Genomic DNA, 143,540 nt, shown 5'->3' with positions numbered 1-143,540 from the left:
CTTCTTGCACGTCACCGGGCAGGATTTTTAATGGCTGCCGCCTTTTCCTGAACGTGAGGCTGACTGTAGCAGAAGCTGCGGCGAACCGTCTGTAGGTTTAACAAGAAGCTGGAAAACATTTTTGTACATTGTAAATAAAGAGCATAAACACAGTGCATACATAAACATATTCAGGCAAAAAACACACAAACAAACAACACCAATAGATACTTACACACAATTATATCACGGTCCACGCATTAGGAACACTCACACTCGCGTTGTGAGGTGGACACAGTCTGTGGAAAATAAAGGTGAAAATAAATAAGAGTAAAAACATTTGAAGTTCTTCTCTCCTCCACACATTGAATACTGCTGCTTTGTTTCTGATTCTTACCTCTGCAGAGGATCATACCGGCTTTTATTGGATTCAGAGTTGTGCAGGAACTGCTTCCTATAAGATGAAATAAAAATAAGAAACCAAATCACAATACGTCTGTCAACTTACTGTGACCATTCCTCCACTCTTAGTATTTTTGTTTTAGAAACGACCAAGTCTTACCGCAGTTTTCGGATTGTGCTGCCGTCTTTTCCTCTTTAGTAGGTGAGTCTTTGTTAGAGCATCGAGTCTGTACACAATAGACGCCATCTTGTCTTTCAGCTGCCCTAGTAGAAACTTGAGTTAACTGAGGAGATAACCCACTCATTGCAGCCAGCAGTGTCTTCTCGTCTGCAGCGGGGCTGGTTGAAGCTGGCCGGTAGAGAGGCCCGCTTTCACGAGGAGCTTCTGGGGTGTTGAAAATATAGACGACGTCCTCCATTGTCGTAGCCAAGCCAAGCCAAGCCAAGCCAAGTTTATTTATAAAGCACAGCAACCACTGACCAAAGTGCTGTACATAAAACACAATTGGACAAGAGAAAATTAAAATTTACAAAGATAAAAGATTTAAAAATTTACACACAAATAAACAACTATACAATGCATAATTTATCCTAACAATAAATTAATAAAATACACACCAATAAAACAACTATAAAATGCATAATTTAACCTAACAATAAATCAATAACATAATACACATAAATAAAACCAATAATAAAAAGCATAATTTATCCTAGAAATAAATAAAATACAAATTTCAATAGACAGCCGCTCCTATTAATCAAAGGCCAAACGAAACAAGTGGGTCTTAAGAGCAGACTTAAACGTGGCCAGTGAAGAGGCCTGTTTAATCTCTATTGGCAAAGTGTTCCAGAGTTTTGGACCTGCCACAGCAAAGGCTCTGTCTCCTCTGAGCCTCCACTGTGTCCTCGAGACATCCAGAAAAAGCCGATCAGCTGATCTGAGTGACCGGGAAGGGGTATGTACGTGCAGAAACTCGGAAAGATAAGGTGGGCCAAGGCCATGAAGTGACTTAAAAACAAATAAAAGGATTTTAAAATGAACTCTAAAATACACGGGCAGCCAGTGCAGTGAGGATAAAACAGGGGTAATATGCTCTCTCTTTCGCGATCCAGTCAATAGGCGTGCAGCAGCATTTTGAACCAGTTGCAGACGGGCTAGAGCAGACTGGCTAACACCAACATATAAAGCATTGCAGTAATCCAGTCTAGTGGTAATAAAAGCATGGATCACAACTTCAAAATGCTTCTTCGATAGTATATTTTTTATTTTTGCCAGCTGCCTCAAATGAAAGAAGCTAGATCTCACCATTGCACTGATCTGATCCTCCAATTTAAAATTCTAATCCATAATAAAACCCAAATTTGTGACAGATGGCTTTACATATTGTGATAATGACCCCACGTCCACGGGGGAAGATCCACCTGGGACGCTAGGGCCAAAAACAATCACCTCTGTCTTTTTCTCATTAAAACTCAAGAAATTTAGAGCCATCCATGCTTTAATATCATCAAGACACTTAAACAGGGTCTGTAAAGAGTGGGTTTCCTTGCGTTTCAAAGGCATATAAATCTGAATATCATCAGCATAGCAATGGAAAGCAATTTTATGCTTTCTAAGAATGCTTCTGAGGGGGAGCAAATACAATGAAAATAACAGAGGTCCTAAAATTGATCCCTGTGGTACTCCACATGTTAACGGAACAGAGGATGATTCAAACTCATTTAGATTTATGCAGAAAGACCTTTGGGTCAAGTAAGACTTAAGCCACTTCAAAACAGTGCCATGAAAACCAGCACAGTGCTCTAAACGAGAAATTAAAATATCATGGTCCACTGTGTCAAAAGCAGCCGTTAAATCTAAAAGCATTAAAATCACATGATCTCCTGTATCTGTAGTCAAAAGAATGTCATTAAACACCCTCAACAATACAGATTCTGTACTGTGGAGAGGTTTAAAACCAGATTGAAAGATCTCAAGAATATTATTTTTATCTAAAAAGGCTTTCAACTGGTTATAGACAACTTTCTCAAGTATTTTAGATAAAAAAAAGGGAGTTTAGAAATAGGCCTAAAATTAGATAACACAGTGGGGTCCAATCCAGGTTTTTTGATCAGTGGTTGAATTGAGGCATGTTTAAAAGATTTAGGAACAATGCCTAAGGATAAACTGTTGTTGATAAGAGCCAGGACTAGCGGGCCTAAGGAAAGCAGCGTAGACAAAGCCCGCCATTCAGTTTGAACGGAAGAGAACGACCGCGCTGATTTCCTTTGGTCTTGCGAGACCTTCAGCGCGATCCTGCACGTGATCTGTATTGTCCAATCACAGGCGAGGAAGTTGCCACACGGAATTCAATTCATTTCATTTCAACTCAATTAAATTTTATTTATATAGCGCCAAATCACAACAAACAGTCGCCTCAAGGCGCTTTGTATTGTGGGTAAAGACCCTACAATAATACAGAGAAAACCCAACAGTCAAAACGACCCCCTATGAGCTGGAAGACACACATCCACTGTCCGTTTTTTTTTTTTACATTTTACTTTTACTTTTTTTTTTTTTACATTTTTCTCATGAAGGTTTTGCTGATATCTCTTATGTACATCCATGTATAGCAAAATGAAAGTTTATATGTTTTATATGTTTATATGTTTTCTTATTCCATCTGCCTTGGTAGTCTTTAATGTCATTAATGCATGTGAACATTCACTGAACGTTTATGGCAGCTTAATGCGATGTTGTCTGAATGTTCAATGCTAGCTGGGAAGCCACTGTACAGAAGAGGATGATGGTGTGACAGACTTTTTGTTACAGTGAATTAGACTGAAAACTGAGTATGCTTTTCAATGAAAATAATGCTTGTGGTGTCACCAAAATCAAGTTATAGCCTTTGTTTATCTCCCTCAGTCACTAAAGTTCAGGGTTCACAAAAAACTCCATGACAAAGGCTCACAGACAGAAGCTCACAGACAGAAGCTCACAGACAGAAGCTCACAGCCTTATTGGAAAACGGGACAAAAGCTGAAAACGTCCAAAAGTATATTTCTAACTAGATAATACTAATTTATAAAATAGAATGACTTCTTCTGAGTTTAGTCTTGTTTGAATGTTTCGCTGTATAATTTATGTGTAGTCACATTGTAATGGAAAAAGGCTTAAAAGATGATAATGTAAATTTGATTACCGTATTTTTCGGACTATACGTCGCTCCGGAGTATAGGTCGCACCAGCCAAAAAATGCATAATAAAGAAGAAAAAAACATATATAGGTCGCACTGGACTATAAGTCGCACTTTTTTGGGGGGGGGGGGGGGGGGGGGGGGGGGGGGGGGGGGGGGGGGTGGGGTTGATAGAATCCGAGACCCAGAGCAGAAATTCCATCTTGAACGGCAATTTAAAATAATAATGGATTAAAGAACAGGACGAACACGGTTACGCCTACGTTATGCTAACGTAGCACATTCAGCTACATGACGCACAACGAACACGTGTTCGGTATGTTAACGTAACATTAAGTTATTCAGATAACCATAGCATAAAGAACATACTAACGAGTTAACCAAACCATCAATCCATTGAATTCTTCATCCTCGGTGTCACTTCTAAACAATTCCGTACACTCCGTAGACGAAGCGCCGCTTCCTCTTCTGTGTTACGTTAGTCAGACTCGTCGTCAGCTGCAGTTCCAATTATTCCAGCCTTTCTGAATCCCAACAGGATGGTTTGTCACTGAAGCCCATGTTTTCTTGATCCATCCAATGACTTCCAGGAAAGTTGGGTGGCGCATTCTCCCAGTTGCCGTTAAGCTGTGCTCTCCATCCATCATCCACTGCGCCCACAGGTTACGCAAGACTGCCTTAAAGCTCCGGTTCACGGAGATGTCAAGTGGCTGGAGTATTTTGGTTCATGTGTTATAAATGTCACATATACGTCGCTCCAGAGTATAGGTCGCACCCCCAGCCAAACTATGAAAAAAAGTGCGACTTATACTCCGGAAAATACGGTATATATATCTCAAAATAAAAATATGTTACAACTGTTGGGAGGGGTAGACCTCTGGTGAGTACTGGTGACCACTGGTGAGTACTTGATTTGCATTTGTATGACTCACAGAAACCTCCTTTACATATGAGAGCCTGCCCTAGACCTGAGGAGAGGGGGGAGCTGAGGGAGCACTGACACGGAGTTCACGGCAGTTTCCCTACCGTTTATTGTTCTGGCCAAAGCCTCCTGCTGAGAGCCCTAAAGCTCAAGGCGCGCGGCAATATTACATACAAGAAACTGTCGAAAAACCCACTTTTCATGCAGTGTATGTAGCATAAATCCGTAGTAACTTTAAACAACTGGGTGCACAAGTCCGAATTTATTTTGGATTTTCTCTGTTCTACTATATTGAAAATTTGTGCACTATGCTTAATGGCTCGGTCTGTGCCGGGAAACCAGAAGGTATATATATTCTTCTGACCCTGTATGAATACTTCTGACCCTGTACGGATTACAGAAAATCCTAAATAAATTCAAACTTTTGTACCCAGTTTTTGTTTAATTAAACATGTGCGTTGTGCAATAATTTCACCTTGGAAAAAGTTCAAATAAAATGGTCCAAATAAATCAATGAAAACCCCAAATTTCTATAACATTAATGCCCATGATGACTGCATGCAAACCTTTGACCACAACTGTGGATTTACCACAGAAGCATAATTCAGGTGTGAGTTTCTTTGCTGGTGCCATCTGCACACTCATACAGCAGTGAATAGTCAATCACTGTTAGGTCCACCCTAAAGCATATCTGGATATATATCCTTGTTGATTCTAATGGGGACCCTGCTTTAGAAAAGAGCCTGTTATCTTTAATAAGACTTGAAATTAGGGACAGAGAAAAAAAAGTCATCTTGAGTTTATGATTTTATGGTGTTTACTGAGGTTATAGAGCAACAAAACTGAAGACTGTTTTCCCAGACCTTGATACAGCCAGTTGCTGTTTTGCCTTTCAGGAAAGCATGTTCCACTTTTATATATCCCCCAAGACATATGCTAAACTTTCTGTGCAAATACAGATGTTTATAACTTTGCACAAAAAACCTTTTGGCTCCCACAGCTAACTTTCCCCTGGCAATTGTAAAGAGGTACAAATTGTCCATCCATCCATTTTCTACTACTTATCCAATTCCTCAGGCAAAGATACAAAGGTAGATTTTCATTTAAACTTACCAGTTTTCATTGTAACAATCATTACAGTAATGGATAATTAGGTCATAACCAATTTAAATAACAATTGAGAGCTATTTTAAGTTTAGTGTTTAGTGTTGGACTGACAGAGAGCAGCTCTAAGGAGCTGAATGTTCAGGTTTTCTGGTAAGTAGTCTGTTTTTGCTAATCAAAAATTTGCATCTAATTTAATATCCAATAGATTATGGCTGCACCTTGCTAATCAAACTGGCTAGTTTGAACTATCACCAGCTGATAATGCCTCAGGTTAGCCAACTCAGGCAAATATTCAAGATTCAAGATTACTTTATTGTTGCTGTGTAAAAAAACAAAAAACAAAAATATGCACACTAGCTAGAAACAGAACTTTTATTCATCAAAACACACACACACACACACACACACACACACACACACACACACACACACACACACACACACACACACACACACACAGATGTTCACATATGCTTAAGAAAGTAAAAATGGTCAAAGTAGTTCTATAAAAAGATTGCACTTGTCTAAGAAAACTGTAAATATTAACTAACAATAAATCGTATTGCACCGGGTGCTGATAGATTTGACGATATTGATTTGTAGTGTGTGTGATTTCAGACCAGAGCTCAGTGGGATTATGCATCTGGGACAAAACCTGTTTTGTAACTGTGTTGTGTGGTTTGATGGGTCTGTAACATTTGCCTGAGGGCAGACATTCAGACAGCTGAGGGGCAGGGTGAGATGAGTCCTTTAGGATGCAGGACTTTCTGCAGGCAGCTGCGTGTTTTGTGCAGTTTTTATGACTCTCTGCTGAGCCTTCTTATCCGCTGCAGAGCTGTCACCTTACCATATGTCCACGTCCTTTAAAAACGACGACAGCGATAACAGCAATCGAGATGTCTCTGCCAAACTGTTAAATTCACGGCTTTGAAGGTAAACGACTGGGTGAAGTCACAGTGGCAGCACTCATCTTTTATGCAGCCCACGACGTATATCTGTAATTCTTTACTGTTTTCTTGTGTTTTCTGTAAGTTTTCCAAAGCCTTTCTCGTTGTTACTGCAGTGTTTTGTTTTCTTGGACTAACAAAATAGCAAAACCGGTGCATTAATGGAGCCGCAGCCAAATTCAAATGTTAGTGCCTCTGTGTAAAAAGAGGTGTTGTGTCACTATTTTCAAGGTCACATATTTTTTAACCATTTAAATATCTGATACTGTGCTGTAACAAGATTCTCTCTAACCATCTGTTGGCGTTCGGTGCCAGATTTTCCTCATTATTTCCTCATTGCTCAAAGGTACAATGATGCTGCTGTATTTAGAATGACACTGACCTGTTTTAACACTTCAAATAGACCCTTGGCACTTCCAACAATACAGATTCCACAGAAACAATTTTCCATGAACTCATGTTGTACAGTGTAAAAAGCTGCCATAAGTAAGAGTAGCATTACCATATCCTTATCTTTTAGGTTGTTATTCCAAACATTATCTTTGTCTTTATCAACTCAGCTGTTAAAAAATCTTGCACCACAAGCTCCAGCATGTTCATTAGTCTAAGCATGTGCGTGCTATTTAATGATGAGCAGATACAGTCTTTAGCATTGACTGGTGCAGCTGAATGACATTAAAGTGAAAGAAACAAAACAATAAAGCTGCTGGAAGTTTGAAGCTTGAGATTTCAGAGTTCATTCTATGTGAAATCTGTTCTTTTGCAGTGCACCATAATGTTATTCTCATGCGTCTTTCGGCTAGGCAACATATTGCATAACGTCTTGGCGTTCATCATCAAACAAAATCTGCTTGTGAACAGACATGAATATAAGGCTGAATCCACCCGGGTCTCATTAACGTTGATAATTATGCTGTTGTTTTTTTAATTTATGGTAAATTAAAACGAAGCGCTAACCAAAGACATGTGGGATTGGAAGTCCTCAAAAGCATACTTGTGCAACATACATTTTGAGAAAGAAAGTTATTTTTATGATATGAAGCAATACAGCAAATAAAACTCTTGGAAAAAGATTCTCACTGAATATTCTGATTTAAACTTACAGAAAATTATAACTGGGTTCAATTTATGTTGTTCTGGCAGTTTTTCCTGGCTGTCTGTCAGAGCATGAATGATTATGTAACTTTTGAATCTACTTCTCTTTATGACACGTACCACAAAGATGGAAAATAAGTCACTGTGTGCTACAGATCAACTATGCAAAATCTCAGATGACCTCAATTATCGTTAGGCTTAATAGTCTTAGTTTCATATCCTTACAAGGTAACAAAGCACAACCAGATTTGGAACAGTGACTGTACTTTGGTACACGATGATCACTTTTACATATGAATAGTTTAAAATTGTGTTTTCTGAGGGCAGAGTCTATACATGATAGAGCTGCAGTGGAACTTCATCAAACACATCCAATGTGCCAGAAACATGACAGCTCTTTGGAGCCAACGATGCTTTCGTGCAGCTGCAACCTCTGATGTGCACATTTTCTGGACTCGTGAGCTCCTCTGTTAGGCTCATGTGACTGATATGGGTCAGTAAAAAAACCGAGTGGAACTTTCCATCAGATTCTACATTTGTTGGTCAGACAAGAGTCTGTTTGCTCTTATATACCACACCAGGAGCATTCCAATATTATCTGCAAATGTTCCTGCAGCTCTATTTTTGATTATTAAACATTTATAAGACCTGCTTAGTAAAGTAACTCGTAACAGTTAGAGCTGCAGAAAAACATAAACTTTCTTGCACTATACTTTATAAATATTTTAAATGCAATTAACTTTAAGGGTTATTCCCATATATAAATGATCAGATATTTAATTAATCAATGAGCCCTGCACTGCCTGAAACAACTTTCACAATTTAATTATCAAACAATAACAATATTAAAAACTGTCTTTTGTTCAAAAGTTGCAGCCTGATGTACTTTCTCTTCTGATATAACTCAAAACAACAAATCCAGATATGTGATTTAATTAAAGGCACGTTGTACATGAATTCGGAGCCTGTGCGGTTTCGCTTACGGATGAGCAGACAGCTGCCTGCTGGTGATGAGCTGTGGAAACTGTCATGCTAAGTCAAATGAAATCGGAGTCTGTTGTTGTTGACATCAAGAGTCTCATAAATGACTTAATAATTGATTGGTAGATCACTGCTGAAAGCTGCATGGAAAATCCGAAGCCAAATGGAAAAGCAACACAATCCTCCAGCAGATGTTTTCAGGAGAAGTTGTACATGTATAAAATATTGCCCACTGTGAGTCTGACCACAGAATGTATTAAACCTTCTCTGTATTTGCATGTTACTGTAGAAAATTAATGGTTACTTTATCTCCGCTGTTACATTTTTTACAACTTATTATTATTTCTTTTTCTTTTTTTTTGCTGCAGACAAGGAAACAAACATAAAGATAAAAGCTTTACTTTTATGACTTAATCCCCAGCCCACCTCTGGCACAAGCAGACAAGATAAATTCTACAGCAAAGGCTGAGACATTCAGTTTTACCACGGCCTTAATAACACAGGAGACTCGGAAATCCCCTCGTAAAGGATGCAAACTTATCAAACTTAAAAAATGAAGGTATGGTGCTTCTCGTTTCTTTCATTGCACTGAAAGAAAAAGCTGCAAACATCAGCTCTGTGAGCTGAAATGTGTTTCATTTCGATTAGGTAAGCAACAAAAAAAAAATATATATATATAGCTTGCAATCTTACATGACTGGAGAAGATATCAAACTGAGTAGCAGTAATGAAACCTGTCATCTCTAATCAGAGATGCAAAAAAAGTTATCTCACAGTTATGCCGCAAAAGCAAATAAGCTTTTGACAGTTCATCACCTGTTGAAACAACCACAGAGTACAGATGTGAACAGGTTTATGCAACAATGCACATAACTTTAGGCCACATAGAGCTGCAGGTCTCACTCCATGGAAAATACTAAAATAATATTTATTTTGTGCTTCTTTGCTTAACAGACATATTATTATTTTTGATTTGCCACAAGCCCCCAACTGGATGATCAGACATGATGCTTCACTTAAGCTGTTTTTAGAAAGATTTTTGAACAAAACACCACATAAACAGCAAAACACTGATAATTCCTGTGACTCCATCATCATCATCATCATCAGGCTGTGGTGAACCATCACCAGAGCTCGTTGATGAATCCTGTAAATTATTTCGCATCTGAAATAACAGATAAACAAAAATCTTCTTATGTTTTGCCATGTTTTCTGTTTTGTATGTTGCAATAGTTTCTTGGCAACGTGAGATTTTAGTGTATCCAAGAAGCCATAAACTGCACTGAGGAATTTTGCTCATGAAACAATAACACAGAAGCTGGTCCTGACCCAAATGTCTGCACACAACAGCGCACAAAAACGTCCCTGCAACCTCAGGGAAAAATACTGCAACTTGCTGCATTGCTACAAAAAAACATGTGAGTGTTACTTATATGTTCTTTTGACACATGATGTTTGGCACTGTATTTTGTAATGAAATATTAATCAATTGTAACTGATGCCAATGTTAAAGCACCTTTTATCCATCATATTTTGTAGTTTCTAGACACGTCTGAAAACCGCCATCAAATGGCTACAATTCAGAACGCTGAATTATGGCATGATTTGAGTAAATATTGTTGAAATCACCGTTTAGGAGCACTTCCAAAAAACAGTGTATGCAGTCCTATGCGAAGGCCCGTCTTAAACTGAACAACATGCAAATTTTGATGGAACAAATGCTGCCATCCACATAGCCACAGCCTACTTTCATGTACTACAGGAGCATGACTCTAATAAAAGTATCCATGTGCTAAATTGGTGTACCTGTGCCTGGATCTATCGCCCACCAAAAACAGCTGGCACATTATAAAATTAAATAACAAAGGAAGTTTGCAATTATTTTTACTGTTTTTATTTGAATTTTGGAAAAAAGAGTTCAAATTTAAACACTCAGAGACACAAAATGCTGATGCAACATTCAGCTTTGATCTCTAAACGAAGCAAAGCTTACCATTTAATAACTTTGCAAAGACATCAAAATGACAAAGTCTCCACACATGCACTTTTCAAACTGGCATGTTTATCTCAAAAAAAGCACTTTATTGGAAGATGTTTGATAAAATAGAAAGGAGCCAAAAGCATTCAGCTACATCGTTCCAAATGATAGAGGACAGACAAAAATTACATGACACCTCAAACTATGCACAGAGAAATCTAAAATAATACAATTAAAGTCAGAAAACACGTTGAGTTTTTCAGTCATCATGCTTAGATTTTGAAATCTTCCAGGCAGCTCGTAACCCCTTTAATCATCTTTAAGAAAGTCATAGAGAAGCTTAAAATTGAAATATTTTATTGTAAATCAAAATGAATGAATACATTCAGACTATTTTATAGCTGCTTTGAATTTTTGTGTATTTAAAATCATGCTGAAATGTTCACTTGAACTTGCTTTATGTACATTCAATGCACCATTAAAGTGTTTATGAGAGTAGTTTTATTTTTGTCAGGTATACCTCTTACAGTATGAAATCACTGACATTTTAGGCACAGCCCTTGTATTAAAACACCACTTTTAACCCCTGCGTCTGGCATCTCCTTCTGCTTTTACAAGGGACGAGTTCTCATCCATTCGTGCTCAGTCCCTTCCTCTCCTCGTGTTGCCAGCTGGAATAAAGAGACCAATAAATACATGTCAGTCATGTGGATTAGATCGCTATCTAAGTGTAGAAGATATACTGTGTTGAAGTTTGGCAGCCAAACTCTCATCACGCTCCAGATGGAAATACCAAGCACATGGAACAGGAGTGATGATGATGACTTCTTGGGAGAGTAAAGTGTATAGTCTCAGAAACTATATAGGTGGAGGCCGGGCTGGAGGTGGGTCTCGTGAAACGTTATAGCAGCTGAAGCAACACGTGTCAGCATAGCTTTCAGGTGAGTAGTGTGGCAGAAAGCATGACAGCAAACGAGTAAAGACACCGCAGCTGGAATAAAGGAATGATGATTTTTTTTTTGGTGGGGGAAATGTACTTGCGCCTTACTTGTTGAAAGTTAGATGAGAAATCTGAAAACAACACAGCAGTTTGTGCAGGACTATATTTTTGTGTCATCATAGTGAGATTTTTTTTATTTTTTTTGTCTGTATTAAACTAAGCCAATGGGATGCTGGCCTTCACTTTAGGTTAACAATCCATAAATAAGAGTGTTATCAATTTTCTTATGTAACTCTCAACAAAAGGTGCTAGTGTAAGCAGATTTCCCCAAAAGTCAAGCTGTTCCTGTAGATACACCCGAGTAATTGCAGGGATGTGTTGGGCATATGACACAGGAAGAGTATGGCGCGTGACTGCAGCAGAAGGCTTAAAATGACAGCCAAACCTATCCCACACTGTGCTGCATTAAAAACAAACACAGGTCTCATTTCTTTCCTCTTCTTTTTTATTTTTTACCTAAAACTCTTCGGGGATTAGTTCCTCTTGGCCTGCCTTCTATAAAGGCAAAACAAACACACAAATCACACTCATTATTTATGACTTATTTTCTTTCTGGTCACTTCCCAGAGGAATAAAAAACTCACTTTGGATGACTTTGGTAAGCGTTGCTGTGTCAAGTTCACTCCCTTCAATGGTGGAAACTTCTGAAAAAAAGTAATGCTGTTAAAGTTAAAGTAATGCTGGAAGATTTGGCAAAATCAGATGTAAATTGTATGTATGTAAATCCTCCAACAGATAGGGTTTCATGAGGTTTAAAGTCTATTATCCATATTTAAGAGTCACCTGTCGGGAACTGTGGGTAACATTTTAAACATGATTGGCCATTACAGTCACACAAACTTCATGTCCTTAGTTTTATGTTTTCAGAGCATTTCACTGACCTTCCAGGGCGATGTTGCTGGTGCCAGTGCCAACTGAGTACTGAGGCCCTGGAAACAACAGCATCTGTGAGGTCTGAACATGAGGTTATAGGAAAGTACTGACACTTTGTTTCACACTAAAATGATATTTACCAGAGACCACTCTGGTGACTTTAGTGATGGATGGCTCGCCTTCAATGACCCTGGTAACCTTGGTAATGGAAGGTTGACCTTCAATGACCCTGGTAACCTTGGAGGTGGAGGGTTGGCCTTCAATGACCCTTGTAACCTTGGAGATGGAGGGTCGGCCTTCAATGACCCTTGTAACCTTGGAGGTGGAGGGTTGGCCTTCAATGACCCTTGTAACCTTGGAGATGGAGGGTTGGCCTTCAATGATCCTTGTGAATTTGGTCACCCCAGGACCTATAAAAAGCAAAGGAGCCGTGTTTCACTCCAGTGAAATCCCAGGTGCACAGCATGACCGGCTGATGGACAAAACTGTCCATTTGTGTGTGGCCATCACAACAAACGGAGCTTTCACTGGATCAGAAAGCTTACGTGCACAAAAATGTGATTCATAATCAAAGGATATCATATAATTCAAATATAATTTTGCACAGCTTTATGACTTGTGTAAGTTCAGGCTTTATTAAATGTGTGCGACTGTCACAGCTGTAAAGATAAAATATTGTGTCTCACATTGTGTAATTAGCTTCTGCAATTACAGTTCCTCTTTTGAGTGCAGGACTGCATTTAGACTGACAAGTATGGCTGCATAAAGTCCAGTATGAATACTCATGAATACTTGTGTGGTACACTGCACGTTCCCCGGCCTCAGTGGTCACCACCCTGGCAACCTTAATGAAAATGGAGGAACACCAAACAATTTTTGGCAAGTGGAAAAAAAGAAATGCCAATGGATACGCCAATGTTTGTACCTAACTTTTTTTTCTTAGTTGGTTTTACACTGTCGTTTAACAAAATGGCCCAAGGCTTGACAACTTTGCAGAATTTTTCATTGGATAAGGAAAATCCTGTGTTATTTATTTATTCTTTTATTTATTTTACACTGCTCTTTTAAATAGTGTAAGGGACCATATATAGAAATATACAGATGCATCCTAATGGCAACACAGTAGCAGTTTTGGTGACTTTTGCTGGTTTCTTCTCTTTTCCTCAGCATTGTGCAACTGTTTGATTTAATATAACTGGTCATACTTCACTGATTAGGAATCACATGATGATGATACTCTGTAATCATCATTACTGTACCTTCCTGGATGACACGAGTGATGGTCCTCTCTAATAACAACAGGAAATATAAAGCCATTAATGACAGTGACGAATGCCTCATATGAGATTGAAAATGCAGTAATGCAAAAAATACATAAATAGCACTTCTTACTCAAAAATGTGAGAGGAATTTCCTGATATTTGAATCCAGAAATGTACTGTAAAAAGTAAAATAAAATTGTTATAGGCATATTAAACAAACCCAAATATACAGTATGAGAGGACGCGGCATAATGAAACCTATAATTGGCTCACCTGGAAAATAAAAATGATTAACAACAAAAATGTTCAATACGAGCCAAATTACTACAACCACCAGCACAATCGTCATCATATGTGCTGGTTCTTCTCTTGTACTCTTTGACCAAAAGAAGGAATAAAAACCAAAAACTACACCCCATCCCAAAATTATTCAAACTTCAGTAACAAAAAGTAAATTAACCTTAATTTGAATATAAGAGATGATCCTCCTCAGGAGCATGAGAAGTTCCTGGCTTCCAACAGGGATGTCTACAAGGAAGCACAGGGCGTTGGCCGCAATCAGGCACTTACAGTTATTATATCTTGACAGATTTATGAGACAATAATGGTGTTGGCAGGATGAAAGTTTTACCTTCAGGATACAAAAGTTGGTTGATAAAGTGAATGACCCCATTTGTGGCCATCATATCAGCTTCGGGGACTTGAACAGAATTAACTTTCACACTGTCGTTTTCCTGAGGAAGAACGTTGAAAGCAGTTAGAGACAAGAAAACCACAAAGTGTCGGGTGTTGGATGAAACCACATGCTAAAATACAAGGAGTGATGTCTGACCTACACTAAATCTCATTAGCTTACTGAGGCTACCGAGTTTCAAAGATGGAGAATGAGTTTTAATCCAACAGTATTCTACTATATAAAATTGTTGTAATGAATAAAAACTCTTTATGATTAAATAAAAGGAAAAACTGAATTTCCAGAGGTGCAGTAAAAGGTTTAGCAGATTAAGATACACAGCTTCCATCTGGATGCACTAAATACCTACAACTATGACTTTGAGGTTGCTGCCCTGGAGAGACTTGAGCAGGTTTGTCACCCTGGGCTCCAAACCACCACCAATGAAGATGCCATTATTGATGTGATACAGAAGGATGGTTCGGAGTGCATTTATGTCATCTGAAATAAAGAAAAGACAAACACACGAGCTATTATTTTATTTTGCATTTCAGACTTTTACCAGGCATCACGAGCACTTAAAACAAATAAACAAACAAACAAAAAAGTCTGGTAAACTTACTCTTTAAGAACGTCATGTCCCTTTCACTTAGCCCAGCAAAAGCCTTGTCATTAGGGGCAAACAGAGTAAAGCTTCCCTCCTGTCGAAGCACGTCAGTCAAGCCAGCAGCTTCCATCAAAGACAAAAAGATCCTGCAGCGCAGAGAAGAAAACTGTAACTCGGCTGTTATAGAAACCTCAACAGCGCTTTCCCGTTAACCATGTGTGCCATGTGGCTTTAATGTAATGATAGTCAAAGATGTGGTTCGTGTATTAGACTGGTTTTTAGGACCACAGTCCATTTTCATTAACATTGCACTCACTTGAACCCTCCGTTTTCAGTCAGAATCTCAAACATAGTTTTTTCTGCAGGTTTCAATAGAGTCCTCGTGAGATGAAGGGCCCCATTGCTTCCTTTTTTACTGCCTCTTATAAGGCAGGAATTCTCGATGCACACAGCCTGCAGATACAATCAACAAGTTGAAGAAAAGAGAATAAATCTGAAAGACATGCAGATTGATTGCCTGTAACATGTTTTTAATGGCCTGCAGCTATAACTTTTGGGCACAACTTCAGACCAGAGTACGCACTGAACGATAGAGGAAGACCCGAAGTATTTTCCCTCCAATGGTCTCGAGCTGCTGGCCGTTGTACAGCTGCTCCAGAACCAGCTTAGTCTTCAAGATGTGGTTCTCCAGGATAATCCTGAGAAAGCTCTGATCCATGGACATTACTTCATCTACAGTGGAAAGAAACAAAAGTATATTCTTATTATTTTGGCAACCATTATCCTGAAACAGCAACAGAAATATTTTGAACAAAGGCATATTCTCTTGGCAGTTTTGCAGCTGAACCACAAATAGTATCCTACAGATTAGGATAAATGCTCTGTGGGTCAGTGTGCACAGACAGATGCAGGAAAAGTTTTTGCATCAAATGGAAGTTTCAAGACTCAGAATTCAAGAAACTTCAGTGTCTGTCACATCTTCCTTAATTGTTCTTGGACAGACCTTATTTAAAGCTAGAAGCAGAATAAATGCAGTTTATTCCCAACATTTAGCACATCAGTGTAAAGAAGGGACTCGTTCTTCCTCAGTTAATTGCAGTAAACTGTGAAACATAGAGGCTTTTTTTCACACATGACACAGAACTGCTGCATAAATTTCCTGAAGCATAATTTATCGATGTTATCACCTGCTGAGCAGAAAGGAGAGAGTATGCATAACGATATAATGAGCAGTATGTGACTCACCGGTAAAGACAGTGTTGAGTGGAGCCAGTAAAGTGTACTCAGCATCTGATCTCATGTCAGCAGAAAGGCCCAACTCAGACACCATGTCACTAAAGGTTGACTGGGAAGTTCCCAACAGTTCCATTACCTGCTTAGCTTAAAGGGGCAAAGGAAATCCTCACAGTTTTAGAATATGAATAATAGGGAAAAAATTCAGGGTTCAGTATGTATATTTCTGTAATACCTCTTTACTTCCTTGAATAAGAAGTAAAGAGGAGTTCTTACCCGAGTCTGGAACAAGTACTTCGTCAATAATGTGGATGACACCGTTGGTGGTGATAATGTCCTTCTTGCGAACCATTTTGACGCCATTGACTGTCAAGCTTTCACCATCACAGCCAATTTCAATGCTGTTGCCCTCCAGGGTCTCGTAAGAGCTGCCGACCATGATGGCCTCAGAGCACTGTACTGAGTCCAGGAGGTGGAAAGTCAGAAGAGCTGAAACATGAAAAAATATTTGGATTAACATGTGACTGTACAGGTAGATGTTTATTTGATACATTGGCAGTTTAATGTTCTTTCCTTTGTTATACCACAGAGTTTAGATCCAAGAAACCTGCATATCCTTTAGATCCCAGCGGTCCGCTAGTGAAGCCCTGCTTTACTTTGGTGGGAACTGTCCTGATCTCACATGACAGGGCAAATATATATGAGGAAATACAGATGAAATATAAATATATGCTGACAATTTTACTCACTGAAGCAACCTTTTCTTGTCTCTTGATGCTTTAATAAGTAAAGATGATCTCAAAAGCCTCCCCCCCAGTGATTCTCTAAGAACTCTCAGTCACAATAACTAATCACTAGTATCACTGATAATTATAATATTATATTTTATGAAGATAAACACAACTGAAGAACAGTTAAGAAAAAACCCACAAAAATGTCAGATTATGTATTGCATAATTTGACTTCATACTCACATTTTAATGCCTGACTTGAAAGAAGTACATTTTTTGTAAATTTATTTGTTTATTTTTGGTACAATTAAGTTTTTGAAAGCTAAAGAAGCTCCAGATCCATCGCGGCTTCATCTGTTTTGAATTGGAAGAAGCCGAACTGGCAACCTTGCTGCCAGCAACCACCGCAGTTCTTTTCCAATATCCTCATCAGTAAACATGGTTCTGCTACAGTTAAGTTTACAATAAGAAAAAGCCCTTGAAGGAGACTGTTTTACCTTTAAGGGCCTGCTCGTCACTCTGAATTCTTTCCAGCACATCGACGCCGAGCCTCTCAAAGGCTTCGTTGGTGGGGGCAAAGAGAGTGTAATGTCCTGGCTGACCCAGTTTGTCAAGCAGCCCAGCATTTTGAGCTATGTCCTAGAATTTTTATACAAAGTACAAAGAAAAAACGCTTATTATAATTGTTTAATAGTAGCGGAAACCATTTACCATGTGAATTGCCTCATATTGCATCAGTAAGTTGTGCATGAGCAGGGTTTGCAGATTTGTTGCCTGTCCGTGACTTGTTAATAGTCTTTGCTCTACCAGTGTGTGCACTCACGCTCAGGGTTGACAAGTCATCGTCAACCTCGATGGTATCTTGAATAGTGTTTCCAACAGTACTGATGACACGATCAATGACATGGACGACTCCATTGGTGGCGACCTGGTTGGCGTAGATAATCCTGGCGCAGTTCACCGTCACTATCTACACACAACATCCATTTCAATGCAATACCACCAACAACTGCTTTTTGTAAATAACAATAATAATTGCTTATTGTTGCAATAACTCCGAATACAAACCCCATTGGAGTAATGGTTAATATGGAGATTAAGGTCGTTGTACATTGAGGTGACTTTCATTCCATTCTTTAAGTCTTTGGTCATGAGGCGTTTGTTGGCCATGTGATAATGAAGAGCATTGTACAGTTCAACATTGACATTGCTGACCAGCGCCTCCCTCACTGTCTGTTAGATGAGAAAAAAAATGAGGTGTTAAAATCCCAAAGGCAGAGAGTTTCCAGAGCTTTTTGTTTCGTCCTAACTCACCGAATCCAAATTCTCCCAGGCCTCGTTGCTGGGAGCAAAGAAGGTGAAAGATCCTGGTCCCTCAATCTCAGATCTTAACTTAGAAACGTCAGCATATTTTTGGGTTGAAATGGCCTTCACTAGAGCCAGACTGCCATACACGTGGTCAATCGGGGCAACTAAGGAAGAACAAAAATTATCATTATTAGAGTCCAGCATTGTTTTTGAAAACAGAAGCAAGAAATCTTTGAAATGACTGGAGCTTCACATAAAAGGCAATGTGTCGACAATCTGTTGCGACACCTGCTTCTGGTTTATTTGGTCTGCTTTCAAAACTAGCACACAGCTGTTCTGCAGTTGTTCTACATTGTAGTACAGAGCATACCTGCAGGGCAGCCGCGCATGCCCTCCATCTTCTGGTACCCTGGGCAGCACTCATAAAGCACAGTCCTGCAGGCAAAACACACAGATCACAAATCTGGGTTTGCACATCCTTTTGAGACACTGATTGCAAGAATCTGTGTAAGAAACTGTGATAATTTTTTTTTCTTGCCGCTAGGTTCTGAGTTGAATCATCATTCTGTGACTATCTGGTCTTTTCAGAGTTTCCAGATGTTACCCATTATCCCCTCCATTACCCCAACAGACCATGTGATCCAACAGCTTATGCCAAAATCTAATGGAACAGGAGCACTGAGGCTCATGCTACTATTACAATAGTAGATTTATATCACCAAGACCTAATCTTTTAAGCTACAGAACTAGCCTGACTCTATGTGGCATTTAACTAGACATTTGTCTTGAAATTCTGATCAGTAATTATATCTGAGTTTAGGAAATGCCGCTTAACATAAAAAACAAAACATGCATTTGATGGACTGAATGGAAAAAAGCTTTTACATAGACTTTTATACTTAGAAAATAATCATTCTGATTTATGTTTTGATAAACGTTTATTCGCTGTTGGACATGCATGTGAGGAGCAGCAGCGTTCTCCAAAGCGCCTGAGGTCATAGCCTGAAGAGAATAGTAAAGTTTTAAAGTGCAGCTGCACAGTGTAAAAATGTCTGGCGTCAGCAGGTTTGAGCCTGTTGAAGCTATAGCATTATCTTTAGCGCTGGGAAAACTAGATATTTGGATGGCTGGATTTCACCTCAAATAACAGTAAAAAGACTCCCAAGACGATGAAAAGATCACAGACGTAGCTGTGACGGATAAACAATACCATATGCACCCAGAGTTGGCAGGGGAGTTCATTAAGGTAGATTGCCCAGTTTTAATTGTCAGAAAAAAGAACCTAACAGCAGGAAAGCTGCTTCTTTTCCAAGTCATGGCAATTAGTGTACAGTAACAAGTAGAATTACTTTTACTATGAGTGCACCGAATCCAAATAAGAGAGAAATCAACTAAACGGATCTTAAAGTGCAAAAGTTTAGCAGTTCATTTCCATCATTTCCATCACTGTGAAATCTGAATGCCTAATCTGCCATTAACAGTTTAGAGTGACAGAATTTACATGTGATGCAACATGATGACAAGATCAATTATTGGTAAACAGCTAGACTTTCAGACCGGGACTTTCATGTTGCACGTGTCTGCTTATAATGTTTCAGATCAATGCTTCTGGGTCTTCTGGGTCTGCACCTCCAAGAGCTGTTTTTGGATCATCTCCGCTGAATGGAGATGCAGGGACTGGGATGAGATCACGCGAGCCCCGTTGAGGCAGAGTCAGCAAAAGTTTTGTAACATTGCTTTCCCACACTGAGGGATTGTGTCTGGCCATGGAAGCGGAAACTTTTGATTTGTCAGCATCTCTCCAAAAGTACTGTTCCACTTACTTTGTCATAATGTATCTTCATGTTGACTAATTTCAATTAAACACATCACAAAGTTTCTGTCTGGAGTTCAGTCTGGTTTGTTAGTACAAAGTTTCTTTGGAGGCAGACCTGCTCTGGCAGAGAGAATATTCTCTCAGAGGGTGAAGACAAACTAAGGCTGGTGATGTTGGGCTGAGCACCAAATGCCATAAATGGAAACGTTCTATTCAGGCCTCACTGTCTTAGATAATCTTGGTGAGCTAGTTACCCTGATGTTCTTCAAATAATCAAGAAAGGCAGTGATGACCTTTTAGCTCATGCTTGGGTGCATTAGGTAAAACGTCTTTTGCACTGTGTTTTATTGCAAATTAATGCACATGAGTGCTGCATGCACATGTTCTCTGCTACAGGCAAACTTTAGAGCTGATAAAGAAAATTGCTTGCAGCTGTAACAAAGCACTTCTGAAAATTTTGAGTGAAAGATGTTTTGCTCTCTTTTGCCGGAGGACTACTGGAAAACATCTGAGGAATTTGTGGAAGACAGAATGGGAGGAATGACGGGAGGAACAATAGGTTTGCTTGGGGAAGGTAATATGATCTGATGCAGTTAATGCTTTCAGGAGACTTGACCTTCTCAATCATGTAACACATAATTTAAAAAAGAAGCTCAATTTATCTTTACTCATGCAGCTAATCTAGTTAAACTTTATTGACAAATATGAATATTTCTGCTCCCAGTGCAGCTCTTCTGTGTGAGAACAGTCAAACTAATTTAGAAAACTGTGCTGCATCATACTGTGACAGGTTAAAATTTGTAAATCAGTTTGTGGCTTTAGCTGCAGCTTTTGCTCAGCCAACTTTTCATTGATTCCATAGTCTCTAGTCAGACTCCCACTAAAACAAATACAATTCTTTGGCTGTTTCCATCTGTATCATTTGCCAAGTTCAGTGAGCAGAGGGTATTCATCACGAAGAACTAAGCCTATTTAGAGTGCTAAGCATGACTCAATCAAGCACTGAAGGCAAACTCAGTGTGAGTGCTGCACAGTTATGTATGTATATGTGCGTGACAGGAAGAAGAGGAGTAAGAGGGACTGTTAATAGCCTCAAACTTGATTCATGTTTAAACGAAAACTGCTGAGATCGCTGGAACAAAACCGAAATAGAGGTTTCGTATAATGACTGAGCTAAACGCTTTTCCATTCATGAATACAGTCAACATTTTGCTGCCACATCACATCCTGGAATCAGTGGTTCACCACTGTGGCATCCACCATCAACTAGACTTCTTAAGTTATGAAAACCCCTAACTTTCAGTTTATAGGATTGAATGGGACTGTCTTCTATACAAAAGGGTTTAAAGGCTGCATCTATAAATGTGTTTTTCATTTTAAGTGGTAGTTTAATTTCAGAGTAAGATAACAGATGTCTATCGCTCTGGAAACATCCAAGTTTCCATGAGAGCTTGGGGGAGAGGAAGTTTAAAAAAAGAGAACAGTAAGCGCTTATAACTGATGAGTGAATGTCTTTCTTTAAACCGGAGGTACAAATTCTCCTGTTGGCTACACAAAACAACACTCACGCTTTCTTTCCACAGATGGACCCTCGGTACCAGTTACGGCAAGTGCTGAAGTACTTCTTCTTGGTCCCCATGACTTCCTGGAGGGCGCAGACATTGGGTCTAATGAGAATTTATGGCAAAAAATGTGATGAAGAATTACTCAGCAAATAAATCATCATTAAGAATCCATTAAATTATTCATGTTTAAATTATTATTTAACAAACAGCCCAGATGGGTGAGACATCAGACTGTCAACTATGAATAATTATTTGGCAACTACCACTGCTGCTGTTGAACCCAGACAAATATGAATAATGATAGCTACACCTGCTGGATTAAACATGAGAAATGAAAGGCAAAGATACCCTCCAAAAATACTCAATATTGTTGAAACAGTTGGGTCTGTACAGAAATAGAGAAGATTTTATCTAAAAATAACCAATACAAAGGTGCAGAAATGATAGTTACTACTCAAAGTTCATGCATGCACAACAAAACAACAACAAATAAATAATGATGATAAAAATAAAAAATATAGATGAGCTTACCCTTCTTTTCTTGCCCTGATGCGGCTGTGGGCCACAATTTTGTCATAAGCTGAGGAATCAGCATTATCAAATGTGCAGAGCACAAAAAGTGCACAGGCAGCCACAAAAAGGAGCTTCATCCTTGAATCCTTCGGTAGCCCACCCAGACCCAGAGTAATGGGAGCAGACGCAGAGCAGGAGTTTATATTCCACAAGTCTCACCCACCCTGGGAGGATGGCAACATTTCTTACATGCATGGACCACCCAACACTTAAAAAAACACACATATAACTTAAAACATACACTGAGCTTTACCATTGGTATCCTAATATTTTCAGCATTCATTTCTTTATTAAGTACCAAGACTACTACAATTAGTTTTTTCTATTAACTGTCCCAATCTTTATCTGTGTAAGTTTAAATGTGCACAAATCTTTTTATGCATTTCCTGCAAAATAATCTTCTTAAACCATGGTTAATAGTGTGTCTTTTACCGATTTAAGAATCATTCTAAAAGTCACTTTATGACTCCTGCGCAAAGAGCGTTCATTTAAAACCAGTTGCATCTGGACATATTAGCACACTTTTTTAAATTCAAACAAAGATTTGGAGGTTCATCATGCAGTCTCAGTGCACACAAATATTTCAGTCTGTGTTTAGAGCTTTGAAGCTGAGTGATGCACGATAGATATAGATATTGAGCAGATGGAATACTTGGGATGAAGAGTTCAGCTGTATCTTGCCAATAAAAGTGTCATTTATTTGGAGTGCTAACAAAGAAACATTACATAATCTCCGCTGCGAACAAATGCCAGCACGCCGATTGTGCAAATCTTTCAGAATGCAGTTTGCGCCACCTTGTGGTCGTGGGAGCACATGGTTAATATTGTCCATAATAACTTTTACATTTGAAACAGACTAAATACTAAAGTAAAGAATTGTTGAAAATATAAGAAGGCAGAAAACTACAGTTTGTGTTCTTAGCATCTTGAATGAATTATCTGTTAACATACTTTGAAACCTTGTCAGACGTTTTCATAATGGAGCCACTTTAAGGCTGCAAAACATGAGTCTCAAGGCAACAGTGCTGGAACACAAGTAGCAACAGGACATTTGTGTTTTTATGTCAAAAGAAGCGTCTTAAAAACAACTTCACAGACATAAGAAAGCACAGGAAATTATCCTCTGTGAAATGTCTCAGATGTGGAAAATGTAAAATCCCACAACTGTTAAGAAATAAATGATAATAGGCTGTAACCCATAAACAGCAGGAACACATGTGTCAAACACATGAAAGCAGTTTACATGGAATCTTTTTTTTTTATCCCTAACAGTTGCAGCTCTCCTGTCTGCTAATAAGCTAAATGACTCATGGCATTAGTTAGAGATTATGGTTACTTTGCAAATATCATTAGTTATAGATCTGTAATTGTTACTTGCACCATATCCAACGGATTTAGTTGTACAGTTCTGTTTGCCACATGTTGTGAAACCATCTGGCTTTAACCAGATGCTCCAAATAAGATAAGGGAAATATTGACTTAACCAGCCAAAAAGATACAGTCTAAGACCCAATGCTGTACAGACATTAAACTCAACTCAGTTTTATTTATGTAACACCAGTTCATACCAGCAGTTATCTCACTGAGATTTATACTGTAGGTGAAGTGGTAAATATTGGAGAGAGAAGCTCAATGAGCCAAAGTTCCCTTTTTAGCAAGCACTTAGGGAAAAAGAACTCACTCTTAACAGAAAGAGGCCTCTGGCAGAACCCTGTTCAGGGAGGAGCAGCCATCTGCTGAGACTGGTTGAAGGGTGGAAAGAAGAGCAATCAGACAGACATCTGGAGCTGAAAATCAATGGACCGACTGTGTATTATCAACTGGTGAGCCTGAGATGAGAAAATCAGCCAATCACATTTAAAATGTGACAGTTTGAAGGCCCAAGCTTCTTATCACATTTATTTAATGCATTTAGAAAATGCCTTAAACCTTTAAAATCCCAAACACTGGAATACAGTTATTCTGCAGTCCCATCATCCTTTTAAACAGCCACTGAGAGATAATGGCACCGATGCACACTCACTGCAGTGATAATCAAACGCAGTGTGGCTTTTGCACTTTGAATCAGAACACACTCTCTCTGAATCAGTCCTTGACACACATACACACACACACACATGCTGGCGTGGACACAAACACTTCATGTGCCACAAAGAATAAAGTGAGTCTTGCTCCCAAGTATGAGCTCCTCTCATTTTACTTTTAAGTGCAAATGAAAGGCAAAAATGCAACAGCAATCTTAAATGTGAGCTTTTCACATATAGTACAAAGACCCAAACACTCTGTTGATTGGCTTTCTAAAGATAGCAGGGCTGCTATGGTAACAGAAAGTGACATCAGTTTCATCCAGCACACAAGGTTGCCTACAAGTCTCAAGCCATGAAAGTGTGAAACTGTCTGTGAAAATACAAACTATGAGTAACCAAGCGCCAGCAGCACTGCACTGATAACACTCACAGCCGCCTATTATTTCTATTAATCAATACAGTAATCACCGTACCTCAGTTCAGTTCAATTCAATTTTATTTATATAGAGCAAAATCACAGCAGTCGCCTGAAGGTGCAAAGTAACCTCTATTAAACTCAGTATTATTGATTACAGTGTTTATAGGTTAAAAGCAGTCCCTGTGTACCTCAATAGGCATGTTTTCACAAGTTTCCTACTTTAGGTAACATGATAGCTGGGATAGCCCCTGGAAAAGCAAAAGAAAAAGGATGGATGGATGGATGGATGGATGGATGGATGGATGGATGAAGCACATCGTCTCTTTTACAGAGGTACCATGGTAAGTCACTTAGCCAACATATTAGAGGAACACTTGTTCCCTTTAATATGCTCACATATCACTAGAGGGTGCTTCATGCCTGATTTGGCAATAGACCACATTATGAGCTAATTTTTCTTCTAACCACAGAATCACTAAATCATAAGAGAGAGCCGGAAATATCAGTGATGAGTGCTAAATTATTAACAGTGGTCAAGCTCATAGTTTTAATGCACCAGTTTGAGTGATCAATAACATAAAACTGTACAGGTTTCTCTTGCATTTAGACAAAGGTTGACAAAAAAGTATGCTGGGCTTGGCAGTTAATTCAAATCTACTTATAATAAACTCTTATAAAGAGCCTGTAAGATTCTCATTACTGGATCATTCCTACTAATGCACTAACATTCAAACAGCAATTTATTACTGTAAACTCTTCAAGGCAGACCTCATTTTGACAAGCTGATATACTTTAAACAGTCAAATCAATGTGTCTTATTTATGGTTATGATAAGAGTAAAAAAGTATCTGGGAAAAGTAAAAAAGCATCTTAATTTAACTTAAAATAAATGTACACATATCTCAACTGTTCTAGATCTTTGGTTAAAATAACACTTAAAAATGGCCAAACTACTGTTAAAGATTGTTATTTATGTTATTTATGAGAAGAGGTCCAAGTGTAAGAATTTACAGCTCATGCCAAAAGCAGGATTAGCATCATTTTTTATATATGAGAAAGAAAAATATGTCTTCAGTCATTCTTTTCCACAGTCTAAGAGAAAAGGGAGCATGCTGAGGATAGCCACAGAGGGATGACTGCATATACAGCCAGAAAAAAAGGTTAAATATTTACTAAATTATTTTCGTAAGCACAAACAAGATTTCCACAGTTTAGTTGAGTTTATCAGGATCTTCATTAGCTGCAGCAGTGTAGCAGATATTCTTCTTGGGGTCACAGATCTTTAAACAATAAGAGTGCACTTTAACAACCTACACGTAGATACATAATATTATAACAAAAAACAAAGCAAAACACACGTGCAAACAAACAAAACAGCTCCATAAAACACACTCTCTTATTACAATGTAACATAACGTAATGTAACATAACGTAACACAGCGTAACCCAAAGTAACGCAACACAACGCAGCATAATACAACGCAACATAACGCAACACAACATAAGGCAACGCAACGCAACACTCTGTAACGTAATGTAACGTTAAGAAAAAACATAAAACTGTTCTTTTCAGTGAATTGGTTCTTGCTATGGGCAATAAAAAAATGGCCTCATGGAGCCTATCTGGTAGAATAATCATGTCTGTCTTACTTAAATATACATTGTTGTATAATAATTTTAAAAAATACAAGTAAAGAGTAAAGTTATGTCTGTTTTAAGGTAACCAGCTGAGACATTATTGCATTGTTAGTGTTTGTCCCACAACAAAGGACAACTTGTCCTGTTTGATTTTGTAACATTTGTGTTTTTACAATCTGATCCTCTGCGTCACGAGTCCATACTACCCGGCAATAATCAAGATGATACAATAACAAAGCCAGGATTAACTGTCTGATGGATTTTGCACATCTTTAAACAACAGAATTGCATTTCCAATCTTATTTATCTGTTCAGGATAATTTACTAAAATTACAGCCAGGAGCTTGGTCTCATTGACTTGGTCAACAAGCACATCATTAATGGAAACCTTTAAAACTGGATTCTTTCTAATAGAGAGGTTAGAACCAAAGATAATGCTATTTGTCTCAGACACAATCCAAATCAATTTATTGCTCCTCATACATTTAACTACTGATTGTGGCTCAAAATCTAAAACAACATTTGACTCTTTAAAAAAAAAAAAAAAAGTCTTATTAAGGATGAGTGGTATAAGGATAGTATAAAGCAATGGACCAAGACAGCATCCTTGCGGCACTCCACACTTTACAGCCTCGACACCTGAGAATGTCCAATTTAAAAAAAAACCTTTTCTTTCCAGTTGCTTAACTCTTTATCCATGATATTACAAATTAGTCAAAACCATAATATTCTCATTTCTTCAACAATAAATCACAATCAGTTATATCAAATGCCGATGCAAAGTCCAGCAGTGGCGCACTAGTCATTTTCTTCCGTAGTTCTTTTCTTCTATACTTCTTGAAGCAGTAGCCCTGGGATATCCTTCTCTGTAAGCATGCTGAAATTCAGCTGTTGTCGTGTATTGCTGCGCAGCAGAAAGGTTTTGGACCCAATATGCTGGACTTGAGAGACAGGACGTGGACTTACAGCTTTAGTGCCAGACTCTCTCAAAATACAAATGGAAAATGCAAACAAGGCAGAGCATCATCTCTGAGCTGAACTGGTGTATGCTTCTGAATATAAAACAGTCCCACCGCCATGTGTATTTCTGACCTTTCTGAAGATTATGTACCCTTGTACCACTAATTTTGCATCCTCAAATGTAGACAGAAGATGTGTCTCTGACATTGCTAACATATGTATGCTACACGATATGGTGCCAAACCAAGATAAGATAAAACACTTACATTAGCATTCACTTTTATTTATTCAAAGTAATTAAAATACATATGACAAGTTACTAAACCGAATTGTAATCACACGTTTCTATAAGGCCTTTAACCCTGCAAGCAGTGTTAGGGAAACCACTTTGAAATCTTGCACTGCACTGTATGAAGAGGTGGAAGAACTACAGCAAAAGTAACCCATGAGGAAATCTAGTTAAATTAAATAGAGCCACTTTGGAAAAACTACTTCAAACAGATGTTTATACAATGGCCATCAGACAGTTGCCTAGAAACTAGAATCCAGGTGAGGGTAAAACAGCATGTAAAAGCTGCTCTCTGCATTTCTTAATAATTACCAATAATCAATACGTTTATCATTGATGACGTAGTTGCTGTGTGAGCACTGCATGGCCAATACATTGTCTTAAAAACATTTAGCAGTTAAAAGCTGGTGGTAAACTGTTTAAATAAATGGGTCAAATTATACTTTCAATACTTCAATACTTCAGTACACACACAAAAAGTCCAAATCTGAAGGCCTTACATCATTATGCAAATGTGGCTCAACTACAAATTATTGCAAAATGAGTTAAACTACAAGTTTGGTTGGATGAGTTCACTACTCCCAACACTGCTTGCAAGACAGAACAGTCGCTACATATGATCTCATCTAGATTACATGTTCTGCTCCAACAGCAAAAATAAGGCTTCCCCTCTCACCCTAAAATTAGGTGGGTAAAGGTAGTGCAGTGCAGAGGAGAGGCTGCCTCTGTGCTCTGAATTAGGAAGGTGCTAACTAGATAGTGTGCTTAAGTATCAGATCACCTCAGGTACTGAATACACTATCAGTGTTAAAACTCTTGATTATTTATTATGTATAAATAACTGGACACAGAGATACAGTAACTTTGCATATCAGAGTAAGTGAGCAAGAAGGAGAGTAGAAGATAGGCAGCAGAGTGTCAGGAGTCTTTGGGATGAACTGCTCAGTGTAAAACAGAAATCATTGATCCGTTTGACAAATCCTTGAGCATCAAGTCAGCACTGAGGTCAGTCCTCAGTCAGTATTTTTGTGGGGGTATGCATGTAATATAATTAAAAATATATGATATGATAATGCCAGTATATTATACATTATAGTATACATGACAGAATTTATATTTGAGCAGAATACGCAATTTACTACAGTGCTATTTAAGGTTTATATCTTTTACTTGTTGGCAGATTAATTTTTATATTTTTTCGGCCCATCCTCATCGAGTTCTCTGCAAAAATGTTTAGTCTCGTTGAATTCCTTCTCATCCTTCTGCGAGACGTCCACAACTATTTTCTCAATCTGACATTTTTCTTGCATCTCTTTATCAGTTCCCAACAATTCTTCCTCTGGCAATGAACAGATTTCATCGCCTTTCAGAGAAGAGCGTTTTTCCTGTTTCTGAAGGGATCCGGCATTTGAATCTTCTTTTGTTGCCCCTTTTTGAGTCTTTCCTGTGGTGGATAAAATGATGGAACCATTAGATTTCCTATTAAAGCCAGCAGACCTGGTGGTGTTGGCAGCTTTGGTCTGTAGGGTGGTGGTGGTGGTAGTCGTGATCAGGTCAAAGATGTCCTGCTTCTGTTGAGGCTCGTCAGTTGGGAATTTGGGAGAATATTTGAATGAATTTCCAGGGTAAGCCAAGGTGGTACTTGCAATATTAACCGCTAGCCCACCGTGAGGTTTACCTTTCATCATTCCCAGAACTTCAAAGCGAAAGCTGGAGATATCCTGTTTAAGCTCCTAGCAGTTATTGGGAATCAGAGGTTACACTGTGAAAAAGATACTTGGCAAAGATAAGACAACTTGGGTATTTAAACTTAAATGATAAAGAATAGCATGCTACCTTGAAATTTTCTTCCGTCAATCCCTCCTCTGTCTTGGCATCTCTAATCATTGCAGCCACATATCGCTTCATGAGGTTCTTCAAAACCTCCTAAAACACAGATTATTTTTCAACAAGTGAAGAGTTATGTTTACATAACATTTAATCAAAATTGACATGAAAAAGAAAATGTTAAAACACATTATTACCTGATACTCATGGTTTAATTTTACATTTTCAGCTGCACGTCTCTACAGTTAAAACAAAAACAAAAGGCAACACATTGTTTCATTTTCACTGGTAAGGTGATTGTTTTTTTAAACTTGCCCTTTTCAATAGATAATCTTTTGCTGAATTCACATTCAAAACCATTTAGAGAATGCAATAGTAGACAGAGGCATGCATGTATGCCATGCAGTGGTGACAATACAGATCAGAGAAAATCTCTGGAAACACTTTACCCCCAAAGTTTCAAAGTTTTCAAGACGTTTTGTACTTGGTCTCTTAAATAAATGGGTCTTTATCCATCCAATTAGATAATAAGACGACTTTGGACTGGGTATTATATTAAATGGAGATGGCAAAGTTCCTCCTTCTTCAAAATAGCTCATCCATAATTTTGTTCGTGCAAATTTCCACTCTATATCTGCATGATCCTGAAAAGAAACACAAACAATTCATGCAAAAGAGTACAAGGCAAATTACTTTCATAAATCTAATGAAAAATCTTTGCTTTGCTACTTACAGCAATATGCTGGTAGGAGTTATTCATCATTGCAATAAGCATGTTTAGAAGCACTACCAGGGAGATGATATTATAGGTGCCAAACATAGTAGAACCCACAAACTCTGTGAATTTATGGTCCGGCCCCACGTTGGTCACATAGAGGTTAATCAGGCCAAAGATAGACCAAAATAATGACTGCAGTGTTTCAAATAGCCTAAAAAGAAAACAACCATACATCATTTTATGCACTGTTGATAAACAAATGTATTAATCAAGCCAGATATCAGAGGTAATTCATGTAAGAATTTCAACTTGCGTTGAGAAAGCGTTGTTTTGATCACTACAACGAATACCCTTGCAAGTCCCATTATTATTTGTTTCATAGTAAAAATAGAGCTGGTTGAGGCCATTGGCAAAGGCTAGCAGCACTAGACAGTAGATAAAGAGGAATTTGAGGATGTCCAGAAGCATGCGACCCAATGAAATCTGTAAAGGCCCCAAATGGGAGTTGGCAGTGAAAAGACTGATGAGGCGCAAGGAGCTGAAGATGTTGGCGATGGAAAACAGTGCCTCTGCCACCAAAGTTGGATGCCACATTTCCCACTTGTTTCTGGATGTGCAGATTCCTTTGTACTGTTGAGAAAAAAAACAAAAGAACAATCAAACATATTAAATATTGATACTGCACAATGTCAGTTTTTCCAGCGCAATACTTTGATATACTGTGATTGTTGATAAAGTAATATTTTTGAATCTGTGTCTGACAAATACCTTATTCTAAATTACCTTTGTATATGCAACAATCTTCAGAGAAATGGTTGCAAGATACAAAGAGTTCATTATGAAATCCATTAGGTTCCACCAGTCATCTATGTAGTCCTCAAAACCACTGTCCCACATCTGTTTGATCTCAGCCCATAAAAAACCTTCGAGGGATGAAAACAAAATTTGTCATTGTTACATTTTTGCTCAGGTATTTGCTCACAGGGAAACAAATATATGAGAAACAATGAAAGAAAAGATATAGCACACCTCAGATTTGACTGCAGTGTTCAGGAATACAGCAGTGCACTCTGAAAAGAGTCTGTAATGTGTGTGTATTGTTACCAAGCACCCAGGGCAGGATCATCCATTCCACAGGGGTGGGTGAGGGGCCCTGACGGTTTTCCTGATTATCAGTCTGTAGATGCTGCGAGGCCAAGAAGAGCAGGAAGAGGAAGGTCAGGTAGGAAGCAGTGTGACAGATGAACTTGATGAAAGGCTTACGGATGAACAAGCCAAAGCGGCTCTTTGGAGCGATCAGGTAGAAGATGGATAACAGTGGAAACATGAGGCCAATCAAGATACAAGTGATGAGCTTTACTGCCCAGTGACGCCTCCTCCAGCCTGGGAATTCATCATACCAGCGAGATGCCAGCAGCTGCTGGCAGTTGGGCTGAGCGATGAACTACGAGACAGAGAGAGATGAAGATTAAAGATGTTAACTGGAATGAACTGTTTTATTTACCCCTTTGTCTCTAAAGCCCAACCGAAAACTGACGTATACTATCATCCTAATTCTCTGTGCTGGCTTTTAATTGTGTATGAAAACCTCTTCTGTCTTTCACACACATAAAAGGCGACATGTTAGAAACTCACAAACAATCCTGACGCCAGTAGCCAGAAAAAGACAATCAAAAAACTAAGAAAATAAAGTCTAATGAACTGATTTGTACTGTCTTTTATGTTTTACCATAAAACATCAAGCATTGTAAAAACACTAGAAACTGCTGTTTAAAGCGCTGTTAAGGAGTGATTGTCAGATCTGTTTCCCATGCACATTTTCTCTGCTCTCTGAGATTTGATATAAAAGTCTGTTGCACATCTGCAGATGGTGATGGAAGTCAATTTGAGCTTAACCAAGTTATGGCTAAATGAATCCCAATTATGGTACTAAAAAGCATTATGTTCCTGGTGATGATGTCATCTATCATCACAGAATCTGCCATTTTTTTTAAAGTTTCCTACAATAACTGTCCTTGTCAGATTTTAACTTGACATAAAATCACTGGAGGCAAACGGTGGCATCTGGAAGGAACAGACTTTGTATGAGGACATTTTGGAAGGTGAAAATGACCCTAAGCAGATGTCCAACTACACTCCTGCTTCAACAAGTATTCTCACCACATACTCACTAAATAATGCAAATTAGGACATGTAGAATATTGAGATTTACTTTATTTGCTTTTTATCCTAAAATCTGACTTTGGGGTTTGATGTAAGGTCAGAGGAAAAAGTGCAAAAATAGAACAGAGAGCAGCAAGTCGCAAGAAAAAGAAACACGATCTTCACAGAATACATTAAAGAAGACTTTGGTTATATTTAATATTAAATATCTAATCCAGCCCTGACATGGCAACAGCTCATCACATTTAGACATGGGACTTTCCCACACAGAAAATAGTCTGAAAAAGAGAAAATATTCAGTGAGCGGCAGTTCTCTAATAAAGCTGCCAACGGAAAACGGTCTGACTGCTTTGAGCTCATACGAAGCCAATAACTCAACAACAATAACTCAAATAACCACTTGTTACAACCAAGGTATGCAGCAGAGCATCGCTAAATGCAGAACACATCAAATCTCGAAGCAGATGAGTCACAGCAACAGAAAACCACAAGAAGCGGCGCTCCTGTCAGCTACGAACAGGAAACTGAGGCTACGATTTGCACAGGCTCACGGGAACATTGGAAAAACATTGTCTGATCTGATGAATCTCAAGTTCTGCTGTGACTTTCGGATGGCAGGGTCAGGATTTGGCATAAACAGCATGACAGCACGGATCCTGCCTTTTATCAGTGGTTCAGGCTGGTGCTGGTGGTATGATGGTTTAGGGGATATTTTCTTGTCACACTTTGGACTTCTTAGTACCAGCTGAGCACATCAGTGTTATTGCCGACTATGTCCACAGTGTGTCTGTTTTTTGATGCACAATGACGAGTTAATTGTATTCAAATAAATTCAAATGGCCACAACAGTCACCAGATCTTAATCCAATAGCGCACAACAGGAATGTAATTGAATGGGAGATTCACGTCATGGGTGTACGGCCAACAAATCTGCAGCAACTATGTGATGCTATCATGTCAATATGGACCAGAATCTCTGATGAATGTTTCCAACACCTTGTTGAATCTATGCCATGTAGAATTAAGGCAGTTCTGAAAGCAACAGGGCCCTGGAAATACATGACAGCTGCTCACTGGCCCCCTCTGGGCAGTTCAAACTGGGTCAGGGCAAACAGTTCAGGATAAAAATATAAATTTTACTTGCTTACTACATTTGTATCCTTGCTGAACAGTTTTTCACTTTGTTATGCATCTCACTCAGGCAGTTCTGTGTCTGAGTCCTTTGATAACTTCAAAAGATTTCCATATCAGTTAAGATAGAAATGGACATCAAAAATCCAAATCTTATGGTATTTAAGATAGCTGTATATTTCAAAGACACAAAGAAGAATGTTTTTTTTGTTTTTTTTTTACAATAGATATCATCTAACAAATGCAAATTTATGCACCACCTGTTCTAATGCTGTAACGCTGTTTGTCAGGCAGGATGTGGACCCAAATGAAGGACACAGGAGGCAGAACGTAAACTCAAAACTCAGCTTTATTGCTGTTAAGACATAAAAACCAAAACATATGCAGAGCACAATCTGGAAACACAGAGCTGAAGACACACAACCATGAGGAAGGGCACGACAAAGAACAGAGGACAACTCAAACAATAATTCCAAAAAACAAGATAACGAGAGGATGGGAAACAGCTGGGGATAATGCACGTCCAGTATGTGACCCAGGTTCTCTGAGTACCATGGGTGTCTCATTATGGGAACGCCTCCTGCATGACCTCATCAGGAGCTCAAAACCACATGGCCATCACGCCAACGCTTGCAGGCTGGCTCGGTGACACCCATGCCACTGAGCCAGCCTGGAGGTACTGTCGTGCCAGGCTGAGAATTTCAGCTCTTGGCTACCAGAACAGATCACTATTATTGTTAGCTAGGGGGCGTGGTCATTACCACTAGCAAGCAGTTGTTCAGTACTGTGTGTTAGGCAGGTTAGGCACATTCAGTCCTGGATGTTACAAGCATACGTTAGGATAGAAGAGGTGTTCAGGGCTCTCGCTGACAGAGTGCTGCCTTGTATCACTTATCTGTAAGGCCGGACTAGAAGCAGTCTGCCTTGGAGGGCTGGGACAGGGCTGATGAAGACAAAGAAATCTTTGGGTGAAGATGTCTCGCTATCAACGGCTCTACTTGTAGCATCTAGCTGAGGCTGAGGGATTCCATCCGACCCCATTGAAGGAAGCTCCCACAATGGGTTGCTTCTCACTGTATGGTTTTCTTTTCCATGTCACCACTACCTCATTGAGTAGCTCCGGGAAAACAGGCAGCGCTTGCTTAACCGTATTTTTTGCCTTCTGCAATTTCGTGCCATCAAAACCTCATTTTATAACCTCGGTTTGCACGGCAGGCCACGGGATGTTGACCCTAACAGCTGCACGCTTGCACATGTCCTGCAGGATCCAAGGATACGGCGGTGGGAGTTTATCAACCTCACTGGTAGCTGGGGGCTTTGCAGCCCAGCTGATGCTACCCAGGGAGTTGGAGTCTTCCTCCTTTTCATCAGACAACAGGAGCTCACAGTCAGTCTTGTCTCCATCCTCATTAGCATCTCCTCCCAGGGTGACCCCAGCAGGGGAGAAGCCCTGACATCTTTGGCCGGGCTCCAGTAACTGGAAAGCAGTAGTCAGTAGGACCAAACTGGGCTGAGGGTTTGCCTCTGCCCAGTTCGGTCCTGGCGTTGTGGCCAAATCCTTAGGCATCTCAATTTCTCCCTGCGCCACAGCAGCCTCACACAATAAAGGTTGATCACCCTTTGGCATAGTAGTTTGCATGGGAAAGCCACACAGTGGATACAGTTGTGAGTGGATGTCAAGGCAGCCTAAACATGGTTCCCATAGTGAGACACAAAAAGAATACTATGGAAGAGAAATAACTGCAAAGAATGAGACCAGGGAAGTTAAACTATATATCAAGTACACAAGACAGGAAGCTAGCAAAACAAAAGAGGAAGTGACTAAATACGACACACAGAAACGCAGACTTGACATGGAGAACACAGAGAAACAAGGTATTAAATACAAATAGCTATAACCAAGAACCTAACCCAAAAACTACACCTAAAAACCTGAGAATGTAAATATAAGAAACCAACCTGGAAATCTCTAACAGAACTCAAAACTCAAAATTGCAACAAAATTAAAACTACAATAAACAAGAATCAAACAGTAACATCAAATAATAGAAACTCAAAGTCCCAAACTGAAAAGGCTGGGTCACAGACTCAGGATCATGACATTAACAGAGAGGTTATGGTATGATTCAAAATTGTTTGAGGCAAAACAGTGTTGCTTCTAGATATTTTGTGCTAATTCAGGACATTTAGAGATGTAATCGCAATGCCTAAAAGCTAAGCTGTTAAATTCTGCACTAGCAAATCTATGAATAAATAAGGCAGAGTTCTTATAATTCATAACTCTAATAAAAAGGCATCTTAATTAATTTGTGTTAAATGGCACAGAACTCCATAATCATCAAACTGCATGAAGGGAAATAAGAGAAAAAGAAGTAAGACGACATCAAACAGAAATAAAAGGTTCATTCAAGAAGTCACTAAAGCAATTTGCAGAACTTAACTTTGACATGATTGTCATATTATCATTTTCCACTGCTTTATTTCTGTTATTTCTATTGACTTTAGTCTAATGTTAATGTTTTTTTTAAATGTGCTGGTGCATATTTTAAATATAGATGCCTTAGCTGGAATAGCTGTGCAACAGCTAATGAGAATCCTAAAAAATAAACACATAAACTGAAAACCAAATGGCAAGAAAGATTTTTAAAAAAGGATCTATTTTTATTGTATCAAGATAATTTTTTTTTTTTTTAGATTCAGGCTCACTGGAGTTCATTTAGGCCAAATAATTAGATACACAAGATGAGTAGTAAGGCATGTCTAAAACCTTTCCCATGGAGATAAATAGAATTGCTGGCAGTCACGGTGATCTTTTTTATTCACACTGCCAACTTTGACATCAAAATACACTGACTCTTAAAGGCTCAATACTAAGACTACATGGGTGGTATGAGCCATTAACTCTGCAAATACTATACAACTGCTGTACACAAACAAGACCAGAAAGCTTTGCACAGCCTCTTTAATGAGAAGAATAAATGAAAGACACCCGCTGAGTGCGTGCAGAGTGTACTTTATATTACAGTCTGTTATCCAGGAAACACCAAAACAAACAAAGCAATCCTGAATTTGTAACAGAGCAACTGCACTTTTTAAACCTTTTTCACATATGCACCACATGTACCACACAGTGCTGCATGCGAGAACACAAATGTCAGGTGGAGTGGACAGTAAACGCTCTTCACTGTCACAGCCCCCCAGTATACAGCCTGGGCGACGCACCGATGTGACAACAGCACAGGTCACTGTCAGGTGAACTCAAAGGGAGCTGCTGGGGTCAGGTAACCTGCCTTTGCCGCTGTACATGTTCTACACAGACACCACTCTCAACCTAACGAAAGCTGGAGCCGAACCGATTCTCCTGATGCTGTCTGCAGTTCAGGTGTGAAAAAGAGTTAAATGTGGTAACTTGACACCAAAGGTAACACCTTTTATAAACTTGCTGTCACGTGGTCTGTGTTAAGTCCATATTCACGCAAAGTACAATCATACTAAATATATAAACTAAATATACATATAATAACGAACGGCATACATCATTGTGTCACTGCCATTGTGAAATCACAATGTCTAATTTTTAATAGGTTACCTTTATTTTGCAGCACATAACACAAAGTTGGCAATGCATGTAATGGATAAATATCCAAAGAATATGTTAAAAGGCAGTAAAAGGTCCCCTCCCTATTTAAAATATTATGAGCTTGTATTTCAGGGGAAACGGCCATTACTTCTTCCATCATTATCCTCAATTATCCAATCACCATGGGACTCTCTAAGAGGGCTACTGTAATGCATTGCTAAGAGGCAGCCTGGCAATTACATGTTGCTCTAAACTCCCAGAGGATATCTCCACCCAGGCCATTTACAGCTCATCTTGGCGCTTTTCTTGTCATCTAGTCCCCGTTGTTGAAATAGGGTAATTCTTATTTCTTGTTGTATGTTTGCACGTGTCCTAGTGTGGACAAATTCCTGTATTGGTCCTTGCTTGTATTCTCATTAAAAAAAAAAAATAGCTTGTGACATGTGACAAAGACCACATCAAAATTAATGAAGAGCTCACCTCTTTCTGGGAATATTTGATAGCCAGTTTCAGTCGGGCCAGGTCATTAGTGTTCTCATCCAGCAAAGGGTTGATGTTGTCACGGTAGTTGAGGATTACTTCGAGCTCTCGGGAACTGCGGGTTTGGTCCAAGAGGTCCTTTGCAAATTGTTTACACGTACGGGATAGCTCCTCATACTCTGACTTAAATTCGTTCTCCACTGTGCTGAGCTCCTTCAGCTCCCAGCTGAGCTGAAACGCCGTGAGGAAGGGATCCTCACTGGAGAGGGCGATGAGAGACGGACTGGAGAGGGCCTTGTAGATGTTAAGACGAGAACGTGAGTGACGGAGGACATCCACGTCCGAACTGGACACGCACTCCATACAGTTGCAGCGAATGGCATGTGGCTGAGGTATAGAAACCCCTCGCTGCAGGAGCAGTTTGATGATCTCATAGTTATTAGTTTGTGCTGCGAGGATGATTGGAGTAATTTCTGGGGTGAAGTCTGAAAACTGTTTATTCAGCAGACTTGGTGGAACCTTTTGAGGAAAACAAGTGTAACAGACAAATAAAAGGACATAAAATACTGCATTTACAGCACACAAAAGTACATCACTTTTAAATCCTTCACAGGAACTGAGACAACTCTTTGATTGGATCTAATTCAATTTGTCTTCAGTTTCTGACCATCTAGCCTAACAGCAAGCGCACAACTAATGGCTTGTGGTTCAGCTGGCTTCAAAGTGCCTTCCTGGTTGGAAGCAACACCCTTTTTTTCCCCTTTTCCTTCTCTTCACTGAATACACAGGGAGAGCCAAGTATTAGATCTAATTTACAAAGATATCAAGAAGCTGAACACAATTGGGGCATTTCTCAAAGTGCCTGATAAACAGACTAATCTGTTGTAAAAGCTGTGACAGAAAGACCCACAGCAAAATCATTTCTGTAACTTCTGAGTAGAAGATGATATTTTTATTCCCCAAATCACACAGTCACGGCTGGAACACAAGTGCAAAAGACATAGTTATTTACGTCTATACTCTATGAGCTTCTGACTAAATAAGACTGAAATAAATTATTCCTTTTTACTTTACCCGTATGGACATATGAAGTAATTCAGAGAAACCATCAAATGGAACCACATAATAAGTATGACTGGAATTAATAGCTTACAGTAACAGTGAGACACTTCTGCTATAATGTAACCATGTTCAGTAATGTCATTGCCTCAACACATCTTTATGCAAACTCATTTCACTACTAAAGTTCACGGTACAGTAACCGCTTGAGCTTATCAACTGTGGCTCAGAGGTTTTCTCAATGTCAAGCTGAGCAAATAAATTAATTTTAAAAATCAATATGTTGAAAGATCAGCAATAACTGCAAATGGGATGCTGTCATGGATTATGGATAGTACCTGCTTTTCCCCACGTGGCTTCTTGTGGTTGAGCAGCAGCTCCACGGCGCCCACTACCTCTTTACGGATGGCATGTAGCAGGGCATCACCCACATGTACATTATAGCTGAGCAGCAGCTCAATAATCTCCAGGTTCTCGTTTTCAATAGCAATGAGCAGGGCTGTGCGTCCCAGGGGGTCGACGCAGTTGATGTTGATCCTGAAGTAGATCTCGGCCTCATCCAGAGCTTGCTTCACGCTGGCGTAGTCCCCCTTCTCCACAGCCCCCAGGTAGGCCCTCTCCAGGGCAGAGAGCTCGGACTCTGCCCGCACGATCCGCAGGGGGATCCGGTCCCTGTACGAGGAGCTGTCAGCTTTCTTATAATACAGTTGTGACATTGCTGCCCAAGCTATCCCAGTCTTTACTGAGATAGCTTCTGCAATAAATAAAATAAAATAAAGAAAAAGACAAGAAAAAATACAAAGTCAAGTTTTAGTTTATATTTTTATACACGAAATAAAAAGGCGCATTTCTGTTAATATGACACATTTTAAGATTTTCATTGTTTAATAAAGAGGAATTTATGTTTAAAACGTTGTAAAACACGTGATTCAGCACTCCTATCAATAACAAGGAATAACAATAACAATGATAATTCAACATTAACTGAAGAATGATTAAAAGTTTTTTGGGTTTTTTTTTTTCGCTGAAAAAAATACATGAAAAAAGCGATTAAAATGGTTTCTTTTCACTAATGGCTGTTTAATCATTCCTGTTAATAATGTGAGAAAGAAACGCGAACTTTACCGTCCTCCTGTTGCTTTCCAGTCGTAAATTACATGAATCAGTGGACGAAGCTCCGCGAACAGCTGCTGTCAGAAAGGGAAGCTGCGCGGTCTGATTTTTTTTTTTTTTAATCTCTGAAGTCTCCACCAAAGACGCTGCAACTTAATGGCATGTCATGTCCCCTGCCCACCCCTTTCCTTCAGTTTACCGCAAGTTTCTCTGCGTAATACACACGGAAACAAAGCAGCCGTGCACAGTTTCAATCAGCTGCCACTTTCTTTTCTCTTGCACGTTTACAGGCGCGATGAAGGTGTAACAGGTGTCGGGCGTACTGCCATAAAAAATGAGAACAATCGCACATCTTGATGATTGAAATATTCAAGTTGAAAATCTTTGCTGACGTGCACTGTGTAATTTCTTCAGAACAAAATGAGGTAACAGCTGTCAGTAGAAACCAAAATCATTAACTCTTTGAGGGCGGGATTAAAAATCACACACACACACACACACACAGAGAAAAAAATTAAAGTTAAAAAAAAAATTAAAACTAAAAATCTAAGTTAAAATTTGTTCATGTCCCCTTTATTAAATACTCACCAGTCATTTTATTAGGTACACCTAGCCAGTACGTGGTTGGATCTTTGCCTTCATAACTGCCTTCCTCAGAGATTTTGGTCTATATTAACATGATAGCATCACAGAGTTGCTGGAGTACAGTGAACTCCTCCTCATGTTCAAGAAACTTGTTTGAGATGATCTGAGCTTTGTGACATGGCACGATGAGTACACTGGAGTCCTAACGGAATGGACATGGTCATCAACTACACTCAGGTGGGCTGTGTGTCATGTCCTGGGCTGTGTGTCATGTCCTGGGCCGTCTGCCCAGCGTTTTTGTGTTGAGTTTTATTTTTCCTGAGTTTCAGTCCCCAGTTTGTTTTGATGTTCTTGCTCCCTTTGTCCCTGTCTCCCCTGTATCTATGGTCTTGTGTCTGTTTTGTCTTGTATTAACTCTGACCTCCTGTGTTTCTTATGGAGTTTTGTTCCCAGTGTTGTGACAAGTCTGCGTCTTTGTCTCCCACTTCTGTCTTCCTGTTTTACTTTGATAGTTGTCTGGTCCATGTCTGTTGTCTTCAGTTTTGCTTCCCCCAGTCTTGGTAATCAGCGTCACCTGTGTTCCCACCTGTTTCCTCTTTCCCTCGTTATCCCGTGATGTATTTAAGTCCTGTGTTTTCACTGCCTGTTGTCATGTTGTTGATGCCGCTGTGCCAAGTGTGGTCCTGCCTTCCTTGTAGTTTGTGCTTTGCCTAACCCCAGAAGAATTTTGTATTTTTGTTTCTTTTGTCTTCCATTAAACACCTTTAAATCATGTTGTTATCCGGAGTCCTGCGTCTGGGTCCAGTTCTGCCCAACACACCACCCGACACGACACCGTGGTTTTTAAACGATGCTCAGTTGGTACTGAGGGGGGCCAAAGTGCGCCAAGAAAATATCCCCTACACCAGGGATCCTCAAATCCAGGCCTCGAGGTCCAGTGTCCTGCAGGTTTTAGATGTCTCTGCTTCAACACACCTGACTCAAATACAGAAGTCATTAGCAGGACTCTGGAGACTTGACTGCATACTGAGGAGACAATTCAGCCATTTGACTCAGTGTGTTGAATCAGGGACACATCTAAAACCTGCAGGACACCAGACCTCAAGGCCTGGATTTGAGGATCCCTGCCCTACACCATTACACCACCATTGCTACGTCACTAGCCTGAACCCTTGCTAGAAGGCAGGATGGATCCATGCTTTCATGTTTCATGTTTACACCAAATTCTGACCCTACCATGTTGCACCAGAACTCAAGACTCATCACAGTTTTCCAATAGACTACTGTCTGATTGTGGTGAGCCCCTGAGAATTGTAGCCTGTTTCCTGCTCTTGGCTTACACCCAGTAAGTTTGACTTCTGCTGCTGCGCTGTAGCTAATCTGCTTCAAGCTTCAATGTGTTGTATGTTCAGAGATGCTCTTCTCCATACCTTGGTTATACCTAATGGTTATTTGAATTACTGTTGCCTTCCTATCAGCTCAAAGCAGTCTGGTTATTCTCTGACCTTTGGCATCAACATTTTCATCCTGAGAAATTCCGCTCATTATTTTCTCTTTTTCAGCTGATTCTCTGTAAACCCTAAGAAATGATTGCATGGGAAAATCCCAGTAAAGAAGCAGTTTTTGGAATACTCCTGTATTCCAGCCTGTCTGACATCAGTGACTGTGCCATTTTCAAAGTCACCTTTGTTCCCATTCTGAAAAATTATCAGTTTGAACTTCACCAGTTTGTCTTGACAGTCAGAGTTGTTGCAATGTGATTAGATGATGAGAGATTTGCCATAATAAACCGGTGAACAGATGTACCTAATAAAGTGATGCTGAGAGTATGTAGGCATTCCTGTTTTAAAGGTGCGCAGAAAACACGAGGAATCAAAACATAAATTCACAAAAACACGAACTCTGATTTAAAGCTTGAAGAGAAATCTTTGAGAACATTTTGCACATCACTTTTTCACTTTTTAAATGCCTGTTGGAAAAGAAAAGAATAATAATTGTAAACGTTGCAGTGGTTTCACAGCTATAGCGATAGCAATCACATTAGGGTTAGGTTCAGAGGTTTAGATGAACTAAGTGGTCATGTGATCACAAGGAAAAGATAAACATCAGTGCCGAGCAGATACCAAAGCTGGATGATGTCCTTGGACTTAAGAAGCCATGCAAAGTTTGCTCTTTAATAACAGCACACCTTTCCTCCTGAAAAGCACAAATCTGGATCTGTCTAACACCTCAGCCACCTACTTTCCTCTATGTAGTCTCAACGCTTTTACATTCCCAAACTCTAAGACTGTATTTTTGTACTGCAAATGTTTTATTATTTATTAAATGTTCACAAGTGTCTGCATTACCAGTCCTTACAAACACTGCCTATTTAAGAGATCTTGTGAATTTTAGCCCCCAGTATATTTTTCCACTCAACTCTTAAAGGATTCCTGTTGGAGTTATAGGTATAACAGCCAAGTGATGTACGATGGTTAATATGGGTCTTTAGCTGGCTAATGAAAACACAGAAGCAGCTAAAAACCTTCTTTCCAAACCACCTTTTCTTCCACAGCCGCTGGCAGGAAGAGCTAAGTGTGTTACAGACTGTCAGTGACCCCCCCCCCCCTTGAAATGCAGCAATGTACAATGTTGCTATTGAGACTGTAATGTTCTCACTGAAAAATACTTGCAAATGCATTTTACTCCGTTCTCTTCAGTCTTCTTGTATTACTCTGGAGGTAATAGCAGACTTTAATCAGCTGTGAGAGGACAGTCCTGAGATGATGGGCTTCATCGAGTGCACCATGTTCTATGATTCATGCGCTCACATTTAATATTTCCTCCTGTTCGTTGTAGTTGTTGTAACAGGCATGTGTTGAGTCTCGTGTGATTTTAGCAGATACTGTATGTGTGTGAGAGGACACCGCGTATGATCTGACAAATATCCCCTGCTTTGGAAATGAACAGAATATCTCACTTACAGGACTTGTGGTCATTGTTATTGTTATAACTTGTAGCTGTTATCACACCTGCAAGACATTAGGAAAGCAGTCTGCTGTTTTGGGCATTTACTAATATAATTATAAAAATGCAAAAAAAGATTTATTATAGTATATGCAGATGGTGTAGCCTTCCCTTTTTTGCCCCTTGTTGCTCTCAAGTGATAAAGAGTGTGGCTGGGGCAGCAGGTGCACAGCTTTCACTGCAAGGAGTCTGTACAGCATGATTTCCAGCAGTAATGATTGAACATAACCTGGTTACATTTAGACAAAACAATTTCCGGTTAACTTGCCAGCCATGGTCCGTCATTTCTTGAAGTCTTGTGTGATCACCTCATTTTTGGAGGAGACTTGCTGACTGAGACTTATACACACCCTACAGGCAAACTGCAGTGCAGTGATATATGTGTTATTTTGGAGCATTAAGACAGGGGAAGGGTGGAATGGTGGTTAGCACCGTAGCCTCACAGCAAGAAGCTCCTGGGTTTGAACCTACTGTGCCAGCTAGGGTCTTTCTGTGTGGAGTTGCGTGTTTTCCTCCAGTCTGGGTGGGTTCCCTCTGGGGACTCTGTCTTTCTCCCGCAGCACAAAGATGCGCCTGTTAGGTTAACTGGTGATTCTAAATTGGCTGCAGATGTGCATGGCTGTCTATCTTTCTGTGCTGGCCCTGCAACAGAATGGTAACAGTGTACCCTGCTTTTTTTACTCTATGGCAGCTGGGATAGGCTCCAGCCCAACTGTGACCCTGAAATTGCATAAGTGGATAAAAAAAAGATGGATGCAAGATAAGATTATTGTCTCCTTTAGGAGAAAATCATCCTGGATCAGGCAGCTGCTGCAAACAGCAACAAAACTCAAGAGAAAAACCTTAAATGGGGACAATTTTAGTAAATACAGACCATAGAATAAATAAACAATTAATACAGTAGTTAACCAATTATCTATTTTTTGCATATTTGTCACACTTACACGTTTCAGATTATTTTAAACAAAGATAACCTGAGTAAATAAAAACTGCAGTTTTTAAATAATGATTTCATTCATTAAGGGAAAAAGCTGTCCACATCTAGCTGGCCTTTTGTGAAAAAGTAACTGCCCCCTAAACCTAATAACTGGTTGTGTCACCCTTGACAGCAAGAACTGCAATCAAGCATTTGTGATAACTGGCAATGTGTCTTTCACATCACTGGGAACGAATTTTGGTTCATTCTTCTTTGTAGAATTGTTTTAACACAGCCACATTGGAGGGTTTAAGGTCTCGCCAAAGCATCTCAATCTGATCTAAGTTCAGACTTTAACTAAATCACTCTAAAACCCTCATTTTGTGTTTATTTAGCCGTTTAAGAGGTGGACTTGCCGGTGTGTTTCGGATCAGTGTCCTGCAACATAACCCAAGTGTGTGTGACTTTCAGAAGCTCGAGCGATTTCCTGGTAGAGAGCGATATTGGTTCATGGTTTCATCAGTTACAGTCATCACTGCTCCAAGTTTTCTCCATGTGTGGATAATGGATCTCACTGTGGTTCACTGGAATCCCAGAACCTTAGAAATGGCTCTGTAACCCTTTCCAGACTAATTAATGTCAGTGACTTTGTTTCTCAGCTGGTTAGACTGTGGCGTGATGTGTTTCTTTTTGAGATTTTTTAGCCTTCTTCACTTTCAGACAGGTTCTGTTTTAAGTGATTTATTGATTCAAAGGGGCTGGCAATAATCAAGCCTGAGTATGACGAGTGAAATTAACTTCAGGCTTTCCGAAAAAATAAAAAAGTGGTGCCAGGCACAGTTGAACTAAAATAACTTTCATTTTATGTTCATTTTCCATCCATCCATTTTCTTCCACTTATCCTTTTCAGGGTCACAGGGGGGCTGGAGCATTGCCCAGCTGTCATAGGGCGAGAGGCAGGGCACACCAAGGTGACATCGTTCTCGAGTTATTGCATTCACAAGATTTTCAGAAAAACTTGAATTATCACCTCCGAATTTGACCAAATTATGGCAAAAATGTAATCAGGTGATCTAGGGGTCACTGGCCAACTTTTATGCAAATTTGGTATGAATCAGACTTGTAGTTTTGAGGTAATATTGTTAACAAACAAACAGACAGACAGACAAACATGGCAAAAACAATACCCCTTCCCCCCCTCTGGGGATAAGGTAAACAACAAACAAACAAAAAAAAGCAAGTGGTGCAGGTCACAGCAAACCCCGCCCCCTGCAAACATTTTAGCTGATTTGAATCTTGTCCATCTCTCAAACATGTCATGCTCCAAACTCTGAATCACCAACATAAACACATAGATCCTATTGTCCATGTCCATCAGTTTCCAAGGTTTGAATGAGAATAACTTTCAGTTCATGGTCACTGTCATGTTTTATTAAAGCTTTATCTCTTATAATGAAAAAATACGCAATTTGTCTGGTGGGCTATAATAGGAAAACTGAGTGATCGGATTGGTGAAAAGTCAAAGGTTGTGTCACATATTCGGATCACATCCTGCTCAAATATTACATGTCCGTGGACTATAATGATATGCTTCTTACTGTAACAAATGAGGATGATGTGTCTGTTTTTAGCTGGCCAAAAATATCCCTTAAATGGAGTTTCCCATAAATTCAAGTAGCCTGTAAATCCATAATCTGGATTGGATCCAGATGATGTTCAGTTTGGCACTAATTCTTGGCCCTCCATAACTGTGTACCAAATATCAGGTAAATGTGATACTGTAAGTTTCGATGGAGATATGATTTTTTTTTTTAAGATTTTGTCCTATGTGGAGTCGAGGGTATAAATGGCCGTTTTGACACCTTTTGATTTTACTTTTATATTTCACCTTAAAAACTGTTTAGCTTGCCTTGTTTGAGATCTCGGGGCAATTACATGGTCATGATACTCTATGTACCAAAAAAGTACACTATCAGTGTGTTTACTTAAATGTTTGTATGAAGTACCCTGTCTGGTTTCATGGCCATGCCTGTTAATAGGGGTCAGGGATTGTTACAATCATTTCTTCCATTTTCCATACATTAATGTCAAAGTTATTCTCATCACGCCAGTTCACGAGCCTGTCCACTCCCGCTTTATGGCTGGAAATATCAGAGTTTGAGTAAACTAAGAACAGCAGTGCCATAAAAAAAAAAGAAAAAAAAATCCCAATATGTGGGTAAGGCTGGGAGCTTCATAAAAGCTTGATAAAGTCACACGGACAGCTGGCTTTGCTGGCAAGCTCATAATCAGAAACATTTTAGAGACAGTCTCTGAACCAGGTTCAAACAAAAAGCTATCGGCATCATGAAAACTCACAGCATGGCATTGGAAACTATTGTCACGCTTGTTTTTTATAACTAACTCTAGATAACACTGAAGCCTGTGAATGTTCATTGATATTTATCTTGGCAGTGTTTGCAAGCACATCAGTGAAATAGGTCTGCATTTTTAAAGCCACAAATGCTCATCTTTTAAATTTATAAATTACATCTTTAATAATTTGTGATTTTACTGGATAAAAATGCTGTGGCATAAACCTTACATTGGGTAGTGGTCTAATAAATTGGTTAAGCACATTATTTATTTTTATTTACTGCCTCATTTTATATTATATACTCTTTATAAGAAGGTTCCCAAACAGTGAATTACAGAAAGACTTTTTGAGGACCATCCAAACTTAAGAGGAGAAAATTCAGTGAATGTTAGAAAATCCAGGCCAAATGTTTGTTAATGATGTTTGTTGTTGCTCTAAGACTCCTGCAACCCAGTTTGGCTTATTGATGACTATTTTCACTTTTCTCAAATATGAATGACTCTCACTTTCTGTGCCAGCACTTGGGATTTATGTGTTTAATCTGCATACAATTAATAATGAAAACTGCAGTACACCTACAGAAAAAAAGGGTCTCTGTAGTTAACTATTAATCAGGTTTCTGGTGTACCAGCCACCAGCAGGTGTTTATAAAACTATAATTTAGTATTAAGTATGAGAGGAATACTGAGGAATACACTAAGAACTTGTAGCATCTGCCCCTGATGAACTCCTTTGTGTGTTTTGGGTCATTCTCTTGCTGCAGCTTGGTTGCATCTTTCTTTAAATTGACAGATAAAATGTTTCTGTAGACCTTTGAGTTCACTGTACTGCTGCCATCATGTGTGACATCATCAGTGAAGATTAATGAGTCTGTCCCAGAAGAAGCCATGCAAGCCCAAGTCATGACACCACCTCCACTGTGTTTCACAGATGAGTTTGCTTGTTTGGGATCATGAGCAGATCCTTTCTTTCTCCAAACTTCATCCTTTCCATCATCTTGTTAAAGTTAATCTTTGTCTCATCAGTCCATAAAACTTTGTCCCAGAGGCTTGTCTCTGTACTTCTTGGCAAATTCCAGCCTGGGCTTCTTGTTCTTCTTCCTAACCAGTGGTTTGCATCTTCTGCTGATGTCTCTGTACTCTGTCTTCTGCGAACAGTGGATTGTAATACCTTCACTCCTGCCCTCTGGAGGTTGTTGCTGATGTCATTAACAGCTGTTTTAGGGTCTTTCTTACAATGTTTCTGTCATCAACTGCAGTTGTTTTCCTTGGTCTAGCTGTTCAACATCTGTTGCTTCGTACACCAGTTTTGACTTTCTTCTTCAGGACATTCCAGTCTTTTGTACTGGCTATGGCTAATGTTTGTGTAATAGCTCTGATTGATTTCCCATCTTCTCTCAGTTTCACAGTTGCTTGTTTTTCCACCCATGGACAGCTCTCTGGTTTTCATGTTGATTAGAATCAGAATCAGAAATACTTTATTGATCCCAGAGGGAAATTTCAGGTGTTACAGCTGCAACCGTTTATCATATAGAAAGAATAAACACTCTAATAATTTAAATAACCAAAAACACACTAGTAATATAAAAACCAAGAAGATAAATGTGGTGTATATATGGAAATTCTTATGAGTACATTTAAGGCAGTGGCTGTGATAATAAAGATAAATCTGGAACATACTGTATAAATGTACTCATCATAAATTGCACTGATGAACCATAGTGTCACCTATTAAGGGAGGAGTTACAGAGTTTGATGGCCACAGGTAGGAATGACCTCCTGTGGCGCTCTGTGGTGCATTTTGGTGGGATGAGTCTTGCACTGAATGTGGTCCTGTGTCTCATCACTGTGTCGTAGAGCAGGTGGGAGCCATTGTCCATAACATCACTGGCTTTGTGGACCAATTTATTGAGTCTGTTGGCATCTGCCGCCCTCAGCCTGCTGCCCCAGCATGCAACAGCATAGAGGATAGCACCACAGACTCATAGAAGATCCTGAACATAGTCCAGCAGCTGTTGAAGGACCTCGGGCGCCTCAAAAAATAAAGACGACTTTGACCCCTCCTGTATAGGGCATCAGTGTTCTTAGCCCAGTCCAGTTTATTGTCAATTACTCCTTTAACTATAAATGCACAGTCTGCACAGGCAAAGCCCAAATCTGAAACTGAGCGTAGACATGATCCTGCACTGTATCTTAGCTGTTCCCAGGACTGCGCTCCTCTGGACAGAGATCTCGGACGTCGTTCCTGGAATCTGCTGGAGCTGCTCTCCCAGTTTGGGGATCACTGCCCCGAGTGATCCATTTACCACAGGGACCACTGTTACCATCACCTTCCTCTCCAGCTCCTCTCTGAGCCCTTGGTATTTACTGAGCTTCTCGTGTTCTTTCATCTTGATGCTGCCATCACTTGATATTGCAACATCTATCACTATGGCTTTTGTCCTCTGCTTGTCCACCACTATGATGTCCGGTTGGTTAGCCATTACAAGTTTGTCCGTCTGTATCTGGAAGTCCCACAGGAACTTAGCTCTGCTATTCTTGACCACCCTTGGGGGCATATCCCATTTTGACCTCTTGACCCCTTTGGTAGATCTGGGCTCTCTGGCAGAAACTTAGGAGTCAAAATAGATTCTCAATAACCACATCAAGGCTGCAGTCAAGTCGAGCGTTTTTCATTTGAGGCAGCTGGCCAAAATAAAGCCAGTTCTCCAGAGGTGAGACTTTGAAACAGTAATCCATGCCTTTGTTACCACTCGGCTGGATTACTGTAATGCACTTTTTATGGGGCTTAGTGGGTCCACTATTGCTCGCCTACAGCTGGTGCAGAAGGCTGCTGGACGTCTTTTAACTGGTGCTTGCAAACACGAGCACATTTCACCTGTTTTAGCTTCACTCGTTCATTTTAGGAAACTAGGTTTAAGTTCAGATGGGCCTGGGCTTTTGCTGAATTGTACAAGTGGTTAAGAGAATAGATGGAAATTAGTGTTGGCAAATGAATGATACTGTGTTAGGATTTAGACATGTTACAGTACTTGTAGGATAACCCAAGGATCATTGATATATATATACACTTATATTTATGATATTTGAGTGTTAATATGTTGGTAAAATTTGTAATTACTGGAGGTGGTACAGCTCCTTTTTTCTCTGCTCTGGAAAAAGAAAAAGAAGCTTATATGATATTGAAAATCCTCTGAACTGAGTTTTTTAAAATTGTCTCAGCATTTCAAAAACTTAAAGATGTATCAAAACAGCACATTGACTGTGTACATGCCTTGCTTGGACTTCCTTCTGAAATCTGGCTGGATTTTAATGCAGAAGATCAAATATGAAATACAATATAAAATAGATTAAAAGACAATTTATTTTATTTTATTTAAAAAATTTGAAATTCACTTGTAGTTTTCAAATGAATGTTCTACAAATCTATTTTTCAGTATTACAATTGTTGTTGTTTTTCTGATCAATGAGAAGAATGTACAGTACCAGTAAAATGTGTGGACATGAATCTGTACTGCTAGTGTAGGCAAGACATACATAAGTACTGCTTCTACTACTTCATACACAGACTGTGGATGTTTTCTATGTCTGTTAGCATGTGATGGCTGAAATATTTATTTAACAAACAAAAGAAACAACAGCAACAAAAGTATACACAGTGATAGATACAAAGTTGCCAATCACTGTGGATTATATATGCTGGCTCTCGCAGGTCCTCGGGGCATTTGCTCTGCATGTGGGCGTGGAACTCATTTGGCATTGCAGTCCAGCGCCTGTCAATTAGTTGTGGTATGTATCGGCCAGGTTCTGACCCTGCTTCTAAAACCGAACACTGATGCAATAGTCGAGCTTGCAGCAAAAGCTCAAAGTCATTAGATGAGATCTTGAACTAATTAGGCCTGCCGGTCTTTCAGTAGTGAGAAAACACAACCACAGAAAGTCGCTTGACTGACAAGCTGAACCAAAACGAACACATCTGAAAATTTTATGGTAGAATGAGTCCCACTTAATTAATGACAGATTCAAGTTAAAGAAGACATGCATGAAAGTTTTCACTACATATGGATGTGAATGAAATTGTGTCATGAAATACTGTGAAAATAAAGTATTCATAGCATTACCAGTGCCTTATATTATCTTAATTTTAACCAATTACATTTAAAAGATTTAAAAATATATCAATAATTCTTCACTATACTAACAGATATGTGTGTATATATATATATATGTATATATATGTATGTATATACACACATCTTAGCACTGTGTGTTCCTGTTGCACAAAAATATATTTCTGATGCAAATTTCTATCATGTAGTTTGCAGCATGTCAGTGGTGTACACTCTTCTGTCTAAATGTTGCCATCTTCTGGCAGTGGCAGTGAAGTAAATACACATGTATTCATGCATTTATATATTGCATGCTAAATCTACATGTTCAAATAACACTGAGAAACAGTGCTTGTTTCACTCGTTCAGCATATGCAGTATTGTCTCCAACCACTCTGCAGGGATTTGTTATCTCTGTTGCTACCTGTGGAGAAGTGATGAGGCGTGTAGGTTATAGGTTCTGTTTATTTCTGTCTACAGGAGTATTAACAAGCTCAATGAGATCAGCAGCGCCCCATAACCTGAAAAAAATGAAGAGTTTGTCAGTTTGTGCGCTGGTGCTTATAAGAGCTGTCAGCAGGTATCCGTGAGGAGCTTGGGTATGTGTGTTTGTGTGCTGTGCCGGCGGTCAGGGGGTTAAAAATCACCTGTGAGTCGTCACATCTATCAGAAAGCATGAAAAGCACCTTGTTACAGCAGTTAACTTTAACAGATGACAGCTGGCTTTGGCAACTAGGGGCTAATGGAAAGATTAAGTCAATTATAGCTTGGCAGGGGGGACTTAAAAATATTCGAAACATTCTCGGCATATCAGAACAATAGGCAGCTACATATGCGCTGTCACTTTAAGGCAGTAAATGTCATTATGTCAGAGTAAATACAACAATAATGTGCTTAGTTCTGTTTCTAACTTAGATAAATCTTGATGATGACACAACAATGATAACACTGAAATGCAGACTGAGTGAAATAATTATTGTCTCCATGTGCAGTGTATGCAGCGTTTTCATAAGCATCTAGTGATGGCCCTCTATTTCATCTTGATGGTACTGTATTGCTGACTTAGTGCCCAACTTGAGCTCAAACAGAGACGAGAAAGCAATACACAATAAATTCTGCATAAACTAGAAACTGAAAGTGGAGAAAATGTAGCAAAATGAAAAGACCGGCTAAAACAAAGTGCTTAGTCCTCTACTAAAGAGATCTGTCACATTATTATAGTGGAATTTGAAATCAGTGCAGAAGATCAGATATTAGAATTTGTAATCCCCCACATTTTTCTACTGATGACAAAACGACATGCAGGAGTCACACAGTGACTCTTACCAGCTGAAATCCCATTTCTCTTTCCTCCTGTGCAGTATAAATGAGTTCAGCCCACAGGGTGGGCATAAATGTTAAGTGCCTCTTAGCTTGAAAACTCATCAAGAGTAGGAAGGCCTGTGGGGTATCCGGCAGCAATCCGATTAACCGATATAACCTTTGACCTGCAGGCGACCACATCTCTACATGAAGCCAATAATTTTGAGTTTTAATAACATATAAAAGACTTCACACAGTTTTCAGTTATGGATGAATGGTTAAATGTTCTTGTGTCCTTAACTGGCACTATATCAAGCAAAGTTAGACTATAATGAAGGCAGTTTTGACAGTAACCTGGCACCCCTCAATTGCTTTTGCACTGTTGCACTGCAGAGGATTTTAGGCACAGCATTACACATCACACTTCATTAAAATCTCTTTATGAAAGGTTTGCTTACAGGAGGGCAACGACATCAAACAATTAGCAGCACACAGATGAAATGGTCTTATTGTAGACTGGAGACTGTTCAGTCAAAACAATGTAGACACATACACATACATATACATATATATATATATATATATATATATACATATACATATATATATATATATATATATATACATATATATATATATATATATTTATATATATATATATTTATATATATATATATTTATATATATATATATATATACACATATATATATATATACACGTATATATATATACGTATATATATATATATACACACGTATATATATATATATATATACACACATATATATATATACATATATATATATATATATATATATATATAGAGAGAGAGAGAGAGAGAGAGAGGGGGGGAGGGTAATAAAATGCATGATTGTCATTAATCCAGATTCTGTTTCTTTCACTCTCTTCATTTACAGGTTCCAGACCAGATGTTTTCCACTGGGCCACATGCCATTAGACTTTCCCACCAGCCAAGGATTCACCACGTGATGTCGTTCACGTTGCCATTTACACTAACCCTAACCGTGCCACTAACTATTTTATAGCTTTGTTTGTTGAAGCCTTATCTGATTTTCCTGTGACTTTTCTTATGCATATACTTTGCAGCCACCACCCCTGTTCCTTATTCCTGATTCTCTGCTTGATTTTTCGACATGTTAATTCTTAATGAACCGACTGCATCACTTCACTAGATTTCTCTGTTGCCTCACAGACAAACCCGGGCATCATGAGGTATAATAATTACAATATTTTTCTTGTTATCATTTTGCTTCTTTGTTTTCCTTGATGTTATTTTTCTTTGTTTTCCTTTTATGTTAAAGAAAACATAAATAATATTTATGTATTGTTTAATTTGCTTTACTTTTACTGATTTATGTGGCCAAAGCTATTTTTTATGCACACAGGTAGCTCCACACGCACAAATGTCCCAGTTCATAGAATTTGTTCTAACTGTTGATTGTCTCTGGAATTTTGCAAAGTACCTTCCAATGCACCTATTTGTTTAAGAGAATGCCATAAATAAACTTGACTTGTTTTGCAAGCAGTATGTGTGCTCTGGCCATATTTTATAGTCTTAATACACGTGTTCACACACATATACACACACACCTGGGGAATTTGGGAGTGCAAATAAAGAATATGATTACGCTTCACTAGATCAGCTGCCTTTTTGTTCTTTAGTATCCCAAGAGTAACACAAGCTGGAGAAGATGGATCTGGCTGCTTGTTTGCTGTGCATCGTGCTACTATAGGTTTACACTATTTACTTTTATGAGGAAGGACTTCAGAGAAGCTGGCATCATTTCAGCTTAGAGGTTCAGCTCAGTGTTACAGAGACATGATGAACTAAAATAGCCTTAATGAGATCACCGAGTCCAGGGTTGCATTGTCTCTAGGGAATAACCACCAGCCAAAATAGCCCTGATAATTCAAGGCAATTGTTGGAACAGAGTCACTTTAGGACCTCAGAAACAAACAGGGTAGCACCAAAGGAGACATTTATCAAGAGCACGAGTGAGAGGGATGCTGCTTAATAAATTTGCATTTTATTAATGCATTGTGTGCTCTATTAAGTGTAATATTATTAGAGCAATTTTTTAAAGAGTTAATGTTACTTTCCAGCCACAAGGTCATATGGCTTTGATCTAAAATGATATCATATAAAAATTGTTCATGATAATAATGACAGTATTCACATAGATCAATGTGAAGAGTCTGTTTGGCTCCAGATTTGAGCTCAGACTGAAGGCACAGATGGTCCGTCCTGCAGCACCTCATTATCCAAGTATCAGGTTGACTTGATGTGACTTCTCAGAGCTGGAGGCACCTTACATGATGTATATCTCTGTGGAAATGTTTAGAATAACAGTGGTGTTACAGACAAGAGCAAATACAAGCCTTCCAGTATTTGGCCTGTTTTTTTTTTTTTGTTTGTTTTTTTTTTATTTGGGGGGGGGGGGGGGGGGGGGGGGGGGGGGGGGGGGGGCATCCAGCTGAGAGGAGACTGGAAGTTAGGTTTTCATTAAACAACAAGCAAAACATGGCATTTTAGATAATGAATGCATTTACTGTGACTATATTTATCATTTTCTTCTATGCAGTCACTGCCTTTGGACTGCTGGTAGATAGAAGTGCAGTTAGCTATCACCAAAGTTATCTCAAAGCAAAGCAAAGCAAAGCACGGTCTGGGCGCTAACAGCCGCAAACAAGGAGTCGACAAACTCCTGAACAAAGAGCCTCGAAACTTTTGTTGTCAGTCGTCAGCAGTGCGAAAACTCGAGCAACCTGAAATCAGCTCCCGCTCTGATAAACACAAGTGGGATGTGAAATTGAGCTGAAGCTCAATTTTTAAACCTAAGTCCCACCTGGGCCACGTGTTACTGCCCAGCAATGAATCCTCTGCACATCAGGAGCGTGATTACAGCCTTCTGTTGCTCTACAGACTGACAGTTCTATCTACTAAGAATGATTGGTCATTTACAATAAATTTGATATAAATGTGATATGACAGAATATCATCAAACTTCCCCTAGCCTCAAAATAAGCCTGAAGCTTTGGATATGATCCAATACCTTCTCTGCCGCTGCTGCTGTCAGAAAGCCCTATTCATCTTCTTTTTCATTTTCTCTTGTAACTGGGAGCTGTCAAGGACTGGGGGCTTTGCCTTGCAGTTTGCTGGGCTATATTTATAATTGGACCCTGTCAACAGTGTCCAGTGCAACTCAAGTGCAACGTTTGTTATGGCAGCTACTGTGTACTGATTTCAACACATGCCAGCTGCGAGACGGTTTGTGTGTCATTAATGCATGACTATTGGTAGGTGCAGACATAATGCTTGTGTCCATGAGCTTGTGGATGGAATGAAAAATCATCTAAAGGGGATCAAAAGAGAGTGAATTCTTCCAGGCACTGGAAAGCTGTAGAGGTGCTGCCTGTTTATAGGGAATCTTAGGCATGTGCATACAAACAGTACACGCAACAGCTGAGCAGCTGTACCTGCACAAAGGCACAGTGAATACTACAGGTGTGCTGCAGAAATCAGAAACTTTTCATCTTGCTGACAGTTTAATTGAATGTGAGAACAGTAAAACTGTCACACAGGTTCACGATTGTTGCTTTGCTCTTCAGCATCCCTGCACTCCAACTTCAGCACATATCTGAATCTACCAGACATATCTTAATCTACCAGATTTACAAATCATATCTGGCTGTGCAGCAGAGCTCCTGGCACCAAAATCAAACTTACTTTGAATATTTTTCACTCATTCTCCACCTGCCCTGCTGCAGTATCTTTGTGGGCGTTCTCTTCGTCAACAGTGGTTCTCCAGGTAAATGGTGCAAAAAGTGGTGGTTCGTGACTGGTCTTGTCAGCTTGTCAGAGGAGAGTGCTCTCCTGGGGGAAGCGTCTGGCATCTGGAGGACCTCTGTGATGAGATTGTCACAGCGGGAAACAGGGCAATGCCCCCACGTGATTTGGATAAATAGAACTTTTGATCGGATTAAGAGCGGATTGTGGGCACGGTGAAAAAATAAAAACGTTGAGATGTCTCCAAAGCATCCGTTGATTCCACTGGAGTCACAATAACAGCGACTGCACTTCTTTACATCTACTCTTCATAAATAGAAAGCTGCATGATAAAATAATACCACGATAGAGCGGATTTAGGTCAAACCCCACCAAACAAACAAAAACAAACTAAAGGATACAAAGTGGGTTTCAAGGGTAACGATGACGTGCAGAGCATCTTCACTGCAGCGCAAACCAGGAGAGGGAGACAAAGCTCTTCTCCGCTCGCATTTACGCAGCTGGACTTCTGATTGCTTTCCCTTATTAACGTGAACAGCGTGGAGCAGTTAAACAATTTTTAAAGGCACACTTAACAAATATTGTTGTTCTGGTTTTGGCGTGTTAAAATTAAATAATTTGGACACATTCCTACTGCAAGTCTTACTGCAGGCTGACCCAAAGTGACGTCTCACACCTAAATATCACCACATTCTTTTACCTAAATGAACCTGATGAGGTCCATCCAACGCGGCGTCGTTTCTCCGCCCAGAATGACACAAACCACGTCCATTTAAAACCTGACTAACGCATTCCGGCGGAGACACATCGACCAATTGGCTGAGTGGAGGGCGTGACTCTCCTTACTCCAGCAAAGCAGGAGTATGAAGTTTGGGCTATCAGTGCACGGCTACTGTCTGAGAATGGTGCACCTCAGTGCTCACAGGTGCCTGATATTATCCAACTCCGATTTTATACTCTTGCAACTTTAACCGAGGTACGCGCTTTACGCGGGCGTACGCACAAAGTTGAAGGTGTTTCCTCTGCAGTTCCACTCTACAAATGGCTTGGATTATTCACCCGCATCTGCACGGGACTGGCGCCGCTCTCATTCTGCTCGCAGTGATTTTGACAGGTGATGTGGTCGCCCAGGTTGCTGACAGTTATGGATTATCATACGCCTTGAGGTCTGAGCTGTCAGAAGACACGATATTGGTTGCCAATAACGGGATCCGCGTGCCTTTCGGGAGATCCGTCTTCATTGATCCCATCAACGATTTGGTTATCCAAGTTCAGCCCGGTGATAGATGCAGCATAACAGTCCTGGACAACGATCCTTTGTCTCAGAGGCCCGGACACCTGTCTCCGAAAAAGTTTCCGTGTGAATTTGGCCCCAACGACGTGAAGTATTCTCACTTTGGCTCTCGGAGTCCTCCGAAGGACAGAGTGAGATTACAACTCAGGTATGACACACAGACGGATACAATTATAATACCCTTTATGATGGAGGTGGAGGTGATTTTCACACAGCTGGAGGTGCTGACGAAAAACATGCCGCTCACTGTAGAGAAACTGCTCGACACAAGTAATCCCATCGATAGAAAAATTTTAGAATTCACTTATGATAGAAGTGCGCATCAGTGCAAAATAGCTTCCCTCTCCAGTGGCAACGTGCTGCCCAGGTATGGAAAACTTGTGGATGAAGAGAGCCTCGGAACAATGGTGGACTGTGATGAGTTCATTAAAATGAACACCCGTTATCAGCACACTTTCGCTTTGAAGTCACCTAACAGAGATTACATTCCGATGGTTGTGGAATTACATGATAAAGAAGGCAATTTGCTCAAGCAGGAATTTTTCCAGATTCTGGTCAGAATTAAAGAGGGAGAAGACAACACGCCTCCCAAACCCAGCTTTGTTGCCATGATGATGATGGAAGTAGATCAGTTTGTAATGACTGCAATAACCACAGATATGTTGGCTGCAGAGGATGTGGAGTCTAATTTTGATGAATTAATCTTCAATATTACATCTCCCCTGTCCTTTGAGGAGGGCTACATAGTGAGCACAGATGATAGGAATTTGCCAATAACCTCATTTTACCAAGGAGACCTCAAAGAGTTGAAAATCGCCTACAAGCCCCCTGCTGTGGATTCTGACACTGAGCGGATTTTCCAAATTGAGTTTGAGGTTGTGGATGGAGAGGGGGCTGTGTCAGATCCTTTTGCTTTCATGATTGTTGTAAAGCCTATGAATACACTGGCCCCCGTGGTGACTAGGAATACTGGACAATTGCTGTATGAGGGTCAGTCCAGACCTTTGTCCAGTTCACAGAATCTGGAAATCAGTGATGAGGATAATTTGGAGAAAGTCAAAATTACTGTTATTGATGGCCTCAGGCACGGTGAATTGACTGTTCTGGGCTCCAGGAGGAAATTTTTCACCCCCGCTGACCTTGATGCTGGCGGTGTCGTTTATCAACACGATGGCAGTGACACGTACAGTGATAATATTGTTTTCAGAATGACAGATGGCACAAATGAGGTGGAGTTTCTGTTTCCCATCACTGTCGTGCCAACAGATGACGAGCCTCCCATTATAAATGCCAACACTGGTTTGGTTTTATTCAAAAACCAAATGATGCCCATCTCCTCGCTTATGCTCAGTGCGGCAGACATCGACTCAGAGGATTCCACAATTAAATTCACAATAGAGCCCCCCCTTTCCACTCTGGGGCAGGTGATGCTGCGTCAGGCCGAGGCCCCAGAAGACCCGTCAACCTGGAAGTTTAATACCGAGGATGAAATGTATGAGAAAGTAGTGACTGAATGGCTGCAGCAGGATATTACTGATGGTAAACTGTTTTACAAGCACACTGGACCCCACAGTAGCAGCACAGTCATGGATCAGTTTGTGTTTAGGGTTCAAGATGACAACGACCCACCAAATCAATCAAGTCGAAGCTCATTTGTCATCAAAATTCTCCCCGTTGACGACCTCCCACCTGAAATGTACCCGGGCACAACCCTGCAAATGACCGTGCACGAGTATCAGCTTACTTACTTCCGAAAGAAATTCCTTCGTTACACTGACCTCGACTCAGAGGATCGTGATCTCAAATACACGATCATCCAGCCACCGACAGACACAGACGAGAACAGCCCCGTTGCACTGGGAGCTCTGGTATTGACTGAAAACCCAAACACTGAAGTCACAACTTTCACTCAGGCTCAAATTAATCACCACAAAATAGCTTACAAGCCACCTGATCTGGAGCTTGGAATTACCACTCATGTTTTGCAGTTTAGATACACTGTTGAGGATGTTTCTGGGAATAGCGTCGAAGGGGTTTTCACTATCTTTTTAAAGCCCGTGGATAACAAACCACCTCAAATAACAAACTCTGGATTTACTGTGCTTGAGCGTGGCAGACACATCTTTACGAGTGCTGAGCTGGACACCTCAGACACAGACACAGATAGCAAGAAGATAACCTTCACTGTAACTCGGCCACCGCTGCATGGCCAGGTCCAGTTTACATTCACTGATATGACCAAAGGAGACGCTTTCGGCCTAGAGGATATTGCAAATCGAGCAATTTCATACATTCATAATGGAGATGAATCAACAGTGGATTCCATACAAATAGATGTCAGCGATGGGGTGCACGTTGTCCCGATTACAATAAAGATTAGCGTGAAGCCAATTGATGACGAGGCTCCAACTATTAGTCTTCCTGCTGGCACAATTGGCTCCTACATAGACGTCCTGGAAAATGGAGCAACAGAAATCACAAGCAGTGTCATTCAGGGAAGAGATGAGGACACAGATGACCTCAGATTAACCTTCATAGTTGAAGACCCGCCATCACTAGGTGAAATCCTGGTTAAAGGTGTTCCATCGCGCACATTCACCCAAGCTGATATTATTAACGGCTTTGTGGTCTATGCTCACACGAGTGGGGAAATAGGCTTGAGCACAAAGGAGGACTTTTTCAATCTCACTTTGACGGACATGTCTGATGAGTGGACCGTGGGAGGAAATAAGATCACAGGTGTCAGAGTGCATGTAACTATTCTTCCTCTGGACAGCCAGGCTCCAGAGGTCTTTGTGGGGCCACAGTTCACTGTCGCTGAGGGAGGGAAGAATGTCATTCAGATTCTTCATATAAGCGCCGACGATGTCGACACCCCCAGCGACGACCTTCTGTGTACAATCATCGTACAGCCGACTTCGGGGTATGTGGAAAATATCTCCCCGGCCCCAGGCTCAGAAAAATCCAGGTCTGGAACAGCTATTAGTGCATTCACCATCAAGGACATCAAACAGAATCACATTTACTATGTTCAAAGCATCCACAAAGGAGTCGAGCCAGTAGAGGACAGGTTTACATTCAGATGCTCTGATGGCATCAATTTCTCTGAAAGGCACTTTTTTCCTATCTCCATAATCCCCTCTAATGATGAAAAGCCAGAGATTTACATGAGAGAGTTTGTAGTTATGGAGGGCATGAACATAGTTATCGACACTCCCATTCTGAATGGCGCTGACGCAGATCTCCCCTCTGATCAGCTGACATTCATCATCACCAAACCCCCCAAGCATGGATTTATTCTTAATCAGCTCACTACCAGCACTGTCCCTGTGTCTAACTTCACCTTGGATCAGATCAGGGAGGCCTCCAGCTACGTGTATGAGCACGATGACTCAGAGACCACAGAGGACAGTTTTGATATTGTTCTCACAGACGGAAAATTCAGCGTAGAGAAAACAGTCATTGTTATGATTATCCCCGTGGACGACGAAACCCCAAGGATGGCAATCAATGATGGCCTTGAAATAGAGATCGGTGATGTGAAAGTCATCAGCAGCAGTGTTTTAAAGGCTACTGATCTGGACTCCGAGGACAGCACGCTAACTTACATAATTCGATACGGGCCCGGTCAAGGGTATTTGCAAAGAACGACACCTTCGGGGACGTTGCAAAATATCACAGTTGGAATGAATTTTACACAAAGCGAGGTGGATCAGGGTGTGATTGTGTACATCCACAATGGTCAAGAGGGGATTCGAGACCTCATCAAGTTTGATGTGACCGATGGCGTCAACCCTTTGATTGACAGATACTTCTATGTTACGATCGGTGGCATCGACATGGTTTTCCCTGATGTGGTTAGTAAAGGTGTATCTCTTAAAGAGGGTGGCAGGGTTACTCTGACAACAGACCTTCTCAGTACTAGTGACCTCAACAGCCCAGATGAACACTTGGTTTTCACAATCACCCGAGCACCAATGAGAGGACACCTGGAGTGCACAGACACACCTGGGATACCCATCTCGTCCTTTACACAGCTGCAGCTGGCTGGCAACAAAGTCTACTACATTCACACTTCTGATGATGAAGTGAAAATGGATAGCTTTGAATTTGAAGTGACTGATGGCTACAATCCCGTGTTCCGCACTTTCCGCATCTCCATCGCTGACGTGGACAATAAAAAGCCCGTAGTGACGGTACACAGCCTAGTGGTGACCGAGGGAGAAAACAAACTCATCACACCCTTTGAGCTAACAGTTGAAGACAGAGACACTGTTGACCGCCTCTTGAAATTCACAGTTACTCAGATTCCAGTTCATGGTCGCCTGCTCTTTAACAACACCCGGCCTGTCACCTCATTCACAAAGCAGGACCTGAATGAGAACTTGATCAGCTACAAGCACGATGGCACAGAGAGTGCGGAGGACAGTTTCTCCTTCACTGTCACCGATGGCACTCACACAGACTTCTACGTCTTCCCCGATACTGTGTTCGAGACCCGAAAGCCCCAAGTGATGAAGATTACCATCCTCCCTGTGGATAATGGTGTACCACAGGTTGTGGTTAATAAGGGTGCCCCCACACTGCGGGTCCTGGAGACAGGCCACTTAGGGTTTGTAATCACTAGTAAGACCCTTAAAGCAGAGGACAGAGACAGCATTCAGAATTCTGTGACCTTTAGGATTACCGTAGCACCGGAACATGGCTACCTGATCAACCTTGGCAGAGGAAACGCTACTATCAACACCTTCACTCAAGGTAAGAGAGCTGCTTTTCAATGCTTTGCAGTCCTGTGTCATTGTGATGGATTTGCAGTCTGCTGCAGAGACTCGCATAGAAGTCTTTTTTTAATATTCAGACCAATTTGATGTGAATTTAAACTTACTTTGCTTTTACTTACTCTGAACTCGATGGTCTAAAAAATAAAAAAATACTGCGTCTAATCACAAACTTTTTGTTTTCACTCAAGAGAGCGCCTGTTTACAGAAATGAAGTATGCTAGTGCCTCAGGCTGACCAGGCTCTCCCTAGAGAAGTGCAGCGCCTTCAAACAGTGCCTTAAACATTTCACTGTGGAGAGAACTTATGGTGTTTTGTATTTTACCAGAGGAATATAACAGTTGGCAAGAGAATTCCAGACGAGATGATAAATCACGTGAACATGCAAACATGTCAGAGGGAGGGAGATGTGCTAGTCTGGCTCGCAGCAAATCACTGGCTTTGTAAATAACATGGTGCAGTGCAGAAGTTACATTTCAAACAGACCAGAGGGGTGTCTTGGTAAATGGTAAATATCAGGGTAGCAGCCACAGTCAATATCCACGTATTCCCTGCTTTTATTTACTGAGCCACTGTGAGATGCTTTCCCCTAGAGGCCTGTTCAATATTTCAAGAGTTCTCACAAGAGTAAACAGACAGTAAATAAAGACACTATCTCCTGGGCATTTGAAAGTTTTGGTTACGCATTTGTATGCATCGGTCCCTTTGAAGGAAGATATTTTGACATAAAATATTGAAGGCAGCAAGGGTGTAAACTTTGCAATTTTTAGTGCTATAAGGAAGCCTGTCTAGCACCACACTGTCAAGATGGCAAGCAGACTGCTGTGATGGAGTCCCACGAGTCAAGCTGCTCTTAACGTTCAGCCTCATTCATGAATCTTATTCATATACTGCTCTTTATTTACAGCCCCCCCCCCCCCCGGACACTGACGCCGTGCACATTTCAGCACACAAACAGAGTTCAGAGTAGCCACTGACAAGTAGACAAGAACAAATTGAACATGTTTTGTTAGTTGCTGTTTTTGCCAAATAGCTGATGCAAACTTTTGTGAGTAGGACATTGATTTTAATTGTGTGAATTTGCTCTTTTTCAGCTGAAATCAACGATATGAGCATATGCTACGTTCTGAAGGACGGGGACAATGCTACAAATGACATCTTTCATTTCTCCATCGAGGACAGCGGTAAGTTCCCCAATTTAAACATCATTCACTCTTGGAGTTATCCTGCGTGATCGCCATTATGTTTGAAACGAGCCCCCGACATGCTGATTTTTGAGGGTGATACAGTGAGTTTGTCATGCTGTCGCTCGTTAATAAATTCAGATTTCCCTGAGAAGGGAAAGGATTGCATCCACTCAACAATGTGCCCAATTAAGCAGAATTGCAAATCAAAAGGCGTATGCAAAGATGGAAGAGATTTCTATTATTTCAGCTTAAGTAAATGAGATAACGGGCATGCAGTGAATTAGAAGGAAAGATATACAGTTTATGGATAACTTTTGTTTCTGCCATGCTCTGGTGATTTTCCTTCAACCAGCAGCTCAGAAAAAAAGGAATGTCAGATCTTTTACACCTGTTAAAATTCTTATCTGAATATTCATTAGTGTATTCATTAGTTTGTCCTACTGCAAATGATGCCATAGGTAGGTCAGTCTCACTGTAGTCGCTCATTATTTTTTAGAAAGTAATGATTGATTTAGCAAGTTACTAATTAGTAGAGCTGTAGATATGTAATCAGGCGCAGGCTCTGTGAATGGTCTGAGGCAATCATGCCGCTGTTGCCGATTAGCAGAAGCAGTGTGCCTGACAGTGTGTCCTTTCTGCTATCCTTCAGCTGTGATGAGTGAGCACAAAGGACGGCTCTAATAGGGGCCCTCTTTTCCCACAAGCACCTCAGCGAGCCCACATTCTCATTTCTCATTTGCTGTGGCTTCAGTTTGATATTTGACAGGTTAAAATCAATCTCAACAGGTGGATGGGGTGCTAATCAGTGATGACTCAAATGCAAGAGCTGGTGCTGAACATCAGCAGTTGAGCCCATGCAGATTTTTTTGCTGCTGCGTAAGGGCTAAGTCCCTTTATTACTGTCTCACTTGAGTTTTTTTTTAATGGATCTCGGTGGGCCTCTCTCCCTCTTTGTCACTTTCTTTCTTTGTGTACCTTGCTTGATGCTTGATGACACACATATCCCCACACTGGTAGTTTATCTTCCAGACTGGCAATTAGATTCGCTCCTTTCAGCGCTCACTGCAAGACTTCAAAACAGCTTTTGTCTTATTCCATCCTCAATCATAGTTATGTCCTCAAACAAAACAAAGTATAAAATGGCAACAATCAGATACAGTGCACCTCTCTGAAATGTCATTCTTTGATATGGAAATTGTACTTTATAGTGGCACCTAAAGAGCTGAACAAATTGATGAATAATCTCATTGGATGGCCTATCCATAAGCACTCGACACGTACTGCAGTGCAGTTTTTGAGGCAATCAGTGAACATCTTTTTTTTTTTTTTTTTTTAATAAGATTTAAGCTGTGCTGGTGGCTGCCCTAAATCCCCAGACGGAGCCTGCAGCTCTTTGAACAGCCGTGTTGTGGAGGAGCTGAATGCTGTACGCTGGCACACAGCTGCACTATGTCATGTTCAGCAGTGGAAAACATTCTCTTTCTCACTTCAAGTTCATTGGGAAATTTACCAAACGCACTTGGCAATGCAACGAGTGCGAAAAGTTGCTTTTCATGTTGCAGCTGTTCAGTGAGATTCCACAAGTTTATGCCAATAGTTGTGATGAACTGTGAATATAGGCACAGTTTTGAGTATGTGCCTGCTGCTGATGGCTGATTTCCATAATTTGTGTGCTTTGGGATGGTGGTCATTGTTGAAACAGCACATGTTTTTCAGAGCTATTGGAACTTCTTCCAGGTGAGGTCCCTGCATTGGGATTAATACACCACACAAAGGGCTATAGGATTTCTTCTGGTTCCATTGTCAGTCCAAAGCATAAAGTGACTTAGAGTCTGCACTTATTACAGGGCAGTGCACTAATTTACTCCTGGCATGTATTTTCATAAAGGAGGATGAATGGAAAGTGCAAAGCCATTCATTATCCTCTTTCCAAATACTGATGGCAGTTTTATGTCTAACCGAAAAGCTTGTTTTAATTGTAGAAGCTGACATCATAGTTTCCCTAATAAATGGGTTGTCATGTTAACAGGGTACAGTCTTGGATCTTAAACTGTGCTTCTCTGCAGCAGCGCATTTGCAGTTTTATTTGTAAATGATGAGTTCAGAGCACAAACTGTGCTAGACTTCATCCATTGTACGGCACAGTTGTATTAGAGTATTGACTGAAGTAATGCCCTATGCTTTAAGTAGGCAGAAATTTTGTTTACCTAGATTAATTACGCTTGTGCAATTTAGACTGTTTCACTCAATTAACTCTGCTATATAAAGGAGGAGATGGGCTTTTTGCTACAAGTAAAAACAACTGGGCCACATCCCAAAGTGCTTAGCATTATTAATTAGTGAATAATACAGAATAATATTGAATTTACTTCAAAATTATGCTGCATATTATGTGCAGTGGTCTACAAATGTGCAATCACTGGAATTTGCGTGTTTTATGTGTGATTTCTTTAGTGTTTTAGAAGTCAACACTTTTACAGCTGTATTTGAGGTGCTTTTGCTAAAAAGGAGATGACAGGGTGAGTTTTGCCGATGATGCTTGCATATCATTTTTTGTCATTCTTGTCAGAGCTTTGAATGAATAATTGCATACAGATTTGAATTTGTGGGTGTGTGCTGTTTTGAGGAAACTGTTGCCTGTGTGTGTGTGTGTGTGCTGCTCTTGTTATTCTAAGACAGTTAATTGTTGTGTTTAGTAGATGGACTCTAGCCCCCCCCCCCCCTCGTCTCCTGGGGATTCTGTTGCATTCAGGTGAGCTTACCTGAGCACACACAAGCCCTCGCATTCCCAGGCAGTTGTTTACGGAGCTGATTCCCTGTCTGCCTCCAGCCACTCAGTCAGCATCACAAATGTTCTTAATGACAGACACACTGTAGTGGTCTTTGTTTTTCATTCCAGGCGCTTACTGCCTTCTTCTTCTTCTTCTTCTTTTTGTTTAGGTGAGCTACAAAAAGGCAGAGAAAGATCATTTGCGCTTTGGGAAAAGAAATATATTTTTTAAGGTCAAACTCTGCAGGCGTGCTCAAAATGTCCATGTTTTCCTCATTTGACTAATGAGACTTGTTCACTATAAGAAGTATAGAGTATGCAAGTCAATAATTCAGATTTGTAGTGAAATGGGTCAGCAGTGGGGGAAAAAAATAGAACCATTTTCTAACATATTTGCTTTTATGGAAAGCTCAGAGACAGAAGGGTTTCTCCTCTCCTGTTTCCAGCGTGTGTCTGCAGAGCCCACCTCAACAAGCATGTTTTGTTTGTTATTTCTGCTTCACGTAACAAGATTAGCTCAGGTCACCGTGAGTGCCTCGACCTAATAAATCCCACAAACCATTTTTCACCTGCAGTTCCATCTGATATGCGCGTTGTCAACATCTTTCATGTTATCGGCATGTAATCTTTTTCTGACACTGGGTGCATACTCCATCTTCTTTGTCTCCCCTCCTAATTCCAGGTTTTTTGTTTTTTTTTGGGGGGGGGGGGATTATCTTACTCCTCATTGTGTGCTAGAGCACAACAACACTAAGTGTAGAGCATGCACTCACATGCAGTTGTGAGGTTAGTATAGATATATGCTATAATATCCCCATCACAGCACAGGAGATGACTCTGCAGTTTTGCAGCATTTCTCGCCTGTTATTAATGAAACTGTCTCTCCTATACTTTTCTTGTGGGGTATAACATTCTCTGTCCTTGGGACTTGCGGTTCGAATCATATTCATAAAGTATGCTTTAAGCTTCAGCAAATTACATAGCCGCTCTCATTGTAGTTTAAAGAGGTGTTCGGTTTTCTTCACAGTCCATCTGTGCTGCAAATAATAAAATCGGGGTTTTATTGTTATGGAAAAACCGTTTAGTGATAAAACATCTGGGCTTTGATTATAGAGCTGTTCCTGGGCAACAGCTGCTTCACTTTGGGGATGAAAAACTGAATTAGAGAATGGATTTAGGCTAATCATTTTAGTGGGAGAGTGATTTGTGTCTCTTACCTGTCCCTCATGTCGTCAGCAGCTAACTTTGTGTTATAATTCTCTCACCCGTCTGCATTGCAGTTATGTTTGCGATGTTTACTACCCAGCAGCAGCCTCCTGTATTCAACACAGCATAACGAGTTCCCTTTCCTTTAATGTGTGTGTGTGAAGAGCAGAGACGACTTAAATGAAACCATATCTGCAAAGAGATGCAGCGACTAACCAAACAGATGAAAAACCCGTGCTCGTCTGTGAGGGGATCAAATATTCACTGTTATCGAGCAGACTTGAGACAACATATATATTTTTTAATGTAAATGTTTTTATTGATGATAAAAGATGATAATAGACTTCTTCCAGGCAAGAATGTCTAAACATGTTTCAAGAGGTTTCATTGTTCTGTAATGAATTAGGCACTGAATGAGCCAATGAAGGCTTTTCTTTTCTTTTTCTTTGCCCAAGTCTGTTGGAGCGCTATCAGCCCGTCTGTTAGTGCTGTGCTTCCTTTTTTCCAATGCAGTTCATTTTTCTCCTGAGTGCAGATTACTGCTCCATATTTACAGTGCATATTTAGTCAGAAAGGCATATTCTGCTGCCTGAGATGTGTCAGAAAAAGAGAACACCAAATCCATTAATGATAATGATTTAGAGCAGCCACAACAGTATCAAATTTATTTTTCATCCTGGTGTTTGTCCTGATTATGACAGAGAATTTGGGTGAATTGTTGCTTAAACATCTAGGGAACATACTTGCTGATTTATACTGATTTGCCTTAATTTACCCATTAGAAAACAGAAGGGAAGCCCTGTTTGATGAGTCTGTTCTCTCTGTCTTTGTGTGCTGCCAAAGTCTACGTAGCCAAGGTTAACAAAGCAAAGGCACATTCCCAAAAGTATAGAAACCCCAGGCCCAGGCTTGTTCACTGGATGATGATATGTGTCGTCATTACTGCCTTAGGATATCAGTCTAGCAGAACTGAGATTCCTCTGGTGAAAATCCCCATTATGTGGAAAAAAAAAAAAAAGGTTAAAGTTTGTGTCATCAGGTTTTAAGACAAATATCTAAAATGCATGTATCAGGGGCAGAATTAAAGAAAAGAGACTTCAGGCCAAATTAAACAATTCTGGGTTTTCTGTCACATTATAATGCCACCAAATGAAAATCTCTCTCTCTTTTCAAAGCTCTCTTTTGTGTCCCGTGTGATTTTTGACCTTCTGAAATGGTCCGAGGGGACAAACAGCGGGGAATCTGAGTGTTTGTGATGCTACAGTTGCTGCTGTAACAACTCTCTTTTCACAGGAGCAGAGCTTTTGTTCAGTTTTGAAAAATCACTCTGGATAATGTGTTTTTGGTCCCCGAATCCCAGCAGTGGACCGGAGCTGCTCCTCTCTGCCCTGCTGCATGATAAGCCACTGACAGCTGGGCTGAGGCTGCAGCGTGTCACAGCTCTCTCCAGCTATACTTGGAGCCCTTTGTAGGGTGCACCTCCTTTGTACACACATTTCATGCGCATACACAGTCGCACACACAAAGCATCCACCCATCTTTCCATCACAGGGCCAGCTGTCTGATTTCATAATCGCAGATGAGGCTGGCACTGCTAAAATGTTTCATCAAGATGCTTGGCATCAGCTACAGTTTAATTGATAACGGTTTTGTCTTTGATTTCAAGCTGTTGTCTCTTTTGATTAGAGTGCTGTGATGTAGACCAGGAATTCTTTTATTGTGATATCATCAGCATTTTGTTAGGAGGGACAGATGGGTTCAAGATGGGGTGGGATTACATCAGGGATCGGCTCTGAGCCCCTGCTTGTTTGCCGTGGTGATGGACAGGTTAACAGATGAAGCCAGGCAGGAGCCTCTGTGGACTGTGATGCTTCCAGATGACATTGTGTTCTGTAGGGAGAGTAGGGAGAAGGTGGAAGACAGCCTGGAGAGGTGGAGGAATGCTCTGGAGAGAGGAGGAAGGAAAGTTAGCACAAGCGCGACAGAATATGTACGTGCGAGAGGGAGAGGGAGACGGGTGTAACAGTGAAGCTGCAAGGAGCCATCCAAAGCAACGGACAGTGCACAAAAGAGGTGAAGAAGAGAGTGCAGGCAGGGTGGAGACGAGTGTCGGGCTGATTTGTGACAGGAAGATAGCAGCAAGAGTTAAAGGGACGGTTTGAAAGATGGTAGTGAGACCTGCTATGATGTATGGTTTGGAGACGGCAGCACTGACATGAAGACAGGAGGCTGAGCTGGAGGTGGCAGAGCTGAAGATTTTCATTGAGAGTGTCCAGGATGGACAATTAGTGTATCAGAGGGGCAGTTCAGGTTGAGCAGTTTGGAGACAAAGTTAAAGAAAGGCAAGGCTGAGATGGTTTAGAAATGTGCAGAGGAGGAATACTGGATTTATTAAAGAAAGGATGTTCATGATGTAGTGAAGGTGGATATGCAGAGGATTGGTGGGACTGAGGAGACTAGGGACAGGGTAAGGAGGATGCAGATCACTCCAAAGCAGAAAAAGATCTGCATTTTGATATGCAAAGGAAATGCATACATGCGAGGGGAACTGAAGATGATGCACAATTTGACGCAGACTCTCTTGAGAAGGTTTTTATTTTCACACATGGTAGGAGTGCGTCTCTGGGCTCTCATCTCATGAAAGGTGCTGATGAAACCCTTTGGGGATTCTGATCAAGCTCCCACTCACCACCACCACCTCCTTTCGATAAGTGTAGCCTGATACTCAGGATATGAGGAGTCATCGTGTTGAGAAATAGGGTGGGGGTGAGCAGTGAAGGAAGATGAAAGATTGAAGTGCTTTGTTGGTCCCTGTATTGGAGAGAGCAAGGCGTCAAGCTGCTTCCTGTCGCCTGTAGGGATGACATGAATGTGCTGATGTGCACTTCTCTCTCTGAACACTGCCTGTGTTGACAAGTTGTGAGAGCTCAAATGTAGCAGGTAAACTCTATGAATTCAGCCAGATCTACATATGAATATTAATGATCTTGATTTTGACTATAGATTTGATTTGCTCTGAGCAAGTGTTATGCAGTCAGTAAGTATCAAGCTTCTCTCCATTTCAAGGAATATATGACAACCTCTAATGGTGGTTATTTAATTCAGAGAATATTCCTGTCTCTCACTCCACCTATTCTCTCTCTTTTTGATTCTTCTTCTTTTTTTGTACAGAGCTGAAGGCAGTGTGTGTGTATATATATATATATATATATATATATATATATATATATATATATATATATATATATATATTAGGGGTGGGACTCGATTAAAAAAATTAATCTAATTAATTACGAGCTTTGTAATTAATTAATCTAAATTAATCGCATTTTAATCGCATTTCAATATTTGACATGAGAAATATTAATTTAAGTTTAGTTGATGAATGAATCAATATACATAAGCTTACACTTCAAATTTTTGTTTATTTTCCCACCAGTCTACTACACAGACCAACAAAGGGTGGAAGTGCTCCTGTGATAAGCAAACTCCTGAAATTAAAGTTAAGCATCATAACTGGATAGTTTTATTCAACATTAATGTCTCACTTGTTATAGTTGGAAATTAATCATTCTCTCAGCTGTATTCCTTGATGTTGAAATGTGTTATGCTTGTTTTAACAGCTTATTTTGAATTAAAGACTTAAAATTAAACCACAAAAAGGAGAAAAAGTTCGTTCTCCGTTTAACCAGCTGCTTTTACACAGCTGTGCTTCACACTCACGGTTGCTAGGCAACATGAGCTACAGGTGAGGACAGGTGACGCTGATATGAAGGCTAGCCGCTCACGTCCTCCCTTTGCGGTCTTCGTGGGCTCTGAAGGACGTGGGCCGGGTCCTTCGCAGGATGCGGCCCCTGAATTTGGACATTGTGCGTCGATATAATCTGTATGCCTGGAACTCGTGCACTGAGAAACGTTCCACGGTGCAAAGTGCGTAAAAATGCGTTAAAATTTTTAATTCGTTAATTTCCCCGTAATTAATTAATCGAAATTAACGCGTTAAAGTCCCAGCCCTAATATATATATATATATATATATATATATATATATATATATATATATATATATATATATATATATATAAAAATGTCCAGTGCTCAGATTAACCCTTCCCCCTGTTAAGAAAACCACAGGAATGTCCTGCTGCCAGAAATTAACTAGCCCATGCGTGGGCTTATCTTGGTTTTCCAGCACATGAGCTCGGAGTGAAGAGTTACACATTAGCAAGAAAATGGGACAAGAGAAGGAAAGAAAGGCCAGAGGAAGCAAGTCCAGACAACTGAGCGGCCTCGCACAGGGGCCACATGTTCCTGCTCATCTTCTCAAAGCCGTTACATTCACTGCTCTGCATTACTTCAAAGGTGGTCGGTGTTCAGTGAATCGCATGCAGCAGCAGAACATTTAGTGCTATTCAAGTTTTGAAACATCAGGTGCAAATTTAATTTAAACTTCAAAAAGGGTTGATGATATTTTAAAGGACATTCAGTGACTCTTAAAATGTTACAAAGCAAAAATTATTATTTTTTTGCTTTTTTGCTTCTTCTGTAACTCAGACATTTAGCTGCTGTCCTTCATATCTAATAGTTTTCAGTCCGAGAAAAATTAAAATTCAGTGCATCGCATTACTTTATTCCATTCCTTGGGATGCCAGGTATCTGTGGTCCAGGCAATGCTGAGCATCTTATAGTGAAAGTATATTGTAATGCTGTGCAGTATACTGTATATAGATGCCTTGCAGCAATATTTTTCTTGTTATTTGACGCTGCTGTAACTATATAGGACTCACACAGAACTCATCAATGTAACAACAAGAGCATCTCTAACTTGCTACCAAAAGTTTTTTTTATATCGTAGAGTTCACCATCTCCAACAAAGATTTCTAGAAGCTGTTTTGAGAATGATTCGATGCCCCCCCAAAAAACAAATTCCATTTGATTTTGTAAATTAAATATTGCAAGCATCCTTAGAAGTAGTCTTCTTTTAACATGCCAGCACATATTTTTGAACCCAGGGCTTGTTCTGCTGCACAGGCTAATCTTCAGTCCAATATTACAAGGAGAAGACAATAACAACACTAAGTCCTTAGACATTTTCTTCGCTGCTTTCATGAATGCAGAACAGCATGCTTATCTTTAACATGCAGGTTTGCACAGTTCTACTCAATGGCTCCTTTTCACCAATCATAAACAAAGGGCCAACAGTCATTTAACACTTCTTTAGGAATTACCATTTCAGCTTTTCGGGGAGCATTTTGCTCCGAGGCGAATGCTTTCTTACATGTGAGGATTTAGAAGTAACAACTGTGAAATGCAGCCGAAACGCGTTGTTATAGCCGAAGCCGGTGGAAGCCGGCCCAGCAGAGTCGAGAACTGCCCGGCTTTATTAGTATGGAGCACATGAGTCTGTGGGACTGGGATGGGGTTTTATATTCTGTGGCCTCACACTGCTGCTTTCAGCAAACAGTCCACCATTATTCAGTCTGACAAGAGAGCAAACACTGAGCATTCAAGGGTCAAGAAAAAGCGCGTCCCCCTCTCTTTGTCAACTCCTGTCTTCCTGCATCCTTATGTTTCTTTGTTTTCTCTCACATATTCGCACTTACCCTTGTACCTCCTTGTTATTTCACTACCTCTATTCTTCTGCTCAGGCGCCAGCAGCATTTGAGAATTGAGGTACATTTAGCATATGCACCTGCAACAATGTAAGTCTTCAGCTCCTGGAGCGGAGGCTGATTTTTCTCCCTGAGCTTCTTTCCTCAGTCTGGCAGTTTCTGAAATGACTTAAAAGTGTTTTTTAGTCGCTAAGATAAGTTTAAAGGGAGTGTTATTCTTTTATTCTTTACAACATATTATTTGGGAAGGTTTTTTTTTGGTTTTTTTTTAATAACGCCATCCAAATAAAACTCAAAAAAGGTTGCTAATATGTTTTGGCACCATTTTCCCTTTATGCAGCCTTTTCGGCAGGTCACAGAAGATTTGCAGGTCTATCTCAGCAGCTTATGCGCCACGGTGTTCACACTGTACATAATTGACTGGTAATGAGCGAGGAACTCCTGATTTGAAATCCACTGTGACCTTTACTTGCGAATGCTGGAGAAAAAAAAAAAAAAAGCCCTGTAGTTGCTAATTCAGCCTTTTGTTGTAACTTCCCTTGTTATTGAAAGTTGAGGCTTTTGCTCTCTAAACCGTGTGGCTGACTGTTAATTAAGACACTCGAGGCCGCGTTCTCTTCGACGGGCTGGAATGCTATTCAAGGGCAATCAATGAATACTTTGTCTGAGCTCACCTATACAATCAAAATATACAAAGCCCCCAGGCTTTGATACTTCTTTTGGACAGCGATGCAGAAGAAATTTTGGTGCATTTTAAATACCCTGTGCATTTCATATCGAGCTGAACATTTGTTCTAAATCTTTATATATGAAATGCATAAATATTTGTATATGTATATGATCTTGCTAAGTACTGTATTTTCATCAAAGAGAAGGAAAAACTTTAAAAACTTACCCATAAACCCATGATCAGACCTCTGGGCGCTTGTATAGCTTGTGTGCCGGAGGACTGCTGCAGCAGCCCGGGTCCCATCCGCTCTGCTGTCCTATCAATAAAGGCTAAACGCCAAAAATAAATCTTAAAAAAACACAGAGCGGTCCTCACCTTCAGTGCTTGGCTTGGTGCCCCGTGTAAAAATGCAGATCACAGAGATCCACTGCAGGGTTGTGTGTCCAGAGCTGGCTGCACGCTGCTCCTTCAGGTGTTTGGAAATATTCTAGTTGAACTAATATTTGAATGCATTAAGTTTTAACTGTTAGTCGGTGTCCATAGGCACATCTGGGACTTTGAATTTGGAAATACAATGAGCACATTATTACCCTGAATTTCTGTAGGGGTTTTTAAATATTTAAATGACAGTTTATTGTTCCTCATTAACTTTCAAAAATGAATTCTCTCCTGTTAAAGTATTCCCACTCATCTCAGATGACGTGATCTCTGCACCCACAAATACATCATTTGTGGCAGTGTGTGAGGACACTGGAGTGTGAAGAAGACTACCAGGGCACGAGTGACCTTTCCCTACAGTCACATTGAACTCTACTTCCTCTGCCACATTTCCTTCCTGGGCACGAATAAAAGAAGCCCCATCTGAAATAGGAGCTCTGGGAATTCCTCATTCCCTTTTTACGCATGCTAGTGGCTCCTGCTGTTCGACCCCAAAAGAAAGTCACTGTGCAGTTTCCACAACAACCCGGTGCTACAATTTGGAATCAAAAAGTGTAAAGAGGATGATTGCTCTAAGGATCCTTAGTGTCAAGCAGAGGGTAGAAGAGAGTATTGAAATTTTGAATGGCATTCTGTGGATGTTGGGTGAAACGTTGGTTTAAGTTTAATCTTAATAATTAGGAAAAAAAAAAAACCTTTCCTAATCACAGTCATCATAGTGATAAGTGTTACCCCATAAAATCTCAGGTTAGGAAAGATGTCATTCTAACTGTTGCGTTCCAAATTTGGAAAGCAGTCTGAGAGTTTAATCACCTTTGGGTTCAGAAGTTAATCTCAAAGAACTTTTCCCACTGAGAGCAAAGCATTGCTTGCTTTAAGCCTCGTATGGCTCTCTGACCTGGCACCTTTGTTCAGAAGCACCTCGAGCCTTCCTTTGAGCATCCACAAATGTTGCCCCAGGGTGACCACCGAGTTGGAGCTGACACAGATGCAACAGCAGCCAGAAAGGACCCTGCTGGAGCGGCCGAATTTATGACAGACCAGTTCCCTGAAAGTCGGCGCTGATAGAAAAAGGTTTAGGGCCTGTGAAATCATAACCGTTCTAAATCTTTCAAGCTGCGGCCAACTCCCCACTCGTTACTCTGCATAAGGCTTAGGGTGATTAGACCATATCGCTCTCTCTCTCTGCTCTGCTATGTGCTTTTTTTCCCTTCAACAGGATTATTAAATCCCTTTTCCCTTAATTGGAGAGGTGAAAAGTATGTTGATATAGTCTCACATACTATGGACCTCAAAGCAAGGTCATCTTATAGGATATGATTATTGAACTTGTTTACTTTCCATCATGTTAATTAAAGTTTGTTGTTACTTTGAAAGAAAATTAGGTATTGATTTTTCTCTAACTTATATGTTAATGCAGCTAACAACCAGCCCGCCAGTCTATACATCAGCTGAGGCGATACTGCTGCTATTATGCAAACCAAAAGTCTGACTAAAATCACACAAATGCTACATGTATGAAGACTCAGAGTAGAGACCATAAACAGCACGAAAACACCTTTGAGGACGCTAAACGACAACATCAGAATGTGTTGTAATTATAACACGGCTGAAAGATCGAAACAATTTTCAGGGGCACCAAGAATATTCACCAAATGTCACCAATTACTGCTTAACGGCAACCTGATCAGTAGATGCAGTGCCTTGCTCATGATCCACATGTTGGTTAGACAGACTGATTAACACTCCTCATTATCTTTTGACGCTGATTAAAAGATGGCATAAACAATGTTTTTTTTTTGTTTTTTTACTTTTGAGAGAAGAAAAAAAAATGACAGTTTGATAAAGTTTTAGAGGAATTGATGCAACCTTGTATCGCAGCAAAGCGTGTAATAGACCTGCTGGTCCACTAGAGGACACAGTGTGGGTGTCATGTTTTGCCTGTCCAAGGTGTAAAATACCAGCAATTATTTATTTAAAGCCAACAAGCAGCCATTTCCATCCATCCATCCATCCATCCTTCCATCCATCCATCCATCCATCCATCCATCCATCCATCCATCCTTCCTTCCTTCCATCCTGGAGCCTGTCCCAGCTGACATAGGGCAGGAGGCAGGGTACACCCTGTACAGGTCGCCAGCCTGTCGCAGGGCCAGCACAGAGAGACAGACAACCGTTCATGCTCACATTCACACCTATGGGCAATTTAGAATAATTAACCTAACCCCAGTAAGTGCATGTCTTTGTACTGTGGGAGAAAACCCACACAAACACAGGGAGAACATGCAAACTGCACACAGCGAGATTAGCAGCCATTTCAACTATGTAAATACACAGTGTGTCTTTTGTCCTGTCTTTCTGCCCTCAGCCCCAACCAGCAGCGGCAGATGACTGCCCCTCCCTGAGCCTGGTTCTGCTGGTTCTGTTAAAGGGAGTTTTTCCTTCCCACTGTCACCAAGTGCTGCTCATAGGGGGTCATTTTGACTGTTGGGTTTTTCTGTAATTATTGTAGAAATATAAAGCAGCTTGAGGCATCTCTTTATTGTTATTTGGTGCTATATAAATAAAATTGGAATTGAATATCAGCCACCTAGCTTCATCTTACCTGGCATAGATGGAGCCTGGAATGTGCTGCTTCCTTCCTTTGTCTGTGGCGACTTGTTGGCTTTAAATAAATTATCGCCCTCTGTTGGTACTGCAGCTTAAACATGTGCGTCCATTTCCTGCCTAGGATAGGCAAATCATGACTCCCGGTGGGTCTATCGCACGCTTTTCTGTGATACTGGGTTGTTTGATGAATGTTGTCAATCACAAATGAATTTGCTGACTTTTAGGCCCCCGGTGCAGGTGTGGAGGCAGCATTTTGTTTTCCACACCACTATTTTGATATATATATGTATCTCTTGGCTTTTCTCCAACATACAAATGTACCCAAATTTTTAAAAAACTGAGTCAAATAAAATTTTATTCTGGAGTTAAACATGCTCTGCCCTCACTCTCCGATTGCTGTGAAGTTACGCTTAACAAGTGTCAGGATTTCATACATTTATTCATAAATAAATAAATTCAAATGAAATGCTCCAATGGCTTCATCTTGCAGCAGGATCTGTTTTAATTGCATTTGAAAGAAGTGAAACACGCAAGACTACACAAACCAGAGCACTGAAATCGCTCTGTTGGTCCTGTGCACAGCTAGTTATCCTGCTATATTTGTACTGATGTTTCAGTGCTGAAATGTGCAGAATCAAGATTCAAGGCAACATGTTGGAAGAGTGGTTAGCACTGTCACCTCACAGCAGGGTTGGAGTTTGAATCTCTTGTTTGGCTGGAGCCTGCCTGTGTGGAAATTGTATGTTCCTCGTGTGCCTGTTGGAGTTGTTTCCAGGTGCTCTGGCTTCTTTCCAAAGTCCAAAATCTGCATTTTAGATTAATTGGTGATTTCAAATTAGCCATGTGCATGCAAGACAGATGTAGTTAGTGCTTAAGTGTTTAGAATAATGTGCTTCATGAATATGAGTGAAAACATGAATGTGGCTCACAGTGTAAATTGCTCTGAGTGTGCAAAAGTCCCATAATCCCAGTCCATTCCAGTACAGTTTAGCAGTGAATTTATAGTATACGATCACTGAGTATTTTTAGATACGTTGTGTCTTTTGTGTTTAAAAGGATTCATCGGTTAGTCCCAGTTTATCCTTCCTAATAAGTGCAGTCCAACTCTGTGGGCAAACAGTCGCCTATCTGTCTGCCTGGCTGAATGAACAGACGAGGGTCCATGGGGCACCGGGGTCCGCGATGCTTGACGGTGACCAAATAAGGGCTGACTGCAACATGTATGCAGGGAGGAGACCGGTTTCTAAGTTGGCACAGTGTAGCCTCTCACATTCTTTGGCCTCTCTCAAAAGGCTTCTGTCCTTCATCACACATCCACTGTGTGAGCGGACAGAACTCCTGCAGCTACATGAACTGTACGAGGGGGTCTGCGAGACGGTTCCTGTATAAGGTTGGCTGTAGTTAAGTGGATGTTTGCAGAGTTTGACACTTATCTCTAATATTTAGTGTGACATACACTCCCAGTGCGTAGCGGCGTACTGTGAAACTAACAAGACAGAACAAAGGTAGTTTGTCAATCCAGTGAATTAATTAAGATTACCCAGAGAAAATAAGGATTATGTGGAAATGCGGTCTAATATTAAATCTAAGGCTAGCACTGCAGAGCAGACCTGAACACAAGTGATACAGATATTCACTAAATTATGTCTCACTGCTCTGAGACCTAGTTAAAGATTAACTTTGGTGTTTTCCTTTGGGCCTCTTTGAAGTGGAATTAGTCCAGCCCCTGCTTATCTTAATTAGAAAGAAATCTAGGGGAGTGAAGTGGTCCTCTGGAAATGAGCACCTCCACTCTCCAGCTCCCTGAAGCCAACACTAAAGCTCTCAGAGATCTTGAGGACTCCTAAACTTAATGTTTTCTAATGTCATTCTGGGACTATATATACTCTGGTATAAACAGCGAACATAAATATTTTTTTTCTGAGGTTTGAAAGTGTGGTCATAAACTGTGTCGTACTCAGTCTCTCATGGAGAGGAACAGTGAATAATTAATGGAGCTGGTTCATGGCTGTGAATAATGCTAAAGGTGAACAGGTGTTTAATGTGAGCGATCCTCAAAAAAACAAAAAGCTCAGTTTGCTGCGTAAACACTTTCTTCAGTGTCGTGTGAATACTTATGAAAACCAGATCATGAACTTCTTTTTTAACTGATTCTGTATTTAATATGTCATTGTGCAAATAATCTGTCGCTTCCAGTTTCTACAACTACGTATGCTCGAGATCCATTACATGCTATATCTGTTATAGAGTCCAGACAAAAAAGTGAAGGCAGAAGGATCGCTGAACCTTCTGTTTCCATTGGCTCAGTGGATGACGGGCGCCACAGCTCAGAGATCACACACACAGTGTTTACTGGTGGCATGAGTGACGCGCCGCTGGCTTTAATCCAAATAGTGTAGGGAGGTCCTGTCATACATAGGTCACCTGTCTGCAGAAGAATGATGTGGAACACACAGGAAGCAGAAACCCTACACTGTGGTAGACCTCAAGAATGCGCAGCTTATTAAATGTGTCACGTTTCCATAGGATGTTGTATTGTCAGTTCATTTTACATCACAAAAGTCATGTTTTATACGTGCAATCTATTGCACGCATAAAATATTTATTTAAAAATGTGTTTTTCTCTGCACACATCATTTTGTATTTTAGATTATATTGTGTTTCTTTGTGCTCGTGTACTAAAAAGCATAACAGAGCCAAACAGCTTGATTTTATTACTTCAAATTTAACGCCACATCGACTTCCCAAACAGCTTTTCCCTCCGGAATTGTCGTTTGTGTCTCGTGACAAGTGATGGAAATTGTGTCATAACATGGTGCAAACATTTTTGCGCCTACCTCATGAGCTACTTAATCTCACCATCAGTACTGGCAGCTCTGCCTGCTAAAACAGAAAAATGAGGTGTTGTGCAGTAACGCCGTGCCGGAGCAGACAAAGAAAAAAAAATTCTGAAATGTTATTACGCTGCCAGATAGACCTTTTGATCAATATTAGATAGCTAAGCTTTTCACATTTAAACATAATTTAAAGTCGTGCACAAATGCATTAAAGTTGTGTGTCAAATAGCAATTCATCTATTATCAGACAGAGAAATTACAGTAATTCTGTGTTATGGACAGAGAAAAAGCTCAAGGTTCACATTTTTTTTAGGCACCCATGTCCATCTGAACTGGATCTGTAGTTTTAGCATCTTCTTTTGGACTTTACTGCATTCTTAATCTTCTCAACCGTACAGTAAATCCTCTGTCTGCTTAAACACATCAAAGTAAATCAATGTGTTCATTATAGTTTAATAGCATAAATAATACAACGAGCTTTCTGTGAGACGAGGCGGGGAAAGAATTCTTTTTCGCCACTTGTCCTGGTGCATCACTTTTTAACTTTCAGCCAGTTAATGCCCCGTAGCGTCAGAAGCAGAGATGACACGGAGACTAAAGGCCTCGAGTCGCTCAGTGCGGGGAAACATGCACAACACCCAAAGTAACAGGTGCAGAGAATATTTAACATGTGCGCGCACACGCTCAAGCATGCACGGAGTCACCGAACCTCATAACGCATGCACCCTCACACATAATAAAACACCCGGGGTGAATGTGTATAGGTTTTACCCTTCACAGGCAGGAAGGAAATTGACACAGTAGACTGATTAGCTGGATGTAACAGATTTACTGGCTGTAATGACAAGAACGGGGTGGAGTAGAAACCCTCGGTTGTGCCTGACATCTGCAAAAGTAGCGCTTTAAAACCTCTGAACAGTGTCCCCGCGCCCTCCTGACAGTTTTACTTTTATTTTACCGCTTTCTGAACTGCCAAATGTTCAGCGGCTCATTCATCTAAGGCTCGCCATTCTCAACCATTACAGCACCAGCCAGACAATCTAGCTGTGCAGTCTGCTGGATGCTGGATGCATTTGGATTTTTATATTAACCCGCGTTTTATTATTTAGAATCTCAGCCATTGTTCTGGAAGTGACCGTATTAAAATGGGTTTCTGTGTGTGTGTGCGTGCGCCCATTTTTGCTGGACAGAGATTGTGTATCTGTGTTTGATGCCTGTCTATGTGGCTCTGCTTTGAGTCTTTATGGTCAAATAGTTGCAGACATGCCCTCCAGGACTATAGCTTCGCCCTTTGAGTGCAGCTTCAAAAGGCAAGGATGAAACAGCCCAGTTCAGACAGGAAACAGACACCTTTTATCTTAATCAGAAATGAAGCAATTAGATGGCACAAACTGTTTTCCTTTTGCATAAGGGCTGCGCACACTGCACACCTCCCACTGAGTGCAGGCTAGAAGTCAAAGTCAAAACCTGAGGGTATGCAAGAAACCATCCTAATAAGGGGTGTTGAAAATTTCTGGATCACCTTTAAATCAAAACGCCGTGCCCATTTTTGGATGATTAAGCCCTTGTTTTCTTTCTGTGTGATGAATTCTAAGTAGCCTTTTCAAAAATAAACCCTTGAATATTTCTGTGGCAGGAGGCAACAAGCTGAAGAACCAGCAGTTCCGCCTGAACTGGGCTTGGATTTCCTTAGAGAAGGAACACTACGTGGTGGACGAGGAGGCCAAGTTCCTGGAGGTGGTGCTGAAGCGTAGGGGCTACCTGGGAGAGACTTCATTCATCAGTAAGCAGATTTTGCATTTCATTGCATTCCAAAACAGTGACTAAAAAAATGTCCATAACCAATCTTAAATGTTGCAAGAAAGCAATGGGAGGATTTGGATACATTTATCGTATAAAGCGTTCATCATTTTATGAGTCTGGATCTGAATCAAAAGAGTAAATGAAGAAATGTTGAATGTTTGTACAACCTTGGTCAATCATAAATGATTTGCTTGCTGTTTTGCTCCAAGATTAACCAAAGATTAACTCACCAAATTCCACTGAGTGCGCTGGTTTGTTTTTCAATTATCTCGCTAACGTCCAAATACACAGAGAAGCAAACAAATAGTCCTCGTCAGAGGGTTTTAACTTTTTCAGCACCTGTTTGTTTTAGTCCGATTACTTGAGTGCCGGAAGCCACCGCATTGTCGACCATTCAGCGCCTCAGCAGCCCACACGAGCGTGCTGTGCTGTATTTTAGACAATTGTAAAGCTGACCTAGATAGCCAATAGGGTCACACGGGTTGCGACCTTTTACCTCTCTCTTCTGGATGGTATTTACGTTCCAAGCACACAATAGCAGAGGACGCTCCCCAAGGGGCTGTGCTCGCTCGTGAGAAAGGTCAGCTGAACTTAGGGCCTGTGGAGAGGCGCCACTCCAAATGTTAGTCGAAGCAATTTAGTGTCCAGAACTAAACGACTGATAAGTGTTAGCACAGTTTAAAAAAAAAACAGTTGCTATAAGCATTTATGAGTGGCAGGAATTCTGACTACTGGCACCAGTAGCCTGTTTTAGTGCTGCCATTTATTCTGTCCATAAAGATGAGGTGTAATTAAAATGGCCTGATGCTGAAGGTCAAACCCCACAGGATCATTTACTGTACTGTCACCTGCAACTTTGCACACTCGAGAGCCCCAAGACTAATGAAACATCTCTGAGGGGATATGCAAATTTTACTGACCTTTACAGTGCCTCACACTGCACAGTATGACTGCTCTACCTTAGGGACTCTTTATATTATACAGCTAAATGTGATAAAATGTATTTGTTAATGTATTTTATGGCATTTAGTGCTTATTAAATGGGTGCAGCGGAGTGAGGAAGGAAGGGGGAGAAAACAGGCAGCGAAGGTCCAGGTGATATAAATATGGTAGATAAGGATTCAGAGGAAGACGTAAATAAAAAATTTTAAAAACTTATAACAAGAATTAAGTTACATTTTGCTGTGTGTGTGCATGTGTGTGTGTGTGTGTGTGTGTGTGTGTGTGTGTGCAGTCTGTGTGTGCAGTCTGTGGGCTGATATTAAACAACAAAGCAAAACGCTGTTTACGAGGAGGTCGGACAAACAATCAGATAGTCGTGGTTTGCTTTGGTTTTCTGGAGCACGGGTGCTGATTTATTAATGACTGCATTATCAATTAAAGACGCTCTGCTTTTAACTGTGGATGCACTGTTTTCATTGCCCGTAGGAAACACGTTATGTATAAAATGACTGCTGCGTTATCAGTGCTGTGTGCTGAGGTTTTAAAAAGCAAAGTTTAACTTTTCACAGCAGTTTTCTTGTAACTGCTGCAGCATTAAGGTGGATGAGAGTAGGAAAGCTCTGCCATTATGCTTTTATGATACCCAGAACAAAACTAAAAAGACAAACTAAAAGCAATAGTTTCTCCTTCTGAATATATGTCATAAATGTTTTTATGGTCTCTGTTTCCCATAGCAGGAAGTATATCTTTACATTTACAGGCCTGGATTCTTTGAACATACAACACTTTGTTCTAATTTTGTCCAAACAAGTAGTCCTGAAAGTATTTTTTTATTTCTAGCCATAAAAGAAAAACATTTAGTGTCAAACTCTATAGCACAACCTTATTGGAACCTCTGGTCAATAAAATCCATGACACGCTTTAATGCAGCACTTCGGGTTGGTTTCAGTTTGAAGTAGAACCTCGACAAAACGCTTTTAGTTTAAAAATATCTTTTTTCATTTTATTCATCATTTATTCGGGTGCTTCAACATCTCTGCCCTGTTCCGCCTGCAGGCACACACCCAACAACAGAAACCCTGTCTTAGAAAGGCAGTATCCTTCCTTATAAAATAAAATCCAAGTGCATTCATAACATTCTCACACTGATCATTTGTAGTTTCCCACCTCCTCTGCTGTGGTGAGACTAGCGGAGCAAAAGCAGTAAACTGTTCGAGTTAACTGGCATGAGCAGGACTCCGGAGCGATATGGCACCTCAGGCTCTCTGCCTCAGTGTTGTGATGAGATGCCGCCTGATCCCAGGTCAGTGCCTTCACACGAAGACAGGATATCTTATCTTGCCTGACCTTGCATGAATGAACACTGATCTGAGGACCCAAATGATGGCCTGCTGCTTCTCTAGCCAATGCGCACAGCGCAGTTCACACCGGTCTGTGAGCCCAGCCGCTGCGAAGCCTCGGTGACTGCTGTGAACAGGACCGTCCAGTCCAGGAGATGCACTCAACAGTAAATCGTTGTCTCTCCTCTCACACTCTCTGAAGACTGATGATATTTCAAGCTCCATTAAACTTTATTATTGCATGTCAGCGCATAGAGACATTTTCCTTCTGTCTGTAAATGCATATATTTTTTTTTATTTTCATCCAAAAAAGTAGAACCAACCCTAAAGCTTTGTTTTCCCATAATATTGTTGTTTTCTGCATCTATGGCCGCTTGCAGGACTTCAGTGTTTTTTGGGGTTTTTTTTCTATTTATTGCCAGAACCCTGCTGCGTGTTGTGTGGCCAGTTAGCAAACACAATGGAGAGGCTGTGTGACATTTCACCAGCTTCAGCGCTCCTGCTCAACAGGCATCCAGCCAGTGTCACAGCAGTGGTGACTGTAAGCTCCATCAAACAGCTCACATGCTGAAGGTCAGACAGTGCAAGTCAGCCTCCAACCACTTCTGCTGAGGCCAGGCTGACATGAGGAATAATGGTGTTTATTTCCACCATGATCATCTCAAAGAAGGCTGCACCCACGAGACGGACAGATATTGTTGAGTTAGACTAACTGAAGCGTGAGATTTTCCAGGTTTCACGAGACATGAAGAGCAGTAGTTTAATTGTATTTTTGTATAACTATTGATACACAAATGTCTACGTTCATACACAAAGGCAAATGTAAAAGTTTTAATGCAGAAGGTTGCAGATTTTTTACAGAATTTTCAGATGTTTGTTAACAGCGAGTTTGTGATGCTCTTTCTAAGGTATTGGCACAAAGGATGGCACTGCAGAAAAGGACAAAGATTTCCGGGGGAAGTCTCAAAAACAGGTGCAGTTTAACCCTGGCCAGACCAGAGCCACCTGGAAGGTCAGGATCCTGTCAGATAGCCGGTACGAAGTGTCCGAGACCTTTCAGATTGTTTTGTCTGAGCCGGTGATGGCAGCCCTCGAATTCCCAGAGGCTGCTACTGTAGAGATCCTGGACCCCGATGATGGTCAGTATTGATTTGACTTCTTTTTTTTTTTTTTCCTTTCTGCAATCTTACACCAGAACATTTTTCATTCATGTTTAATATTAATATTATTAATATTTTATTCTGTTAATATTAAACAGAATAGGTCCTCTTGTCCACGCCCATAATTTTCCTTTGACCTTTAGCTTGAGGTCAAGGTCGCTGAGATTTAAACTTGTCAGGGATTTGTAGTAGATGCATCTATGGTGTGAAGATTTTCTGAAAAACTTGACCTCTGACCTCTCACCTTGACCCAGTTATGGCAAAAATTTAATCAGGTGATCAATACCCTGCCCCCCCCCCCTCGCGGCGTGGGGTAAAAAACAGAGGGATGATGCATTTATAGGGGAACTTGGTAAAAGTGAAATTATATGAAAGCGATTAAATTAACAACACCTACTCTCAGCTATGTTTATGTTTAAGGGGTCGATTACTTTACAGGACATTAGAACACACAACACTTTAAATACAGCATTTAATCACAAGTACACTGAAAGCTTAGATGAACTAATATTATCTTAAATCAAGCATGAAGATTAAAAATAATGAAAAAAAATGCAAAGTGAATTCTTTGAGCAATCGCTGCGACATAGGATACAACACGGACACGGCCGCACGTGAAATTATCGTACTGTAATTATGGACAAGCCGAACAGAGTTTCTTAAAACAGCTCGTCAGTAATAGAGACGAGACGGAGAACTGCATGATACAAATATGGATATAAATATGGATAATGTCTCTCCTCGTCCCATAGGGCTTCAGCTGGTGAAAGAGAAGCGTATGCTGTCAACAGTGTATGCTAATGAACATGTTTAGGTGAAGCTTGTTTTGCAAAACTCTCATCTCTGGAGGGCAAAAAAAAAAAAAAAGCTAGCAGCCATTTCTCTGCAGCTCTATTTTAGTTTCTTCGTGCCTTGAACAGCCTTCGCCTTCCTACTACCATGTCGATTATCATATCATTACATAGCTTATTGTTTCTAAAGTTTTGGCCTCTCAAGGTCAAATATGCTCTGAGGGCTTATAAAACTGCATTTCATGTTTCTTTTAACTGAGAGCAGAAAAACTGAATAGCCCAGGGGCACCAACTGAATCGCTTGTATCGGTGAAAAATAAATAATTTCAGAGCACACTGACTAAAATGGCCCAGAATGGAGTCTTTGGAACGAGAGGTGAAGAGGATCATCCAATGGAAAGGACAGCTCAGGTTCTACCAGCACCTTGTTAACACAGCCAAACAGGATACAAACCATGATAAAAGCTCATTACCTCTCTGAATGCCACGCGCAGCGACGAGTCGGAGAGATGTGCGTAAAACCTTTCTAGCCAATTTATGTGGGCTGCTTCTTATTTTCTAAACAGCTTAATCCTTCACATAACATATTCAACATTCATCTGCATCAGTTACCAGGTCAATAAACAGGACTGTTTGTTTATTATGCTGTGGAAGCCAATTATAGGTGAGATATTTACTGCGGATAAACAACAAATAGTGTCTGATAGAACATGATGGAAGCACCATCGGCAGAGCTGTAATGAAAGCTGTTGTCGGTCCCGGAGCACACGTCTGTCTAATGAAGGGTTTTGATGCAAATAATCTGAAATATACTTTGATATTCGGAAGCGTTGCCTCTTTCATTATCGCCGGTCGAGTTTCAATTTTATCTCACTTCACATCCTTCTGATCGTTCTCAGATCGCGCACGAGAGATTTCCTCGTTACTCAGCTTAAATGATAATCAGACGCTGTGTAAGAGTGATGACCTAATATCTTTATTTGTTTTGTTTTTTCACACGCAGAGTCAACAGTGTTTATACCTTCAGCTGTGTACAACATAGAGGAAAACGTCGGCGAGCTGCTCGTCCCCGTACGGAGGAGTGGGGACGTCAGCCAGGAGCTCATGGTCGTATGTTACACCCAGCAAGGTAACGCGATAACTTTGAGTTAACAATTTTGTGATAAATTGTGTAATTTCTTGAGTGAGGTAGTGCTGCCGTCCACCTCAGCTGGATCCCTGTACTCGGTACTCAGTCTGATCACCTCTACTCAGTGAAATCTAATTTAGACTGAGGCTGAATATCTATAACTGGCATCTGTAAAGGAGCAGATGAAGGTTGCCATATTGATAATACATCTGGAGCACTAATGAATTTCCTTCCTGCACATCAAAAGTAGGTGCAATTTATACTTAATGCATTAGAGGAAAAATAAAGGCCAGATGCTGATCTGCTTTTAATCACTGCCTTGACTTGATGAAGATCCATGTTGCATTAAAATGTTTCATTAAATAGTGACGATGAGGTTTGCCTTCTGTCATAGCTGAGTCTGAACACTGAGCTTAGGTTCGTGGAAATCATGCATATGTAATGATGTTTAGTGTGTAAAAAATTATACTGTTGTGTGGCTCAGTTCCAGTCATTCATTTTGCTTCCTGTAATTCTGTTTTGCGCCCGCTCAGTTTCTGCCACCGGCACCGTCCCCACCGCAGTGCTGTCCTACTCTGATTACATCTCCAGGCCTGAGGACCATCACAGCATCCTGCGCTTTGACAAGGGAGACGTAGAGAAATCCTGCCGCATTGTCATCATCGACGACTCCCTGTATGAAGACGAGGAGAGCTTCAATGTCACCCTCAGCATGCCCATGGGGGGCCGTCTGGGCTCTGAGTTTCCCACAGCGAGAATCACAATAATTCCTGATATGGATGACGGTAAGATTACATTACACTGGTCGTAAGTGTGCAATTCAATGCAATCCGGAGTCAAATACTGTGTGCAGGTTAGGAAATTTGTCTTTAAGGTATTTCTGCCTATTTCTCCTCTTCACTTTTAAAGTTTTTTTAAGTCTAATTAATAAAAAAAAAAGGCAGCATGAAGCTGTTCCTTGGCTGCAAGTGCTTTTATCGGATGTGAGGTTTCATTGTTTCTTTTTATTTGTGCGATGCATGAACACTTTCATTTTTAAAAGATTTCTAAATGCAATATATAACTATATAAATTGATCCCAAAAGATAAATAGAAACAGATAGGAAGGTTGCAAGCATGCTGGTATAGATGTGTATGTGTGCTTGAATCACCCCCCCCCCCGTATGTGTTTGTGCTTGTCTGCCAGTGTCTCATAGAGAAAGCATTTGAGTGTGCGATCCTTCTTCCTGAAGGCAAAGCCTTTATCTCATATCTGCAGGCTCAGACTGGAGGTCTGATAGTCTCCCATATCTTCCTGACGCCTCTTTGTTCCCCAGCACCTGATGGCCTTATCCACACTTCTCTATCGCTCTGCAATCTCCACGAGCACTGCTATGAATTCGAGTCTCTGTGATGCCAGGCGGGCAACGCTGCAGCTGAAAAAACAGCACGTTTGCAGAAGCGTCTTCCTTCGAATCATAATTGAAGCTAGATAATTGCAATTATGATGCAACGTTCAATTCAGAATTTGGATTGTTTTGTTTAAGCAGTCAGAAAATTGTCAACTAACCACTGAAGGATGGCTGGCTGATAATTTTGTGTGTGATAGCTTCATTGAGATTTATTTTAGTCAGTATTAGGAGGTACTTTCATTTTCTCACATTGAACCCTGGAGGGCAGTCAGACCCGGACATTCATTCACGAGGTTGCCTTCAGTATGACAGCCTCTGAAATAACATCACCCGTGACCTCAAACACTTAGGAGCACAGAAACATTCAGCTTTGTATTTCCCCGCTATAAAAAAAAAGTTGTAGTAGTTTTTGTCTTCGGTCACTGCCAACGAGAGAGTGAGCCTGTGTCACGGTGACTCCGGCAGCAGTTTTCAATTCACTTTAAAGCCTCAATCTGTGTCAAAGACTTTTTCGCTCATTCAGTTCCCATGGTACCTGAGGCAGTCACACTTCAAGTGTATTTCTTTGACCTCCTCGAGGATGGAGGAAGTTACTAAATTAGAGCGTTTTCGTGCTGTAGCACAGCGCGGTGTAACCTGAGCATGAGCGCTAGGCCTTTTTGACCTCCACTGCTCATGGGCATTGAATCGAGACTGCCAAAACAGCTGCTGAGAGGCACAAATTTTTAACTGTATGTACAACACTCGGTCCTCACGGCATTCAGCTCGCTTCACAAACAGCTACTCTTTCACTGCAGCTATTAAATTACATTGACATGGTCTTTGTGGACATCTCTGACTCAAACAGTGTAAGGCAGGCATGTCTTAACAGTTGCCATAGAATTTACTGATATAATAGATCTATCTATCTATTACTAATACTGTCTGAAAAAGTCAGATAATATTGCTGCTTGTCTTTTAAATTAAGGGTTGTGGATGTTTAAAAATCAGGCTGGGTGGAAGTATTACACGGGATAAGATGAGCAAACTTTAGAAGTGGTCTCTGAAGACCAAAGTCCTCTAGTGCCGCGCAGCGTCTTGTTACTGATGAATAACTTGTTAATGCTGGTGCGTTACTGAAAGCTCTGCTTCCAAATCAGCCCGTTTATGTGCGTGTTATCTTAGCTGTTACAAACAATCACTTACCTAAGTAATCCTTTATCGTATCTCCAAAAGAGGTCTCATTATAAAATCTGCTAAGAATTAGTCACTGCGCAGATTTGACACGTCTCCCATGCCTTTGCCTACATTATAAGTCCTCAGTGTTTTATCAAACAGAGAAGAGGAGAAAAGGATGCTCAGGGCATCTTAGGATTAACTTGACTCAAACTGACAAACAGAATTAACAGTCTGCACTCTTTATCTGTTGTCATGTTCTCTTTGCCTCTGGCTTTCTCACTATGGGTGAGTGACAATCAGAATATTCTTATGCATGTCAGTTGTCTGAAAGCGCTGAACTCACAATAGTGCCCCTGCACAGCATAGTTGTAAGGAGTACAGCATACAGCCCGCTTTTGACGAAAGTTCCTTTGTGCTCATTTTGCTGTTATTCTCAGGTTCTGATGCTCTCTGTTGTGGAATCTTTTAGTGCGACATGGAGTGAAACAGTACCCGGAGCTGCTGTCTGACGCGTTTGCACCTTATTATAATGACACCGATACCTGACATCAGATCGGCTGCCTGTACATGCAAATGCACACAAAAGGTGCACGTGCATTCGTGTACAGCAGGCACAGCAAGACTTCCGAAGTATAATTTCAGGATTAGGCGCCGAATGTTGCCGGCAACCACTTTATAAATGGAACGTGAAGAACGGGGAGAACTAAGGTCATGTCAACCTTTCACTTCTGCCTGAAGGAGGTGATTATGAAATGGCTTTAATATTGATGGAGGAGTAAATGGTAAGTAGCTCCGAGTCGAGCAGAACAAGACCAGTGAAATGTCTGAAAGAGCAGAGAGGCGGCGGGAGATTCAGTTCCACTTTAAATTGAGCTTTTCTACCTAGTTATTAAATTCAAGTATGCAATGCAGGTTTCTTTTCTAACTTTGCCTCGGTATATAAGAGCTTGAGGCAAATGGGGCATCACATCCTTCTTTGTTATCCCTCTTGTAGGAATGCCTGTCAAGCGGGTGCTATAGGAGGGAGGTAGGAGTCAGAGCCTGGCTAAGCACCTGCCCCTGCCTGTGAGAGGTCCATGCAGGGACTTCCCAGGAGTGCTTTGAGCAGCTTTGCCAGCTTGTGGGTTTCGGATAATTCTTAAACGTATACTGTACTACTGATATTTGAAAAAACAAAGAGCTGGAGGAAAGAGGAAAAAAAAGGAAAAAATTCAGCTGTGTTCTTTCCAAGCTGGCAAGCTATAGTTCTGCAGTGAAATATGAAGCACACCACCAATATATGTGCTCTCTGCTCTATGCAAACACAATCCTGGCCACCTACGGCGGTGGCATGTGCAGGAAACAGCACGTGCTGTGGAAGGTGGGGTTGCTGTTGTCTGCCAGTAGTCTGATATGAATCTGACAGTTTCTGGGATTCTAAATTGGCAATACCTGCAGCTTTTAGACCTAAATGAGGTGAAGTTTACTGCAGTAATAACCAGCTTTAACGACCTGTGGCACGCAGAGAAGACGTGCTTTCTTTCCAACCAAAACACTCATTTTACTAATTAGCACACCTTCACTCACAGAATGGGAGTGACTGTGAGAGAACAATTTATGGAAGTACCGGAAACTGTGCATGCACACTGTTAACTTTATTGTATCATCCGTGTATTTTTTTTATGTGTTTACAATTGTTTGGTATGGATTTACATTTAATTTACTAAATAAAATCAATTAATCAGTCAATCAGTGCTATGCACATGGCAGTCAGGCCAGAGGTAGAAATGCAACTTCAAAAATCACTCGTGAAAATGAAACAAATGCCGAGATGCAGCAAATTAAAAAGCCAAAATGTCCTGATAGCAAATGAGGACAAACTGTACTGGCAGAGTGAAGCCAAGAGAAGACAGCAGAGCACAACAATGAAGGAAACGGTAAATAATAAGAGACGGTGCAAACTGACGAGGTCTGTCGAAATTTAAAAGGCAGCGTGCTAATTAACGTGAAACTGTGCCTGCATCTGCTCAGGAAGGTTCAGGTGGCTTTCTGTTACTTATACTGAGATCTAAATGCAAAGCTTTACACACTCCTCTTCTGTCCTCTTCTCATCAACACAAAAACTCACACACTAATGCAAAAATAGACACTACAGAGCTTCTACTCTGTCTGAAAAGAAAAAGGGTAAAAATCCCTTTTTTGCTCAGCTTATTGTTAAATGTCAGCTTATTGCCAAAGACCTGTGGCACGAAGAGAAGATGTTTTTTTCTTTCCAACCAAAACATTCATTTTGCTAATTAGCGATTTTCACCCACAGAGACGAAGAGTAAGAGAATACCACCAGACTCTTAGACGGCACAGAAACTGATAGTTCTGTTTTTGGAGGAAATTTGACAACTGATCTGTCACTTAAAGTCTCCTCAGGTGGTCTCTGGAGGTTTAAAGTTGTAGGTATTTCTGTGCCAGTTTGGTGGCTGTCTCTGACTCTCACTCCCTCTCTGCGGGTAAAGGTGTGCTGATTAGTTGAAATCAGTAAAATCAATGACTCTTTAACAATAAGCTGGAGCTTACCAATAAATTTACTTTTTTATTTAAATAAATATGACTGAATTTTTTCCTGGATAAATTAGAATCTTGGGGCATCGTAGCACTGAAAGGCTTTAAAGTTTGCAAAGCCGTCCAGATACTGTGCAGCACCGGGGACATCTGCAAACCATAGAACACCTGCTATGTTCCCAGCAGCGCACCATCTGCACATAAACGGCCACATTCTTACACTCTGGCTGTTCCCGTGTCGGCTTTGGAGAAACCTGTCCTTTCTTGCAGTGGTAATTGCTGTTTGATATTGACTTTGCATCCGGGAAAATATTTTGGTGGTTGGGAGTGAACGACATGAGAGCGCTTGTACAGCATGACTTGACTGGTGTGTTTATCGTCTTGTGTCACTCGGCCTGTAAATTTCACTTTGGTTCTGAAGGCATGATTATGAGCTGCTTAAAAGATGGGCGGGTCCAGTGCGTGTGCTGTACATCCTGGATGGGGATAAATTGAGGAAGACCTCTCAAACCCTGTCATTATGTCTCACCTGGATTCCCACTCATTCTGATATAAACAGATGTCTTAAAGCACTTAAGCAGAGAAGTGCTGACTTCAGTCGTCGGCCCTAAGATGCTCAGTCGAGACCTCGCTTTGAAATTTCAAGTGCGCGTTGCTGTCAGTAGTCGTTAAACTTGTTGATTTTCCTGCACCGAATATGGAGCTGAATTTGTGTGCATTTTCTGCTGGAGAGGTTTGTCTAGCACACAGTGGGCAGAAGTGCGTTTGCCAGGGCTCAATTGAATCTCACCATTAGAGAAGCCACTTAACGCTGTGGGAATGTCATGCAAAGTTCAAGTGAAATCAAGCAGCCAGTGGGAGCGTAACAGTCCCCTTAGGGATGTCTGTGTCTCTCCTCGTGCCTCGTCTTTTATATTATGTTCACTCATATGCAACAGTGAAGACATTTTCTTTGTTTGGTATTGTTTTTCCAGCATATCACACAATAATGGGACTAGCACAATGATTATTTAGAAGGTCCTCGTGTTTATGATCTACATTTAATTCAACAGAGGAAGCCCTGTGGTGTGTTTTTTTCTTTTTAATCTACATTTCAAGTTTTTCTTTTGTTAAAAAAATATCTAGTATTTTTGACAATTTCTATAATAAGTAGGTGCAAACGTGGATCATCACCACTAACATCCATGCAACCTTAGATGTGCATTGAGGTGTACGAGGCTGCTGCTCGTCAGTGGAGGATCCAGTGGCTTACCTTTCATTTAATGGGCCATAGTTCTTTGAAGTTCAGTGTTTGTCTGCTGCGCAGACCTTATCTGATTACTGGGCTGGTACGACAAGGCCTGAGCTGCTGGCTGCTAACCTCAGGTTAGTAGATCTGATTACTCTTCCAGTTGGGGTCCCAGTGCAGGCAGCCAAAACCATCTTTGTTTGTTCTCTCTGTGGGTAGAAATCCTGGCAGCTGCGAGACTCTTGATGCAGCATTCATTGTCTTGGCCATGCTCTTAGGACAGATTAAAGCATAAAAGTCTTCTGTCCTTTGCTTACACTTAGGAGTAATATTACTTCAATCACAGAGATGGTTTCGCTAAGACCCACGAAACCCCAGGCTTTGCTTAAAAGACTTTTCCCTTTTTTGAACTCGCTAATATTCGAGCTCTCGCTGCCAAGGCAGACTGCATCAAAATATCCAAGATCTTCTGAGAGTCGGATTGCTTGGAAGCATAATGCGGTGTAAAATAATAAACAGTTTTTCCCTGATCCATAATTGTGCCTGGCAGCACTGTTGATGGTTAATCTCTGTCACTGATTCTCTTTTTCCTGCTCTTGTGTTTTGGTTTCAGTAGATAACATAATCATAACGCATAACAGTGTGGATTTGTTTGGGTGTTTTTTTTTTTTGTTTTTTTTCCCAGTGCATTTATCGCTCCGTTCCACATATTCGGTTTTCGCCCCATGCTGCGTGATGGGAAACAGCTAAGTACCTTTTTGTAGGTGCATTGTCATGGAAACCACAACTCTGCCCATGGCCACTGCCGTTCACTTAATTTATTCATTATTCGGTCACAGCAGCTTTCAAAAGCCCAAGGTTTCCACTGCTCAGCTGTGACTTGTTCCCATTAGTGATATTAACTACAGTAATGTGCAAAAATCTTGAGCCGCCTCTCTTTTCTTTGTATTTTGTGTACAGGGGAACCACATTTTGTAGTATTTTTTTTTTAAAAGTGATCTCGAGCATTAGTACTCCAGGATTTCTGAAGGTCTTTCAAAGTTTTTCTTTGGAAACTGCTTTTTTTACTCATTTTCAGTCCAGGAATGTGTTTTCTTTTGTTTGTTCTAGTACTTAATACTGACCCATGAATCATTCAAGCATTAAAAAAAAGTGTTGCGTCTACACATAACAGACAATTCACAATTTGGAATTATGTCTTTAAGCACTTTGTTACTCGCAGCCTGTTGCAGAAACGCATAATTAGTTCCGCTTTCATTCTTGAATCTATGAAAAACTCCAAAGATAACACAGTTTGACAGGCATAAAATAGTATTTTTGCACCAACAACAAGATGACTCCCAGAGAGCTGTGAGGTGAAAATGCGGCACGCTGCGCAGCGTGTCCTTAAAGAAAACTGAGGAAACTGGACAGGTGGAGGACCGAAGAAGAAGTGACAGGAAAGGAAATGGGGAGAAAAGGCTGCCGTTTGCCAAATCACACAAGAACTGCACTGAAAATCAGCGGTCAGGAAAGAGGTGCAACAGTTGGGAATCTTGTCAAAATTGATGGAATTATGAATGCAGGAAAGTACCATCGGATTTGGACCGGCCGTGCAATGATCCCAAACACACTGCCAATGTCGTAAAAGCATAACTAGATAGAAACATCCTGGAGCTCGGACCTCAACATTATTGAAGCGGTGTGGGATCATCTCGACAGGGAAGGCAGTCGACATCCAAAGAATAGCTTTGAATGTCCTTCTGGAAGCCTGGAAAACTGTTCCTGAACACTACTTAAAGAAATTACAAGAAAGGTGCCTCAGAGAGTTCAGTCTGTGCTGAAGAATGAAGATGGTCCTACCAAATATTGACTTTCAAGCTTGTTAGAATTGTATAAACACAGTTTTTGCCTTATATACTGCAGTATTTCCAAGTATGTATGCACATGTTTCAATAAATTGCTGCATCCATTCCAATTTTCCCTGCAAAGTATAAAGAAAGGAGGGGCGGTTCAAGACTTTAACACAGTACTATATGTATATTAAGTCAGCTATGAGAGAGCTGGACATCACTGAGAGGCTCTGAAAGAGTTAAATAGAATAACAGTGGGTATCTTTGGCTGCAGTGGAATCTCAGCTCAGCTCATAGAAACACTAATTGCAGTCAGGCAGGCCCGGGCTGGCGTACGGAGCTTTACAACCCCCCAGACCTTCTGTCAGGCCTCCTGCCTGCCTCTCAGACCCATCACTATCAAAGTCAGCTCCACCAGGACAAAACCACCCTTCAGGTTCCCTTTTTCCCCCTTCCTCCAAAGCAACATGCCAGGAAGTTTGAAAGTGCTGTTTAAGAGCTACAATTACTGTGTTTGCTCCCTGCTGCTTATTCAGTGGAAATGCTGCTTTAAAATCTCCTGTAGTCAGAGATAATTTTACTGGGAGTGCTACCTATTAAAAGATTCGATTCAGCAGTAGCACCAGGCATTCAGATATCCTGCTGTGATACAGGTCGAAGGTTATTACAGTCTGCATCCTCACGCATGCTTTTCCTCATCTGTTTCGCTCCTTTCCTTTTCCTCATTTCCAGATCCCGTCTTCTACTTCGGCAACACAGACTACCACGTGGATGAGAGCGATGGCTACGTGGAGGTGCAGGTGTGGAGGACGGGGACGGATCTTTCCAAAGGAGGAACTGTCACAGTGCGATCTAGAAAGACGGATCCTGTCTCAGCTGAGGGTATCTATCCCCCTTTGGTGCTGCTCTCTAACAGCTTTGTCTAGTTTGTGCTTAGGTACATGTAAAGCACAGAAAACAAAAGACTTAAGTTGTCACATTCATAGTCCTGTCGAGCTCAACTGTGCAAGTAGATTTCAATGCTGGATATGTTGAGTGGATGGCCTAGGGGGAATGTAAACACTGGTTAAGGCTGTGGGGGGAGGGAAGCCAGGGCTTTTCTGTTCGGACGTTGTCTTATAGGCAGTGGATCTGCACATTGTTGTGAGGATAATGGTACTCTGACTGAGGACAGAGCTTCAGGAATGCATACTAATTGTTCTGCTTGTTGCTAACAGCTTTGGACTGTAAGACTGGTTGCTATCCCTTCAAGTCTGCCCTATAGCTTCTATTATCTGTTTCCCCCAGGCAGTCTTCTCCCCTCTGCACAGATTCCTAACATCTCTGCTTGCTTTGTAACTGCAAAAAAAATAACTAGAATCTAATCATATGCAGCATGGTAGAAATTCAAACTCAAACTTAACACACATAAGTGGGTCATAAGTACATGAAAAAAGCCTGAGGGCCAAAGTTTGAGCTCTCAATACTCAGACTCCTCACAGAATGGCAGATGAATAACCTGTCAGCACTCAGGGAGATGTCCAGATCCTGGCAACTGTTCGTGCTGATGAAACGGGAGATAGAAACAGTCATTTTGCCTGCATGAAAGATATAAATGTTCATCTTGCTCGTGGCCTGAGATTCAAAAATAAATTATGAACATGAAAACTGTTGCCAGAAAATAAAATGACTATTTACTGCAGTCTGTTTCTGCTGCTCTTTATAAACACTGTGCTCTTTGAAGCATGCCTGACCTTTATTGTGTTGCGGGGCAGCTGGTGTGGATTACGTGGGGATCAGCAGGAATCTGGACTTTGCACCAGGGGTCACCATGCAGACATTTCGCGTGACCGTCCTGGATGATCTGGGTCAGCCGGTGCTGGAAGGGCCGGAGAAGTTCGAACTGGTACTCCGAATGCCAATGAACGGGATCCTCGGGGAGCCGAGCAAGACTGCTGTTGTCATCAATGACTCCGTTTCTGACCGTGAGTGAAAGTATCAGCTGTAATGAGAGCTTATGGAGAAGGCCACACTTAAGTTCATGCACTGTTTCTGATTTTGATTTTTTTGGATTTAGTGCCAAAGGTGCAGTTCCGTGAAGCTACATATGTTGGCAGTGAGAACTCGGGGCAGATCTCAGCCACTGTGTACCGTAGCGGTGATATCAGCTACAAGTCCACAGTGCGCTGTTACAGCAGGCAGGGGACGGCACAGGTCATGATGGACTTCAATGAGAGGCCTAACACAGACGCTTCTATCCTCACCTTCTTACCAGGTTGTGTCGAAAAACTTTGCACTCGTTCTCACCTACATTATGACATAGCCACTCATTTTTATATTACCTTTTTTGTCTTTTGTACAGGAGAAATTGAAAAACAGTGTTTACTGGTTTTGGTTGATGACACTGAACACGAGGAGGAGGAAGAGCTCCGCCTTGTTTTGGGAAGCCCTAAGAGTGACTCTCCGTTTGGAGCATCTATTGGAGAGCAAAATGAAACACTCATCAAGATAACAGATGACGGAGACAGTAAGAATCATTCTGTTCTTGCGAACGACACCACGTGAAGACTTTTGATATGATTAGAACAAATTTAAAGTTAGATTAGGTCTGCCATAGTGTTTTTAACAGATCAGGGAGGTTGTGTCCACAGTTTTACTTACCTGGAAATATTCCATGATTTTTTTTTCAGAGGCTTTTATTACTTTTGGAGAGACTAAATTCAGCGTGAATGAGCCAAAGGAAAGTGGCCAAGTGTCTGTAGTAAAAATCCCAGTCCTGCGTGCTGGAGACACATCCAAGGTCTCTGTTGTCCGAGTTCACACCAAAGATGGATCCGCCACCTCTGGGGAGGACTACCATCCCATATCTGAGGGTAAATAACACTGCCAGGCACTTTTATCCCTCTCGCACTATTTCGAAATTTCCTAGAAAATATGTTTGTCAAGTTTCTCTCTCTTCTCGCTGCAGAAATTGTGTTCAAACAGGGTGACAGAGACCATTATGTGGAGGTGGAGATTTTATACGATGGTGTCAGAGAAATGAGGGAGGCATTCACCGTGCATCTGAAGCCTGATGAGAACATGGTGGCAGAGACAAAGGTGAACGTTAAGCCAAAATTGGCATTTACCTTTAAATCACCTATTTGCCACATTGTCACTTTACAAGCAGAAATTTGTTCCCCTTTAACAAACTGTCTTAATTGCTCTTGTTGTCAATCAGCAGATGAGCAAAGCCATAATTTATATCGAGGAGACCAACAGCATGGCGGATGTCACTTTCCCCTCAGTGCCCAGAGTGGTGTCTTTGCTACATTATGACGACACTGATAGAACCAGGAGCTCTCCGCCTGTGGCCGGATACCCTGTCATTTGTGTCACCGTATGTCTTAATTGATACTAAGGCTGAAATATTTTCTCTGCTAATGAGTCATTTAGCAAAGCTTTGTGTCTCACAAGTCCAGTTGAAATCTCTTAATGAGGTAGTATTTAACAGATGTGCACACTTTGTTTATTATCAGCTACCTTCAGGTCCCCTCAGTACTATAAAGAAATAATTTTGCTGTAGTTTTTGGGTGCATTTGGCTAAAAAGCATAATTTCTTCTCCATTTTCCAGGCCTGTAGTCCTAAGTACCCAGACTATGACAAAACAGGCTCCATCTGTGTGAGCGAGAGCATCAACAACACCCTGACTCGTTATCGTTGGCTCGTCAGCGCCCCCACCGGTCCAGACGGCGTTACCAGCCCGATGAGGGAAGTTGACTTTGACACTTTCTTCACCTCCTCCAAAATGATAACTCTGGATTCAGTCTATTTCCAGGCTGGCTCCAGGGTCCAGTGTGCAGCAAGAGCTGTGAACTCTAACGGGGATGAAGGCCTAGAGCTCACTAGCCCCATAGTGTCCATCAGCATGGATGAGGGTGAGTTCAGTCCCTTCACTAACTTTGAATATTTAGTTTCTTTCATAAAAATAGCTTAATATGATAACAACTTGAATTGGTGTTTTTTTAGGGAAACAGAGTATTTGATGTTGGTTTGTGAATGTCATGGTTGCAGGGATGTGTCAGCCCCGTGTTGCAGGCACAGTGGGGGCCGAGCCCTTCTCTGCCAAGCTGCGATACAGTGGAGCAGAAGACACAGACCACCCCAACCTTATCAAACTAACCGTCACCATGCCTCACATTGATGGTAAACAACTGCTGAGGCAGGCTGTTGTTTTGAAGTCACTGATCAACCACGTTCTTTTAATATGAAGCTACTTAACTTTGTGTGTGTGTGTGTGTGTGTGTGTGTGTGTGTGTGTGTGTGTGTGTGTGTGTGTGTGTGTGTGTGTGTGTGTGTGTGTGTGTGTGTGTGTGTGTGTGTGTGTGTGTGTCTGTAGGTATGTTGCCTGTAGTATCTACCCGGCCCCTGTCTAACTTTGAGCTGACGCTGAGTCCCGACGGTACCCGAGTTGGTCACCATCGCTGCTCCAACTTGCTGGACTACACTGAGGTCAAGACTCGCTACGGCTTCCTCTCTGAAGCCACCAAAAATCCAGAAATAATCGGTGAGACTGTGCCTTACCAATACAGCGCTTACCTCAGGGGATCCAGCACACTACGATTCTACAGAAACCTTAACTTGGAGGCTTGTTTGTGGGAATTCACTAGCTACTACGACATGTCTGAGCTGCTCAGTGACTGTGGAGGCACCATTGGAACTGACGGACAGGTAAGCAGTCCTGCCTTTAAGGGTAGCTCACCTTTGACCCCCTTTTTTTCTTCTCTAGAAATGAGATGCAGTCAGTCAATTAACTAAAGCTGTGGCTAAAACAAGTCCTGTCCATTTGAAAGCATTCACCTAGTTGTTTTTCTTGGAAGATTAAGGAAATCCTGGTAGACTATAGTCCGGAGACCTGTGTTAACCTCTGTAACCTCTTCACTTCCTGATTGGACCGGGAGCTTGTCTTGTTAACGTGGCAAGGCAGTATCCAGCAAGCTGATAAAAATCCCTGTTTTCTTTTTCTTTTTTTGCCATGTGCTCTTTGCAGCAGCAGATGTTATATGCTTATATATATATTTATATATGCACATATGCCTTGCAGTCATCAACATTTGCTTTCACTATGGAAAGGCATTCTTAGTTGCATTTCAGTTAATTAAAGCAGAGTGTCGATAAAGATAGTTTGGAAGCATACAGGGGGGCACATCATGGTGAAAACCTTCGCTACAATCCCCTCTGATGATTATTAATTCATGCCCTACAGCACTCGTAAATGTATTTCAGCTCAGAGGCTATGTAAAATTATATATTGGTTTGCTATTATAATGGAAGATTCTCATTTTACATAGCTCCGGGTTTATTTAATAACAAGGGCATCGCCCGGGCGAATACAGCCTTTCCCAACAAGTGGAACTTCGCTGCCCGAGGTCATGAGATCTAAATGTGAATGTGGCAGAAATAAACACATCTTCACAAGTAAGCAGTCTGCTGCCAGTAGTATACACTTGGCTGTGTATTTCTTTATTGATCCATCTGAGATATTATTAAAAAAACAGATTAGATTAAAATAATAGGTTATCAAAAAATGATGTTTTTCCACTGGTATATGTGTCATGTTTCCTCTTGAGCAAAAAAGACTGTTTATAAATGTAGAGTGGAAAAAGGTTCACTTTGAGCATCAGTGGAAAAAGGAACAGTCATTGTTTGTGGCTGCACTGTGACCCAAGTGCTCCTCTAAGTGGGCAGGCTGGCTGATTGGAGACAACTCCGTGCAGGCGAGGGCCAGTGTCATGTCACAGTGCAGGGCTTAGTGCCTAGCCTAACAGGGCCGCAGGAATCTATTAAAGCCCAGCAGGCTGTGTCAGAAGGCCATTCTGCAAATCGTTTGCCTGAGCTCTAAATGCCCAGAGGCGTAGGCATGTCTCCACACGAGCACACAACCAGTGCAGGCAGGTACCGCTCACAGGTCAGAGGAAAGTGCAGATACCAGAGAGTGCTCCCACTTTCACCACTTTGACCATTTTAAGACAGCTCTTTTAGAGCAGGGATGTTTCCGGGGAGACAGTATCTCCAGCAGAAGTACAGCATGTGTAGTACATTATTGTAGCCACATGACAGCCATAAAACCACATTAAAAAATACAGCTGTGGTTTGAGTGAATGTGCACAGTCAAATCTTACTGCTATAGATCCTAAAGTGGACTTAACTGTGTCTGGTTTCCCTGTAAAGTGTGCTTTAGGTTCACGTGCGTATCCACATACGCACGTCTATATGTGAATTATTGATCTGAATAATAACAGCAGATTATTGTTCCTTCTTTTCTTTGTGAGCTTTTGTATATGCGCTGTGTTCAGGATGTTGTTATGTCTTTGTATTTCAGGAACAATAGCAGGTTTGCCTTTGACGTTTGAATTTAATCTTACTCTGTCACGTCATGCTGCTTTTCACCGCAGGTGCTTAATCTGGTCCAGTCCTTTGTGACCCTCCGAGTCCCATTACATGTGTCATATGTCTTTCACTCCCCCGTGGGAGCAGGAGGATGGCAGCACTTTGACTTGCAGTCGGAGCTGAGGCTCACATTTGTGTACGACACTGCCATCTTATGGAGAGACGGTATCGGTAGCCCACCAGAGGCTGAACTGCAAGGCAAGATTTGAGCTCTAGTTTGGAAAAAGCAATAGAGAATTCAATCAGTGCTTCTCATTTTTACCATGTAAGGTCCTCTAAGTTAAATAAGTGTGCAGCTTAAAGTCATCTGTCACTGTTTTTGCAGGTGCCCTTTATCCAACCAGCATGCGTATAAATGGCCAAGGACAACTAGTCGTCAACTTCCGCACAGAAGCTCGATTCAGAGGCCTGTTTGTGCTTTCACATCCAGGTATATTACGTCAGTCATATAAGATCTAAATGTAATCCTGCTTTTTAGCACGTTTCATATGTTTCAAAAAAGTTTCAATAAGCAGCTTTTTTGAATTGAGTTGGTTTTGCCTACACCTGAGCATACAGCTAACTGATTTAACTGTTTCCCCCCCCATCAGCTTCACTGCTCACCTCCATGGTTATGTGCCCAGACCACCCTGGTTTGACCTTTAACCTTAGCCTTGTGAGGACTGAGCCAACCTACAGCCAGCCTATACAACAGTGGACATTCATCTCTGATTTTGCTGTGAGGAGACAGTTTGTTTTCACAGTACACCTCTTTATATTTATGTATTCTTACTGAATACCTTCTCCACTCAGGTGCGTGACTACTCTGGCATGTACACAGTGAAGCTCATCCCCTGTACGTCCCCCCCCAGCCTGGAGTACACAGTCCCTCCTGTCTGCAATCCCAGAGAGCCTCTCACCTTCGACCTGGATATCCGCTTTCAACAGGTAATTCTACCTCGTCTAGCAAGTTGCGCCTACGACAGATTTAGCCACTTATTTCAGAATGAAATGCGTTTGTGTTTGGTCGAGTTTCCAGAGACTCACAGGTCTGAAGTAGACTAATTAAAAAAACTATAGCAAAGCCCTGTTATTTTACAAGCATGTATTAATTAAGCCACATACTGAATTTGATAGTACGGGGCCAGTGGATAATTTCTTCTTTGCAGTTTCTTTGTTAAATCCAGTAATCATTGTATGCAAATGCTGATGATTAGAAAAAAGCAAATAAAAAGCTTAATCAAAGTCAGATTTTTTGGAGGAATTAGAGCCCCTGCTCTGCTCTCTACGTGTTATGTTTCCCTGCTTCTAAACCCACGCCTGCTCAAGAGCATTTGGTCAACAGCACCAAAGCAGACAGCAAACAAAAAGCTTGTCCCTTTATGTCCCTGTGCATGTATAGATAGGTTTTATTGTATTTTTAAACACCAATCATTTCACTGTTTTCTCATTACTTTAAGTAAGCAGTGTTTCTTGTATCCTATTCACTTGTTTAAATTTCTGTCTGTTATTTCTTCCATCTTCTCCATCAAATTAAGGACATATAAAACTCTTAAATATACACTCATCGGCCACTTTATTAGGTATACCTGTTGAGCTGCACATTAATAGAAATTTATAATCATCCAATGACACGGCAGCATCTCAGTGCATTTAGGCATGCAGACATGGTCGAGATGACCAGCTGGAATTCAAAACGAATTCAAAATTCTGAACGTGGTGTGGTCGTTGTTGCCAGATGGTTTCAGAAGCTGCTGATCTACTGGGATTTTCCCACACAACCGTCTCTAGGGTTTAAAGAGGATGGTCCAAAAAAAGAGAAAATATCCAGTGAGCAGCAGTTATCTGGGTGAAAATGCCTCATTGATGTCAAAGGTCAGAGGAGGATGGCAGGACTGCTTCAAACGGACAGGAAGACAGCAGGATCTCAAATAACCACTTGTTACCTGCAAGGTATGCAGAAGAGCTTCTCTGAACGCACAACACGTCAAACCTTGAAGTAGATGAGATGCAGCAGAAAACCACACCAGGTGTCACTCCTGCCAGCTAAGAACAGGAAACAACATTTCACATAGACTCACCAAAACTGGTCAACAGAAGATTGGAAAAGCATCGCCTGGACTGATGAAACTCGAAACAACACGAAAGCATGGGTCCACCCAGGGTTCATGCAGCTGCTGCTGGTGGTGGTGGTGGTGCAGGGGTATTGTTGCTGACCATCCCTTTATGACCACAGTGTAGCCATCTTCTGATGGCTGCCAGCAGGATAACGCACCATGTCACAAAGCTCAGATCACCAAACTGGCTTCTTGAACATCACAGTGAGTTCACTGCACTCAGACAGCCTCCACAATCACCAGCAGAGGATTGGAACGGAGAATCACATCCTGTACGTGCAGCTGACAGATCTGCAGTAACTGTGTGATGCTGTCACATCGATATGGACCCAAATCTCAGGAATGTTTCCAGCATCTGTGCCATGAAGAATTAAGGCAGTTTTAAATTTAAAAGGAGGTTCATCCTGGTAGTAGCAAGGTGTGCCTAATGAAGTGTATATAAAAATTCTCATATTTGCTAGTTAGATATTCGCCACTGTGATGATCGAAATAGCCATACTATATATATTTATGGAGAGTATTGTAAATTTTTACAGTTACCAGTAAGTATACATTATGTGAGAATGTGATAACTGTGTCAAAAATAGAGATGCTGTGTCTAAAGATGCTTTGTATTTGCCGCTTGTGTCTTCTGTGTGTCATTAGGTCAGCGATCCGGTGGCTGCTGAGTTCAGTCTAAACACACAGATGATCTTACTTTCCAAACGGACGCTCTGGCTCTCAGACGGCTCCATGGGCTTCGGACAGGAGAGTGATACTGCTTTCTCACAGGGTAACGCTGTGACATTCATACCGTGCAAACTACCCTTGAAAAAAAAACATTTTAAAAAAGAAGGAATGAAATAAATAAATCCCAAACTGAATATACAGCTGTGAATGTTTTCATTGCTCAGCGGCGTGGACTTCTCTCTGTTCTGCAGATCAAAAATGAAATCTTTGTGTGCTGAATGCTTCTGTTCATTTAGCAGAAATGCCCCCCGTTATTTACCGATTCAGCAAGGCGGAGTGAAAGGAAAACGAGGGCCTGATGAAGTGCCATTTCGACTGCTTCCACATCTTTTCCCTAAACAGGCTAATTATGAGAACGCCTACATTTTGTTTCCATCAGCGAGGTCTTAAAATACTTAAAAGTCATTGAAGCTGCAGTCTGAGCGAGTGCGGGGAGTGAGAGTGGTTTTAGCCGGGCTTTTAGTGTTTTTCTCATTATTGTAGCTGAGCAAAGTACAGTCGTTTGGGAGAAGTGTGTCTTCAGGCATAATAGAACCAATTTTACTAACTTTTGATTAAACCATCAAATTTATGCTTGTGATGCACTGCATGGGTTTTACAGTGATGGAAACTTTATTCCTCTTTTCTCAGGGGATACGGTTTACGGCAGAGTGATGGTGGATCCGGTGCAGAACCTGGGCAGCTCCTTTATTTGTAACATAGAGAAAGTGTTCCTGTGCACTGGAGCTGATGGATACGTCCCTAAATACAACCCAAGCAGCTTTGAGTTTGGCTGCCTGGCTGATGCGCCATCGCTGCTTTACAGATTCAAGATCATTGTAAGCAACAAAATGATATTTCTTAGAACATTACATGTACTTGGGGTCTATTCAAACTTTTGTGTCCTGTGTAATGTTGTAACTCCAGGACAAGGCCCAACCGGAGACCCAGGCTCAGGCATTTGGTGATGTACCTTTCAGTGCCTTCCTGGCAGTGGATGACCCTGGTGCTTTAGCACTGGTGAGACAGCCTGGTTCGGATGGTTTCAGAATGGATTCCACAGCTCTCTTCCAGGTCAGTATAAACAGATTCAATTCATACCCTTAAATATTTCTCATGATCTCATTTCACAAACCCGTGAATCATTCCAGAGGTTAAATTAGGCTCACACTATTTACAGTGGTCTTCTTTCATGGTGTGAGCATGGTGTCCCACTATGCAGAGCTCAAGAAGGATCAGAAGGACTAGACAAATGGGTTTTTATTCCACTGACGTTTTACTTTATCCCTAACAAGCTGATAGAGAAAATGACTTACTGACCAGACACTGTCTGTGCTCTCATGAAAGTCTCCTTAGACTTGCTTTCATATTGGCTGTGATACCAGAGTTATGTATTTTTACTATGACTCACACGCTCCACTTTTCATCAGCTCCAGATAGCTTCTTTTGGTCAGGGAATCTGTGTTTCTTGGCTTGTTAACAAGGAAAAGTCAGTATCATTAGGGCTGCAGACTGGAAGAGCATGTTCCAGAGGTTAAACAGTTTTCAATTCATGCAGTGACTGAACACACTGACTGGACTGTGAGGTTTTACTCTCTTTTAATCGCAAAATAAAATTAAAGTTATTTACTTGCAAGAAAATACCAAAAAAAACTGAAGGTTTCATAGTACATGTGTACTACTCCCTGCACAGAACTGTTAAATCTGCCCCTAGTGTGTACAGTTTAATGAAGCTGGCAGAATAGATCCACTTGTCTTTTAGCCTTCCACTAAAAGACGTGAGGTGGGGGGAGTAGCACAGACCATGCTGGATGGATGGATGGATGGAGGAATGGATGGATGGATGTTTTATTAATAGCTGTTGCTCTTTGCAGGTGGCTGCAGGGAGAGAGTGGTACATTCACACCATCTACACTGTCCGGTCTCGAGACAATGCTAACCGTGGCATAGGAAAGAGGAGCCTGGAGTACCATGTGATGAGCCAGCACACTGATCTGCTTCCCAGGAGTCAACATCGCCCCAGAAGATCAGCTAATGATGTCCCAGACGTAGCAGAGGAAATTGGTGCGAGTAACAATCGTGGCACCAACATCCAGCACATCGCCCTGGACCGCAGCGGCCAAAGAAGGACGAGCCCGGACAGGGAGCTCTTTACCAAAGGAAACATCCCTCGTGAGCTCAAAGAGAGGGACAGCGATGACAGCTTGGTGTTGATGATCGGTGTCTTTGTGGGGCTGCTACTCACGGTGCTTGTCATCATTGTGGTGGTGTTGCTAGTTCGGTCCAAGCAAGAGAAGAAAGAAGCGCCCAGGAACTCCAACAGCGCAGAGCCCATGATGACACAAAGCTTCAGCGACAGCTCGGAGGTCTAACTGACGGACTGAAGATCGAAAGAACAAGCTGTTACTTTATGTTGCAAGTGCCTCACATTTACGTCAAAATTGAAGATTGTGCGTGAAGCAACACAAACTCCAAGAGCTTTTGAATCTATTCAGAAATCTACTTGAAATACTGCATCACGCCCCATGCTGGGGAGTGGTTTGGACACTAGGAGATGGACAGTGTTAGTAGCTGTTTCAAGGCACTTGTCAAGTTGTCGCTCATTGATTGGCTTTAGATGCCGCTTGATCCAAAAAAAAAAAAAAAAAAAGGTGTTACGTTTCCAAAGGTGCTACAGAAGACGCCTCTTACCTTGAATGGCGTTCGGTGTTCTGCTGAGTAGATCTTGAGAGGCATTTACTGACACTGTCCACGGCTCTGCTCCTACAGAGAGCGATTAGATTCTGCGCGTGCCTAAGAAGTCACAGGACTTTACGGTTTTACGATGTAATATGTCTTTCCCGTGTGTTCAGTAAAACACTCAGATGAAAACCAGATGAGTGAATATCGTTTTCTCGTGCTTATGTTTTTGCATGCGTTTAATTTTTGTACTTTAGGATTAAAAAAAAAAAAAAAACAGATTTAAACTGGCTTGTGTCAACTGTGTCTGATCTACTGTACTTCCACATGTTTGTATTTTACAGTATATCCCAGCAGAAACAGTATTTATCTAATGGTTATTGTTATCTAATTTCCCTTGGTATTTAGTTGTCTGAACACTGAATGATTTCAAGATCTCTTAGTTGGCAAATGGCAGTGAATCAGACAGAAGAACTCTAAAAAGAGTCTGTGGTGTTACAGCAACGTTCAGGACAGCTGGTCTGCAGTGTACAGTGTTGTGTAGTAATGGTTTCACATCCACTATTCCTAACAGGAACTACATCCACTCTCAGCACAACCGGTGTGCTTAAATCCTACTGTAAGTGTTGCCTACTGTAGCTTTGTAGAGCTTGCTGTGACACTAAGTCCCTTTTACAACAGGCCTACATGTCCATTGTTCTCTTTTTTTTTTATGGCTTATTTTACTTAAAGGGGATGAAATGAATCTGCAATCATCATCATCTGTATCCTCAGAAATTCTCTCTTGATTTAAAAAAATATATATTTATTTTTTCCATGCATTGTTATTAGAACACAAATCATATATCATCCTCATCTTCCTTCGATTTTGATTCGAATCTTTGTTTCTCGAATTGTATGACATGCTTATGATTGTCACGTTACAGCAGATATTAACCGTTTGTGTCATGTTTGTATTGAAAGATGGAACACTGGAAACTTCATCTGTGTTGCCATGAAATCTGATTACCTCATGCTACTGTGTATCCTATAATAAACACAAATTTCATAATCACTTTATAAATGTCAGGTTAATTTGTTTGTTATTTTAATTTTGAAATTTAAAACAATTCTATGCAACCTGTGATAAAATACCTTCATGAAATGTTTACCCACATTGTTTTGTTTTTGTAGTGCACATTTTGCTTGCTAATCTAGTTTTGACACTGTATCAATGTACTGTGCTTCTTTTACTATACTCTAATACTCTGAGTGCATTCTGAGCTTTTTATGCACATTTATGTATGTATGTATGTATATACATTATGTATGTATTACATATAAATATACCATTTGGATGTTTTGGGGAAGAGTTATTGTTAAAAATAAAATGCATACTATATGTGCTGTAAGTATTTGTAACATAGACCAGGAGGACAACATGGTCTGCAAATAAATAATTTTTCAAGAAAACAGTATTGAGTTTAATGGTTAATGGTATGAATATATAAATATTTGAGAAAAGTCTTCAGAAATCAGTGAAACTGGCATTTGTATCCACTGCAGCCCAAGATGTGGGGCCTCCTTAAATTACAGTTTCCTCATCACTGCTGTTAACCAATTAGGTTTAATTTACATGGAGCATATCAGGCGTAAAGGTTAGTCACACACATATACAAGAGCTCAGTAAATCATGTGCTTTTATTACCAGTGCATATTCATAGAGAAAACTGGGTTGGGTAAAATGCTTTAGACACATCTCAAAAAGATGAGCGTGTCTTTACTCCCGTTTGGCAACAAGTCAAGGTGCATGAAAACCGCAGCTTCCCAGCTGATGCTCAGAAAAGCTCCACACTGATGGGTTATGGTAGCGTCCAGGTGTTGAGCTCAGCACTGACACTGGTGGTCTGTCTTAGCTCCACCTGGTCGTTCTTCTGTTGTGGCACCGTGTGCGTTTGGGGGTGGAGGGGAGGAAGCAGGAGCTGCAGCAGCTCCACTTCCACACGAGTCCTTCATTTGGAGTCATGGCTTGGTGTAGCGCAGGCAGAGACTCGATTTTAACAGAAAGAACAGTGAGTAACGTAGTGAGTGTACGCTAAAGCGTGGATGTGCTTGCTAGCCAGTGTCCTCTCATAAACGGTCATTTCTGGTAATACATCTGTAACAGTTTCTAATATAAAATCCACAAAGCATCAAACACAATAAAACAGAATTCATCTCCCATCCCAGTACGTTAAATGACCTTGGATTCAGATTCAACTTTTGCACAAATCAACAGTTTTCTCACAAAGCTCCCGATGTGCCTGTAACACTCTGTGTCCATGAAATCATGAAATTAAAAAATCATCTGATATTGAGATTAAATTTGGATGGATTTCCTGAGATATATGTATTATTTCTGGCCAGTTGGTAGCACTTTAATGAATAAAGCTATTGTATTATTTAAAGGCAAACCAATCGTTCTATGAACCCAAATCCTGAAAACAGTAAAAATTAAAAAAGAAGAAGATATATTTTGTTGGCATTATAAATAAAAACCAGATGGAGTTGTAGCTTTGGAAAAGAGCTGCCCAAGTGCACAAACACGGATCTACATTTCCCAGCTGTGGGCGGATACTGAATTCTGCTTTAATGGGAAATTTGGGGAAAGGGAGAAAGTGAGAAGCCTGAACGAAAAAAAAAAAAACATACATTTAGAAAAATAATTTGCAAATGCTGAGCTAGTATAAAATAAAATAAATTAGCATCTTACATTTGTTTTCCCCCTTCAGGATAACATAACAAAAATTATTATTGTGCTGCTTACAATAGCAATAAATATGACAATTCTTCATTTAAGCATGTGCTGGGTATGTTTGAAAGCACACTCTTTAACAGCTGCCATACACATGTTTAAAATCGGGGAATCCTTGACTCCTGTGAGCTGAACTGCCACAAGACTGTGTGTTTCCAAAAAAATCATAGCACATACATAGGGAGTGATCTAATATACACAATATACATTCACTTATATACAGTACATACAGCCAATCAATGCACAGATGGTGGTGACACTTATGTGAGATGTCGGTAAATGAGAAATTTTACATTTCATTGCTGGAGAAGCGTAGCGCTGTTCATTTCACTGTAAGCATTAACTAGTTCATGAGAAAGCAACTGATGGGTGCACTGCGTCGTCGTCTAGGTATCGAGATAAAAGTAAAGTTTCATGCATCTGGACAAGTTATGGCTGATTAAATAGTTCCACCTCTCTCCCATCCTGTCTCTGTCACACAGAGTGTAGTTTAATAATAACACCCCAACGATATTTGCACGTGTTATAAAACCAGCACCTCGCTTGTTGTCACAAGGCGCGCTACATGACTCGTCTTTAAAATTAACCATCAGTTCCACAGACAGGATAAAACGTGGACCTAGCTTCCGGACACCGGGTTGGAAAACACGAACCCAGTGCGAGAAGAACCTTAAAGCTGCATTCTGTCTGAAGGGCACCAGATGGCGATAGCTGTAGTTGAAAAAGACTTCAGTCCTATAGAAGTTTATGGGAAAAATGGCTTTCTGTCTTGGCCTCTGTAAACACATTCCTGATGAGTTTATGGGCTCAGTCACTCATTTTGGGACATGCAGGATAAAAAGTCTATTTTATAAATCTTGGACTCATCTGTGGTGCGATTGCTGCACTGTGATCATCCCCATCATTGGCTAATGACTTATGATTGACAAGTCGTTGGCCAATGAGCAAGATGGTGACAGTCAAAATGCTCACCAACCAACGGATGACGTCGCGGTAGCAACGCCCACCTTTTATACTGTCTATGGTCAGTTCACATCATAAAAGTTAAAGTGAGGCGACACACAAAAGGCTGTACTGGAAATATCATTGCACCTTGTGGAATACATTGGTTGTGTCGTCAGTGCTTGCAGTGTTTAAGATGGCTCTCTCGGGTATCTACTGTAGGTAGCGGTAGACCTTGAAACAGTGGTTCCCAGAGTCAGCCACCGCCACGTGGCCATCGGATGTGAGAGCCAAGCCCTGAGGGCCATAAAGCGGGTCGGCTGATGTGTTGATGTAGGAGAGGAAGGACCCTGAGCTGTCAAACACCTGGTTGGGTACAGAAAATTGAAGGACAGATTAGATGAGTGACTGACACACATTATTCATTAAACTCTGATTTCCTCAAACTAACCTGGATCCGACTGTTTCCCCAATCGGCAACAATGATATTTCCATTGGCGTCCACGGCCACGCCTGTTGGAGCATTAAACTGGCCATTCCCTTCTCCGTGTGAGCCAAATTTAAACAGGAACTCCCCGTCAGCATTGTACACCTGTCAGGAAGATTAAACATAAAAGAAAATGGGTGAATGGTGCTGTCACATAAAGACAAGCATAGAAAAATGGAATACAAAGCATACAGCTAAAATCATCAGTGAGGCACAGCAGCGTCTGACTTTGGTTTGTGGTTTTGTGATATTTGGTTGAGTCTGCCTTTTCCTGCTCTGCTGAAACTGAGTGATTTTAAAATCCCTTTCTAACTTTGCTCCAAATGCACCGTTGAAAACGGTGCCTTTATCAGCGGGCCGAGCACTATTTTAAAATGAAGAAACTTATAAAAACAGCACAAAATAAAGAGGCTGTGAAAGAGGTTTGCTTCAGTTTGGGTATCATGAAGTGACTTTAGTGCACTTAAGGTTTTCCCGCAAACCATCTATTCAGAGCACGTCCTGTGCCGGGCCATATCGCAGGAAGCAGGTTTAGCTGATGTTGTTAAACCTGAGATGAGGCAAACCGGGCTGTTTTTGTTCCAGTTACCAGGATATCTGTGAACTAGACCTGGCAGGTTTTTATTTTCAACAAACTGAGTGTCTCTGTGACTCCTCCCCTCCTGCTGCACCTCAATCAGCTGACTGACACTCTGATTCATTTCCTCATTCATAAAATCTCTGTCAGAGCAGGGGAGCAAATTAACTCGAAAACAATTTGAACGCACTGAAATCCCAGATTCCAGTGCTTAAAAAAACCATTCACCTGTCAATATACAAGGATGGAGACGGCAATTACATCACAGATTTATAATCATCTTTCTTGCAGTGACGCGGTGAAACATCTGCCGTACCATGCTGCAGGAGTCAGCATGTAAAAATGATCTGTCTAAAGCTTTAGACACAGAACACACTGACCAGCGATCAATCATTTGTCATGTTGTAATCGATCACGCTGATGGAAGGATGTCTGTCTCGGTTGGGATTTTGGAGATGGTGTGAATATTTGAGTGAAGATGAGGCTGAAATGATTTTAAGAAAACTGAAATAAGTGTGTTTTAAATGCAGCCTGCAGACACTTTGCGTTCATGTGGAAATTTGTTGACAGATTGAGATTAAGTCATGAAATGCTGTCAACATTTTGACCACGTCTGGGTTGGAGTCCACTTTCACAGCAGGACGGATCCAAAAAGGATCATGGATTCAGACCGGATCAGGCCCAGATCCAGTTTGGCTCTGGTCCCAGTTCATAATGGTTACATTTTTCTCAACACAGTCCTTCATTTAAAACGGCTCATCCTCCCAACTATGTTGCTAAATGTTAGATTCAACTCATTATCATTGTGCGCACAACGAAATGATGGTTCCAGATCACTCATCCAGAGACGAGCATCTGCGGTCATGCAGCCACAGACCGGCGCTACCGTTAGGCAATGTGGTTTAAGTGTCTTGCCCAAGGACACAACGCAGCGCAGGGACAGGGGCTCAAACCGGCAACCCTCCAGCTGCAAGGCGCCACTGCCACAGAGCACTGAATCTATAAAAGCTTAGACATTTCTTACATTCACTAAAGACTCGGAAAACTGCTCACCATTAAGTGTAACTCAGTAAAACATCTGCTGTGGCTGTAAGAGAGCCATCACCTTCATCATCAGTGAGGCTGATCTTAGATCAGATTACAAACGGTTAAAGCAGTTTTTCTGTAAATCTCACGAAGCATTTTTATCCAGTAATGATAGAAATAATAAAACTATCTCTATATATATAAAAAAAGTTTCTTACATTTCATCAGGACATTATGTTTTTTTTGAATAATTATTCAAACTCCAAAATGATCATAAGGGCAGATCCACCCCCCAGGATCACTAATATGACAGATCCATCAGAAACTGTGTCTGATCTGTTCCTCCATATTTGAATCTTTCATTTTTCTCACCTACATTTTGTCCCCGTCAGGCTGCAGCTGAATAATTAGATTGAAAAATCAAAATGTAAAATTGGGATTCCAGATTGATCAAATGAAAATTCAAGTTGGGCAAATGATGACCACTGACAGTATAAAAAAATGATACATTCTATATCAAACTTTTATTATGTCTATGATGATGACAGAGTGCACCAAGACATTTAAAATGACTCCTTCCTGGATGATTAAGAACACTCTTAACTCAGGGTGAAAATACTCTGAACTAAGTCTGATCAGCTGGTGTGGAACCAAAAACTCAGAGTTTATCCTTAAACTGAGAGTTTGCTGAACATGCTTCCTGGAATAAGGCCCCCGGGTTTTCTACCACACATAATGTACACAGCACTTGCAACAAGCCATACCTTCACTGAATGGTTATGGAAGTCTGTTACCACAATTTCATTTTTGTTATTTACAGCCACAAAGTGAGGACCTGAAAGCAGAGGAGACAGGGAGGGAACAGTAAAGATGAGTCATCGGTTCCTTTACAGCGCACGAGAAGAAGCGGCACCGAAAACGAGGCACAAAGTGATCACAGAGAAACTCTCAGAGCTGATGTGGGGACAGTATGTGAGACATGACAGGGCTGATGCACCAACATGTAAAAAAAAGAGAACAAAGGTTCATTTGCTCAGTTCACACTCACAGTGAATAGATTACTTACTGAAAACAGGGCCAGATTTACTAATCTTTGTTTCCAGTGCAATGTTTGCACCACTTTTCTCTAAAAGAAAAGAAAAGGTCCAAGTGAGAAATGAAAGTGAAAGAACGGGTGAGTTCAACTTAAATACTGCTGTACAGCTGGAGACCCGTCAACGAGGGATTCCAGTAATGCATGCAAATTAGTCCCCACCCCCACCCACGCCCCCACTGCGAGATCTCAGTAAAACAGGGAAGGACTATCATCAAAACTTTTCATGCAGTAGTGTGCATCATGAACTGTGGCCTCCCGTTGTGCTATGATGACTGGGTGCATAATTTATAATTAAGGCAATCAATACAACAACCAAAACATTAACTGCGTGTTAATGTATCTAATTAGAGCAAGTAGCTATGCATGCATTCATTAGTTAAAAACTTAAGGGTGCACAGAGACATGCTGACCGCTAGCGCTGCACAAATCAACTTTGCTGTGACGAAATGTAAATCTGGCCCAACCACATGCCCTGATACATGAAGCTTCATTAAGTTTGGATCTCCTGTCTTTTTCTGTAAGAGGCATCGTTAATTAAAGGAACAGAGATTTCCTGTGACATCAGTACCTGCGAAGTGTCTGTCTGATGTTCCTCTGGCGCCGAACTTTGTCACTAACTTCCCGTTTGACTGGAAGATGAAGACGCAGCAGGCCTTATTATCAACTGTGATGATGTGTCCGTTCTTGTCCACGGCCACGCCTTTGGGTCCCATCAGTCTCCCAGCGCCGATCTTACTCTGTTACAGCCGGAGTCGGTTTATAGTTTGGGCGTTCAGCTTTGTTTCATTTAAAAACTGTGCAGTTAAAAACAAAACAACACATGTTTCTTTTACTGACTGATTTTGCTAACCTTGAACTTGCCGTCAGAGGAGAAAATGCTAATCCATCTGTTGTCGTAGTCGGCTACAATGATGTCACCATTCATGTCTACTGTGACTCCTGTGGGGCGCTGCAGCTGCCCTGGTGAACGACCTCTCACCCCAAACCTCATCTTAAACTGGCCGTCATTGGAGAATACCTATTAAGAAAAAAGAAAATTCAGTTATTACACAATCTAAAAGAAATTCTTTGAAGCTGAAGAGAAGGACAGCCGGTGACCTGTATACACTGGTTGTTGCTATCTGCTACCACAATCCGCCCGTTACTGGAGGCTGAGATGCCCTGAAGGTTGGTGAACTCTCCTTTATCTCTCCCTCTGGTTCCTGTCAAATCAACAAAGCATCACCGTGTTTTAAACACTATGCATTCGTTACAAGAAGATATCTGTCGCTGTAGTTCATCTGACATATTTCACATTTTGTGCCACTAAAAGTAAACGAAAGCAACAAGTTGCTCAGTCGGCAGTCAGTATGATAAATATCCAAGCCAGTGGTTCTGCACCAACTCACCAACTCTGTATATCAGCTCATCCTCTATTGGGTTTTCCTTTTTCTTGGTGGTGCTGTACATGCTGGAGGGCCTGCGCACCGCCTTCTGTCGAACGTGACCTCCTCCCCCGCTCGGGGACTTCACTCGTCTCTTCACGTCGTCTGGCGACTGCAGGACATCTGATGGTTTGACGGCTCGCAAACGGAAAGGACTCCCCCTCACAGGCTGTTCGTACAGCAGCAAAGAGAAGGTGAATTCTCCCTCGGAGCGGAGGGTGTATCCAACCTCGTAGGTGCCGTTCTTGTTGTCCACCACCTCCGCTTCGGTGCACACTCCATCTGCAGAGACGATCTCTGCCCGAAGAACAGCATTACCAGTTTTGACTAATTCTCCGTCCTTGTCCTTAGTGGTGACTGTGACAGTGGTGTGCTGGCCAACTAGTGCGTGTCGCAGACCTTCACCGGTGGCAACACTGGTATGGCCTACAGCCCCTGTTGTGATCAGGACTCCCAGGTTCTGAATGGATCTCCTCAATCCATCCGTCTCCACTTGGCATTCCAGATGTCCATTCTCATGAGGATACTCGGGAAAACTGTGTCTTGCCAGGGCACCGACTCTCTCACCCATTTGTTTCTGGACCAAAAGGACTTCGGTGGCACTCCCATGGCTCAGGGCATGCTCCGTGAAGTTACAGCTACTCTGAATGTTCTCTTTGCCCTGAAGCAAAGAGGCGAGCTGCACTTGAAGCACCTAAGGAGACAGAGACAGTCAGCAGAGCTGGTTATAAAATATGAGAATGGTTTTTTTTTAATGCATTGAAAACAAAATTGTTTTCAATGCATTAAATGCATGCTGACCTTCTGCTTGGTGCTGCAGATATTTTCCACCTCAGTAATGAGGGCGGTCTTGCGTTGGTGTAGCGCCTTCTCCAGCTCATCAAAAGTATTACTGATTTCTGTCACGGCCTCATTTTTCCTGCCTGTGAGCTGCTTGGAGATCTCATTCACAAGGTCAATGGCAGCTGTCAGCTGAGGTAGCCTGCCAGAAGAAAAGTAAATAACAATCATAACTTTTTGTAACTTTATAGTTCAAATATTTCTAAGATCTTCCAAAAGCAAAATCACATAATCGATTACAGATTAAAGCAGTGAAAGTTGCACCTGTTGCGCACAGCGTCCAGCTGACTTTTAAGAGCTGACTTGTGCTGTTCGAGCACGTCCCTTAGAGGAACCGTCACATGTTCTCTGTGTTCTCCTTCTGTGCACTCCAGACACATGGCGGTTTCACATGACTCGCAGTAAAACTCCATCACCTGCAGAGGGTGCAGTTGAGGCAAGTGAATATCATATGTTTTGAGGTTAAGGTTGCTCAGAAATTCAAATGCATACATGCAGAAGATTTTTTATTTTTATTTTTTTAAATTACAGAGGACAGCTTTGTCATGAATGTGCAGACAACCTCTGATAGCTGTAACCTATTGTATAACACAGATTTTTTTTTTTTTTAGCTTACCTTGCCCTCGTGGTTAGGGCAAGAAAGGGGCTGACAGGTTGTAGATGCATTGGCTGACTCAAGAACATTGCCTGCCTCAGGTTGGCTGCACTCTGGGTCCCGCTGCAACACCTCCATTAGGTTCGTGATGAAGAAGTTGTTCTGCAGGGCTGCCACGCCCTTCTCGGGCAAGATAGAAGTCTGTCTGCACACTGGGCAGGACAGTGTCAAAGACTGGGGAGGGATGTAGTTCTGTAGACATCTAAAAGAAATCAATTAGAGGAATTAAGCTGCACAACTGTAGTAACACAGCTGTGGAAATCAGTACTTGCTACTACCGATACTGTGCCCTAAAAGAGGCTGTCTGCTTTTCTTGTGGCCGAGCTTAGAGTAGCCGGCAGCTTACATCACGCAGAAGCCACAATGATGACAGAATAGCTTAAGTGAGGAGCTGTAAGACCAAATTTAGAAAATAGCTAAAAAAAAACATTAAAGTACACTAAAATCCAGCACAGTGTGTCCTATAATAGCCAAAAGCTGACTCATCTTTTCATTTTGCTTCTAAATGTTTTACATCTACTTATCTCATTTTGTCGATCACCTGTAAAGCTCAATGATTCATAACTTACTTCTCACAGAAGGTGTGCAGGCAGGGCAGCACCTTCGGGTTGTGGTAATGGTCCAAACAGATGCTGCACACCAGGAACTGCTTGTCTATCTGCCTGACCACAGGGCTGGTGCTGCCAGTCTCGCGCTTAGCCATAATGACAGACATTCAAAGGGGGCACAGGGGACGCTTAACCTGCACACACACGGCGGAAGAGAGAAAAGGTCGAGAAAGCCTTGAGGAAACATTCAGGGCAGGGTGAACAGGGTGTATTCGCTTGAGCAAAGGAAGAAATGACTCACAGTCCCGCTAACACAATAAAACCTCATCTAAATCCTGCATCCGTGAGCATTTTATGGTCTCGCTTATCAAACTGTGTCAGTAGTGGGAGTTCCTTCACCAGAGGTTGTTTGACTTTATAAGTGAAAACCTCGATCGAGTTAACACGGTGGGAAAAAAAATGTATGCATGTGATTAAAACTGCAGGGTGTTATTCTTGATGGATACATCTGTGCTCACCAGTGTTAGAAGCACAGTAAACTCCTGGTGATATTTTCCTGTGCACTGCATCACATTATTGTTATTTAATATGAATCCCAGATGAGTAGATGCCTGCTGGCTTGCAGTTCAGAGGGCAGAGTTGCTGTCACATGAAATTATACCACTGGGTCAAGCAGGGATTAACTCAGCATGCCAGTGTTATGCTGTACATCTGTCATAGTGTACATAAGCACATAAAGGATTACACAGAGTCCAAAAACACAGTCAGTAAACAGCACTTACAAAAGTGAGTAACTCATAAAATATTAAAATTTCATCCACTGGGAGGACGGGCGTGCTGGTCGGCAGTTTGGCCTCTGTTGTTCCTTCAAATCACCTTCAGTCAGGTAACTCCGTGTCATACAGCCATCGGCTCCTTGTGCTTTTCACTTCATTTTAGATGCACCATCCCCGAATAACCTTGATACTGCACTGACTGTACTTCTTTCATTAAAGCTCAGAATTTATTTACAGGTCAACTGAAATTATCCCCTGAAAAAGTCTTGTATGAAGAGTAATGAGATGTTAAATTACAGGAGAAAAAAAATTAAACTAATTACAGAGCAAAACATGTAAAATAAAAAAAAAATTAAAAAAAATCACTGCTACATGAAAATGTAGTACACCATCACTAACTTCTTGATCATGTACATAATTATGAATATAAAATCCCCCTGCTTAATGCAGTTTTAAAGAATATGCGCAGACCTGACAAAAGAAGGATCGTCTCCACTTAGACTCGCTGTTAGTTTCCATGTTGCAGTGATGCAACACGTCTCACCAAACAATACTTTGGTGGCGCCCTGAAAACACAGCGAGGCCCCTTTTCTTTGAGAGTAAGAGGAGGGAAGAGGAAGCTTTAAAATGCCACTCCCCAAATTCCTTCTAGTTCCTTCCCTTGACTCTTAGCAGGCTGAGATCAGAAACCACCTGCCTGTCTGTCTGTCTGTCTGTGTGCCTGTCTGTCTGTCTGTCTGTGTGCCTGTCTGTCTGTCTGTCTGTCTGTCTGTGTGCCTGTCTGTCTGTGTGCCTGTCTGTCTGTCTGTCTGTCTGTGTGCCTGTCTGTCTGTCTGTCTGTGTGCCTGTCTGTCTGTCTGTCTGTGTGCCTGTCTGTCTGTCTGTGTGCCTGTCTGTCTGTCTGAGGGGCGATGGGGAAAAATTCACGGTGAGCTGGGCTCCCGGCCTCACATGAGCGGGCAGGCCTCAGCGGCAGCTGTCCCTCTTTGCAGCACAGAGCATCGAGCAATAACAATGGCATTTCAGCTCAGCCCCCCCCCCCCCGCTTTTTTTTTTTTTTTATTATCCTGTCATTTTTCTCTTCTCTCTGTCGACCACATGAACGCACTCATGGCATCAGTATGCCTGAGCCCAGCCACAGACAGATGGGAATTTTCTCAAGCATGCAGACTCTATTGTTGCTTCTTCCCAAGCGATTAGAAGGCCTACTGACGAAGGAGGTCTGCCAAGCCCTTTCACTGTCCACACAACAAGCCCTTCCCCAAAAGCTCCATGCCTCCCCTTCCCTCGTCTCCCCTCCAAAGCCTTTCCCTCGGTGGGCTGTCCTCCCTTCACACAGACTCCGAACTGCAGCAGCTGAACAGTGACATCAGCAGGAAGTATGATGAGCCAAGACCTTTAAGCTCCTCCCTTCTTGACAGGCTGGCCGCTGTCTTTAGGATTGCAACAGTCTCCTCCACCTTCCCTTCCCCCTGCCTGTCTGTCTGTTCTTCAAGCAGTCCTCCTCTGCTCACTTACTCCCACTCGCCTCACCACAGAGACGAGATCTTTCTTTAAGAACCTTCTTTCCCTGTGTGAACTCAGAGAAAAGCTATACCTAATGTACAAAATACACAATAATAGATACAATTATATACATACTAAGGACTTCAATCTGCAGTTCCAGCCGATGTTTGAGGAAGCATATGATTAAATATCCACCACAAGGTTTTGTCATAAGAAATGCATGATCAGTACTTCAGACAGACAAGGTCAACAGTCCGTTTCCTCTCTTTTTACTGCAGAAAAATCACAGTTTGAACGTTTGCAAAGTCAGCAGTTTCACTGCGAAACGTCACTTGCCACTCTCACTCTGCATTACTGTTACAGTAAGTGGCTTAATGTCCTCCTGCAGGGTCAGGTCCTGTCTGCCATCTGGATTACTGTCTCCCAGATTCAGGTGACACCATCACGCCCAGTTACCTCAAATCAAGTTTAAAGAAAATGCTTCATGTGCACATAAATGAATGAAGGACAGTCACTACTTGTCCAAAGATGATACAGAGATATTCCACGTTTGAAGGAAGCGTGTAAACTAAAAAAAACCTCTCCTGAAAACAGGGACGTGTAATATGAATGGTTTAATTGGATTTTAGCAGCAGGAGCTCGCATTCAGAGAAAACATTGCTCTCGGCTTAATCTGCCTGGATTTGAGTGGGTGGAGCAGGTAACCGCTCCTCTCTGCTACCTGTTTTTGTAGTTGTACACACATGTAACGCTTCCTGAAAAATAAATATCACTATGGCGTCGCCGCCCTCAATAACACACACAACAAAATAATGATTCCTGTCTCCTAATCCAGTCCTTTTTCCTCCCCAGTAAAGTGGAATAAATAAGCACGCTTTGCTTAATAGGAAAAAATAAGTGATGTCATCTTTTTTATGAGAAAAAAAAAAAATTCCACTTAGAGAGAAAATAATGCCATTCTGAATGCACGACCTACTTTTTTCACCTGCTGAGACCAACTACCTGAAACCTCAGGTCTCCGGTTACAATCAGTGAGACAGAGAGGTGCAAGCCCTTAAAAAATAAATAAATAAATCATTAAGCTTTAATTTCAGTCAGTGAGTCATCAGCACTGTTTCCTCACAGCAAGAAGATTCTTGTTTCAAACGTGCCCAAGGCCTTTCCTCCCAGCATCCCAACTTCCGACAATCCAACGACGAGCTTCTTAAGTTAACTCATGATTCCAAATGAATTGTGAACTGTGGCCCAGTGACAGACCGGTGACCTGTCCAGGGTGTACACCTGCCTCTCACCTGAGGAGTAGGTCATCTGTGGTTAAAGAAATGAATGGATCTTAAAGTAGATCACTCATAAAAATGAACAGGATTTTGTTCCTTTAACCGTTGATGACTTAAAAAATGAATCTGGTAGAAAAGCTTCATTAAAATATCTCTTGACTATTTTGACTAAGTGAGGCAGTTCCACAAAGAAACCCGACTCAGTTGCACAGGATCTGCCAGTGACAATGAATCTGGCCCAATAAAATGGAATCGTCTGCTTGGCTAAACACCTGGACTGAGTATGATGGATGATAATCAGAATCAATGAATTATTAAAACATTAAACTGAACCTATGCGCCAGCTCAATATTTTTTCTTGGGCTCTACAAAAAGTAGTTTTGCATGACTCACCCTTCTTGGTGCAGCCCCTCAGTTCATCCTAGCTTTGAAACAAGCTGTTTAAGGTCACAATCCTTTAAAAAAATAAAAAAACCTCTTCTGATTGGTTGCCCCTCCCAAACAGAAGGTTTGAACAGCAGATGAGTGGGGCTGCTGTACTCACAGCCTGAGCTGCACGTCTGCACATGCTGTTATTTGAAATTTTGGCCACTTTAATATTAACAGTACATGTAGGATAGAAAACAAGAAGCGCAAATAAGAGCATAGATCCCCTTTAAGGATACTTCCATGACAAATCAAATTAAAGAGTGATGCTCACACCAAATTTTCACTGCAATCTACATAATGAGAAGAGCGAAACTGGCCCTTTAAGAAGCATGTCATTTGCAGACTGTTGATACCATTCCTTAACAGTGACTATTCAGGATTCCAGGATGTTTGTGCTTCCAGAGCCAGATACAGCCATATACGCTTTCCCTGTTTAAATCACAAGCAAGTAACTTCTTCTCCAGTGGTATCCAATATTTTAAAACTCTTTTAAGCATTACCATCTTAGTCAGCTCAGTATCGTTGCACTTAAATAGCATGCAGGATCTTTTGGAAAACGTGTCACTATCCAGTGATATCGGTTTTCAGAGCCGCAGCAGAGGGGAGACTTCGGGCAGTTTATTTGAGCGGTTGTTTGTGTACCAGACCAGCAAACACTGGTGGAAGCCTCACTGACCTGAAGAGAGAAGCGCTGGCCCTCGATGATGTGCTGTCCAGATTGTGTTTAAATATAGAGTGTAGTTTATGTTTCCTGCTACATCTGCTGCGTCCTTCCTCGTGTGTCATCATGCAGTAATTGTTCCCGAGCGGAGCAGAATTAACCAAACTCTGAATGAACTCAACACATCACTGAGAGATTTTTCTGAGTTATGAGGTAGGTTTTTATTAAGAAACGTATCTGTATGAATGACTAAAGAAAAAAAAAAAAAAAAAGAGAGTAGAAGTGAAAAATTCATATGTTCCAGAAACATTGTATAAATTACATAATAACAAAACATCTTAACTGCTGTCTGCATGTTTTCTGATAGTAACACGGGAAATTTGAGATCACTGTATCAACTTGCAGCAACATTTGATGAACACAGGCCAAGCATGACTGTTCCCATTGTTCCATTTGCACTAGGAATAACAATGCAGACCCATTAGACTCTACACAGCAACAAAGGTGGACTGAAGAATGAGACACCCAGGAAGCTGGATCTCAGGGCAGGGTCTGTTTGTTTCTTTCTTTGTTTGTTTGTTTGTTTGTTTTTCGAGGGCCAGTGAAGGAGCCTGCTCTGTGATGACTCATCAATCATTATTCACACAACACAAACTTCTCCTCAGACTAACAAGCTCCCCTTACACTGTTCTGCATCAGACGAAGGACTGTTTCAGTGCATCGGTCACAGCACTGAACGCTGGGTTTCACATAGGAGAAGAATGGTATACAGTATTGCATGTAAGGCCACTGACAATGATAGAATCAGCATTAGAGTGGAACACATTTGCATGCATAACAAAGGGCTGGCTGAGAACTGTACTCTGTAAAGTGCAATTAGATAGTGAACTTCTAAAAGCTAACACTGTGGCAGTTACTCATCATTTTGTTTTGTTTAGATTGATGAGATCTGGCGTGAGGAGATCTTTGTCTCGGCCTGTGAGCCCACACTCCTAAACAAACACTGGCAGAAGACAATGCGGCGCGCGGGCAGCGTGTCTGCAGGCACAACATGCACTGCGGATTCAGTGAAAGGTTGCTCAGCGCCTGCGACGCTTGTTCACCTGCAGTAAGAGGACTGGAGTGTCTCACACTGTGACTCAGTGGCTCAAATACGGTCTCATATATGCTGGACTTTGCAGATACGCAGGCAATATTTCTCCTGACGATTTGATAACCTGTGGAGATGTGAAGCATTAATGATAACAAAATGTAAATGATTGGATTGATTATTGTTCAGAATATTTAAGAAACTGAAGGATTTTTGGCTCAGCAGGGAACCCCATCAGTGCTCAGCTGCCTCTGCGATGTTATTATAACAGAGGAAGAAGAAATGCCTGGGATTTTTATTGCACCATTTACTTTTATTGACTTAGTTTGCGAGCCTTGACTTTTTTTGTGCTGTCACATGTTTGACCGCACAAACATGTGACAGTAACTGCCTATAACCTATAAAATGGCTGAAATACATCTTTGAACTTTGCACTGCAGCTCACTGAAAGAAACAATGACACTTCAGTTGAGTGGTTTGAGGATGTGATAGACTGATAGAGGTGTTTTTCCAGAAATTATTGATCATTTAATCTGAATGCTGCTCTTCTGCTTCACAAAGGCTCATCTAATATTCATCATGTATAGTGAGTAAGCATGATGTGACTGCATCCTTCATGATGAGGTTGTAAAGACTTGTGATGCCTTATACACAACTAAATAGAAATGAAAAAAAAAACAAAAGTGCTGCTGATGAAAATGGCTTAGAGGAGCTGATCGGTCTGAAGTGCAGAGGTAGTGTTTGCTTTGCTGCATTCCTAGATTGGTGGTTGTGGATTGTATGTGTTGATGGTTGATCATCTGTAGCCTGTGTACTGTCTGTATGTGCTGGCTGTGATAAGTCATTAGATTCTAATTTTAGGCTGCTGCTTCAGGGACATCAGCTCAAACTGAGCCTCTGGCTCATCTACAGTCATTCTTCTGCTGATCAGTGAGCAATGCGCCCGTCAAATAAACAAATTCATGAAATAAAATGTGCACGTGCAGTTTCTGGTCTGAAAATGAGCCAAAAATAACTTTCAAATATTGTCTCTGAAACTCCAAATTTACTCTGTGCTCTCCGATAGGCTTGAGCTGTAACCCATAATAATGGTTAATATTAGAACCTGATTATGACAAATAGGAAAGATTAGAAGGGCTATAAAGATCCAACTTGTGTCCGATATCAAGTCAGATTAATGATACCACAAATTAACAATTTAACTGTTATCGTTTTATATTTTAGATCTTTTCAAACACAGGAGAACTGACTGCCTCAGGCCTCACTGAAATGTTGATATAATAATATGGAGAGCAGGTCAACACATCACAGGATATGAAAAAAAAATCAAAAATCAAATTATCCTGCAATCTATCTCTTCATAATCTATTTATGAAGCTGCCTACCCTCTCATTTGTGCCTTATTGGTGCAGAGGGAATAGATTTTGTTAACAGGTCAGGGTTATGCTACATCTTCACTCCTGCCACATGTCTGCCTTCGATCACATTAGTATTCAAAGGCTGTGCTGCATCTGGTCACTTATGAGGCACAATTTAAGCTCTGCTGCTCTTTATTTACAAAGCTGCGCTGAAACAAGCCGCACAGCTGCCTCGTTGGTTCCCTGGTTCTCCTGGACGTGTTCTCTGCTCTGTGTACCTTAAGAACACAGATATCATTTGACTCTCTGAGCTCAGCTAAGAATCTGCCCTCTGGCGCAGCATCCTGCACCGTCTGCACCCTCCCCGTGACCCACCGCAAGCAGCCACCAGAGCAAAACCAGCCAAACATCTTCATCAGCTGCGCTCATCAAAACCGGAACTTCTCAGATACTTTTACCCAAAAACGAGCCTTTCAGAACAAAAGCAGTCAATACAAATACGGACCATCTGCTCAGAGTCTAGGCCTGAAGTATTAAAAAAAAAAAAAAAAAAAATGATGCATCGCCTGCTGCTGTTGCTGCAGTACGGAGCAACACAACAACGTGCTGATTCACATGTGGCTCACAAAGCCTCCCAGCAGCACACTCCATACAAAAACCAACGAAAGAGCACTAATCCTCCAAACAAAAGAGCGCGTATGCGTGATTTGAGAGCCCAGCCCTCAGACTGCAGCAGAGATGCCCACCTGCTACCGAGCCGGCAGGCAGCCGGCAGCCAGCTCCGAGCTAAAATGGAGAAGTGTGTGGGCTGGAAGAGGAAGCAGTGAAGAATCGGAGCAATAGAGCATTTCTGAGCAACAGTTGCTCTTAAACGGGGCTGGAATAAATTACTTTTACTTTAAGCTGTTTGATTATTGACTATAAAAACAGCACAAAAAGAGGATATCATAATTTTTTTTTTAAAAATATAGCCCCTCTGAGATTAACCAGTGCACAGATGCTGCTGCTGGGATGAAGTAATCAATTATTCATCTGCTCCTATCCCAGTCATTGTATCACTGAGGATAACGGCACATACGAGATGAGAAAGCAGAAAATCGGTACCGCAAAGAGAAGTGAATGGCCACATTGTACTCACATAAATTCCCAACAGGAGGAAGAGGAATGTCAGCATTGCAGGTCGTAGGAAAAGCTTCCCATTGTCAGCGTCCCAAAAGCTCTCCAACACAGAATCCACAGACAGGGTGGCAGAAAGGAAAGGGCAGGGTCTGTCTGGGAGAAGAAGGGGACAGTAAGGAAGAGGACAAGGGAAAGGAGGAGATTAGAGGAGTGGTTTACACGCAGCATTGGTCAGACTGCTGATGGGAGGAGTTAAAGAACCCAATAGCATATGGAGGAGGCAGGGAATATGCAAAAGACGTGAAAAATCTCGGGAACCGACTGAGGGACAAATCTGACTGCTGCAAAGGGGTTTGGCTTCCTTGGTTACCACCCTTTTCCTTTAAAAGGACAACGTTTGTTTCTTTATCCTTCTGAATTTTTAGGAAGTAAACACAACAATTATCCCATTAAAAAAAAAAAAAGGCAATAGGAATAAAACTAAATACGGTTATTTAAACAAATTATATTCACCTACCTCTTGCTTCCTTTTTTTTCTCTCTAATTTTTACCTGGAAAAAAAAAAAGGAAACTGTGAATTACTACGTAGAGTCTATGATGCCAGGGAGCTGAGAGGGTTTAGGAGAAGGCAGCGGGACGGGAGTCCTGCTAGTTTTAGTAACACAGCACTCCAGAGGCCGGTGATGGTACAGCGGTTGGAGTCAGCTCAGTCTGGACTATGTAACAGGACATGCTGTGTGATTTCACTCAGACATTAAATCTGAGGACAAAGAAAAGCTCGGGCTTTCTCCTGTGGACGCAGCATCTCTCACCTTCAGGGATTATTTGAAGTCCGTAGGTGCTCGTACAGGTCGAGACTGAAGAACACAAAAACGATAGCAGCGCTTTATCATCTGCTGGAGGCCTCCAAGTGTGAGGTGGCTGCTGTGTTGCGGGCTGTGAGGAGTTTGTTGGGGGTGGGGCTCGGGGCTCGGGGCAAACAATGTCTCTTGGTTTTATTCTGCAAGGTGGAGTTGCCATGGAGACTGCTTCCAGTTGAGTCAAGATGGCAGCAGCAGTGAAGATAACACACATACAGAATATAAGTCAGACTGGCAGCACTGACGGTGTTTCTCTCAGCGTGGGTGGAAATGTATTATTCAATAAAGAATCCACATTTCCCAATAATCTATAAGACATTTAAGATTACAATGGGGCAAACTGGCTGAGATCAATCATTTATTTTTGATTTAATGGGCCTGTATTTTCAGTTCTTTATGACTGACTTAGTAAGAGACATCTAGGCTAATATTATGTATTATGTGGTTTCTCTTTTGAAGGCATGATGTAACAATGAGCCACTGCATTAGAAATTTAAAGCAGGTTACTCTTTAGGAATTACACCCATGTGTATAAACAGTCCCCCATTTTCAGAGGCTCAAACATAATTTTAAATATAAGGATTTTATTTCATACTTAGATGAAAATCCTTTACAATCAATGACTGCCTGAAGTCTAGAACCATGAACACCACTGAATGTTGTGTTTCCTCCCTTGAGATGCTGTGCTTGGCCTTTATCACAGCTGCCTTCAGTTGCTGCTTGTTTGTGGGTCTCTCTGCTTTCACGTTGGTATTTACCAACTCAAAAGAATGCTCTGTTGGCCTGAGATCAGATGACTGACTTGACTATTGAGAAATATCTCATGTCTTTGCCTTGAGAAGCTCTGGGGTCTTGCAGTATGATTTGGGTCATTATCCATTTGGCTAAATCTGAGAATACAGCGCTGTACGCTCCAAAATTCACCCTGCTGCCACGATTAGCAGTCGCATCAGCACTAAACAACAGTGCCATGGCTTGGCAGCCATTTATACTCAGGTCATAACATCCTCCAGCCTCCACAGTGTTTGACAGATAACGTGAAATGCTTTGGATCATGACCAGTCTGGCCTTCTTGTTCTTGAGTGTAACCGGTCATTTGCACCTTGTTGTAAACCCTCTGAAGGCACCTACCGACCTCCCGGAGAGTTTTAGGGGTTTTTTTCTTAACAAAGGAAACAATTTTATGATCATCCACTTTGGTCATCTACCGTGTTCTTTCCGGCCTGTAATTCCCAAACAGTTAAAACTTTTGTTTAAACCTTTGAATTTAAGCTGAAAGTCTGCACTTCAAGTTAATCTTGATTGATTTAAAATCCATAGTGGTGGTGTACAGAGGCAAAACTTAAAAAAATACTGTCATTTTAATATCTATGGACCTAACATAATCAGAGGTTAGTTTGTTTCAGACTGTTATTATATACCCAAACAAGCTTATAAGGAATCAAAAAAGATACACAGTTTAAATTGACAGACAGCTTTGTTTGCAAGTTTAAATGGAGAATAAATGGCATTACCTTGATATTTATCTGAGCAAGTCTTTTATGTATCTTGTACTCAAATATATTTATCACTGACCCTTTACCATATCCATGCATGCAAGCCTTATAAATATTTTAATCAGAGAACTATAAAACCAGTTGGTATTTAAATGAAAACACTATGGACACGGCCATTTTTATTACTTCATTATTTTAAGTCAGCCTGAACAGAGTACCAAAAACTCACTAATGCAACTCTGGCATCAGCTGTGGAGAGCTGCCAGTAGCTTGGGGGGGGGGGGGTGTTCTAATATTATGGTACAAGCTGTGGCCTCTTTGCCCCCCTGCCTCTGCTCCCACATAATTAAAGTACTGAGGCTCTGCCATAAGTGAAATATACCATCATTTTCAGCCACCAGATATTGGTCCTTCAACTGTGTTAATGTCTTCTCAAGTTAATTTGGGATCAACACTTGAGCTGTCCACAGTTCAGCTCTGCTCTGATACAGGCTGCCTTTGTAACACGGACCCATTTATGATCAAAACAATAGCTGAATTGAGTAAAACTGAAAGCAGCCACGCTCTTCTGCATTTCTGACATGCTTCTGTGATAACTGAGAAGGATTTTGTCTTTGACAAAAAGAGCTGAAATGGAGCAACACAAATATCCTCATCATACACAGCTAAAAAAAACAATACTGTATTTTAACATGCATTACAGGCAAATTGCAGTATATATAAAACAAACAACCAAACTAAGATTTAAACACAGCCTCTAAGCTCTTATCTTCACACTTCCTCAGTACCTTCTGCAGCGGTTTGCATTTCAGGCCTTCCACAGTTCACACACACTGTAGCCATTCACAAATGTATCCAACTTTTGAGAACAATGCAGGCAAAAGAATATTATTGCATATGGATAAAAATGCGAACACGAGTGTGCCCATGAAAAGCAACCCCTCCACTTTAAGCTGACTGTATTCTGCCATCTAGTGGTACAACATACAAAGTGCCTTCTCTGACCACCTACACTTGCTTAAAACCTTCTCTAATTTCTTTACAAAAAAAAAAAAAAAAAAAGGAAAAATTACTGCATTATAACAATATCAATGAGTCATCATGAGACAGTCAATATCGCAACTTATGGAGTTAATTGCAATTAACATTAAAATTACATAAATTATCTTTGATACATGTAGAAATACATCCCAAAGACTAAACACCAGTGCCCGTGGCCTTATTGCTCTCCCTACTGCTCTGCAGTTTGCTCATATCTCCGAGGCGTTTAAAAAAGCTAAAAAACAGTCCAGTGGTCTCAGTTTTAAACACGACAGGCTTGGTGGTGTTTGCGGGAACATTTTCACTACTTCTTTCTAGGTGGCTGTTTGCGGGCTGTGTGACAGGAGCCAAAGGGATGGGCGGCTTCGTTTTGTTTTCTGCTGATGTGGAGATCGGGTCTTGAGTACCTGATTGTTTCAAGTTGTGAGAAATGTCAGTAAAATCAAACACCGGTTTGGAAACAGGGTGTCCAGCACCCCCTCTCTCCGGCACTGTCCCCTTTTCTTGCACCACGTGATTCGGAGTTTTGACTTTCCGCTCAGCCCACTGATTATCTTCCCCTTTCTCGGTCTTAGGGACTTTGGTGGGTAGCGTATGGCGGCGGCCAAGGTTGCGTTTTGGGGAGGGCTGAGGATTGAGCAGAACTTGAAGCAAATCATCATTGGTGGGGTCATCTGGATACCTATCTGTTTCCTCGTCAAATGTGAGCTGACGGCGCATGGTGGTACTTGGACCGGGGGATTTCTGATTTTCCAGAGGGTGCTCCCCGGATGAGACACTGCCACGGCTGTTCTGAAAACGCAAAACCTTTTTAGATGCTTCACGCAGCTTTTGGGCCTCCTCCTCATTATTGTCTTGCAGATCTTCCTCCTCCTCCTCATCAACGAAAGATCTAATCCTGGTCGTAATGTTAGCAGTCCTGCGTTTGGCAGGGCTCCTAAATCCTCTCGAGTCCTCTTTTCTGGAAGTGTTCATCTCTTCTTCATTAGAATTTTTGCTTTCTACCAATTTGCCCTCGATGTCTGGCTGGGATTTCTGTGAGTTCAGGGAGTTCTCATTGAGCTCAGCTGCTGAACTCCACTCTTTTCTGCCCATGTCCTTAGCTCTAAGAGAGGTTATAACCTTTTCATTTGTTGGGGGGAGGTTTGCCTGAGAAATGATTTCCGACAGGCTCTGAGAATTAGGGCTGGCACTCAGGGGGCTTCCATGAGTCGAAGACGGCTTCCCCGTTCTTCTCCTGGAGCTGCGTTTGGTGGCGAAGTTTTGCAGCAGGGATTCTAATGCGATGCTATCCATTTCCTTATCTCTACTGGAGCAGGTAGCCGTGGACCTACGCTTGGCTGTGATCTCCAGTCTGTCTCTGTGTCTCCGTTTCACCTCTGCAATCTCTCTGGCCTTGTTTTCCTGCAGGAAGAAAAAAAAAAGCACAGTTTAAATCCTACTTTTAATTCTTTGATTTAGCTCAGTGAAGGAATATGCCAGCACATGTCTTACCTGAATGGCTCGCAAGAACTTTTCACAGAAGGAGTTGAAAATGGAGCAACACTCCTCCAGTCTGAAATTCTTGGAGTCCTCACAGAAGTACTGCGCCACGCTGTCGCTTACTGACTGCAGCTCCTGAAGATCAGCCTCTACTTCGTTCAAGCAAACCTCAGCTTCCTAATTAGAGCCAGAACATTAGATCATATACTCTCGATCAGCGGTCACACAAACTGGAGCCAGAAAGAATCTCTTACCTTTAGAAAATCCTCCATCTGTGCCTTCAGGTCTTCCTGCTTTAAGGTGTTTGCTTTGGCGTCTTGCACTTTCTTTACCTGTTTTCGAAACTCTGCTTCAATGTCGCCTTGGTTTATTCTGAAAGAATTTAAAAAACATTTATTCTCTTATTCAGATGATACAGCAAAAAAGAAAAGAAAAACATTTAAAAAAAACACTGTTTACCTTGCTGCAGGTTCAATGTGTTTGAGCTGTTCTGGAAACTTAAGTAATGCCATGTCCACCTTCTGAGCTTGCTGTGTTGAATTGGAAAGTTTGTTAAAAATCGAATTCTGCAACCCAAACTTTAGACAGAGAAACAGACTCTGTGTTGTCATCAGCTCAAACACGTAAAAAGGTACTTGCCATCACGACATAATGCATGAGATTCATTCCAGGTTTGTTTGCTTTAGTATCCACCAGCTTCAACAGAGAAGACATTTTGAAGCCAACTGCATTGCCTGCATAGCCACCCTGAGATCAGATAAACTGAGTCAGATCAGAGATGCACAAACACAAGGAAAAGCCACCCAAGACTCCACCATCACTCATTAAATACTCACAGCATTCATGTAATTCCCAGTCTTGAGGACCAAGCGAATGACAGCGTGAAGATTATCACAATCTAGCAGCTCTAAAGGGAAACGTATGTGGTTAAGTCCAACTCCAAATGGCCTTACAACTCCGCTTTAACGAATCTCATCTTTTTAAAACTCAAGAACACAGATGTTACCCCTTCCAGCAGCAGTCAAAGTACGGATGAATTCTTTTACTTCATCCGTAAGCGGGAAAAATTCCTCTTTCAGCACCAAGCAGCTCAGACGCTCCTCATAGCTAACAGACACAAAGTTTCCATTATTTAATATACCACCAATGACATTTAACATGTGCATCTGATTCAGTTACATTCAGGCAGCCTACCAGGTGATCCTGACCAACATTAGCATAAAGAGATCTGCTTCGGGGAGAGCAGCGCTGTCGCCTTTGAAATTAACCAGCTGCTTCACCTGCATTTGTGAAAGTAGAAGATCAGATTATATATTCACAAGCAAAAATTACAAGAAAGATGTTTGAGAGTCACATGACACGAGAGAGAGAGAGCGACTCAAGTACCTCCCCTTCATCCGGCAGCAACTTGCATAATTCCTGCAGTTTTCCAGAACCAAAACCCAGACCGTTTCCTGATTTGACGTCCTCAATCATGTCTTTTAAAGGCCTGCGAATGGAGACGAAGACACAAATGTGATTCAGTTCAATTATCTTGATGTTTTTACTGTTGCGTTGAAACATCTCAGTTGTTGTGGGTGTCTGCTTTCATACCACACTTCTGCGTACTGCTGCTGACACATACAAGCCTCTACCTGCTCTAATCACTTTATTTCAGATGTCGGCCCTCACAAAAAAATACATGTTGTGAAGGACACGAACATGATGGGATATCCTTTGAAAATTATGCCTTCCGAACACAGAAACACATATTTGGTAGAAAATAAAGTAAAAGAAAGAGGTTGATAGATTAATTTCTCCATATATTCTCCTGTTTTACTGGCGACACTTCTGGGAGTTTGATCACAAATATTTTAGGCATGTTAACAGGATTGTTTTCTTTCCTTTTCACATCTGTTGTTTATTCCAAACTGCCTTAGGCAGTACATTTACAATACCTCTCCAACATTCACCTGCGGGTTAAATTGGGGCGATAACCTGTTAGAGCTGTAGAACAGTGTAGCGTAGCTCAGACCTGCCAGGACACGCTGGCTTTCAGAGTATGATGCAGTCATATTGCAAATAAATGATGACCGCCTCACCTTGTGCTGTGTAGCACTGTAATATGGAAAAATTATTGTGCAAAACCAATCACACCTTCACAAACGCTACCACTGACTCACCGCTTGAATTGCTTCAAGAAAATTCCGATGTTCATGCTCCTCTTGGAGCTGAGGATGGAAACCTGGAAGTGAAAAAACAGGGAAAACAGAGAGCTGATTAAAATCAGCTTGTCAGTCGCTGAAGCTATTTCAGTGTTGACTCGAGCTCTGTCTGTTGTATCACAGACACCTCAGCTTTCCAAAGAGACAGAAGATTCCAAAGGTTAAGAATTCCTTGAGTTGATTGCATTGAATAATCTGGGCAAAGTTGGAGTTTTTGCATCTTCTCAAGGTTTCTCTTACAAACTTGTCGGTCATAGGTCAAAGTAAGAGTTACAATATTTTAACCCGCTATTCTTGGACAAACCAGGATTGGCTACAGTTCACTGAATAAATGTGTTTATTATGTAGAGTAGCTTAAACACAGAGCATCAGTTATCGAGACCGGTGTTCTGCGAGAACACAATTAGATCTTCCTTTAGCAAACATATGAAGAATAATAAGACTCCACCCTTGTATTGAGTGATTTTACATCAATGCACAATGTTTCTGACAATAACATTGTACTATTTTTGTTTTTTAATGGGATGCATAAATGTGAAAATATTTAAGTTTCACGTAATGAGTTCATAAAGTTCCTAAAGTATCGCTGTATTCCCATTTCATAAAATTCCCTATCACACTGGTTTTTAGAAGATTCCAGGGACATGTTTGTTTTTCACAAATGTAAGCTTGGAAAAGAAAAATCAATTCAGGTCAAAAGATCTTGCTGCCATATCTCAGCAATAAACAAGAAAGAACCCTAAACCTCTCAATCTATTGTACAAACCTTGGGGGTCAAAGTTCAACTATGTGACCTGCTGATGGCTGCACTCACCATTTCCCCTGCTGTGGCGGAAGTTGGCATGCCCCTCAGACTCTGTCGGTTTACAGCTTTGTTTTGTTGCTGGGCCTGCTTGTGGCTGAACAGCTCCTCCATATGATCAGTGTCCAGCTCATATTCCCCATCGGTCTTATCCACTGTCCAGATATTGTGCTTTCCTATCACCGTGTGTTTGGGAAGGGTCTCCCAGTTGAAGTTGCGCATCCTGGAGCGCCGGTGCTCTGACCTTGCAAGGAGACCCGGGCCATGTAGGGATGGAGGTGGAGGAGGAGGTGGCGGCGGAGGTGGAGGGGGAGGTGGTGGTGGAGGTGGGGGAGCAGGAGGACCTCCTGGCTGCATCTTTTAATGAGAACCTCTCAGCAGGTTTTGAATGCATCCACAGTCATATTCATACTTTAAAGCAGAATTTCTGCATTATAAGGGAGCGCAGGGTAGGCTCTCCTGCTTGTTTTTACAGGAATGTGGCGCAGCAGTCAGTCCTGGAGTGACTTGTTCAAAATGTTGTCAGTTAGGATGATGCATTCAGACTGAAAGAAACAAAGTAGGGTGTGGACACATAAGTTACAGATATTCCCATTTACTCTACAACTGGGAGCAGCTTTGTTTAATGCTGAGTAAAGACTGACTGTATATAAAATTAGTTATGGAAGCGTCGTGGCCTATTATTCTCATGAGAGGTTGTCAAAACTTATGTAAACACTGTAATAATCTATGATCCACTTAGAAACATACAGAGGCCACTTTAAACCTGCCATAACCTTAAAAATAAAATACGGGCCTGCTGTTTTATTCAGTGCAGCGCTATCCGTGTCCACAGTAATCTGTAAACTACTAAAAACAATGTTTGCTCATACATTTAATATTATTTTTAGTTCCAAATCGAGGGAGGGGAAAAAGTCAACTCACCTTTGTGTTAGACTGACCCGAAGTCCCATCATTCCGTTTGCCTGTTTGTTTCCTTTCTTACAGTTCTCTTGATGAAATGTCCAAAGGAAAGAATGACATCAGCCCGGACAGAAAGTGTCGAAACTACCTGTGTGTAAATGACACGCCCAGGTGAACTCACTTAGAGTCCATGACAGCCCACACCTTCCCAGGATCTCTGGGATTGGCTTTTTTTTTTTTTTTTTTTCCTGCTTTGGAGTTTAGGGAGGCGCTGTGTTTCTGCCCAGCTGTCATTAAGTTGTTGTGTAATCAAACGCTGCACAGGCCTGACAAACATTCTGACTTAGAGGGAAAATCCAACTGTTTTTTTTAGTCCATGTAAACCATTAATAAATCAGCTGTCAAGTGAATTAAAAACAAATTAAATGTAACATACTTGGTAAATATGGCTGAGGTGAGACCGTCATTTATTTGAATTTATTATGTACATTTACAACTTTATATGTAGGCTATATTCCGGGTACCCCGGTAATAAGCCCATTTTATTCTGATTGGCTGCCTCTCGCTTGACTTCCGCAAACATAACTCAACGACTTCTTGGCACCGCCCCCTCTTTTTTTCATGTGACCGCAACAGGCTGCTCTCAAGTCACGAGCCAAGACTGCATATATCTCTATTTCTCGCTGAATCTCTGGATCTTTGTATACTGGAGTAGGTTAAAGACTAATAATGGAAGTACACACTTATCAAAAAGAATTCCACTCTTTCTGATGACCATATAAGGAAATCCTGACCTCTGAGCTCATTTCTCTCTTTAAACTTTAGTCCTATTTATGAAAAAGCAACACTGTGATGACAGAAAATAAACAAAAGATGGATTTTGTGTTTTAATCTGATATTCTGATCTGCGGGCACTGTGACCTATTAAGAAGCTATTTGTGTTAATGGCAAAGCTGGAAAAGGCGATCATGTCTGTGATTTTTAATATTAACGGATTGATTTTATTGACCGACACAAAGAAAACTTTCTCTTTCTTTAGGCTACTTCTAGCTGCCCTGTGAAAATAACATTAGGCATCATTATAAGACTTAAACTTTCACCCAGAGGAAGAAAACGTGCTCGACTCAAACGTACCAAATCTAACCTTCAGAAAATAAAAGCATATTTTAGGGAACAAGAAATAAGATAATCCATTGAAAGCATGTTGCAGATATATTTTTATCATGTACATAATTAAAATTACATACCGAATGACGTGAGTTTTCTTTACATACATTGTGAACTCTACCCATACGAAACTGACAGCCGTGTGTCAACTGCACATCTAAGTGAAACAAAACATCCAGCAGACTTTATTGGATTTGCAGAAGAAGATAAAGACAATCAGCTGACTAAAACAATCTAAGTAACATACAAATTATGTTACAAACAGGTAAATAAATAACAGAAAATATAACAAAAATGCACTCATACATTCTGTTTTTGGAGAGGCTGAAACTTGTACTGTAACCTAAAGCGCACCTGGATCCAGTATTTCCGTTTCAGGAGTTCCTGCAGTTGCACGATGACAACTCCTCCTGTGGCACAGTCACTGCAACACTGGCTGTGTGCCACACTTTGATATGGTTGCTTTATGATTGTTGAGATCTTTGTATTTAATGTGGATTATTGTAGAATTGCAGTTAAACATAAATATGACATCTGATTTACTTTCAGGCTTGTTTCCATGTAAACTCCACAGTAAAAAAGATACTTGTAACAGTGCTGGATTCATAAGGACTAAATCTAACAAAGCACCCAAAATTTAGGAGATCAAATTTATTAGGTTGGAGAAAAATCACTAATATTATATATATATATATATATATATATATATATATATATATATATATATATATATATATATATATATATATATATCCCTTCACCCCCGTGTTAACTACCCATTTTTTTTAAAGTGAAGCTATATCCTGGTGTCTTTGACTCAAATGTGTTCAAACTCAGCTCATGAATACGCTTGAATGTGCATAAGGAAAATAGATACAATTTCAGAAAGCGTGTCATAACTTTTTAACAGTATCCTGCTAACTTGTTAATCTGAATCGAAAAATTTCTTCCCGTCTGATATACACCGAAATATTAAAAAAGGAAACATTAGACGACATTAAAAATACATCAAAATAATGCATGTGCAAACTGCAAAGAGGAATCTCCACAATATTTGACTGTCCTGTACATATATGTGATATAAATGATTGTGCCAACTAAATAAGAAAATAACATAAGGTAACTGTGATTTAACAAAAAAAAATAAAACAACATGAGAACAACTTCAAAAGTTGTTCATCTATGTAATAAATCAGACTGGAAAACATTACAAAAGAGCTATATCTGGCTGCTACTGATCCTACAATATACTCCTTTATGCATGTTCCTCTCCATCTAACCACAATGCCAGCGTGTCACTGCACATCTCAAAATGCTGCACCCTGGGTGCATTTTACTGCTCCTCCAGCCAGGACGGCTTATCTGATCCTGGGGGCTTTAACTTTACATTGAACTGTATAAGAGTTTGTTCTAACTGCTGCTGGTTGCCAGCAAAGTAAGCGGAGATGGCGTTATGGAAGAGAAGCAGCTGCTTGTGCATCACCTTCACCTGGAGGAAAAGAGAAGAGGCAAAACAACTCTGTTACAAACACGGTTTCAAGTGTTGGCGTGAAAGCAAAGCCTGCAGACATCTATCTGGATAAAGTTCACAAACTGCTCAGAATGTGTTCGAGGGAATCATCCCAAAAATAACCTGCATATTATATTCCTCTGAGACCTATTCTCAGGCATCAAGCAGGCTGTGCTAAATATCTAAAAAAAAAAAAATATGAACTCAATTTGAACCTTTTATTCTATTTTCTATTCATTGTGCACCACTTTTAAAACAAAGATTTCTTTTGTTTTCTTCAACAGAGCTTATCAGGTGACGTTCTGTGTTCATAACACCAGATTCATCAACCAGGGATCAGAGCACCAGGACTTCGACCCCTGACCACAGCCCGATCCACAAAGCAAACCCTCGAACCCTTGCAGCCCCTCCTGCGAATGGTGGACCCATGTACTGCTTTCGGACCGGCCACCAGGCACTATCTTGTGAGCACCCCGCCTTCCTGGGCCTGGCTCAAGAGTAACCCTATCCAAAGCAGGGCAACCACGTCTCTTGAGTTCTCCTTTGTCATAGTGATTTTTCTGAGCTCAAGTATCTTAGGGTCTCGTTCAGAAGTGAAGGGAGAGTGGAGCAGGAGACTGACACATGGATTAGCGTGGCATCTGCAGTGCCCGTCAGAGCTGAGTGTGAAGGCAAAGCTACGCTCCTACCTTCACCTGTGGTCACGAGCTCTGATCAGTGACTGAAAGAATAAGGTCACAGAGTGGAAATGAGCTTCCTCGAAAGGGTTGCTGAGCTTTCCCTTGGAGATAAGGGTGAGGAGCTCGGCAGGGGCTCAGAGTGGAGCTGTGCTACTCAAATCAGTTGATTCAATGACAATTTTGTTTATCTTGTTGAAGAGAAAACAGAAGTCTTTGTGCCCCTGACAGATTTGTGTCCAGGCCAAAGGAAACTCAAGGTCCCCTTGGGGTCAATTTTTACATTGGATGCTCATGTTTTCTCTTGCTTTCATCACTTAAGAAATATTGCCAAGTTGAGTTCCACGGTGTCACGCTGAATTGGAAATTGTTATTCATGCCTTTATTTCATCAAGTCTGGATTACTGTAATTCGGTGTTTACTTGTCTCAATGAAACTTCCCTGGAACATCTGCAGGTTGCTCCAAATGCCACTGCGAATCAGTAACAGTGTGACAGTAATTCAGGTGCATTGACTCCAGCGTGCACTTTAAGATTCCGGGTTTGACTTTTAGAGCTCTGCATGATCAAGCACCAGAGTGCATTAGTCAGCTTTCACATCCATACATTCCCAGCAGGTCTCTGAGGTAATGTGATCAGGGCCGGCTGGGTGTGCGTCATACAACACTGAGATGTAAAGGTGACAGAGCTTTTGCAATAGCGGCTCACAGACTCTGGAACTGTCTCCACTGAGCCTGAGACCTTCTAGCATCTTTGCTGTGAAGCACTTTGTGATATTTGAAAGGTGCTATATATAAAAAAAAAATTACTTTACTTTACTTTTACTCCCCCACATCGAAAGGAGCCAGTCCAGAGGCATCTGACTATGATGGTGAGGTGTTTTGAGCAGGAGGCCCCTCGGCAGATCCAGGATTATGAGATTATGAGATTATGAGAGATTATGTCTCTTGGCTGGCTTGGAAACACCTTGGTGTCCCCCCCAGATGAAATGGGGAGATTGCTGGGAAGAGGTAGATCTGGACATCTCTGTTTAGACTGCTGCCCCCACGACCCGAAGCCAGATAAGCAGCAGCAGAAGGATGGATGAACGGATGGCTTGTCACGGTTCTCTTTGCTGCTACAAACTTGTGAGTGCTTACTTAAGCAGAGGAAGTGCCAGAAATCCCTTCAACAGAAATTGTTCCCAAACTATGTCTTCAGTACATTTTACTGTATAATAATAAGAGCTGCATTTATCTCAAAAGGTATTTCAAGTGGCTGCTTTTTAAGTAGTAATAATCACACTGTTAAGGCAGTTTTTTGCTGCCCTGTTTGGAAGATTCTGGCCTGTTTCACAGCCACATCCTCCATGACTGAACCCCGACTCTGTGTGTGACTAAGTCTATGTTCAGCTTCATGTGAACCCACAGTGATGTCAACTACAGTGATGCCATGTGGTTACCACTGCTGCACAGTGGGGAGTAAAAATCACTGAAGCCAACCTCAGTCCTCATGTCCATCCTAAGCACTCAGGCCTCAATCTGCACGTTCCCCTGATTTAAATCTAAATGCGCTTGCAGCCTTTTGGTTGGCTGCTCCTCTTGTGCATGTTTGTTTACCAATATTTTTCTGATATTTTCTTTCTACTGCATCCACTATAACCTTGTGTTTAACCTCACAGCATATGAACTGTGGGTAATTCTCTTTGGTCAAGTCTGAAGAAATTCAGAAAGCATGCATAAGGCCTCCAAAGGTCTGCCAGACAGCCCTCATGCACTTGATGATTTGACAGTGGGACAGCCTTAAGCCTTCAAGGACTTCAGTCTGAGTCTCTGAGTGTGGACACTGGGATTGGGTCAGCCACTCAGCTGCTATCTTGAAATGCTTCAGCCATTTCTTTGGGTACTTTTTAAGCATTATCTAAATTAAGTTAAATGGTCTGGGACATAAAAACTGCATCGTGTAGTACCACCAGCAAATCTGATAAAAAATTCTTAAAAAAAACTTTGCTAACAAAAAAACTCAGAAGTTTAGAGATCAATAAAAAAATTCAGATGATGGTGCTCTTTAAACATGCAGATTTCACGAAAAAAAAAAAAAAGTAAACTGTAAACTGAACCTTGTTTTCCTCCAGGAATTTAAGCTTGATGGTGACATCACTGCGCAGCCTTTCATATTTGTCTCTGTGGACCTGGTACTCAGCCTGAGCCATCTCAATGCGAACAATGCCAGCTGCATCCCTTGGACCCAAACTCAGTTCCTCCAGATCAGAGCGATAGGCATCAAACTCAAGTCTGCACACAAGCACAAGCCTGTCAGTCATTTTCACAGCAATCGACATTCAGGCATTCACACTGTGCATACTATTAGTTCGTTACCTTGCATTTTCATACAGCTTAATCGTCATCAGAGTATCTTCCATTGTTTTGTTGACCAGCGTGTTGACACTAGATACAAAGAAGTTGATGGCACCGAGAAGAGCCTCGCCATTCTTACACAACAGCTTTTGTGTTTCTGCATTATACCCAAACTCATCCTGCAGAGAAATACAGAGGCTTTACCCGCCAGCTTTATGTCACGTCACATGGAGAAATTTTTAAATATTATACCTGCAACTCCGGGGACTTCTGGCTGAGGTCGGTGAAGGCATCTCCTAGAGCCTGCTGTGTCTGCACGATTCTTTGGAAGTGGTCAGTGAGTGCGGTGGCCAGTCTTAGGATGTTTTCGTACTTGCTCTTCGTGTCTCTTAACACGTCAATCTGAGCCTCAAGTTCCAGGTCTACTGTCCGTGAGCCTCGGCCGAACTTCTCTGAGAACATCTGCTTTGTACACTGCACAGTGGCACATGAACAGAGATCAAATTAAACTCAAAGTGAACCTGATGCAGTCTTGGACAAGTAAATAGTTTAACTTTAGTCATCGTTTGATTTTTTTTTTTTTAAGTGATATTTGAATATTTACTCATTATAAAGAAAATTTTAATCTACGTAGTGGTAATAATCAGGTAATATACTTAATAAACCTGATATAAGCAGATTATGGCTAAGCTTAGCAACATTGACTGCCCAGCGGTGACAACAAGCTTCCACACTTTGATGCAAACATAAATAAATAAATATACCCAAGCACATCCATTTCACCTTGTATGTGTTTATGCCCCATTTCTTTACGCTGTCCAGCTTCTCCACTGCGACACCACGAGAAACTTCTTCAGTTGAATTCGTGTTATGGTTCGACGACCCTAAAAGAGAGCGAAACCCCAAAAACACGCACAATGTACACGATGCTGGAACTTCTCCTACCAAAGTTTTCAAGGCAGCGGTTTATGGAAATTGCATGATTCATGACAACAAGTGAGGACAGTGTGGGCATGGTGATGAGCATGGTGATACCTGGATGCTGCTCTGTGTGGTGGGCAAGTCGACTTGCTGCAGATTGACTGTTAGGCATGTTAACACCCCTGGATTTCATGCGAATGTCTGAAATGAACATGCCGGTGATAAAGAGTAAGAATGAGAAGAAGACATGTAAAAATGAGCGCAGCCAGAGGAGCGTGGGGGTGAGAGATGCAGCAGAGTGTGCAGACCGAAGCCCTTTTCAGACATGAGATACGTAGCATTGCTGGCTTCATTCGTTTGTTAAAGTAATTCTGTCATTAGGTAGCTCCTACATTAACATTCATCACAGCTTCATTCAAACATTCCCACGAGATTAGCAGGAATAACCACAGTAATCACACTGGATATTATTACCATGTCACTGCTTGAGAGTATATCAAGTGATAAATTTGGTGTTAGGTTACATTTTCTAACCATGGTGGCTACATTTTGACAGTGAGATGAAGTTACACAATGCAATTTGCTCTTATATCCTGATTATATCTGTAAACGTGTGCAATCCTTTTGATTTGGAAATGATCACGGAGAAACTCTGCAGCTGCACGCTGTGCATTCAGACATGAAGCCACCCATGTTAATGGAAAGGAGCGCAAGTCTGAAAGGGGCTTAAAAACCTCTTATGCTCTGCAGTGGAGGACACATAAAGAGCAGGGTTAGAGGGGGTTTTGAAGCAATAACAATCCACCATGCAGGCTTCACATGCAGAATAAAAAAGATGAAAATGGACTTCATGGGAATAAATGTAAGTACCAAATAATGGCAAAATGGTCAAAGTGCATTTTAAACTACAAAACAGAACATATTTTTTAGACATCAGCATAACATTGACTCTGACAATCCTGTAATATCTGGTTAGTAAATTCCTAATTTTGAAAGCTATTCATTCCTTCTTGCTGACCCTGTTCAGTGGCAGAGTTCAGTAGGTACAAGCAAGGCTGCATACAAGTCCTTTCATCAAGCCTCGAAACCTCTTACAAGGGGCCAAGTCAGAGCAACAGATCAAGGTTAAATGAGAAAAAAAGGGGTTGTGAGAATACACAGCCACCTGGTCCTGGTGCAGGGGCTCGTCTTCTGTCCAGATACTCAGGGTTGAAGCGAACTGCAGGTCCTATGGAATATGGATGTTTGTAATATAAACCAGGAGCCTACAGGTCAGCAGTTCTCTTGTGACATGCTGAAATAAAAGAAAAGCTCCTGCTATTGTTTCTTAAAAGATGCAGTAAGTATAAACCTCTTTCAGTAACTCGAGGACTGTACAAGCACTGATCTCTGGCACAGCTCACAGCGGCCTTCATCTTACAGTGAACTCTGCACCAGGAAAGTAATTGCAGGGTCACCTGTACTTCCTGAAAATCCTGTTCAACTGACTGCTAATGGATACCCTTTTTATTTTTAGAAATGAGCTGCAGGTACAGCAACTTGTACTTAATGCACCTTTAAATTTGTAAAGTCTCTGCGGAGATATTACAAACGTCAGTACTTTGGAGAATAAACAACAAAGCTAAACCTGTGCAGGATGGAGGTTGGGTTTGCTAACAGTACCTTTGATAGTGCTGGTTGGGATGATGCCCCCTGCAGGTCCTCCATAACCTCCTGAGACAATACTGGTTTCATTCAGGTTGGGTCCGGACACCATCACCTGCTGCAGATCCTGATTTAAAACAAATAAACAGGGTTTCAAAGGCAATAAATATTAGATTTTTTAATAATCTACATGGATGGTAAAGTGTAATTCCTTGAAATTTTATTTATATATATATATATATATATATATATATATATATATATATATATACTTATGTCATCCATAAAGTTTTGTTAAAATGTAAAAGAGCCAATTTTTCGTAAAGTTGACCTGCAGACAGATACTACATGGAATATTTGGTTATGAGCCAATGTTATTATTACTAGTAGTAGCAGTAGTATAATTCCTTATAGGGGCCTTCAGAATTGCTAATTCTAATGTTTCTACTGTCACAGCATTTACAGCTTAGCTTTCTGAACCCCAGTGGGCTTTACAAATGGTGCTCCAACTTGTTAACTTTACTGACAGTTTGTCATGCATCTGATCACATCATGATCACAATCATCATCATCATCATCCGGTTGCAGGTAGTGCAAGTGGTACACATCTACTATCCCTAGCTACAGGCCTTTACATGGTTAGGTAACATTTGGCCTAACCAGCACTGGACTGTACAGTCATGCAAAACTGAAGCAAACCAAAAACTATTATAAACCAAATACTGTCATCCACTCTCACAGTGAGTGAGGTGACAGAAAGCGTCACTGACCTGCTCCAGGCTGTCATCCTCTGGGAGGGTTCCTGTGTCTCCATTGCTATTAATGGGGATCTCCATGGTTGCAGCCTTGCTCATGATACTGTCTGCCATAATGAAATCTCTGCAAGAAGCACAATGGCACATAAAGCTGGGGGGAAAAAAAAAAAAAAACGATAGCTATGCTAACCTACATCGACACAGAATAACAGCAGCCTTACACTGATGCAAACGTGACTGACCAATAGCAACGGTGCTGATGTGGCTTGCTAGTGGGCTACTGCTTGACAGCTAGCTTCAAATCCTCACCACTGTAGCACTGGAGCTGATACTGGAGCCAAACACCAGTCGCCAGAAAGACTAAACAAGCCGCACGGCCAGTAGACTTGAAATGTGAAATCAATTAAACGGAGGCACCGTTGTTTCTACTTATTAATCCATGCTGCATTCATGATCATTTATCCCGAACCGTTCACATGATCGTCAATCTGCTTGCAAGGAATTCAGACAGAAAATCCCTGCATCTAGCCAGCTCGTCGCTTTAGGAGTACAACTTCGGAATAAAAGCTTGCGTGGTTTTTATTTTACTGTACGTCACATCAGATGTCATTTTAAAGCAAATTGCTTCAAGATAAATGTAGAATGTATGCTTCTTAGTGTACCTTATCTCATTAATGACAGTCGGGGAGGGATACTGTAAGTGAATGCTCTTATTTTGAAGGGACATCATGTAGCATCATCGTCAAGCCTCCTCCATCTTCCACGTCGTGCGGTGCGACGTAGCGGTTTCTCTAACCTGCAGTACCCTTTTGTCTCCTGAAGATGTCACTAGCAGTTCAC

At 41.2% G+C, this 143,540-nt stretch overlaps 6 protein-coding genes across 20 annotated transcripts; 1 reads left to right on the top strand and 5 right to left on the bottom strand.

Annotated features, from left to right (window-relative positions):
- Positions 1-10,629: 10,629 nt before the first annotated feature.
- postnb (periostin, osteoblast specific factor b) lies at positions 10,630-22,339 on the bottom strand. 5 transcript variants are annotated; one of them, XM_030744574.1, is made up of 22 exons: positions 22,191-22,309; positions 21,663-21,761; positions 18,649-18,713; positions 18,285-18,442; positions 18,039-18,203; positions 17,794-17,940; positions 17,468-17,609; positions 16,516-16,728; positions 16,252-16,386; positions 15,590-15,738; positions 15,323-15,459; positions 15,022-15,152; positions 14,770-14,900; positions 14,358-14,460; positions 14,187-14,254; positions 13,857-13,902; positions 13,724-13,753; positions 12,605-12,874; positions 12,473-12,520; positions 12,176-12,232; positions 12,048-12,086; positions 10,630-11,262 (listed from the first exon to the last, which is right to left on the bottom strand). In XM_030744574.1, exons 1-22 carry the CDS (start codon positions 22,307-22,309, stop codon positions 11,234-11,236), a joined length of 2,481 nt encoding a protein of 826 aa, XP_030600434.1. In that variant the 3' UTR covers positions 10,630-11,233. The 5 variants fall into 5 exon arrangements, with proteins under 5 accessions (XP_030600434.1, XP_030600435.1, XP_030600437.1 ...); XM_030744573.1 differs by having other exon boundaries at positions 10,633-11,262; positions 12,176-12,235; positions 22,191-22,339; XM_030744575.1 differs by lacking the exon at positions 13,724-13,753 and having other exon boundaries at positions 12,176-12,235.
- Positions 22,340-28,745: 6,406 nt separating this feature from the next.
- On the bottom strand, positions 28,746-39,724 carry trpc4b (transient receptor potential cation channel, subfamily C, member 4b). Its single transcript, XM_030744572.1, has 11 exons — positions 39,648-39,724; positions 38,861-39,276; positions 37,464-37,982; positions 31,214-31,553; positions 30,893-31,032; positions 30,423-30,739; positions 30,125-30,320; positions 29,841-30,035; positions 29,589-29,630; positions 29,401-29,490; positions 28,746-29,297 (listed from the first exon to the last, which is right to left on the bottom strand). The coding sequence occupies exons 2-11, from the start codon at positions 39,236-39,238 to the stop codon at positions 28,746-28,748; spliced, it is 2,769 nt and encodes a 922-aa protein (XP_030600432.1). The 5' UTR covers positions 39,239-39,276; positions 39,648-39,724.
- A 17,034-nt stretch (positions 39,725-56,758) lies between these two features.
- On the top strand, positions 56,759-107,728 carry frem2b (FRAS1 related extracellular matrix 2b). 2 transcript variants are annotated; one of them, XM_030744565.1, is made up of 24 exons: positions 56,759-61,769; positions 62,884-62,973; positions 80,755-80,901; positions 84,112-84,342; positions 86,158-86,283; positions 86,817-87,068; positions 95,160-95,309; positions 96,182-96,391; positions 96,484-96,681; positions 96,769-96,933; positions 97,097-97,279; positions 97,375-97,505; positions 97,630-97,785; positions 98,021-98,324; positions 98,461-98,592; positions 98,786-99,117; positions 100,842-101,034; positions 101,162-101,266; positions 101,427-101,554; positions 101,629-101,763; positions 103,578-103,704; positions 104,292-104,479; positions 104,568-104,714; positions 105,515-107,728. In XM_030744565.1, exons 1-24 carry the CDS (start codon positions 56,759-56,761, stop codon positions 106,010-106,012), a joined length of 9,339 nt encoding a protein of 3,112 aa, XP_030600425.1. In that variant the 3' UTR covers positions 106,013-107,728. The 2 variants fall into 2 exon arrangements, with proteins under 2 accessions (XP_030600425.1, XP_030600424.1); XM_030744564.1 differs by having other exon boundaries at positions 97,627-97,785.
- A 253-nt stretch (positions 107,729-107,981) lies between these two features.
- On the bottom strand, positions 107,982-125,890 carry LOC115790691 (tripartite motif-containing protein 3-like). Of its 5 annotated transcripts, none has more exons than XM_030744579.1 (15): positions 125,716-125,890; positions 125,421-125,454; positions 124,923-125,056; positions 116,709-116,881; positions 116,101-116,341; positions 115,749-115,900; positions 115,446-115,626; positions 114,609-115,338; positions 114,319-114,422; positions 114,071-114,238; positions 113,789-113,957; positions 113,191-113,250; positions 112,889-112,959; positions 110,486-110,626; positions 107,982-110,400 (listed from the first exon to the last, which is right to left on the bottom strand). In XM_030744579.1, the coding sequence occupies exons 4-15, from the start codon at positions 116,852-116,854 to the stop codon at positions 110,248-110,250; spliced, it is 2,316 nt and encodes a 771-aa protein (XP_030600439.1). In that variant the 5' UTR covers positions 116,855-116,881; positions 124,923-125,056; positions 125,421-125,454; positions 125,716-125,890; the 3' UTR covers positions 107,982-110,247. The 5 variants fall into 5 exon arrangements, with proteins under 5 accessions (XP_030600439.1, XP_030600442.1, XP_030600443.1 ...); XM_030744582.1 differs by having other exon boundaries at positions 115,476-115,626; XM_030744583.1 differs by lacking the exon at positions 113,191-113,250.
- Positions 125,891-127,926: 2,036 nt separating this feature from the next.
- Positions 127,927-133,846, bottom strand: LOC115790690 (FH2 domain-containing protein 1-like). The gene is made up of 12 exons (XM_030744578.1): positions 133,713-133,846; positions 132,801-133,333; positions 131,945-132,006; positions 131,169-131,271; positions 130,977-131,062; positions 130,789-130,889; positions 130,619-130,689; positions 130,422-130,529; positions 130,242-130,312; positions 130,037-130,154; positions 129,795-129,959; positions 127,927-129,704 (listed from the first exon to the last, which is right to left on the bottom strand). The coding sequence occupies exons 2-12, from the start codon at positions 133,143-133,145 to the stop codon at positions 128,457-128,459; spliced, it is 2,478 nt and encodes an 825-aa protein (XP_030600438.1). The 5' UTR covers positions 133,146-133,333; positions 133,713-133,846; the 3' UTR covers positions 127,927-128,456.
- A 1,768-nt stretch (positions 133,847-135,614) lies between these two features.
- On the bottom strand, positions 135,615-143,227 carry LOC115790698 (arfaptin-2-like). 6 transcript variants are annotated; one of them, XM_030744598.1, is made up of 10 exons: positions 142,922-143,227; positions 142,716-142,824; positions 141,964-142,072; positions 141,467-141,529; positions 140,416-140,502; positions 140,164-140,264; positions 139,633-139,854; positions 139,402-139,559; positions 139,143-139,317; positions 135,615-136,347 (listed from the first exon to the last, which is right to left on the bottom strand). In XM_030744598.1, exons 2-10 carry the CDS (start codon positions 142,812-142,814, stop codon positions 136,192-136,194), a joined length of 1,170 nt encoding a protein of 389 aa, XP_030600458.1. In that variant the 5' UTR covers positions 142,815-142,824; positions 142,922-143,227; the 3' UTR covers positions 135,615-136,191. The 6 variants fall into 6 exon arrangements, with proteins under 6 accessions (XP_030600458.1, XP_030600457.1, XP_030600459.1 ...); XM_030744597.1 differs by having other exon boundaries at positions 142,943-143,227; XM_030744599.1 differs by having other exon boundaries at positions 143,010-143,227.
- Positions 143,228-143,540: the final 313 nt, after the last annotated feature.

Source organism: Archocentrus centrarchus, chromosome 13 (genome assembly GCF_007364275.1).
Source record: "Archocentrus centrarchus isolate MPI-CPG fArcCen1 chromosome 13, fArcCen1, whole genome shotgun sequence".
Taxonomy (NCBI): domain Eukaryota; kingdom Metazoa; phylum Chordata; class Actinopteri; order Cichliformes; family Cichlidae; genus Archocentrus; species Archocentrus centrarchus.
This window is presented reverse-complemented; position numbering and strand designations above follow the sequence as displayed.

Bases quoted from the DNA above. Each gene is read 5' to 3' on its own strand.
- postnb (XM_030744573.1), bottom strand. From the start codon at position 22,309: ATGAAGCTCCTTTTTGTGGCTGCCTGTGCACTTTTTGTGCTCTGCACA. The intron at 16,387-16,515 runs GTAAGAACTCCT...TGCCCCTTTAAG, and splicing joins AGTACTTGTTCCAGACTCGG to CTAAGCAGGTAATGGAACTG. The intron at 13,903-14,186 runs GTTAATTTACTT...TACTTTTTACAG, and splicing joins TCTCTTATATTCAAATTAAG to TACATTTCTGGATTCAAATA.
- trpc4b (XM_030744572.1), bottom strand. From the start codon at position 39,238: ATGTCACAACTGTATTATAAGAAAGCTGACAGCTCCTCGTACAGGGAC. The intron at 31,554-37,463 runs GTGAGCTCTTCA...TCTGTCTCGTAG, and splicing joins TCAAATATTCCCAGAAAGAG to TTCATCGCTCAGCCCAACTG. The intron at 29,631-29,840 runs GTAAAGTGTTTC...TTTTAACTGTAG, and splicing joins AAAACTTTGAAACTTTGGGG to AGACGTGCAGCTGAAAATGT.
- frem2b (XM_030744564.1), top strand. From the start codon at position 56,759: ATGGCTTGGATTATTCACCCGCATCTGCACGGGACTGGCGCCGCTCTC. The intron at 99,118-100,841 runs GTAAGCAGTCCT...TTTTCACCGCAG, and splicing joins CCATTGGAACTGACGGACAG to GTGCTTAATCTGGTCCAGTC. The intron at 101,267-101,426 runs GTATATTACGTC...CCCCCCCATCAG, and splicing joins GTTTGTGCTTTCACATCCAG to CTTCACTGCTCACCTCCATG.
- LOC115790691 (XM_030744579.1), bottom strand. From the start codon at position 116,854: ATGTCTGTCATTATGGCTAAGCGCGAGACTGGCAGCACCAGCCCTGTG. The intron at 116,342-116,708 runs GTAAGTTATGAA...GATTTCTTTTAG, and splicing joins CTGCACACCTTCTGTGAGAA to ATGTCTACAGAACTACATCC. The intron at 110,627-112,888 runs GTATGGCTTGTT...TCTTCCTGACAG, and splicing joins TCCATAACCATTCAGTGAAG to GTGTACAATGCTGACGGGGA.
- LOC115790690 (XM_030744578.1), bottom strand. From the start codon at position 133,145: ATGCAGCCAGGAGGTCCTCCTGCTCCCCCACCTCCACCACCACCTCCC. The intron at 130,313-130,421 runs GCAAGTACCTTT...AATTCAACACAG, and splicing joins TCATGCATTATGTCGTGATG to CAAGCTCAGAAGGTGGACAT. The intron at 129,705-129,794 runs GTAAGACATGTG...TTCTTCCTGCAG, and splicing joins AGTTCTTGCGAGCCATTCAG to GAAAACAAGGCCAGAGAGAT.
- LOC115790698 (XM_030744598.1), bottom strand. From the start codon at position 142,814: ATGGCAGACAGTATCATGAGCAAGGCTGCAACCATGGAGATCCCCATT. The intron at 140,265-140,415 runs GTATCACCATGC...GCTCTCTTTTAG, and splicing joins CCACACAGAGCAGCATCCAG to GGTCGTCGAACCATAACACG. The intron at 136,348-139,142 runs GTTCAGTTTACA...CTTTTCCTCCAG, and splicing joins AATTCCTGGAGGAAAACAAG to GTGAAGGTGATGCACAAGCA.